Here is a 114,390-nt window from a genome sequence, read left to right as displayed (position 1 = left end):
GGACGCACAAATAGACGAACAGGATCGTTACAGTGGTAGGGAACTCCTCTTGTGAAGAGATGAAGAGGCTCGTTCGAGTGGTACGGAACTCATCTTATCCGCGGTCCTATTATCCTTGGTTGCTGTAGGCTCCGTGAAAACTCACATTATCCGTGGCCCTATGTCTCACTATTCGCGAAGCGGGTTCCAAAATGCGATTATTTCATGGAGAAGCAGAGTTGTGCGGTAAATTACTCTGAATATACTCTTTGTTTTTTTCGGTAAAGTCACGTACAGTAGGTAGAAAAATAATAGATCACGACGTTTCGATCGCAACACAAGCGATCGTCATCAGGTGGGACAACCACAGCAAGAAAAAACTGCTGAAGAAGGCTTACTCTGAATATCTGAGGGTTATCCGCAAATATTTCGTCCCCCATTTTGGACGTTGTCTTAGTTGTCTTGCCTACATTCAATTGCCGTACAGAACTCCCGCTATTTTTGTTATATATATAGTTTTTACAATTAAGAGTATTCAGTTTCGGCAATATTGGTCTCCAAACGATTGAGACGGATCAGCGGAGCTCTGCTCCTGTAGTGGGCAATGGGAGGAGCTTCCTGTCTGATGCAGCAGCAGGGAAACGAGATTCACGCGCAGCCCGTGAGCATGACACAACAGGCGATGGGTCAGTGTCAGATTCATCGGTTACTTCATTCCCCCCAGAGTCTGGGATTGATCAACAGACTGCACCAGTGGCTCGGCGAACAGTTGCCGCTCATGAACCTTTGCACGGTTGAACACGTGGTTAGGTCCACGTGGCTAGTGGAGAGGTTGGCGCGAGGTGCCGCCGGTGGTCGTGTCGAGCCGAGAGTCGCGCTGCAGGGGGAGATGGAGTTTCCGCAGCGCTTCAATCTCAATTCCCCGATGGAAGTGGCAACCCTCAAAAAGACCAATGTGGCGACAACACGCACGCCGGCAGATTGCTTCTCTGCTGCTCTAGGCCTCGGAGGAGCCTCTGCACCGTTCAATTCTTGTTCTTCGTTATTGACGAACTGACCCGCGCGGTCTCCCGAGGCTTCAATGCCCCGGCTCATTTGCATACAAGAACGAACACATCCACCACTCGTAGAGCCTGGACGTGCAATGAATCACAGCGTGTGCCTCGGGAGGGAAGAACGCCGGGCTTGCCCGAGGCTCTGTGGCCAATTAGCAGTGGGTAGCGTGTCACTCGGCGTGTCCCCAGATGGATGGGACTGTCCACCTTTAACCCCCTACCTAACCTCTAATATGAGGCTGATCATGCATTCTGTCACACTGACATTTGCCTAGCATGCATTAGCCTACTTTGTGTCATTACTGCGTGCAGGGTGTTTAAGCACAGGCGTGTATCGGCCAAGGGATACGTGTGCGGCGGCTTGATTCAAGAATAATGGCAAGTGTGCAAATATGAGGTGCACTTGATCATGCGGCTGACAGGTTTCGCATGGGGTCACGGGCTCGGCAGTGTTCCCGGAGACACTCGCGAGGGCTGACATGCCGCTCTGCGAGGTTGATGACTGCTAAACCACGCCGTTCTGAGCCCCCACTTACACACACACACAGAGACATCTATTTGTTGTTCTTGTTGTTGTTAAATATCGACTCTGTCCGAAGGACACAATTGCATTCCGTTGCGAATGTTCACGGAATGCCGCGCAGGCACGAGTGTTCCATATTGATGAAGTGAAAACAATAACGTGGCAGTCCGCGCCGAGGTGTGGGCCGTATTATAAATAACGCGACGCCTGCGGTCTTGCAAAACGGCCCCAAACACGCACCGGGAGCTTGACTCGGGGCATCCCCGCAGACACCACGACCGTGCGTCGATGGAGAAGTCTCTCGTGCAGTTTCCACCTGCGGGATTATACATCTCTACTGCAACACATTGGATAATTGTATCCATGATGATATGGGAGAGTGGCTGTTGCAAATATTACAGGTTAGGGTGACCTGCAATGAAGATGCTATCCATGATCACTGATCTGCAATATGTCTGATAACAGAATTAATGTGGTATCGAGATACTCGATTGACCGTGGCGCACCCATCCACACCGCTGGTTCAACTACTGTGCCGGGAGGCGACACCGGTGACCTCTGGATTTGCGAGTCCATTGTACAAACTGTTCACTAGACATTTGTAAAAAAAGAGCTTCATAGCTCATCGGATTCCTCCAGGATAAATAAAGATCCTGATTCTGATTGACATCACGGCAGCGTCCATCTGCTCTTTGTATTCAAAGATGGTTGAGGATTATTCTTCACAGTTATCCTCAACAACCCAGTCAACCCTGGCCGTGCCCGAGACAGGAGTGGGATGATTTTTAATTGAACCGAACGCAGTGTCCCTGCCCTGCCAGCGGCCTCGCGTGCAGGGTCGATGCTGGGACGCGAGCGCACCGCAGCAAGCGGCACACAAACGGCACAAGGAACGCATCGAGGCCGGGCTGAGCCGCGCTGGCGCCCAGGGCGACGGTGGCGGGCGCGTGCGTGGGGGGGGGAGGGCGCGCTGATCATTCACGCCGCTGCCTTGACACGGGCAACGGTGCCACAGTCTCACGTATTGCGCCGAGTGAGGACAGAAAGATCGGCAGAGTTGTGGGTGGAGATAGAAGTGTCCACCGAGGCACCGCGACGCCGTCGTTCGCTCCATCTCTCTCTCTCTCTCTGCCCTCACGCTCTGCTCTGAGCAAGTGCCGCCACTAGAGGCCGCACTTGCGAGCCCCTCCAGGGGGAACTGTGGCCGACTCTCCGATGCAGGCACGGGCTCCTCCGTAGCGGTGGCGGTGTGGCCACACTTCACCCCACCACACGCGGACCCGTTCACTGACTGCGGTGCGTCTCGCAATGTAAGAATGGGGACACAGATATGGGACACGCTGTGCTAGAAATACACCCGCAAACTGAATTAATCTCATTGTAGCCAAACTCCAATTATTCTTGGCTGGATGATTCATTAATTTAATTATCAATGGGTTAAAATGAATCTGTGAATAATCCGAATAATGGATGAAACGTGCTCCTTATATCATTAATATTTTTAACAATGCAACACGTTTCACGGAGCAGGATGTCAAGGTTTACAATACCAGTCTAATTATTTTTGTTAACAAATAAATAAATAAAGAGCTCGCCTCGACACTTCAGCAAAAATACACATTTCTACGATGTACATTTTTACAATTATATGATGTCACGTAGCGTAGAAAAGTAAGTGACCCATAAACCCAGCCTCGTGCAATAACGATGTCAATCATTTATCCAGAAAAGGCGCCACTACAATCTCGCATCTGTTTTTCAGCAGCGGCCTCCATTGGGATGTTTGTCCATCTCAGTCTGAATGGGCGCTTCGCTTTTGTAGCAAGAATCGGGAGAGCCCGGGGAGAAACCCCATAAATACCACGACACTTAAACGTCACCTCCTGGCCCAGCGGGTTTTGGGCCCGAACAAAATCATCTGCGTGACCCACCAACCCTTGCCTTTAAATGTAAGGCTTAGATCTCCTTCTCACAACTGTACAGCTTTTAAGCCCTCGAATCAAGAGCAGAGATGTACGTTGTGGCAAACGTCTCCAATGCCCAAGTGGCCAGCGGGAGGTCGAGGCAATGCGCCCCCACGTGGTCCATGGGGGAGCAGTTCCCGACTCCTCGCCTCTTGCTGTTGCGCGACGTCCTCTGCTATCTGCCGCCACAGCCGTTTAACAGGGTCACCCACTGCACCGATCGGAATCTCGAATCGCATCAGCTCAGCTCTGCTTAGCTGCTGAGATGTGACGAGATCGGGCGCATTGCGCGTGATCTTGTCAGGGGTGAAACCCGCATGTGAAGGAAGGGGCCCCTCGTCCACGTGGAGGGTGGTAATCTCAACGCAGCTGCGGGGACCGCCTCACCGGTGGAGCATCGTACCCCGCGCCCCTCCTCCACTCGTGGCCGGGCTAAGCGGGCCGCATAACCCACCGCCATCATCACTCCACCTCCATCATCACCGTCACGAGAATGCACCCCACTGCAACATTGCACGTGTCTGAGACGCTGCGTGGAGCGTGTTCCTCGGGTGTCCACATCCATCCACAGCCCACCGCCCCCGCCTGTGTCCCGCTGGGTGCCGGCCCCGCTTTAAGCCACTGCGCTGGCGGCAGTGGCGGCACAGAGAGAGTTGCCTTGGGAGTGGGGGGGGGTGGTGCCTGAGCCCCATCACACGCGATATCAGATCCCATAGCCCTGATCCCATAACACGTGATATGAGTTCCCATAGCCCTGATCCCATCACACATGATATGGGATCCCATAGCCCTGATCCCATCACGTGATATGAGACCCCATAGCCCTGATCCCATCGCACGTGATATGGGATCCCATAGCCCTGATCCCATCACGTGATATGGGATCCCATAGCCCTGATCCCATCACACGTGATATGGGATCCCATAGCCCTGATTCCATCACACGTGATATGGGATCCCATAGCCCTGATCCCATCACGTGATATGGGATCCCATAGCCCTGCTCCCATCACACGTGATACGAGATCCCATAGCCCTGATCCCATCGCACGTGATATGGGATCCCATAGCCCTGATCCCATCGCACGTGATATGGGATCCCATAGCCCTGCTCCCATCACGTGATATGAGATCCCATAGCCGTGATGGTTTAGCGAGCAGAGGTCTCGCCAAGTCGTACAGCTCGGCTCCAAGTGCCGACCCGTAGGGCGCCCGGGCGTGGATTGACCCCCCCCCCCCCCCCCCCACTTGTTCCAGTCTTAGCCCCTAAATTATTCATCGTCGTCTTCCTCCGGTGCTCAGTGGCGCTGAGAGTTTGCTTGGTTCGCGGGGACTGCGCCGTGCCGCGCCCTCTCGGGCTCAGAGGCTCGAGGCTTGCTGGTGCTGCTGCTGCTGCTGGTGCTGCTGCTGCTGCTGGTGTTGCTGCTGCTGCTGCTGGTGCTGCTGCTGGTGGGGGGGGGGGCACCAGGAGGTTTGTGGCACCGATCCTTTGGAGTTCCCCACAGCCAACGTAGCACGACACGTTCATGCAGTGGAAGTCAATTCACAGTGTAAGCACGGTATTTGTCAGTGAAATTTAGTCTGGAGCGCAACAAAGAATCGCACATTTTTGCACGCACATAAACACACTTTGCTGCTGCTGTGCACATCTGAGGCTGCTCGATCGGGTCAGACGCAGTGGTGGTTGTGTGTGCAGTGGTTGTGTAGTGGTTGTGTGCTTGAGATGCTTGGCAAACATCACGTGACGGAAACATTCAATCAGTAGAACGGGACACGGCATCATTGAAGCTCTAATCAATTTGCAAACGTCCCTTACAATGAGAGGAAATATACCCAGAGCTCTCCTCTTCGCAGATTACATTCTGCCTGCTTGAGCACCACGCTGGCTGGCTTCACACCTCATTAACATAAATATTATAATAACTTACACCCGTTACACATCCACCAGAGGATCAAGGCCTCCCCACGCAATGTCGGTCATGGGCGGGGGGGGGGGTAGGTGACCATACTTCACCTCACTGGTCAGTGCCGGTTGGTGCCAGACCCACCTGGCTGGAGACAGCAGCAGCTGCTGTCTCGAGGTGGCAGCCGCGCGGTGCTGCCCGTCTGTAGGAGACGGGCCGCCGGTGAGTCCGCCAGGGCAGCGGGCAGACAGCACGCACGCGGTGCGATGGACTCTCAGGGAGAAGAGGTAAATGCGAAGAGTGCAAATTACAGACGCGTTTAACGGCGCGATGCCATCAACGCGTCTATAGTCCACACTGAACGCGACTACTTTAGGCTCCTAACGTCTCAACAATGGGATATAAGTTATATTCAAAGTCAGATGCATTCGCTAATTATCGTGTTACTTTGCTGCCGCTATCACATATATACATTCCATTCACATATATATATTGCACTGCTTCATTTCTTATATATACTCACATCAATGCAGAAGAACATTGACAAACAACATCTTCTGTCAGGAGTAAAAGTTTAGAGCATTTAAAGAAAAACAATTTTACATTTCGCGTGGCTACAGCGGCGCTGCAGGGTTGTTGTTGTTGTGGCTGCTGCTGCTGCTGCTGCCAGCGGCTGCGAGGCGAGGGGGTTTTCATCGTCACTGCGCCGGGACAGCCCGGACAGCCGGCGGCCTCCGGGGGCCCTCGCTGTCAGAGAAAGTCCCTTGCCGGTGGCCTCCATTTGTCGGCTAATGGGGAGAAATGCTGTCAACAGGCAGCACGCCGGCCGCTGGAGGCCCGAGTGTACATCGCGTCTCGTGGCGCGCTTGCCGCCACGTTGGGCGGCCGGGTAGATACCGTGGAGCGTGCAGGCGGTGCAACTGCGCCGGGCCCCGTGCGCTGGAAGGGGCCCAGATGCCGTAGCTACGAACTAGGGGCAGCAGGGGAGACATCAGTTCATCAAGCCCCGTTCCCCCCCCATGCAATCCAAGAGGCTTGGTCAGGAGCACTCGCCGGAGATGAAGAGGGCATACGCACGACCGTGGGTGGCTGCTTTAATGCGCGTCCTGATTTCAGTCGGAATGGCCGTGGCGAATGCAAAGTGCCCGATAATAACGCGGCAGACTGGTTAGCTGGAGGGCACCAATATCAACACCGTACGGAGTGTTATGCTTCTGCTCACAAATTGGCTCGGCCACTCGATCTCGCGCTCACGTCCACGCCGCCCGGCCAGGCGAAGCGAACGCCTGGCGGCACGGCCCCCACTGCAGTGCCACGGGTGGCGCGCTCTTGGCGAGTGCTCGGGGCAATGGAGGGAAAGGCTTTTGGGAAATGATGAGTGGCGCTGTGCGTGGGGTTACAGCGAAGTTGCATTGTTTTGGTGGAAATAACAAAGCGTCTGCGTCTGCCACCAGACGCGAGGGAGCGATAGCTGCGTGCGTCGTGTGCGTCGCACGCGACTATTACGCTCAGTGTGCCATACAGGGCCAGCGGAAAGGCGTAATGGGATTTTTTTTAATAATGGGGGAATCTTTATATATTTTTAATGTGTCCAATTTTTCAGAAAAGTCATTCTTGGAATAGTTTTATTCTATGTGCGCTACCTAACGGTCCTAACGGGCCCAACGTTAAAACGATAACTGTGGGGTGGGATGACGGAGCGATCTGTCACTCTTACAGCTGCTCTGTCTGCACTCTGAATGGGAAACGTGGGAGCGAGGCCGTAATAATGAGCAGCTATGGAGAAATTGGAGAAAATTTTCAACTTCTGTTCATTGAAAAGAATTACTCACATCCCCGGCAGGAGCTGTGGTGCACTGTACGCATTTGTACATTTAGGGCATTACCCTTTTAACTCCGCGTCCGCTGAATGTAACAGCCGCCGTTTCGCGAGTGCATCTGTTGCCCTCGCGAAGTGATGAATGTCCCCCAGTCACATCGCGGCACGTGCACGCGAACCGTTTATCTCGCGTCGCAGCAAATGAAGGGAGCAAGGTGTCTGGTGATTGTTTGGTTTTCTGAGTTTAGTTTAAAAAAATATACATAACCAACGTTATGAGCGGCCAAATTCATATTATGCAGGTCAGTGTCCTGCTGTCTTTATTAGTTTAAGATAATTTTACAAAGATGTTTTAAGCAGATATTTTCTTTATCAGGAGAGGAATACGAGGTCATATAACGCCGAAGTATTTTATTCAAATAAGGCACCGTACACGTGGATAGATCTCTCCATTCATGTCATTGCTTGCTGTGACACGTGATTAGTCAATGGGGTGCCAATTTTGTGCAGGAAAAGATTGGGAGATTAATTTTCTATTTTGCTCTCTGCTTGAGGACAATGATAATTTTCGCTTGAACCCAGTGATGGTTTTATATCACTCCAGAGCGCACGAGGTTCACGTAGCAATCTTTTCATCTCAGCTTGTGGTCGTCGCTTATATGACACAATCTCGCATGCACAGTGTTTCCACTTTGCGTCCTTGACTCGCCGACCCGTGGCTGGTGTTTGCTTCGTGGTGGCGCGATGCTTGCCAAGTGGCCGATTTTTAGGGCACTCGATCACAGCTTGCTGACGACGCGATGCGCGTGAAATGTTTTTGCTTCGTTGCTAAAAAGTATTTCACTTCCAATACGCACTGTGACGACTGGCTGGCGATCCTTGTTTTATTTATTTATTGTTTATACATCGCACCTGATTACCGCGCCCATGCGAGTGAAATGCTCCGTTGCCCACTAATTGTTTTCCAAGCGCCTAGGTATCAAAGCGGACCAGCTTCGCGGATCAAATCGCATTCTGTTATAACGCTGCAAGTGCTCGCATCGCAAATGGCAAGAGGTACGGTGCAGGCGCGGCCCTGCAATGTCTCGCCCACGCCGCTGCTGGCGAAGAGAGACTCTGCGAGAGGGTGTCCGAGAGAGAGCGGCTCCAGAGGGGTTTGTCTGACTCGTCCATGCCCATGGAAGTTCCCACATTGTACCCCGCCACAGGCGGCCTGCCGATCGACGAACTGTGATGATGCCCCCCCCCCCTCGTCTAAACTGTTGTGTCGACAGAGGCATGGGCAGGCGTTGAAGCAGCTTGCCCACCGTGTCAGCCGCCGCGCCGGGAGGTCGAACCGGCGACCTCCGGGTCGCGACTCCAGCGTGCGAACCGCGAGGTCACGGCGGTGACGGCAGCAGCAGCAGCAGGGTCCACACGTGACTCATGGTGGCCAGTTCCAGTGAATACATCGCAAGTGGCCACGAGCCTCGCGGTCCCACCAGTGCCCCTCCTGGCCAGGGCGGTGATGGAGGGCACACAACACGCACACAACACGCACACAACACACAACACGCACACAACACACACACAACACGCACACAACACACACAAGACACACACCACACAACACGCACACAACACACACACAACACGTAGACAACACACACACAACACACACAACACGCACACAACACACAACACGTAGACAACACACACACAACACGTACACAACACGCACACAACACACACAACACACACACAATACACACACACAACACGCACACAACACACACAACACGCACACAACACACACAACACACACAACACACACACAACGCGCACACAAACACCACGCGCCTTCTCCACACACCTGTCGCTCCACATACAACATAACCAATGCTGGCCAACTGCCAGACGAGTCGAGGCAAGGACCCTCGATGTGATATTTTGGTCGGAAAATAAATAGGAGATAGAGAATGCTCCTCAAATGCGCACTCATCTTAGTCATGGTAGTCATCAAGCCACCCAGCCTCTTCTGTAGTAATGAGAAGGCGATGTGTTTCTAAAATAGCAAATGTACCTCCGTTTCTGTGTGAGATCCCTGCATGCTGGGTGTTCCTCTTTGGCTGCGTGACCTCGGGGTGATGCGCCTCTACGTCGATGTCAAAGGCTGCAGGCGGATTCAAGGGCTACAGACAGTACCGGACTAAGCTAGTGCGGGGCCTGTAGCATATTCTGTTATAAAGGGGCCCTAAATAAAAAAAAAACATAAATATGAATACACAATTTTTTTACTTGCACAATGAAGTAATTGTATTTTATCATTTTCTATACAGCCAGATAATACGACAAATCGCTAACCTTAAAGACCCAGTCGTTCATAAAAGTTGAAGGCAGTATAGTACTACAGTAATAGAGCAAGTGCAGAATTACTGAACCGGAATTGATTAATACAATAAATTCAGCTGTGACGGTCCCACCTGATGACCGAGACTTGTGTTGCCTCCGAAACGTCGTGATTTATTATTTTATTTCTATTATTATTTCAATTTGTACGTGTTTTTTTTTCCTACGTGCCTTTACCGAAAAAACCTAAGAGTATGAATCCTTGCAGTCACGAAAGCTTCAAATCTAGAACGGAATTGATAGCTTGAAAGCATTTAGCGCGGGCCCTTGAAAGTGCGGGGCCCATAGCTACTACATATGTGGCACTGGCTCCAGCTGGGGAGAGCGCTCACGACGCGTACGCTGCCGAACCCGCGTGGGGCTTTAGCACAATTTACAGCCTTCGCAGGAGTAGGACTCGGAGGAGTTGCTGACCTTTGTGAAGACAACGCGAAAGTAATCGTCGGGCGCTCGAAGTCGCGTGCATCGTGCGCAGTGCAGGAGGCTGCGAATCTCACGGCAAGAAGGGTTAAGCGCCTTGCAAGTCCGTCCCGGCACGGTGGAGGCAAGTTGGTTGTCGTCGTGACGAGGGAGAGGACCTCGTGCCCCCCCCCCCCCCCTGGTGGCGCTCCCCCGGGACACGCCGCGGGGACTCCACCCAGCGGAGGGCCGCGCCGCGGGCACCGCTGGCGAGCCCGCTGGCGACCCCGCTGGTGACCCCGCTGGCGAGCCCGCTGGCGACCCCGCTGATGACCCCGCTGGTGACCCCGCTGGCGAGCTGGCCGGCACCTTGCCGCCGGGTGCGGCCGGGGCCGCGCCGACACCCGCGGCGGTGTCCCCGCCACTTGCCGGGCGTGAGATTTGCACCCGCGCCCTCGAGGGTGCCCCACGGGGCCCCACGTCTCGCGGCGGTGGCTCCGGCCGCTGCCTCAAATCGCCTCCCTTCGTCGACTCTCGAAGGCTGTTGCTCACGTCGGGTTGACTGATGTTTGTGTCGGCTGAGAAGTGGCTTCAATGCCACGTCAATCTCCTCCTGGCATTGGGCCCGCTACGCGAAGCTGCTGGTGCCGCACGATCTGCCCGTCTCGCTTGTCGAGGACCCCGTGGACTTTCGTTTTGCCTCTCGCTCTCCAAGCTCAGGGGGAAGCGTTCGTGCGTCAGCAGCGTCAGGGCCGTCCGTCGTCCTGTGACATAGGGAGGACCGGCCACAATAACTCGTGGAGATGATCCAATGTGAACAGAACTTTAGAGGTGTGTTGCTCTTAGGGGACTCGCTATTACAATGACTAATGGCCAAACTGAGCAGGGGTCACTTGGAGACACACACCAGAGTCAGCAAGGACTATCAGCATGCATGGCTGGTGGTGCGTAAAGTCAAGCCGCCTGGTGTGCGTAGCAGTGACTGAGCTGGCGTTTCTTTGCTTCGGTGGCAAGTTCATATTCCTCTCGCTGGCGTTGTACTGAGATCTGGTAACGCTTTTGTGCTGAACTTATGACAGAAAACTGCACATTGTTGATAGGCCTACGCTGACTGAGAAGTATGTCTGGGTTTGGTCTGCGGTGGAAAACGTGGAATCCTTATGCAGGCAAACTTGCGCAGCCTCAACCTTGTGTGTGCACTTGCCCAGCGTTCGTCTGAATGGAGTGTTCTTGGCAATAACTTGAGCCCATCCAGCAGTATTTGTTTTACAAGCCTGACTTTGCTGATGCGACCCAGAAGGCCGGAACCGGTGCAGAGTAGGCTGATTGATGTAAGTGCTGCTTGGCAATGGCGGTGTGTGCTCGTAAACACAACGGAGGTCGACTTGTGTATGTTTTACCCATAATGCCCAGGCCAAAGACAAATTAGCGGCGTTTTTTGTGTATTGCAACTGGGTTTTTTGGTTTTATGTGCAAACAAAATGAATAAAACTTATTAAATGTAACCATTCAAATTATATATATGAACAGGAATGATTTTAAATTGCCTTTCCTAGAGATAAAAACTAGGCGCATTCATTCGTGCAATGTCACATTCACACAGTGCACACTGTTACAAACGGGCCCAATGATGGCACGTTAATATATTGCACGAATACAATTGTAATTACAGTTCACGTGATTCTCAGCCTTCTACTGGGAAATGCAAAAACAGGTTCACAAATTCACACCGACGCTGCATAGGTGTGCACCAGGCCGTCACAAAGTGGTGTTTCTTTCTTAAATTGATGTGAACGTGTGAATTAGATGTTATCAACAATATTTTAAGCATTATTTCTCCTCATATTTGTGTTGTAACAAAAAGAGAAGAGTCGTGGTAACAAAAAGATCGACCTTATTTTTGCTCAATATCTGGGATAAGGGGAAACTCCAAACACTGCGCACACAATCCGTTTGGTTGCCGCAGCTCTCGCAAGAGACGCTGCCAATTCGCAAGACAGACTGCAAACATTTAAACAACACCACCTTCAACCCCAATCTGCAATATTTAATAATTGGCGATCCTGATAACACGATAATATATGATGATATATGCATGCAGAGTGCCCTGTAGAAAGCCCCCATTTGCACCTCACAAAACCACAGCACGACCATGAGCACCAAGTGATCACAAAAACGGGGTTGTGTTTATTTATCAGCTCTGTAGACAATACATGAACACTGGCTCATCCAAATGTGTAGAGAGAATGTACCCTACACAGATCTGTCCCTCCACATGCAAAACATAATCGTCTTAAATAATCTCTTACACCCACACATCCGGCCTCACGGCCTTCTGGGAGTGCACAATATCAGCAGCATTGGCTCAGTTCAAGCAAACTCGAGACCGGTTTTGACATTCAGTGTCTCGTCATCAGTCAGGTTTGCTTGTACCAATGCTGGTGAACTGCGAGATATTAATTATAGGCAGGGACTTTCTCTCGTTCCGTGTTAGCTCTGGGTTCGAATTCGGCTGAAACATTACATGCGTCGAAAAAATACATATGGGTCCTAATTCGACTGAAATATCGGGTTACGATGATGATAATAATTCCCTCTACTTATCCAGGATAGCCTCGCCGCGGCTTAAGACTCTGTTTAAAGCGGTTGCTGCACTGGAATGTTTGGTCAATCCCATTCACGGAGTGTGCGTTCAGCAGGCTGAGAACGCGAGGCCGCGGTGTGACGATGCCGTCACGAGGGGCTCGCTCCTCCGTGTGGCCGAGGCGTCTGTTCGGTGTCTGTGCTGCTGGGCGCGATTCTGGAGGAGGAGGAGGGTGGCGATGCGGGGAAACTCGCAGCGCGTCCCGACTGGCCTCTCGATCCAGGCGCTCATCACCGCGCCGCCGATGCTTCTCTAGCAGCAGCAGCCTCCTCCACAGCCGTCTCGCCATTTGCGCCTCGGGCCAGCCATGCATCTCGGCAATTATTCTGAATTGCCCGCTCGTAAAATGGGACAAGGTTTACACTCGCGTAATAAATGCACGCGCATCTCCACCGGCACGCACTCGCCCCGACACTCTAAAGAGCAACAGATTCAAGCGGTGTGAACGGGCACGAGCTCGGTAACTTTGGGTGTTTTTACTATGTTCGTAAAATATCAATTTATTTTGTGCTACTTCGGTATAGACATCTGGAATATCCACACACGGTGTAGAGTCGGCGGGGCAGTGGTGAGCCCGCTGCTGTGCCACGGATAACGTCGGCGGAGAGATGCACGGAGCAGTCCTGGACAGCAGCACTGGCTAGCACCGTGAAGTCTGCTCAAGCAGCGACCACGTGACCAGCGGGCGGCCTTCATCCAGCAGTGGCTTGACAAACGGCAGCACTTTGTTGTGACATGACATTCTACGATGTATAAACACACGTATCTGTATTTGTGCATTAGCTGCGCGGATCACCAAAACATAATTCCGTAATTAGTCCTTCACATAGAGACGATTGAACGTGAACCTCACGGATGAGACGTGAATTCGAGTTCTGGGGTACTCGATTCTCCCAGCACACATGACACGCGCATTCGGGAACGGAGGGGCTCCCACAGAACAAGCAGCTTGAGGCGAGGGATGTGAGCACATGGGCAGCTGCTGGTGGAATTCCACACGAGGAGGAGGAGGAGGTGGAGGAGCTCACAAGCGGGAGGAGGTGGGGGAGGTGATCCCGGCGCCGCTCTCGTCGCCGCAGTCAGCTCCCGGCGCGAGCATCGCACGCACATTTGCTCTCGAGTGAGTGGCGCATGAACCCATCAGGTGCCGGCTGACACCATCCCAATTCCCCGGGCTCCCATCTCATTCTGCGCGCAGTGTAAGCTTGGCTGCCGTGCAATGTGTGCAGAACATTTCAATTCGCGTTGAACTCTGACTGCTGCCCCTGCTGCAGGACGAGCGCGCGCGTGGGCACCGCGTGCTGCTGCTGCTGCTGATCGCGGGGGAGCAACGAGATGCGCACGTGGCGCCTCTCCGAGAATGTTTCCACAGCACGCACCGTGCTAGCACCCACCGTGCTGGCACCCATCCCAGCCAAGACGCCTCATTGCTGTGAACGACGTTATCAAAACAAATGAGATGCAACTCGCGAACACACAGGGACGCGTGCCCTGCCGTTTGTCGTACTCTGCCCGTGTTTCATCGATTTTCTTACGTCCATGAGATATTTGGCCTACTCTTCCACGCTGTCCGGACGGAAGAGACGAGAACACCCATACTTTACCCCACCACGTACGACCTGCCGAGCGACGTCACCGCTGCGTGGACGGTGCTGGCTTAGGGGAGGTGGAAGGGGTTCGAGAGTCGCGCCCCCGTTGTTTGAGGTGCCGTGCCGGGAGAACGAACGGCCCCGGCGACCTCTTCGACGGCAAGCCCGGGGCGCGAGCCGTGACACCGCAGGAGGCTCGGCAGAGAACGCGGGGACCTCGTGCTGGGGATGCAAACCCTGAGGGGCCATCGAATCTGAGGCCGGAGTCTCCGCTTGTTGCGGATCTGCAATGTCCACGAAGCCGCGGGGCCCCCGAGTTGCGCGCTCCTCCTCCTCCTCCGTCTGGGCACCAGGCAGCCCCCTCGCCTCCCGCCATCTCCCTGCTGTGCCACAACCCCAAAGCCGCAACATCCAGATCGCGACATCGTATTTTCATTTTCTTGCCCCCGCTGCAAGGCTGGATGTGTCGTTTAGCCCAATTTCTAAATGTCACGCTTTGACGTTGCTAATGTAATGGCTCGTGCTTGTGGTCTCCTATGAAGACTGCTGCAGTGCGGCCCGCCTCATCGCCCTCCAAACGCTTCGATACGGAGCATGCAGAGACAGTTTAAATCTTCACGCGGTTCATATCAACCCCCCGCCCCCTCGGGCTGCCATGAATTAAGGACCCCCCCCGCCACCCCGGCGAGAGGCGAGGCTGTAGACAGCGGACAGCAAACAGACAGCAGACAGGAGACAGACAGCAGACAGCAGAACCTTCCAAGTGGCATGACTCTGAACGAGGCGCGCAGCGGGAGGAGCGCTTTGAAAGCCCGGCAGAGGGAAGAGGTTGAGATTCGAGTCGGTGACCCGTGCCCCGTGGTCGGACCCCCGCTTCTCCTGGCATCGTGGCAGCGGCCCAAGCTGGGGCGAGGGCTCAGGGGGGGGGGGGCAGCCTCCCCACACATCACAAACCCCCCCCTCCCGTACGGCCTGAACAGACTTTTTAGGGCTGTTAGCGAGCACCTTTGGAGGCCGGCACGGCACACGAGGGCTTTGGTGGCCAGCACCACGCCCGGCCGTTTACACATCGCACCGGGTACTCGTTTGATGCTGAGTCGACCTAGGGGAGGCCCAGGATCAATTCAGACAATCGTCATCGGTGTTGGCCGTGAGCGGGAATGGAACACTGGTCGGGTGCTTCGTAGCCGCGGTGTGCTCACCACTGCGCCACCGCTCCCCTATTCACACACCGCGGGCTGCAGCAGCTACCGAGGCTGCGACGCAACTCGAGTCCGCTCCCTCGCCGTCCCGTGAATTGTCGCGCTTTGCGGTCTCGTCATTTTGTTCAACAACAGTCTAATTCCCTCTTCACGATGCCGGTGGTGCATTGCAACTGCCCTGCAGTAGCTGCATGCGAGTTCTAGAGCAGCAGCAGCGGCGGCGCTGATGGAGGCGGCAGTAACACAGGGGGTGTTTCCTCTGATGGCTGCACGGCTGGGAGGGGGGGTATTCGTGCTGCGGCGTCTCGCTGCTGCCTCGTGACCGAGTGGATGCGCACGAGGTCCTCAGGGCCTCGGGCCACGCGGAATCAGCACGCCCACCTGCGCATCACGTTCCTTCATGTTGCCATGCATTTTAGAACAAGAGTGCAACCAGACTTGCATTTCATTAAAACGATGTTGCTTTAATGGTGATATCCCATCTCCCGTGTACACGAGAAAGCCTCGGGTAAATCGGACAGGACGGGTTCTGGTGTTTTTGGAATCGTGCGGTCAAATCGAGACTCGGGCCCAAAGTTGCAGCGACACCGTTCAAGGGCGTTGCTGCGGCAACCCCTCGGAACTGATGCAATCCAAGGAATAGAAATAATTTGCTGCGTGAATTTAAATCACATCACAGTTCATTTGCGCTGCAAAAAACAGGCTTCCTCAACATCGTCTCACAGAGGAGGAGTCCCTCTCCCCCCTCCACTACGGAATTAGATGTCGCGCTTACAGACACCGCACAACCTACCAAGATACAATGCATACAACTCGATACAATGCATACAACTGCTACATCACTTGACGGATACTAACATCCTACACGTAACCTTAAGACGGGCCGAGTCGTCGTCGATGACGCGACAACAACATTGTACTGCACTCCCCGTGTTCTCGACTACTCGCGCCCAATGAACAACGACAGAAGGCTGGAAACCCCCAAACTCGTCAGCGCGGCGTGACGCGGCCTGTGATGCTGGTGACGCCACCAAGTTCCGACCGCCACCTCCCGTCCAGCGGCACACATTGTAACAGAGGCGTGTTTAAACCACAACCGTCTTCGCGTTGTCCAATTAGTCGAGAAATCGAACCGACGATTTGGTGGAGTCGCTGACGACGTAAGAGCACCGGGGAGTGAACCGCGCAGCACGCGGGGACCGGCAGCTTCACATCTCGAGGGAACGGCTGAGCCCGTGGGCTGGGGGGTGGCCGTGCCCACGGCTGGTGGCGAGGCGACACTTCCCGCAGGGCGTGGGAGCACACGGGCCAGCAGCACGGCCCCGTCGCGTCGCAGCGCCCGCGAGGACGTCTCAAAGCGTCTGAAGTCGCCACCGTCCCAGAACGACGGCTGTGTGAATAGTAATAATAATAGTAGTAGTTGTGGTGGTGGTAGTAGTAGTAGTGGTGGAGTAAAGGGCGTTGGACTCCAGCGGGCGTGGACCAAGTTGCTTTCATCGGGTTGGGTTCAAACGGATTGCCTTGTGCGTATCGCGAGCAAAAACGTTCACGCAAAGCGATGTAAATTAGTACTTTGAAGATTTGCATTTGTGCAATGTTGGACGTTTAATCACACGCAGGCTGATTGGTGAGCGCGGCGGATGAACCGCGGTGCCGTGGCGGTTCCTCTCCGTGGCGCGACGCCTCCCGCTGGACTCAGTTCCAACCCCGATCGGGGTGCCACGGCGAGATGCAAAATGGGCAGAGGATGCCGACATCATCATCATCTTGTTGTTGTTGTTAGTGTGTGAGAGAGAGAGAGAGAGGGGGCATCAGTACCGGTGGTTCACGTGTGGAACGGAGGTCAACATTTGGATAGGTCAGCAATAAGGGAAAGACCACGCCAGGAACAAACTCTCTGTGGCTGATGGTCAGTGGCAAGAGGGGTTCTGAGGTTATCAGTTCAGAACAGCGAGTAAGGGGAGACGACATCAGGGGATACAACACATTGTGCGGTGACGTCGCTGAGCGCTTGTCTCTTGTTGCAAAGATTGGTGGTTCAAGCCCAGCAGGCGCCCTAGTTAATAGTGCGTTAACCAGACAAGATGCGCCATCTCACCCTCAGTGGACGCTAAAGATTCTGTGGCGTTATCCTAAAACGAGTGGAGGCCAATGAGTGCCGGCGTCACGGTTCGCATTTGTCATACTCGCAACGTTAAGTATTTTGTTAAAACAAAACCGCCACATCGCCGCCTACTGGCAGACCATACTCATCTGAGAAACACAGCGTCTTGGTGATGATATCCTTGTGCGATACTGACCAGCCACCACACATTACAAGATGTGTGGACTTAGTGTGTCAACCATTACACCGCGCGGCAGTTTCTCTAAATGGTGACTGACCTTTTGCTATTTTGTTCAACAAAGTAAAACAAATCAAATCACTCCGTAAACATAGCAGCATTGCGATCCACACAATGTCCTTTGCTCTCGGCGTGTTAACAGCACTTGTGACGGTGCTGCTGTATGTTCTCATGAATCCGCAGTGTGAATGTGCAACCCATTACACAAACACGCTGGCAGTCGCAGAGGACATTTCCTCAACTCGGGTTAAAGTGACGAGAACGGGGACGATCAACCCATAGCCAAGATAGCTCGCAGAGGCAAATGTCAATGCATAGCTTCCAGATTAAGCTAGTGCGGGGCCTGTAGCATATGTTATAAAGGGACCCTAAATAAATACAAACACAAATATTAAAACACAATTTTTTTACTTGCATAGTAAAGTTATTGTATTTTTTCATTTGCTATACACCCAGTCGTTCATAAAGGTTGAACGCGGTATAGTACTATAGTAATAGAGCAAGTGCAGAATCACTAAACCGGAATTGAAAGCTTGAAAGCATTTAGCGCGGGGCCCTTAAAAGTTCGAGACCCGTAGCATGTGTAGCTACTTTTGCTACTAGGATAATGCGGCACTGCGTATGTGTAATCTAAATATATCAATTAGGATATTCCTGAGACATTTCATTGATATATCCAAACGTTTTAAAGCACCGTTATTGGATTTTGGGTAATTTATATTTCGTCGGTGAAAGTGAAAATATAAAATTGGCGCCGGGGCGTCTCTCCACTCCACCAGATGTGGACACGGCACATTCCCATGGCAGGGACCAGTCCCCTCCATGAAGCGAATCACTCTTCACTTCCGACAAAGTACAAAATAAAGAGATAGACATATCGACAGTTAGATAGACCACTCAACCAGCGAAGATAATTAAATCAATCAATAAACGTATGATAGCAATTAGCCAATTAAATCAATCATTCACACGGAGCACGATCAATTAAATCAATTAAATTATAAAATAAATCTCAGTAAAATTACGCCAATCAAACGATCACTTATAACAAATAAATCAATAAAATTATTAAGGCAGGCTCAGCCAATTAAATCAATCAATCACTAACACAAAACTCAGCCAATTAAATCAATTACTCACCTAAGCTCAGCCAATGAAAGAGGCGAGTGAAGGCACGGCCCAGGGGAGTGTTGCACCACGACGCTGACCCCCCCACCCCCCCCGTGGCCCCGGCGAGCTCTCGCCATGATGTTCCGTCTTCGCCGTCTCGTTTGGACGATTCTCTTCATTCTAAGCATGCCATCCTCAACCCTGATCGATACACTGCTGGATAACCCCCCCCACCCACCCAAAGTCGTCTCTGCCACCTCTCACGATCTGGGGATGCAATCGTGCACCCAGCACTGCACGCGCGCCAATTCCACGGTTCCGTCTCCTCCGTGACGTCCGTACTGTCGGTCGGCGTCCCATTCCCTGGCGGCCACGGTTCGATGCACGTATCATGGGCATAATAATTTAATTTAGTCGAAGAATCGATGCACGCTGCATGCCTCCATAACAACCAAATGAATTCGTGGAGGCTGGATGTGAGCCAACCTAATATAAGCACAACTCTGATAAACGCAACACATCCTTCAATTGCCTTGGGAGGCAAATGGCAACTTGTGACGCAAGCGCACGTGGCCTGTACGCACGCCCGGCTCCCCAAGAGTCGTGCTCATGTCGAGTTCCCACTGGACTGAAGTGCCGCAGGCTCCCCTCTCAGCTGAATAAAACTACAACTTGACATCTGTGAAGAAGGAGCTTTACAGCTCATCGGATTCCTCCAGTATAAATACAGATGCAGGCTGCACTGCTGCCACCAACGTTGGTTGGCCGTGTGAGAAGCGAGCGATGATCCCTGCCGCCGCCTCGGCACCACGCGGGGCGCGAGCAGACTCAGACTCGGGGCTCGTGCTGCGGGATGATGCACTGCGGCGACACCCACGCAGGCGCACAGCCGCTGCGGGTGGCGCAGTGGGGACGCACTCACCACAAACTCGATTTGGAAGTGGACTTGGGATGAGAGATCAAAGGAAAAAAACGTGGATTCAATCGACCTCCTGATATTTTTTGACGCGAAAACATCGGTATTCTTTCGATGTTTAAGTGTTTTTTTTAACCAACCATTTACATTATAGTGCAATGCAAATATCAAAATGCAATGCTACATTCCCGAAGGAAATAAAGACAGTCATCATAAAATAGCAAACGTTCTAACACAGCTGTTGTTGCAGGGACAGACATTACCATGTGGCGTCTTTTTGTTTAATCGAACGTGTCCCTCGATCAACAGCGACGACGACGACCTTCACCCTCACGCCGAGGGCCGAGCCGTGGAACCCGGAGCCAGGAGCCCCGTGGCTGCTGGGCCGACTACTCCCCTTGTCCGTGACGAAGTGGAGAGTGGACTTTGCGGATCTTATCCCGAATGTGACATTGTTTTTATAGCTTTATTTTGGTGATTTCCGAAAACGTATGGTTTAGCCATGTTTGTTTGTTGAAGTACACAGTTAGCCTGATCACTTTTATCTAAATTGTCTTATGGTTGTTATTGTTTGACTTGCATCCAACTGGGATTTCTGCACACAGCGTTGATATACGGTGCTTTTTTCTGGAAGACTTTTGCTGTTTTTTCCTGGATTTTTATGTTGCGCGTAGTCACTTTAAGATGTTCTTTGTTCATGTGTTTGTTTGTTGCGGTTGCACCCGAGTCAAGAGCCACATGGCTCACAGGGCGACACCTCATACAGGAAACTGAAAATGTAGCAGACACCCAACGAGACCCGTTGGCTCGTGGGAGCAGAGCGACTGCACGGCGCGCCTCTGTCTGCCACGGCCACCGCCGCCACCACCGCCCTGGCCACGTGCACTTCTCTCGATGCAGAATTTCGTCACTCGCTGGGCATGCCGCTTTACTCGCCGCTCTCTTCTGGGGGGTAAAAAAGTGTGATTTTAATTATGTTTCACTTTTGTGCTGAGCCATTTACACAGCGAATGTTGAGTAAATGCCACACCGACTCGGCATTCTCTGCAGCCGCTCCTCGGCCTGCCAGTACAGAGCCCCCCCCCTCTCTCCTTCTCTCGCGCGCTCCCTGCAGATGATGCGCCGAGCGGGGAGAACTCAGGCTCCACGCAAAACGAACCCCCCCCCCCCCCCCAAGTCAGTGGTTGTGGCTGCTGTCTTTACGCTGCTAACAGGAGACCAACAAAACTCTTCCTTCCATGCCGCTCGCCCTCTGCTCGAGTCGCGGTGTGGAGCCGCAGCGTTCACGACTCGCTGCGATAGGGCACCCTTGCTGCTATCTTTGACCCTTGATTGACCCCTGTGATAACACACGGCCATGCCGAATGCAAACCGCACGCGAGATCCCGTGGTAATGATCATCACCGCAAACAGACGACGCACATTCGTGCGGGTCGCGTTGAGCACAGGATCACTCACGGGCACGTGGCGACTCGGGGCCCTCGACCCCGCCAGGACTCGGGGCTCGGGACGCCGACGGAGCTCCCGAGTCTGGCCACAGCTGGCGCTCACAGAAGGCCCAACACACCTACAGACTGTTGGGGCAAGCGCTGTCAGCGAGCATCGATGATAAAGATCGACACGGTACACGAGGGGCGAGTTGCCAGCACTGCGCTCGACCGCCTTTGTCTCCCCAGTGGCGATGTTTACACATCCCACAAAGCACTCATTTGAGGCTGAGTCGACCGAGGGGAGGCCCGGGACCAGTGCAGATAATCGTGACTGGTGTTGGCCGCGAGCTGCAATCGAACCCGGGTCGCCGGGTTCGTAGCGCAGCCCAACTCGAACCACGACACTCGAACTCCCCGCAGGCGAAACTCCGACACACGCCTCGAGTCAACGTTCGGTTTAAATTGGGAATGTAGCAAACAAGGTAAGAACACTTCTAGATAAACAATGAATGGACGTGGACATCCACAGACCGTTTGAAACGTCAAATACAGCAGCAGGCACGTCTCTCGGGTCCACGACTCAAAGGGCGATGCCTTCTTTGTGCACCCTGTAGGTCCCTCACCATCCTCACCATCAGTCACCATCCTCACCATCCTCACCATCCTCACCATCAGTCACCACCCTCACCATCCTCACCATTCTCACCATCCTCACCATCCTCACCATTCTCACCATCCTCAACATCAGTCACCATCCTCACCATCCTCACCATCAGTCACCATCCTCACCATCAGTCACCATCCTCACCATCCTCACCATCAGTCACCATCCTCACCATCAGTCACCATCCTCACCATCAGTCACCATCCTCACCATCAGTCACCATCCTCACCATCCTCACCACCCTCACCATCAATCACCATCCTCACCATCCTCACCATCAGTCACCATCAGTCACCATCCTCACCACCCTCACCATCAGTCACCATCCTCACCATCCTCACTATTATCAATGCCCACATTGTTCCTCTATTCGATCCGACCCTGTAGCCTGGATTCTATCTGCGCAAATTCTCTCCAGGGCTCCCTTGTCCGCTGCACGTGATAAAGGCGGTCCTTTAAAGAAATAAACATCGACATTTAACCAAGAAGTGAGAGAACGTAGCGGGGAGAGAGGTGGGTGGTGAATGTGTGGCTGTAGCCAGCTGCGGATATGATTATAGCCGGTGTTGTCAACACATCCTCTCAGCGGCCCACTTAAAATAAACTACCAGCTAAACAACTCCGAATTCACGTTGAGGCCTCCATAGATTGTATGTTTCATGCTTAGATACAGTCATCTCCTCAGAGGAGGTATGCGAATTTGCCTGAAAAATCTCTTGGCCGTGCAGCAAGAAAGCCCCGATGTGATTGCCAGTGGCGCCGGTCACCCTCGCGGTGCCACGAGAGCGCGCGAGAGAGAGGGAGCCGCCCCGTTGCGTTTCATCAATGAGTCGCAGACTGCTCTCATTCATTCCTCGTTGTTTTCGATGCGTTGTCAGTGACGAGAGATAACCACCGCACGTAACGAGCATCGCTACCAATACTGAGACTTGCCTCATTACTGCAATTTGCAAACTGCTTTGTTTTCAGAGTAATTACATAATTCCAGCGAAGTTTCCCTCCCCAGTTTTAAGCACCAGCTGTTAAACAGACTGCATGATAAACTCACTTCCAAATAAGCTACATTAATAAACGATGTGAATAAGCTACATTCGTTTCGGGTTTCTTTCCTTGAGTCCGCGACATAATGCGGTCAAGCTATAGTAAACAAACGGTGAAGACTCCATCATGTAGAGTACAGTTTAACACGTGGGATTTCGCGACCAATATCATCCATATACAGGTGTTTTGGGTTAGATCGCGTAAATATAAATGTGTCGTTAAACCCGCCACCACCCGACACAGCCAATTAGTGAGGTTTGTCACGTAAACAGAACGTGTCAATTCGTCACTAGTACAGCACACCGGTGTGTTGGAGAGCAAATCCACAACATTTACAATTCACCCAAACCCACCGTTATACATTTGGCACGTTCTGTTTACGTGACAAACATTACTAATTGGCTGTGTCGGGTGGTGGCGGGTTTAACGACACATTTATATATTTACGTGATCTAATCCAAGAAGCCCATATTATGTATGTAGAGTACAGCTAAAGAGAGCAGTGGTTAACCCTGTCTTGTTTCAAGATAACAGGAGTTTGACGTTTCACCGAACGGTTGTGCCTCTGACCCATCGAGCGTGGCCGACAGCACGACCGCACTGGACCTCGCGAGCCAAGTCGCATGGAGCCCGGCGACTCTGTGGATGGGTGATCGTTGTCGGTGTGGGATTGTGATGCGCGGTCTTCTCAAAATAGCTCGAGACTACGCAAGGTGGCGGCCCCCGCACGCTCAACGGCGGAGACGGTGCATCTTGTAATTTGTGCTTGCGTTCAGCGTTGGCGAGGCAGTCACGTATTATCCTATTTTGTTCGCTGCCGCCAAGTATATCTGGAGACGCGGCGGCAGCGGAGCAAGCTGCGTGCTCTCGCTGCGCAAGACGCACGGATCAACCACGCAGGCTCAACTGGGGTTTAGGTGTTTTATTAGACGCAGTACTTCCACAGTAATTGCTACTACATAACGTAATAAAAATCAATGTGTTTCAGTCCCCGCTGAATACATTCACCAACAACCATTTTTGTTGTCGTTGTAGAACATTCCACATTCTGCTTGGTGTTGTTTACATTTGCATGTTCTCACCCAGCAGCCATACAACATCAATATTCACCCAAACCCATTGTTATACATTTGCAGCACAAATCATGTTATTCATCAAACCCAATGCGTTTTCACATGGGCTGCACGTCTTAAAATGTACGTAAGGACACATTGCTAAAAGCTAAATTCATTTTAATGCAGTGAATTGATGTGAGCGTGTGTCGTGATTATAACCGAGCTGACAGATAACGAATTACAAATGGGGAAAAATGTGTAGACACGTTCCACGCTAGCAGGAGCAGCACATCGGTTATAACAGACTAGCGTAGTGGTTGCAGTAAGGCACGGCTGATTGATATGTGGAGCATGTAGAACAGGGTGATAATTAACAATGATCCGCGCACCTGGGACAGCCGCACACAACAGAGCGGGTGGCCGGAGGCCACACGAGGCAGACTAAGCAGACTAAGCACGCAATTCCGATGCTCACCACAGGCATAAACTGCCAAGCAATACCACTTCCCATCAACACAGCACTGCCAGGAGCTGGTATTCCTTTGTCAAACAAGTGAAAAGTAAAAGAACGCTTACAATGACAAACTCAGGAGTCAACAGATACGATGGCCTTCATGTGTAAGATGATAAGGTGCCATGTCATTTTACGTCCGCATCATTTGAATTGCCCCTTTGCCGCGTCGATGTTACCTCCTGAGGCTCTTTCGGAAACCACAAAGCGCTGGTTCCATGCACAGCCGATGGCTCTCGCAGCACGCTCGGTGCCTACAGTTTGGATTTCATCTGAGACATTAGTTTCTCGAGCTTGAGCGCCATGCCCATGTCTCCCTTGATCTTGAGCTTTCCAGACATGAAGGCCATGGTGGGCTTTATCTTACCTGCAACAGAGCATCACACCACATAATTCAACAGTACATGTAGGTTATTTTAGTATTATTATTTCTCTGCTCATATGGAAATTACACTCTTGTACTCGGTAGAGCTGCAGCCCTGCAACTTCTCGCTCACACCACTGCTGGCAGAAGGGTCTCTACTACGGAGGGCTCTAAAGAGCTCCCCTTGGAGGATCTCAGATACCTGCACCATTGTTTTGATTGCCGCACCAGGAGAGGGAATCGAACCGGGGTCCTCTGGATTACTCATCCCGAACAAGTATTAAATAATCTACAAAGCGTACAAAACAATCAACGTTGTAAAGTAGTTGTTATAACTGTGTGGAGAAATATATTTAAGATTAAAAGTGTGATAATTGACATGAAGGAACTTGTATAAAATATATGCCGAGTAAATAATATAAATAATTATTATTACCATATCCTCCAAATATATGCCTTCACTCTTATGTGAATGAAGCATTTCATTTAATTGACCTTGCTAAATGTAATCTATCTTGATTTGAAGCTTTCGTGACTGCAGGAATCCATACTTTTTGGTTCTTTCGGTAAAGTCACGTAGGTAGGAATAAAATAAAATAAATCACAACGTTTCGATCGCAACACAAGCGATCGAAACGTCGTGATTTGTTTTATTTTATTTCTTACTACGTGACTTTACCAAAACAACCAAAGAATATATAATCTAATTACTATCATTGACTATTGGCCTTCAAATTAGGAATTTAGCAGTTACATAAAACCACCTTTATCGTCGCAACATTGTCAGTGCAACACTTCCTAAAACGGATTTTACCACTCTTGTTACGATCAACGCGAAGCAGGCAGGCACTGGCCAGCGACCAAAACACATCGAGCGGAAAATGGAAAGCTAACGTTACGCTCGTTGAAGAAGCCAATTGTTTTAAATTCAACTAAGCAGCTACCGCACCATCCGGACGACACGACCCGGCGCAGGCGCACGTTCAACGCTGCGCACCGACGAATCGGGAGCCTGGCGGTCAACGCAAGCTCGCACGCCAAACACAATTACACTCATTAGGCCGTTAAGATATTACTCTTCACTTGGTTCTGCTCGAATGGTTTACATTTTTGAATGTGTGAACACAAGCCACGCCCGACGTGATGCTGCCCGCAGTGCAATGGGCATCGCAACGGACTCCAAACACAGGGGTCGCCGGTTCGATCCCATCTCCTAGCGCCGCAGTTGAATCGACCGAGCAATGTATGTGGGCAGGTATCGTGGCGGAGTAGAGCGTGGGTACACCCACCTCTTCCCAGACGCCTCCGAGTTCGCGACCGAACAACGATTCGTCCGCTTTGTGAAATTTGCGCACGTTGCAAATGATTGTGCTGTTATTAACGGCAGTGTGGAGGAGTAGGCCAAACACTCCCAAGAGGGGTTTACTCAAGCGTCCTCTAGCGGAGGCCCTTCCGCCGGACGTGACGGGCTGCGCCTTTGCCCGCGGTGCTGTGGGTCCGCCGTGCGGTACCTGCGAACATGCTGACGAAGTCGCCGCTGTCCAGGCTCATGACGACGTCGGCCTTGTCGGGGGACGGCCCGTGGCCCGCGGCTCCGGCGCCGTTCTTCAGGTCCAGGTACCAGGTGCTCGCGTGCTCGCCTGCGCCGTACAGTGGGCGCCGTACAGTGAGCACCGACGCGCCCCGTCAACGGAAGAGCTACGGCGCTCGCGCTCGTACGGCGCCACTTCAGCAGATCGTGACACGCGCATCGCAAACCACCTCACGCGCTCAAATGCCGCCCCCCGCCTGCCCCGGCCGGGACAGCTGTCCCCGTGCTGGCACAAGGCGACTCTGTGCCGGCCTCCGAGTGGACATTGGTCTGCCAGTAGGGGGCGATCGTTGCTATATGCGAAATACAAATTGAGTAATCCGTGGGTCATTTCGTAATTTGGCAAATTTTGACCCTGACGCTGGCACACAACAGCCTACTAATTTCGAAGGATCTTTAACATCCACTGCGAAGTAGACGGTGCGTATTTATGGTTCTGCAGTAATAACCAGGGTGGCCAGCCTGATTCAAACCATGATCCTCGACAACATGCAACAGGCAGTGGAAGGGCTAAAGATGGGCCATCCTTTGGGTTACAAGTCACTCGAGAAAACATCAGTCGAGTTATAAAATGTAGAATCTGCATCACGTCACGAGACGTTTCCATTCTGAACACTCGCAGAGCAGTGCATCACCCCGTGCTCGAGAGCGGAAGGTGATAGACATCCCAGAACTACTTCTGAGACCCCTTAAAGAGAGGGTACACTTCCCACAAAACCCTACATAGGAAGAATTGTTCGCCGTATGGCATTCAAACCCAAATGTTTAATTCTCAGAACCGTAACCTTTACAAATTAAATGAAAATCCAAATGTAATAAATTTTGTTAAGGTGTCATTGATGCGCCAGGCTGAGACCCTGAACTCGCTACACGAGAGAACCTGGTGTCATCACCGGCTGAAACTCAGATCCGGAGCCAGGAGCTCGGTGGTGATGGCTCGGTGCCCTGACCCCCGAGTCGCCCGCACACCTCGAGGAACAAAGTCACTTAATTACAGTTTTAGCGCAACGATGGGAAAATTAGAAGCGCGACGCTGACACAAATCATCATTATGTTGTCAGTGAATCACCCAGACTCGACTAAAAGCAGCACTGCAGCACGCAGAGAAAGGCAGCCAAGGCGCCTCTTTTGGTTTCCCAGGCCAATGTGTGGACTGACATTCCAAAGCAATACCACGTATCACATTTTCATGTGAAGCAAGACATTCGATTCAAAAGTAAAGATAACAATGAATTATCCAAAAAAATGTAACTTCGCACAACTTCAGTCAGGGAATTTGACATAACGGGATTTGAAAGCACAATATATATTTTGTATTCACAGTTTTCATCAAATATAAATATGTCCATAAAAGGAACAACATTCTGTTTTCATAATAAATGCCATTACAGTAGACACAGCCATTGATAACACTTCAAACAGCGGGAGTAGACACCAGATAGAATGAGCCCACAGTCACGGGAGATAAAAATGCAAGCGGAGAAACAAATATGAGAAGAGAGAGAGAGAGATACGGGGAGGTGCGCATGCAAAGCCATTGTTTATCTTCTGCACGGCAAAACACCCTCCTCCCCGTGTGTAATCTCCCAGAGTCATTAGGGAGAAAGTGGGGATACTGCGAGAAGCAACGTGTGAAGAAATAAGAAAAACGGAGAGCCACGATGACAGCGAGTGCGCGTGCTCTGCACCCAGGAAGCACTGGGCATGCGTGCAGCCAGGCTGCTGGCTGCTTGGCTTTGTCTGGAGATGGCTGCCTGCAGGATGACTCAATCTGGGCTGTGCAGCAGAGCTTAGATCGCCGCGTCACGCACGAGCAGTCACACTGCAAAGGTGGCAGGGAGGCACGGTGGTCACACACTCGTGCCTCGCAGCAAGGAGCCCCTGGGCTCGACTCCCGACTCGGATGCCGTTCTGCGTGGAGTTTGTGCGTTCTCTCCCCCCGTTCTGCATGGGTTTCCTCCAGGGTTCCTTGGATTCCTCCCATAGAGGAATGTACGATGTCACTTGTATCGAGCAAGCATCTCAATGCGGACTAATCATCTGAAAACGACTTAACTGGTATTACACGCAGCAGCAGCAACACCACTCCCACTGAAAACACTTGGCAGGACCCTCCTGAAAAAGTGTCTTGAGACTCAGTGAGGCTTTATTCGGTAAAGTGTATATATATATGCAACATTTGATGAGAGATGAGCGTTGCTTGCAGGGGCCTGGTGGGAGGGGGGGGCTGGTGATGGGGGTGCTCCACTGCTCTGCTTCCGTATGTGGCTGGCACCATTTTATTCACCCCACCGTTTGTTGCAGCTAATAGCTCCGGAAACAGTTGCGCAACTTACAATGTGTCTAATTGCACGATAACGTACAGCCACATGGTTTTTTGGAGCCAGTTTGGCCAACATTCGAGCAGCTGGTTGTTTTTGTAATGTTATTAGTTTAATGCCTCATTTTTCAGCAGGCCGCTGAGGTTGTGCCGTTCTGCGATACGGTTCAAGCAGCAGCAGCAGCAGCAGCAGCAGCAAGTGACTCAAGTTTTACGACCTGCAAGCTCCCGCTGCAACATCCAGCGCAGGCCTCAACGCAATCGCTGCACGGATCATTTACACCAGCCCACAGGGGATTATTGTGTCCGTCTGTCGTGCATCCAAACATGGGAGGGGTGGGGCTGGATGGAGAGGGGAGGGTGGGGAGGGGCTGGGTGGGGAGGGGCTGGGTGGGGAGGGTGGGGGTTGGGAGGGGTGGGGCTTGGTGGGGAGGGGCTGGTCACCCCGTGGTGCCCTTATAAAACTCAACGTTTAACCTACTCACGCCGGCTTGTGCCCGCCCTCACAGTCGGCCATATTTGCGGAATACACCACGCCGCCGTTGACCCTGGCCATTGACCGAGCAACCGAACGTTCCTACCAGCTCCCTCCGCAGGAATGTGTTTATTGAAAACCACCACATTCCCAAACCATCAAGTCCCCAAACCACCACATTCGCAAACCACCATGTTCCTAAACCACCACGTCCCCAACGCCACCACGTCCCTAACGCCACACATAATTTGCTCTTTCAACCCAGTCAATGTTATTTTTTTATAGCCAGCTTCCTGTTTGTGTCAATATTTACCACGGTAATAATATATTTTTCTCAACCATATTTTTTACACGGTTAATAATCCCACATAAATATCAGATATAAATGCGTCTTGTGTTTATAGACTGTCAACATCTAACTCTAAAATCTTAAAACATAAACTACAATGAAGCACCAACCATTGTGAAGCAAGCACAGCTTAGGTGCAGAAGAGTGGGCGCACACAGCAAGACTGATTCATCACTTAGCGTTCAACATCACGCCCGTCGTACGTGTATTATGGAACCGTGCGTGTAAGAATCAGGCGTTTTTGATTGGCGAATGTTGCGTTTTACTGTTAGCAAACCACCCAAAATCTCATCACATCTCATAAGCGAAGTGGGTCGGGGCCTGGACAGTGCTCCTTGGAAGGCCAGGCCGCTGTGCCCCACTCGGCAGCTGTGGGCCGCGGCGCTGCGAGGGGAGCAGCAGAGGGCACTGCAGAAACATCCATTGTTGTACTGCACCCCTATGCTCCCTTGTTTACCGCTCGCTACCTTTTTACCCCAGGACCCCGTCCAGCAGTAGACGGACAGCAGGGCCGCAGGTGGTTCACACAAACACTCCGGCCACGAGAGGCCACACGTTCACCGCCAAGGCAAAAAAAAGAATCAATTCTGGAATCGAAGTTTCACTCCGAATTCTGACAGTTCATTCCGGCTCTGGGGGGCAAATGATACATGTGTCATGCCAGGGTGCCACCTGTCGGCCAGGAGGGCTAATCACGGGTATGGGCGCGCTATACAATAACCAACTAGAAGGGGGCGTGTCTGGGTTAAAGGTAAAAGGCGGGGTCAGTCGAGAAACGGTATATTTTTTATGAAGCTGCTGCTCAGGGATAATAGTTTCCCCTTTATTCCATCTTCCCACGCGGCAGTTGACCCAATGGGAAAGTTTCTCAAACCCGCCCGTCTCTGTCCACCCAGCGGTGCAAATGGGTTCACCCGTTAGTTGATATTCCCACCTCTTCGAAGATGTCTGGCCATTGTGAAAGAGTAGGCCAAATACCTTCTGGAGGCCCTTCCACCAGCAGTGGCGTGAGTAGGTAATTGCAGGACTGCGCCTTTACCTCTCAAGAGTCTCTTCGCAACAAGAGACGAGCTAGCGTGGCTAGCGTGGAGCTAGCGAGGACCTAGGGTGGAGCTAGCGTGGAGCTAGCGAGGACCTAGGGTGGCAGGGAGGAGCATTGCAGGGGCCACGCCTTCAAAGGAAACATAAATAGCTCACGTAAATCCATTAAACCCACGTGCTCTGTTAGGACAATAAGAAATCTCATCATGTGATAATAAGCAGCTAGTACAAGGCTGCCAGCTACCCGCTTCTGAAGCCCGTATTACGTCTGTGTTCAAGAACATCAGGCTTGCGAAAAACAGCTTCCAGGAAACCACGCTTCTGTTTAAAAATGTCAGCCAACGTTGACATGTTAATAATAACAATACAAGACCGCATAAGTTGCAACAGACAGCACTGAAAATGATGTGAAGTAGTCAAAATAATTTGCAATAAGAAACTCTTCAACCCACATGGTGCTCTCTCTCTCTCTGTGCCTTGTTGTTTTACACCATCACTGTGCTCCAACATGTACACATGCATCTGAATTCACAACGGCCATCTGCCTCTGTGCTTTTAAGAATCACAACAAAGAACCATTTAAAGTACTTTTCACATCATCCGAGAGGATTTTAAAAGCCGCCGATTGTTAAAATAGCTGAATTTTTAATTCCCTGGTTTAGGTGTTTTTATTCAATTTGAAACCACAGACTCTCGTCGTGACAGAGAGGGGTTAAATTTAAAACCACAAGGCAGTGATTTGTCAAAGCACAAACTCGCCAAACTTAAAGACTTCTTGTGAAATTATCAAACGCAGTTTTGACATTTCACAGAGGAGTCTGTTCGATTGATAACAAAACAAAACCACCTCGGGGTTTGGAGAATGTATCGACTACCAAGAGCGAGCTGAAGTGAGAGACCTCAAATACGATTTGAAGCTTTTGGATCGCGGCGTCGAAACACCGGCGGAGCGGCCGCAGCCACCCACGGCGTCACCACCACCTTGCGACAGCTCACGCCACGGGAATATGTAAACTCCACCGCTGGTTCGCGGACGCTAGCGGACGCTAGCGGGGATGAATGCTGCTCTTTTGCGTAGGGGGACGCATTTGAAGAATTGTAAACAAAGAAGAACGTACGACTCCGACAACACACGAAGGTTTAAGAAATAATTTAAACTGTTTAGAAAAATGAGGACGCTTCTCGGAAAGGGACGATGGCCGACGGTCAACAATAATCACGACGGAATGGGAGCCAAGGGGTGGAACGCGTTCAAGAGGACATCAACGGAGGAGAAAAGAGCGATGAAATCAGCTCGTGTGCAGGTGCTGCTTGGTTTATTATTACAAAGCAGGATCGTGAGAGATGGCAATGAATCGAATGCGGTTGAAACTGATAAAGCTGTTAACACACACTTTTGGGTGTATGAAGATTCCATCGTACGAGTCCCATCGCTCTCAACTCCCACACATCTGACGTGGCGTTGGCGACAATCGTGTCGAGGTTCGAGAGAGCCACAGGTGTTCCCCCAACATCTCTGCCGTGGTTGTTTCACACTATTCAGTGAGATGCAGGAGAAGATCACTCAAGCGTTTCAGTTTTTTGGCACAAACTTTATCTGTCGCGTAGGCCCAGCATTCAACCACGCAGTTCAAGCTGCAGTCTAATTAAAATGATTCAATAGTGGATGACACCTGTGTGGACACCGTGTGTTATTTTCGTGTCTACATCGCACGCGTCGCTCGTACGCAGAGCGTGGGTGCACTGAAGCATTGGCGAGCGTCGAGCGTTCAGGCTCACGCACTGCACGGCGCACGTAAGGATGTATTTTTTAAAATCTATTTCTGCTAATTATATACTCGTGTGACATTCAGACTAGCGCGGCTAATAAAACCTACACAAAACATGGATGAGGTTGACAAATGAAACATTACAAACGAGGCAAAAATAATTACATTTTTTAATCGAATCACGGCCCTGAAGAGCAAAAGAATAACCGAATGGCATCCCTCACGCACAGTGGTGTCTGCCTTCACTCAAGGGGCTCTCCAAGTGGGGAGTGATGGCTCTGACCACAGTGGGGCGTTCACGAGAGCACCCACTCGAGATGTCAGCGTGGCCGAGGCCCGCGACGCCACCTTTCGCCATCGCCGCGCTGCGGTGGTTCGTGGCCGGAGCGATACCACCCCAGGTGTGGCCGCTCATCCTCACTGGGACCAACGGATCGTCGCCGTGCCACTGCCCTGCCGTGGGCATCAGCGCCCTTCAGACTTTTTCGGCTAAGTTCTAAAATGTTACGACTGGATTAATCCCGCACACACACACACACACGAGTAGGGAGATTATCCGTATCGCAGTAGACCGTGCGCGTCCTGGGCACGGAGCGGCCGTCTCGTGCCGCTGCTACGCGGTGGGCACGGAGTGCTCCTTCGCTTGAAGCAACCTGAGAGCCACCCACCAGACCTCCCCCCGTAGATCCAAACTCGAGCACTCCGAGAGCCAATTCAGAATCTTGATTTATCCTCGAGAAATCCTGCAGGAATCCGATTCTAAGTCTTCTCTTTGCAATACTTCCGAAGCTACAAGTACTCGGCCATCATTATAACTAAAAAAGAACAAACGTTGGCAACGGATGTGTGGAAGGTGTTGATATAGTCGTGTAGCATGAGCATAATAATATGACGTAACACACGATACGTAAAATAAATGTCTTCCAAAGTTCGAACACCGAGGAAGGAAATTACACAGCGATATTCACTGCAAATTGCAAAATTAGCAATGAGCCATCCATTCTAGAAGCTGGTTGCATGACCAAGAAAATGAATCTCATTGACAAATGTAAATTTCAATACTTCTGACAAATACACGCCCTAGAAGTTGCTGCAGAACGAATGCAGCAAACCCCATGCATCCGGACTCATGGCATACTGCAAACAATTAACGTTGAATAATTACTAACATTTTAAAACACATTTACACGTAATTAATACCAAACACACTTAATTAACACTTCATAACGAATATCTAAATATTTATAATTTAACAACATATAATTCACGTCACTTAACACAGCCATTAAGCAGACGTGGAAGGCTTTGTTCTTAAACTCTAAGAAAAAAAGGCCGATTCCCACGGGCTTGAAGAGAGTAGTTGCGTTTGTGTAAACAAATAAACAACAAATAAACAACAAATAAACAACAAATGTAAATCAAACGTAAAACGAAAGGGAGAGCGAGGGAGAGTGCTAACAAGAAGTCGACCGAGGTGTCTGAGCGCATGGGCTCACTGGATTCCATACAAGAGAGGAGTGAGATGCTTGGGCATTGCTCGTGCGGATATGCAGACCGTCTGGCGGCGTGCAGCTGACGTGCTGCACATCCTCGAATCTCGCCCAGATCGGGAAGAACACGACTGCCAAACCGAGTGGAACACCGTAGACGTTCAGAATAAACACCTCATTCGAGACCCAAACATCGTACCTCCTGGCTTTGAAATTCCTCGACGACAACGGGGTAACCATCAATGGCATCAGAACATCAACAGGCTGATGCGCATGGGGCCATGCAACGCAAACTATGGACCGTGCAGTAGACTACTGTGGTCTGCACTTTTTGAATAAAGAAATAGCAAAACGACACGGACTCTCTCCTGAAGCCCTCTTCTCGTCGTCGCTAGCAGACCTCGACATTGGCGTTCAGCTCCTGAAGAGCATATTGCCAAACACAAGAGCACAAGACAATGTGCTGGAGAGTGATCCTCCTGCGGGTGAGTGTGTGTGTGTGTGTCATGCACGTTCTCATTCATTTGGTTTGGCTGGATTTTTGAGATTTATCCACAATACTCGCTTACTCGAGTCCAGCATCTCGAGGCTTTACGACAAATAGCTTACTTAGGCTTCTTGTACAAGAATAAGTACATTTCCCAGGTTAACAATGAACAGCTTGTTATGTCATGTGCAACTTAACATTCAAACCATGTGTTTTGCGTGCGTGCAACTTGTCCGTGTTCTGTTTAACAACGAGTGCAGCGTTTCATTATTTCCCCGTTTAATTTTCCTCAAATCTCCCGGGCAAAATAAACTGCGTCTCAACGGCTCCCACCGGGTCTTAAGCAAAAAATGTACGTGTGTGCATCAAAGTTCGTTTTTCTCAACAAACCACCCGAATGCCAATCTGCTAAAGACGTTTTACCATGAGGTTCGTTGTGAAGCGTAGAATCACCGAGAATATTCTGGGCGGCCCAAGAGAGCGTTCCAAGAAACTTCAGCTCATGGGATAACTGCTGCATGCACCACAGAGGTAGTCACTCAGAACAAGGGACGTACCTTGTGAAAGTAAAACAGATCTATGTATGCCACTTCATCCGCATTGTTTTACAAAGACGTGCTGGAGGGAGCCAGTGTAAAACAACGATGTCTATTCAAGACACACAAGCGGACACAATTTTCCCCCTTCACATATCTGCACCTCCATAAAAACAATTTAAACATTATTTACACATTCTCAGCAGCAGCCTTAGTTCAACACAACCAACGCTGGACTGGTTTCATCATTCAGTGTCTCATCAGCAGTCAGGCGTCATTGAACTAATGCTGGAGAACTGCCAGGTATGCACAGGCAAGGACGCCCTCTGCTAGATACGGGCCCTAGTTTGACGTAAAACTTGATAATACCGAACCCGAGGCCGCCGGGCGCGTCGTCCGAGAGAATACAAATAACGAAGCAGAACATTCACGTCCACGTATCTGTCCCTCTACATGAGAAAATGAAAGAATCCTTATTTGTATACACATCCCATCAGGTTATATTTCACAGCAGCTTCTGATCCCATGTGGGCGTTTGGGAACCTGTAATGAGCCTGCAGACAGACAATGCATGGCATCGTCTCCACAAACTCCCTCATTCTCAGCGGCTTGTTGAGATGTTCCTTATTATCCCATTGGGTACAGATGTGATGAATGCACCAGGAGTACGGAACGTGCACTGTGACTACACAGCACTATGCGTATAACCGCCTGATCTATAAATATGATCTCGTGTTACTAGAAGCCCTATGCCTAATTAAAATTACAACTTAAACTGGGAAATAAACACAAGAACGTAGAGTCATACAGACGACTGCTTATATTGGCGCTGTCAGTGCTGATAACATTTAACAAGGCAGTGTAACTACAGTGGTCCATTTACACATACCCCTCTGATTTAGAATGACCCTTTTAATTTTTTCTCAAAAGGCGAACGAATACTGTGAGAGCGTTGGCTTCCGTGCGTTACGGGGGAACAGAGGAGGAAGGCTGTGGTGTACGGTGGAGATCACAGATCTGTGGCATCTCCCTCACTCACCCCGCGTCTACGCCGGGAGCAATGTGGGTGTGTGCTACGCCGCAAAGGAAGAACCATTTACAAGTTGCATCGCAAATTCTGTGACAGAGGCTCCGTACATTTTTTTGAAAGACAAAGAACAGGAGGAACCGAGGCGAGCGTGTTGCATGCAACAGGATACGATGATTATCAGCCCTGGATCACAATCTATAATTCTAGAATTCCCCCCCCGCCCCCGCTATTTCGGTGGTGTATCTATAAAATCTCGGGCTGTACTTTCACAAGAGAATGTTTCCCCCTGCAAGGCAGCTGAAAACGAACGTCCATCTATGAACCCTGACCTGTGCGTTGCACGCGTTTGAATTAAAAAGAGCGCGCACACGCACCCACGCGCGCGCGCACGCGCTGCGTGCAACTTGCACCGAGCGGTGAGCGACGCCGAGGGGGCCGGCGTGGACGGGGGGCGGCCTCCACCAGAGACGCCGAAACCGTTTCAGAAGATGGCTTCCGTCGTGCGGCCTGCCATTAGAAGTCTTTGGCCAGATGTTTATTCCAATTTAATAAAAAAAAATACATTTGAATGTATTTACGCTGCATTACGACCACAATGATTGCGAGCTCATAAATTCAGTCAAGATTTCAAGTACATGACTGTGTTATAATATTACGCTGCAGCAGTAAATATATAAAGGGGAAAAACCTATAATCAGTAAATATATACTTACGTATTTACAAACTTAAGAAGCTTGGGGTTTTGACTTAACTTGCCCACCAGTGTCGGGCGTGTGAAGTGCAAATTCTCGGCGTGTGAGACGCAACCCTGAAGCGATTCTACACGCGCAGTGCGACGTCGAGGGGAGGCGACGCTCACTGCTCTCCCAGCGATGCCGTGCACCGCAAGCTTCTTTTAAAACACTTCACGACGGTGCAGAGGTGCCCCACTGACCACCCGAGCCATCGCCACATGCACCACACGCGTGCTACGCGGCACACGCGTGTGGTGCGGCACACAGCACACGCGCACCGTACGGGGGGGAGCGGGGCGCTTCCGAGCAGATGGGTCTCACGGCGGCCGTGCGACGCACGATGCTCTGAGAGAGAAGGCAACTGTAGAGGTGCAGCCCTGCAGCTGCTCGCTCAGACCACTCCTAGCAGAAGGGCCTGCTGCAAGAGGGTAACTCCAGAGAGCGCTCGTCTCTACTGGGCATTTTGGTCTACTCTTCCACACTGGTCGGATATGTATGTGTCGTGCGTATTCGCTTTGTAATCTCAACGCAATTTTGTTCGGTGCGGTCAAAGAACGCCTAGGTTTTGTTTCCCAAGCATTCAATTTCATGAAGGATTTAAAATAAAACGTGAGCCTGTCGCTGATTAACGCATCACCCCACGCTGATCCTTGCACTGAATATTTGCAAATACAACATCCATCACGATAACAACAAATAATTAATGGGAGAATATACTGATGTTCTTCCATAAATTATTAATATATATTTAAACTATTTTGAGTTCTGCATTTCAAACATGTTCCTATCACCAAGGCACATTTACCTTTTCATGGACATTTAAAAATGCAAAATATATGATTTGCACGCAAAAACATAATATCGCGACGCATATTCATCACAATGCAAGCGCACAAATGGCACCGGCGGCACATACAGGGCCTAACAACGCGATTGTAATGAACGCCAGCGCTCTGTGAAACTGGAGCCGTGTAAACGACTGCCGTGTGTGGCCTGGGCGCGATGCAAGAAAATTAACAACCGCCGAGCGCGAGCAAGACAATGGATGCATTGTGAAGACGTAATTTTGCGTCCGACATTAATCAGAATAGCTGGCTGCTGGAGTGTGCTCTGGCAATTAAAAGACTGCATCAGAGAGAGCTGTGTTAATATTTCCATTTAACACAATTTCGTATTCATTTGCACCCCAGATTAAATGTAACCTTCTATTCATGTTGCTAAGCAACCCCCCATCTGGAAGCCAAACCGTGTATATATTCTGCAACAGAATTGGTTGGAGTTGTGTGGTTTTTACTTTCTGCCTTGCGACATTGCAATTGAAATACACGGTTATTAAACACTGCACTGGGTCTCGGATAATGATGAATACGCACAAGTCTAATTCACCGGGAAGCGGGCAAAACACCGCACATTACTTGGCAAAAAACCCAGAAATTAATGCAAACATATTAGAGAAAGAATAATTATATTTTCATGACTTCAGTTTGAGTCTATTCCAAAATCTAATCAGCCACATTGCTCATTACAGTAATGAAGTTGATAATGTAATTGTGTGCATTAATCAAATGTTGTAGCTATTATTATTTTTTGGTTTAATGCACAGAGAGAACGACAGTCATGTTCATATCAGTTGCAATAAATACAACTCTTATTATCTGCAAAATGAATTACTCCCGTTTCTGCATCTGAAAGTCAACCAGGAATGAATGTTAAATTGCAAGAGATATTATCGATGATATAGCCATTTAATCGATTCTTAATTGGTTAAAACATCACTCACTGCATGTCAACCGTGGTTGCGAATTGAACTCGGGTAGCTGGGTTAATAGCACATGCCACTAACCACTATGCCACCGCTCCTCCCGTCTAATATATCCCAGGGGTTAATACACCGAGCGACGCATCACTTCCCTCATCCCTAACACGCTCCTTCACAAGCAATGCTACACGAGAAATCAGCACGTATGCATTTATCCCTGTTATCCGCTGACCCTAAGGATTCACAGAGAAGTTAATCACAAACAAAAACGGCATTATGACTGTGATATTATAGCCACGACTAAGTATGTATTACTATTATCACTCTGCTTGTTTACCAAGGGATTCCTCAACGAGTCTTAAGATTTGTGTTCAGGCACAAGCTCGATTGAGGAATTTGAAGATAATTTTCAGCAATGGAATGTTTGGCAAACACCAGTTACATTGGTTTATTGGCTATGGGAGAAAACTGGATGACCCGGAGAAAACGCATGAAGCGGTACAAGGGGAGAACGCACAAACTCCACGCAGAAAGGCGCCCGAGTCTGGAATCGAAGCCAGGCACTTCTTGCTGAAAGGCATAAGTGTCATCACTGCGCCACCACCCTATAATCAGGCCGAGTGGTGCTGCTGTGCCGAGTACACCGTCTCACAATCGCAAGGTTTATGAATTCAAATCATCGTTGGAGGGCGGCTCAGCCTGTCATCATCTGTGCGGGGTCAGCGCAAGGAGTGCCGCACTCCCGCCGGGAAGTACGCGGCTGGCGTCTCACGGAGACAGCGGCGGCCGCCCCCCCACCCCAGCGGCGGAACCTCCAGCGCTGCCACCGTGCGGCTCGTGCGAGCGTGTGGCGAGGCTGGCACTCCGTTGTTACGTTGGTGCGACGACGTCCCTGCCGCAAGCAGCCAAGAAAGTCCAAGGGACTTGAGGCTCAAGTGAGCGGTGTTCGTCTCCTCTGTTGAGTACAACTCCTGTGTCCCTGTGCCTCCCCCGGGCAAGCAATCTAGGTGACACTGAGCTTGGCCCAAGTCACTCGTAATGATTTTCAGCAGCCATGCTCTATCCAATGCTGAATGAAGACCAATACGATGTCTCTGACTTGTGGGATGATCGATGTGTTCCTCTTTTTGTCTCTCAATGTAATCCACGCATGTAGTCCACGCATGTAATCCATGCATGCATGTCTCTCAATGTAATCCATGCATGCACTTCTCCATGCTACTTGGCACACTTTTCTCTTTTTTCTTTATTAACTTTAGTTAATTGCCGTGTTTCTGGACGTGTGGCACTGCAGGTAGTGCGCACTGATGACGTTCTTCTTCTTTAGGCACTCCGGAAAGTTGCCTTCATTATCAAGTTTAGCTTTCCAAAGGCACTCCTTTTGACGAACATAAACTTTAGTATTATAGCCAGAACTACTGCATGATCAAAGTTTTGGACGACCAAAGCAACTTTAAAAAAACGTATCTGGCCTTTCAGTGTCGGTGCACGAGGAGATGTTAGGAGTTACATGGTTAAGACCGGGAAAGCGATTGTGAACCTGAGCATAGAAGAGGGAGAGAGCAGCGTGGAGGTGATGCTGGGTGGCATGCTGGGACGCGGCGGGGCAGGGTAGGTCACCCAGAGAGCCTCGTGAGAGGCAGTCGGCGATGGACAGGGAGCACACGAGCGGTGGTGGGGACACAGTGGAGCCAGGAGTGCCAGCTGTGCTCCAGGGGCCACTTGGTTCTGCTGGGCTAGCCCACGTGGCAGTTGCATGTCAAAATTATTGTCATTTTCCATCCACCGCCCAACAGGCCAAGAATTCTGACGTAAAACTACCGCGTGGCCTAACCAAAATAAAACAAATACGGATAATTGCATTGGCTACAAAAACCTCTGACATATACCCTACGCTTGTGCTACGTGGCAGAGGGAAGCGACGTAGGGGGATGGCGGTGCCCTGGACGTCGTTCGCCATGACAATGCACCTACCCTGGTCGCGGAAGGCCGTCCTCCGCTCCGTGAAGCGATGCACCCTCGTCGTGAGGTGCGGCTGCCTAGTGCCATCTCAACGCCGACAATATTTTCGCTATAATTGGCAGAGAAGGCAGCTCAGTGCATGGTCTCGCAGGCGGGAGGCTGTAATGCGATTGGCGTTGCATTGGTGAGATCGTTCGACATTGCTTGGCTGAGCCGGCCTCAGGGCCACCCGCAGGCCCAATCTACTCCACGGCAATATCTGGCATACGGACAGCATGATGCCGACATAACAATACCGAATGGCAGCTACAATATTGACAACTGAAAAATGTGATGCAATGGGAATTTACATGAATGTAAAGTCAATATGTTGCATTCCAATTAAAATAAGCCGTTACGGGGTAGAATTTGTGTACTAATTGTGGCAAAAGGCTATGAAACAACCGCACGAAGATAACTTGGCTGAAGCCCAGGCTCGCGTTTAGAATGTGATTGATTTTTTAATTAGACTAATTGTTTCAGTGCAGCAAGTGCATCTGGCTATTGAACCAACACCACTGGCTCTGGCTCGAGTAGAATATCACGGAGCAGCACGTTACATCAAAGTCTCGCGTAAATCACATCACCGCACTCGTGCAGCCAGGACGGCTTTCCTTAATATGCCACGGGCAAGGCCGTACATCACACTAACGCACGGATAGAGCCTCGCACACCCCATCACTTCCACTTTTTAAAATCATCCTTCTCTTCTGTTATGGCAAGACAGCTTGGCTTCGTAGTGATTTGATATTTGCCATATCCACAGTTTAAGGGTTATGGGACATAAATTGCAGCCTAACAATAAACGTGGCGGCTTTGCAATATTATGACGAACACATCATCTTTACAATGACAATTATTTTTGATTTTTTTTACCATGCATTTCATAAAAATGTAATTTCACGGCAATGTACAATAAACGAGCGGCAGCCACTTACGTGCGCTATTTACGCGATCAATCACACCCGACGTGTCACCTGCTAAGGAGGAGGTGCGCGCCTGCCAGCGCACAGCCACGAGATGGTAAGGGTCGACTCGGCCCGGTGTCCGTCTACCACCACTTGGGGGTGACTCATCAGTACCTAGCCTATGCTGAGACTTGCTCCTGCCATAGACTAATGGAATGTCCACTCTCTGGATCAGGACTGCCAGTCGACACAATGGACACTCTCACTCTCCAACAGGCAATGGAGCACGCGCACACTTGAGACTTTTGCAGGATGTGCACATCGCCCCGCGCCTACGATGTTTACGCCAGCTGTTTCAAATTAAATATCACTGATTAGGAATTCCATGTTTTTCGGACAAACTGTGTAAGTCACACAAATACGTGAACAACCACATTCAAAGCAACATACTTGCCAAAATGCTGGCTCAGGGAATGACCAATGGTATTCAACAATCCATCGCTGGACGAAGGCATCCTCAAGCCATTGCCGTTTCTACGATGCGGTCCTACGATGCAACAATGCACCCAGCGCCTGCGTACGAGTTGATCTCGTAGCTCCATCTCCATGGCATGCGTCCTCTCGGGCGCGTCCCCTCCGGCTGCCACTCCGCTGTTACTCTCCTGCCCAAGCCCAAAAACTTTTCTCCACCGCCGGCCACCGTCCGCTGTGGCTGTGACGTGTCCTGCCCAAGCCCGTTTTGTCCATGTCTCTGATTCATATGTTGCAGTAGGCAATACGGACCAAGCTGTTTGTCAGCAAGGCAAAGTGCAAGAGATCGACAATATGGAACCCCAAGTCTAGACAGTCAAGTGCACGTATGGCAAGCCTTGGTTTGTGTTCAACATCAACATCAAACCTTAATTTGAATGTGTTCTTTGACTGTGGGCCAAGGCAGAGTACTTACATTTTGTTAATATCAGAGTTATATGATCACATACCTCTCCTCTGAAGGTAAAAAAAATTGCTGCCACATTGACCCAGAATTGTCTGCAGCATCAAGTCAGGAATGAGGACACTGCCGCGGTGAAGCGGTTCGCCCACTGATACAGTGAAGCGGTTCGCCCACCAGACTCGCAATCCACAGCTTGCCGGTTGCGTCTCCCCGCACAGCAGTTCAAACAAATGGGCAACTTTATTAAACACGAGCTGCCCTAAATGGGTTCGCCACAGTTAAGATGATGGGACTCTGATTACCCTCGTCTCTTCCAGGACGTCTGGAGAGCGTGGAAGAGCAGACCAAATACCCACAACAGCAGCTCTCTGTGGAGCTTCCTCTAATGGAGGCCCTTTCATCAGCAGTGGTGAGCAAGACATTGCAGGGCTGCGCCTTTGCCTTTTCCCCGGGTAACTTTGTGCACCCCGGAGCACACGTGCGAACGGTCAGCACGAAACGCCACGGCACGCGGGAAATTTTGTGATTTGTTGCGTTTCTAAAATTCGAAAACTCCGTCGTCGATTTATCAAAGGAGTAATACGAAGTGGGCAATATCACAGAGATAAAACAAAGTTGTCTCGAATTAGGTTTGGATTTGATTTTACGAAGATAGGAAAAACACATTTTCTAATATTATACCTAAGCTGTGAGTAAAAGGTTTAATATAAACTTAAAACAATATAAACTTCAAACAAAGACAGATAAAGGCCTCTTCTTCATTCTTGTTTTGGTAAATATGGGACCGGACAAATCTAAGCAGTGTTTTGAAGCGTTCATTTGAGGAATAGTTTCAGACGTCCAATCACGGACTTCAGACCAAGCTTTGAATTTGTGAAATATGAAAGAGCACTCCTTACTCATCAAAAAGGCTTGCATCAAATAACAGATATGAACCAGTATAAAACGGAAATATTCAGTTGCATTTTGTGAAGATATTGCCCGGTGTAGGAACAGGCACGGTAACGTTACATTACCCAGAACTCTACCCGTTAGTTTACCTTGAACTGAACCAGAAGATGCATTCTGAGCATTCTGGCAAATCCAGTGTGAAGATGCGCACTGCCATCCATCCCGATAACAACGGAGACATCTAGCCTCCAAACTCGGGCTAGAGGTAGCGGTGGAAACGTGCTGGCACGCGATGGGTTGCCAAAGCGACACTGCTCACAGCTCCCAACACGTGGGCCGGCACTTTAAACAAAGTTTAAGCATCGAGCAACACTGTTATGTTCGTATGTATGTTTGTATGTCTGTATGTATGTATGTCTGTATGTATGTATGTTTGTATGTTTGTATGTTTGTATGTATGTATGTTTGTATGTTTGTATGTTTGTATGTCTGTATGTATGTATGTTTGTATGTATGTATGTTTGTATGTTTGTATGTATGTATGTCTGTATGTATGTATGTTTGTATGTTTGTACGTATGTATGTTTGTATGTCTGTACGTATGTATGTTTGTATGTATGTATGGACACGTTTCAGGGGAAATGTCAGTGAACGTGGGCTGCTGCAGGGCGGATCGGTTTCGTAGCGGCGCTTCTCCGTGCACACCGAGACGGCTGGCTCGATGAGCATCTACATCTCATCTACGTCTCATCAAACAGAGTACCCCTGGGAGCACGGCCAGCTGTGCTTGTATCCAGCTGTGCTTGTATCAGAAGTCGCACATTGCCTTCCTCCCACCAGTGTAATGTAAGGGCGTGGTGCTTATAAGAGAACTGTCCCGATAGAGGGTGTGCTTATATCCAGCGTCTCCGATCCAAGACGGCGCAAGGCACCCGGCGCGCAGAGAAGAGAAGTTTCTCCGGATAGTGCCACTACAATTCTAACCAAGGAGCAAAGCCAATTCCGAATGTTTACGGTCAAACACGAGGTGCCTTTAAAAGTGCAGAAAAAGGCTGAAATCGGATCTGCTTTTAGTCTATTCGATAAAAATGGGCCATTAACATTTTAATGACCTAGAGACTACATCGAGAGATTAAAAATAATAATTGATTCGCAATACATCATTGGAAGATTCTTCTTCTTGGAAGATGACCAGTGTTGCCAAAGAAACATAATTTACCAGTTTATCAACCAGCCAAATATACAGGCCCCAACACCTATGACGCAGGCTACGTATGAGCGTCCTCCTATCAGGCTTCAACCCCGCTCAGATGGCCAATAATGTTCATGTTAGAGCCATATCGTAAGGATGAAGCAAGCACAAGACAGCCAGCCAATTAATTTGATGATGCAACAAAGCCAGTAAAATTGGGATCAGCTGTGCTGAAAAACCCGATGGCCCAAGGAGGAATTGCTTGGCAGATGGCCAGGTGGCTAAGCCCAACGCCTGAGCACGGAGCTGGAACCGCTGAAACCCGGGGTTCGAGTCCGCTTGCCAGGGCACCATTCGGAATTATGCAATGATTCTGGTTTGTGTGTATGGGTAATGAAAGCGGATTGTGTGACAACATATGCATTATATGAGGTGGATTCATAATTAGCTTTACTTGGCGATTTAAAGATGTTAGCACAACTAAAGTGTAGCCCTCGCGGATTGTAGCAGCAAGTTAATTACTTGGTCTTGCTCCATGGGCAATTCGGACCTGGGCAGCTGCCTGTGAGTGAAACAGGTTTTCAAGTTTAGAGAAATCATGGTCTCAGCCATGTTAGGAATGACCAAACCATTTGCTTAAATTAAATTTAGTGTTTCACTTAATTAGGCTTTTGTTTTCTTGCAGCGCAGCAAATCGTCCATTATCCTGAACTCCTCCCACCTTTACCAACAGGCACCAAAAGGCACGGTGAAGTACGGTCAAAATATCCTTCTCGGTCCCCCAAGGCGTGGGGAGAGGCCCTCGTCCGTCAGCGTAAACGACAAAAACGGGCGGCGTCTGTACAGTCCTGACAAGATGAAAGCGAGCCCGGAAGGAACGAGAGTATCGGTGACAATACCGGAGAGGTCGAACTGGAAGATGCCACCGGTGGACTTGACGACGTCGGCGGAAAGGAAGTGGCGGATGCGCTCGAAGGTTTTGCCGATGGGCGCTGGGCCCTCATGCTTGCCGGCCTCGCCTCCGGCCGACGTTCCGGCTCTGAATGCCGGCTTCCCACCTGAGGGCCGACAAGCACGACGGCGGTGAGGCGCGTGCGCCCCGCTCTGCTCCCGCGGCAAAGGGGGTCGACGATGGGGCGTGATTCACGCTTCCATCGTTAACACAGCGGGGCGCGACTGAAGACGTTGACGTCCAGGCTGCCTTGTGTTCTCACCGTCCTCAACGCTGGACGTCCCGCGCCGAGTTGCAGGCTCTACCAGATCAAACTGTGTCCCCCACCAACGAAACGGGGGACTAAAAAACTTAGTTGTGAGGTGGGCGATCCAAAAATGTCAAGATTATTTAAAAGAACCCTTAATTAATAAAAAAAACCCGATGTATTTTCTCCAAACGTGGTGGCCACATGCGCCATCATTAGGGATGGATGTTAAAGCGCTCCCTTGTAGAAATGTATAACTCCGAGTTCCCTCGGTAGCGAGACAGAGTTATTGTGTCCTCGCGTCAGACAAGTTAATCAGCTGCAAAAATGAGCAATCATCTCCCACCTCACAAAAACGGGCTCCTTGTGCAAGTGTTCCGTACAGCTTAATGGCGATGTATCACTCCTGTACCAACCCATTACATTTATAAGGTGGATATTGCCTTTACATAACAAGTTATCTTAACGACCAAGAACTAGGCCCACGTGGAGACACTAAGAATATCTTTCAGCCAACGACAAACAGCCAAGAGCAACAGCGAACAAGGTACTTGAAAGAAGAGGGGAGAGATAGGAAAATGAATGGCGATGCCAAACAAATACAGCATACACCGGTAGAATATGCAGAACCCTGTACAACTATTAGGAAATGATCGAAAACATTATTTAGAGAACACAAAAAAATTGAATTAGCCACGAGCGTGAAAGTAGCAAAAAGGAGATTGATGAAATGGCTGTAAAGCCTTGAGAAGAAAGATGGAACCACAACGCATGATTAGAGACAGACTCTTGAAACCAGTAGATGCATCTTAAGCAGACCTCTATAGCAATAAAAACTCCGTAGATCCCAGGAATGAAGCCATTTTTCTCATGAGCAGGAGGAAGGAGCAGATGTCGCAATTGAAGAAATAATGCCGTGTCTTTCATCTTGAAGAAACGAGCCGGTGAGATGATGCGAGGAATGATTCCCCTTCCCTCCTGCAACCTCACCGCGTGTACGGACCCAATTGCCTCCATCTCTCGCCTGATGGAAATCATTCATTATTTATTATTCTTACTCCTATTACTACTACTACGACCAAAAAAATGAATATACGCTCTCATGTATGGAAATGTGTAAAATATTTTGAGACGTAACCAGTTGGCAGGTTGACAAGAACACGCTTCACTGGTTTAAATTAATGTAATGGCAAATCGGGGGGAGGTGCACCCGTTAACATTCTCTACATTGCATTTTATTTACATTTAGATGTGCACTGCGACTTCGTACAAGGCTGCTCCAAAGAGCGAGCGACACGATCTTCAGATGCTTTATTCCACAACGAGCATTTAACACAAGTGGGCAAACTATAGAGGGCATCTGAGAAGACATTTTGTTTATAAGACGGGAAACCCGGTGAAGACACGCGGCTCAACGCTTCTCTTATCCGCGACCTGTGACCCACGACTGCCAGCATCCACAGATCAAACTCAAGCCGCATCAACTCCCATTACCCAGCGGTCAATTCTTCCTGATTTAAGACAGAATTGCTAATAAAAGAGCTTACGTGTAACTAACTTCGGCCGGTGATAAAGTCATCTTATTATGACCCGTGGGATCTGCGGATAGAGGTTATGTGAATGAAAAAAGTGCACGCTTCCATGCTCGTATCATGAGCGTAACAATAGATTGATTGATGCACCATCACGCCCCTAATATGAGAAGAGAGATTGTGGTTGATGAATAAGCAAACCGGTGGCAAAGAGGTGTTGTCCTTACATCATCAGAATGATGTGCAGGTGGTATACACTACAGGCACATCGTGTGCGTGAGACTCACTCGCGCGCGCACACACATGATGAATGTACAATTAGCAGCCTCCTGCTGCTGCTCCCTTCAACGGAGGAGAATTTCAACGCTCCGAGGCGGCGCAATAATAAATTAGCCCGCTTCGTTGTGCGTCGCGTGGCGGTCATTTTCCACGTCAGCAGACGCTGCGCCTCATCTCTCTCCCAGCGCGGTTAGGCAAGAGAGGCAGCCATGCGAGAAGAGGCTGTGACACGGCGTAAAAGCCGCGGTTAAAATGTCAACCGGTGTCTTTAATGAGGCGGCGGCGGCGAGGGTGGAGAGACGCACCGTACTCCTCCATCTTCTTCACCAAGTCCTCGGGCTCCTCGTCGAGGAAAAAGTCGGGCAGCAGCGGGTGGCCTGCGGGTCGCAGATCGCAACGATAGCCGGGTTACCCTCCACGGTCGCTCTCCTGACAGCGAGCGCGTACAAGAAACCCACGAGCGTTCACCACAACGTGCCGTGACAGGCGGCCATGGGGTTGTGCTGCATTGTGGGCAATTGTAAAGGTAGAGGTGCAGCCCTGAAATGATTTGCTTATGTCACTGCTGGATAAAGGGCCTCCACCAGAGGGTTTTCTATAGAGCCCCTCCGCAGGGTGTTCTGTGCTGCTCTTCCATGCCGGCTGTATGTCGTAGAAGAGGTGGGATGACCCACACTTCACCCCAACACGTGCAATCTGCCGATCGACTGTACTGTACTATCATTTATACCCTTGGGTGGACAGAGGTGGAGGGATTTAAGAAACGTGTCTATTGTTTGTCATGGCGCGCCAGGAGAACAAACTAACCGCTTCTAGAATGTAGGTCCGGTGTGCTCGCCATTAAACCACAGCGACATACCGGCTTGTCAAGAGGGATGCAACTTAGTCATTAGATGCAAGAGGAAATGATGAATCAACATCACTTGAGTTTAATGATATCTACCAATTCAAAAGTCCAGCATGCTAACCACTAGACCACAGCAGCATTCATGTGCAATATATTACATATTGACACCTTACGATTTTCAAAATGTTGAGAACCTTAAAAGGCTATGCTATCAAGAACATTTTAATAGTACTTTTAAAGAACGTATCATTCAGTAAGAGAGTATTAAAAAGCAGACACGATAAGCTCAAAGTGGCAAACGATGTAGTCAGGATTTACGGAGAGGAGCACGGCGCTTGCTAGCGGTTGATATATAAAGAGGAGCTATAGATGGGAAAGCCAGCTGACACTACGGGATGCACGCATTCTGCCAGGAGCACACAGCGAGATGGAAACATAATTGCAAACATGACAGCAACCAGCATGGAGCCTAGCAATCAGATTCATGGCTCAGTGTTTCTCTTCTAAAGAAGTGCACCAGGCATTGACAGTGCAGCGCGAGGCATGCTGGCTGCCTACGGAGGAGTGGATGTTGCAGACATGTCTGAGTGGGTCATGAAATTTAATGGCAGCGTTGCATTAGTGGTTAGGAGCATCATGTTGTCACTCAAAAAAAACCATTACCGGGATGGAGAGAGACCCAAATAAACTGTACAAGCATGCGAGCATTACTGAACTGCGTATAAATCCCAACAGCCGTGAGCTCTTGTGAGAAATATGGAGCAAGCGGGACCGTTCAAATCGTGGTTATTTGTTTAACCGAGTGAGAATTAGTCTAATTTGCCAGTGACCTGTTTGCATGAGCCTACTTTTGTCTCGGCCTGACCCGCCACGGACACCCACAGCGAGTGGCGCCGGGAGTAAGGGCAGTCAAGCGATGTCACGGGCTCCTTGTAATAGGTCGCACGGTGTCACTTGGCTGGGGTCAGAGTGCTTCCTCATCGTGATTGTGGTTCAGCACGGCTGCCAACGACCGCGCGTTCGTCACCACGTGGGTTTGCGCAGTTGTGCTGCACGTGTTCTCCGACGGGCGTGATTCTACACAATGTCCGGCATTTCGCTTCACGTCCTGGGAGCTGCTCACCCTCGTTACCCTCCTCCAAAACCTTTCTGAAGAAGCTCCCAGCACGCGGAGCAAAACGTCGGACATCGTGATGAACAAAGCCTCGTACAAGTAGGAAACGCATCGGAGAGCTCTGGTACTTTAGACGTTGTAACTGCATAGAATTATCATAATGATAATCCACAAGGACACGTGAAGAAAGCTGCATTGCGTATATTAACAGCTTCCAACATTCGCATACTGGCTGCGTAGCTCTCGGCAGCAGCATTAACACATTTATGAGTCCGTGTCCAAAGTTCTGTTCATATTCCATTCCACCCTTTACACGCGAGGGTCCCACTGGATTAAAACAATATGCATTACCATGTACATTAGCTTGCCTCGTGCTCCCTGCCACAATCTAACTTTAAACCCACTCCTATCGTTGCAATGAGGTGCCTCGACATGACAATGTATTCAGCTGCTCTGCAATATCATCCGAGTTGCCGAGCACTGTACTGGGCAAGCAAGAGTGAAGCGCTTCAATAACGATCAGTACGCAGCACCACATCCATCACCGCCACTTACCAAACATTCCACACGTTTCTTTTAGCAGTAAGGTCACAGTGTCCATTAGGGTTTCCGTCATATCATTTTTCACGATACGATATCAATTTTCACGATATAACATTTTTATTGTGAAATCCGTTTTCTGTAACTTTGTGACTGTATATTTGTTTCATTGTGTTTGTTTTGGTGCTTTGTCGTACCTCTGGTACGAATACAGAACCACAGTTCTTCAACTGCAGTAGGTAAACACAAGCATGCCAACGCCTTTAAATCATTGTAGCTTGACAATCCATAACGCTTATTACGCAGCGCACACTGCCAGTTGTGCATTAAATAATTAAACAAAGCACAACAGAATGAAATTACGACTTCATATAGCCACCACTAAGCTGTCAATTACTCCGGAAAACTGTTTTTTAAATCACTAATTTAATTATAAAAATATTTTATTTAGAACTTCAATTACTGAGTTTGTTATATTTAAGATTAGTTTGTCAGAATCATTTGTATAAAAAAGAGGAACGGTATTCACAATATAACGATATTTTGCAAAACTAACACGCGATTACCTTATATCGTACGATATATCACAGTACTGTCACTTCGTAGCCATCCTAGTGTTGATTATATGATACGTATATGACCTGTATAATCGTGTATTTCACAACGAATCCTATAAACGTCAGTGTAGCACAGAGCCAACGGGCTAGGCCCGGTTGGTTTACCCATCGCGCCCACACATCCAAACGCGTCCCTTCAGCGGGCAAGGTTACACGCAGCGCTGTTGCGGAGTCTGCGAGGCGTTCCATCGGCGGAGCATCTCACATCCGCCGACACAACGTGTCTCGTACAGTGCATTTTACGCGAGCACTTGAAGGTGAGGATCCACTGAAAGCATCGCGGAACACCGAGAGCATGAGTGTGTGCCCGCAACATGGAAACGCATGCCATTATGCGGCATGTAAAAGCATCAAACCCATCTTTGATCTCGGTTGGGGGGTGTGCAGCCCCCCCACCCTCACGCGACCACGCGGCCCCCCATCTGCAGCTCGGCTACTTTCATCCGTTTGACTCCTCGAAGGAAGTGCTGGGAGGAAGAGATGCTTCAAGCCTCACCACTGTCGGAGCTGCTCGGCAAAACTGCCTTCATGTGCGGCAGATATTTTTTTTGCAACAGGCATATGGATACAGCTTGCCTTCTGATGCACGCATCTGATCTACGGCAATACACTGTCACATAGCTGATGTCCGATCACACAAAACCGCGTTGCGCATTTGTACCGACCCGATAACGCTCTTCATGTTTCATTCTTTTTAAACAAATGCATCTTCCTCCCAGAATTATTTTGAACGTTTGACATTTTGTCCTGAGCCGACATGTCCCTGGCAGGGTGTCAACCCCCCCGTGATACAGAACGGCCGTGCAGTGCCTTGCTCGGTGTCCCTGGGGGCGCTGTCACCGAGTGTGATGGAGCAGCATGCTCCTGCCTGGCTTCACGAGCCTCGGGCCTCAATGGTAATCTTAAGGGACACGTCGTCAGGCGCCACGAGTCTTGAGAACAAAGCTTTAATGGGAGCGATTAAAATTTTGTTCGCCAGTAATTACATCTGGCATCAACAGGCGATAACTCTGGCTGCCGCCTGATGAGGCTGGTTGTAATTACTGGCGAAACGTCATACTCGAATTTTAAATGTTGTGGGTTTACTCTCCAACACACCGGTACTAGTAACGAATTGGCATGTTTTGTTCACGTGACAAACCTTACTAATTGGCTGTATTGGGTGGTCGCGGGTTTATCGACGCATTCATATTTTCACGATCTAACCCAAAAACCTATATTATGGATCGTATTCTTTTGTTGCTGTGTATAGTATACAGTGTCATGTATCCGACTGTCTGATAGCTTTAATAATTATGTTGTGCTGTGATGAATAATTTTTACTGATGGAATTCAGGAATGTTCCTTCACTTACTGTTCCGAAATAAAATCAATGACCATTCGGGAAAGTCCCTGAACCTTGCATGGAACGCAGTGAACCTTCAAGCAGAATAATTCTGTATTCTGCTTGGAACAACAGCGGAACATTTCTGCCAATCATTTGGTTGAAATCGCTCCTTATTAATTTAAATGTTGAGTCACCCCCTAAATTGTGGTTTCCCAGCTGTGGCTCTCACACGTGGCATCACGTAGCGGCTGCCTTGCCCCGTCTAAACACAGCCGGGAGGGGATCCCAGGTGCGTGGCAGTGCGGACGAGTTCAACGCGCCACACAGTCCAACCGTAGTGACGATGCCATCGCTACGCTCTACAGAAGCACTCTTCTCATTAGCAAGGCTCTAAACTCAAGTCGGGACCTCCTCGGCATCCAGCTACAGCCAGCAAGCAATTGGACTGTTGGGTTGCCGTCGTGCAAGAGCAGCTTACACGGGATTCAGCTTCATCCCGCAGCGCAGCTCCCCGCCGTGTTGCCGTGCTGCCGTGCTGTACCGCGTTACTTTCTCCCATTATCAAAACGATCTGAAAATTTTAAAAAGGGTCGAAAATTGTCCTTAAACATCCCAAATCAGATTTTTCTTTCATCCAAAACTCATCTGGCGCATGTAAATGGACTCAAAGTGAAACATCACAACCAGCTGTTACACAGCTGCTGCTGCTGCAGCCGAAGAGCACCTCCCTCGCTCAGCACCATTGACAAACGAGAAATCATTAAGGGGTGACTTGTGACATTTATCTTGGGGCCCGCATATTCATTGGCAGAAATATTAAACATTCAACATCTTTATAAAATCATACAAAGCAGGCTGCCAATTAGATGCGTTAAATCTTCAATATTTGCTCTGGTAATTGACAGCGATGACAGACACCGCGGGCAACACCCACCAAGGCCGGGTGATTGAGTGACTCATCTTCCCAACGATGAACGGCTGTTGTGAATGGTTTTAATTAAGAAAAAAAATACACCTGTTATACCGGTTCCGCGAGTAAATATAAGCACGTGCAGCTGTTAATGTTAATAAATCAACGATGTTAACACTTGTGTCGATAAAAACACTTGTATTGCATCATCAATCCATATTATGCGAGTGAAAATATTCAAGAAGTGTTCACCAGCATCAGTTTCCTTGATGACATGCCGGAAGTTTTACTTGAAAGACCGTGCTAATAATGTAACTGGCAAGTTATTGAAGCCATTGCATCAACAGCGTGGTCCGTGCAGTCCCTAAACGTGTGTTGCTCACACACGGCAGCTGTGAGAGCCACGTGTCCGTACATCACCGCACCGGTGAGCGCAAGCTGGTGAGGGTGGTGAGGGTGGTGGACCGCCGCCTGCAAACCGGCACTGTGGATGTCAGGGTTGGTGGATCGCACGAATTTGTGAAACTCCTTCCTTTCCTACTCTTTGGTTTTTTCGGTAAAGTCACGAGGTCACCGTCTCCTGGCTTGCCAGGGTATGATGGCAGTATAGAATGTAGCACAGCCCCACGTGTGCTCCCCCTGTTCTGGGTCTCCTCTAGGCTCTTCTCATAGCTAAAACAACATACAAGGTAAACTGGTATTGGACCAACATCCAAATTCTGAAGAAGACCTGTAAATTATGGAATTGGGATTACACATAGCAGATGCAACATCGCCCCTCTACTGCGAAACAAAAAAAACACTTTTGCAGGATCATCCTCAAAAGTCTTGAGAAATAGTGAGGCTGTCATGGGTAAACAAGCATCATCATCACCATCACAACCATAATAGAATAACGATACGTCGTCCGGTGGTAGAGAGGCTCACGGTACCTGGTGACATGTGGTATATGTCGAGGTTGGTGATGCCCTCTTTCATGAGGATATCCTCGTCAATGACGAAGTTCCCGGTGAAACTCGTCGGCTTGCACAGGATGGCGTAGGCGGCGTCCGCCATGATGTCTGGCTTGCGGCACTGGTTGGCCATGCCAGACCCGGCCAGCATTTCCATCGCCGCCGTGTGGATTGCTAAACGGCGAGAGGCGACGTCATCAGCCCAGCGTGGATGCGATTATTCTTATTATACGTAAGCAGGCAAATACGCCTACATCCAGAAAATCTGTCACACCACATAAAATAACTTATTTCCAGATCCTATCGGCCATATGGCCTTCTGGGAGCAACATTGGTTTAATAAAAGTTCACTCTGGACTGGCTTCGATCTTCAGTGTCTCATTGGCAGAATGAAGCCAATGCTGCCCGACATTCATGGGCGAGGGCTCCTAATAGATCTATCAGACCACTGCGTATCGCAGTAGTTCGCAGAAAACTATTGACAGGGAAATAATTACACGTGGACTTTCCACCTTTTGTTTCTATTATTGCTTTTTTACATAATCCATTAATAGGTATTTAAACTGATTGGCAATTCTAAAAGGTTAGCAAGTCTTGTGGTGCACACTAGTGGCCAGACACATCATAGACAGAGTTAGTTATTCTTATAAATGTCATCAAGTCCATGATACTCCCAACCTGCTAGGACGCAAGCTGGCCAAGAGACACAGTGCAGCTGTGGGTTGCAGACCACCAAACATTGCAGCTCACGAAAGACGCTACCTATTTTGCCAACCGACCGTCGCGAACCCATTCGTACAGCAGGGTGGACACAGAGACGGGGCGTGGAATTAAATAAAACATGCACCGCCGTACGGGAGATCAAACCGGCCGCCTCTGGATGCAAGTCCAGTGCCCTGACCATGACACCACCATGGTAGCACCCCTGCTGTCAAGGGGCGTGTTGGTTTACATGGAGAGAAAATGATGACTCAGCTTCACTCGAGTTTAATATCTAAAAAACGATGCGAACACTTTACATTTCAGTTGTGTTGTGGTAAGGGATGAGAGTGGTTGTGGATGGGGAGGGGAAGAACAATTACCCATGAAAAAGTCACCCCAAGGCAAAGGGTTCCTTCTGTGAATGTGCACAGTCAGCGCGGTGTGGACTCGTGCTAATTCATCCCCTGGGTACGTGCTCCCTGATGCCTTTGGAGTGCAGCAGGGCAGTGGGATGGTTGGGATGCGATGCATTGTAATGCGCTTTGAGTTGCTGCATCTTTTAAGCCAGCTCCACTAAAGCATGCAAATCCCTGTCCTTAACGGACATAATGAGTGGGAATGACATCACAAAAATATCACAAAGGTGCAGTGCTCACCTGTTTTAGGCCACAGGGCATTGACGGCAATTTCACTGCGGAATTCCTCAGCCATGCCCAGCACACACATGGACATGCCGTACTTTGCCATCGTGTAAGCTGCAACACAGTTTTGCATGGACATTACACAGAAAGCAATACGAGTTTGTAACATTGCATCAACATTGTCATCATTCATTCTTTATACCACGACTCCCTTGCAGTACATCTCAAAGTGCCAACAGCACAAAAGGCATTACCGTCACACCATCAACCACACCTCAACAATCGTTACCAAACTCAAGCCCAAATGTCAAAAGACAAAAACAGGGCGATAATACATTTTTAGAAGGCCCTGAGCCGGTGATGGAAGCTCCTCGTTCCCGTGACAGGGAGCAGTCGCTCCCGAGGGCAGCTGGTGGTGGGATTTGATTTGCTCGAGTGCCCGATGGATGACGAGGTGAGATCAACGCTGCCGGGATTTGAAGTTGCAACCTTTCGCTTGCAGCGGCACGGCTTCGCCGGACTGTTTCACGGAAACCAGCGACGGGAATTTATTCTCAATTACAATTTTTGTCAATATGATCCGAATAAACATTGCGCGTCGAAAAATGTAAGCTGTGATGAGGCAAGCAACAGAGCAATACAATTAGACTTTGTTGTGCGTTTTTAAGTATACTCAAAAAGCCGTTAGGTGTGTTTCCTGTCGTGTTAATTGAGGTGTTAGGCTCGGAAGAAATGCAAACGCTTGCTAAATGGCCTTTAGGTAATCCAGGAGGAGACACTGTGAATCAAGTTATTACATGTGGAAGTAGCTTCCACATGTCGCCCCGCATGCCACTGCGATGGTCGTGCAGGGTGGCAGGTTCTACTTTGGTGGGGGGGGGTTACGTTTATTTATGTTCATGTTTCAATAAAGTGAAACTAATTCATTTTTCATATACGGTAGCATTACCGCATGTTGTGAAACTGCACCGGCGCTTATTTTGGCGCGTGTGTGCGTGGGCACAATCGAGTGCGTGTCGTCTTGCAGACCTCGTCCCAACCGTTTTTCATCCAAGAAAGGCTGCAAGGCCTTAAAGCAAGTATCAGTCACAAGGCCTGGTGTGATACAATAACGATACTAGAAGACATGGAGCAGTCTGCCCAAGAGCGATCTTTGCCTATACAGTATACAGCCAAAGCAGGCCTGGCAAATATTAATATCAGCACCTGTAAATCTTACAACCTCCTTCCTTGATAAGTATCTACACCTTGGGAGTATACCAGGCTTCGGTGCATGATGCGTTATTCAGCGTGTCGATCGGTGGTTATTCAGGCTGGTGATGTGCTCTTTCTCTTCAATAAAAACAACAACCAGTATCCAAACATGCAGCAAACTACTTCCTGTAGTAGAGAATCTAGTTAATGGCATTGAGGACCAATTCATGTGATGCAGTAACGTCGGGTGAGTTTTCTTAACAAGAAGTCATGTTAAAACTATTGCACAATCTAAGTCCTTTGAATAAGGATCCAAAATTATCGTTAAAGATCTAAAATCATACTGAAGAGGAGGCTCTATGCGGAGGCTCACTAACGAACCAGCGATGTATCGTGCGTGATTTAATCCTCTTACATTGCAAGTTGTTACCCACAAACTCATTAGCAATGAACACGTGTGTATGTCTACCAGATGGCCGTGCTTCAGAGCGAGCGGTTAGGCTGGCTGAGCCGCACAATGTCAGGCACTTGTCAGCGTGCGCAACTCACCGCAGTGGTTCTTGAACCACACGGGATTCATGTTGATGGGGGGGCTGATGTTCAGGATGTGCGGGTTTTTGCTCTTCTTCAGGTAGGGGATGCACACCTTGGACCTGCACAGGAAGCAGACGTTACAGCAAGGACAACTCCACGTCAAGAGACCCACAAAACGTGAAACTCGGCAATCTGAAAACAGGCGACAAAGCGTTATATGTACGTACGTTGAACTTCCTTCGCACCATACGTAACCAACCGTGCTAATCGGAGGTACGGGGGAAGAACAACAAACTAAACACAAAAAACTATTCTGAAGAAATTAGTTTTCAATCTAGATTTAAAAGCGTTGAGACGCAGGAAGCTCTCTTGCAGTAGGGAACTGGCCAAAAGCCCCGCAGAATTGCAACTTATGGCACACAGTACGTGACAAGATAAAACAAGGCTGTAAATAAAATCTAAAGACTTGTGAACTAAAGTATGGTACTGTACTGGATATAAACCTGGAGCTAAAACTGTAAGTCGTGAAGATTAAAGTCAAGGGATTCATTAATCTCTTAAAAAAATGTATAAGCTAAAAGCACATGACAGCCTATTGACAGGCAAATAAATTTATATTCAGTAGATCTCAGGAACATGCAAGGATCAGGTTTCAGGACACCAATTCTAATACTCCCATAAGATGTTCCAAATATGCCCATGAAAAAAACCTACAAAAAAATCATCATCATCATCATCAGCCATCCACCACTAGACTAAGGCCTCCCAAATCGCTGCCACCTTCAAGGGTCCTGCAATGTGTAATTACCCACCAAGCACCTGATGTCATTCCGACATTTCTTCGAACGCCGTTTAGGACGCGTTCAATTCCTCGGCTGCCACTCCGTTGTCATTATCCTTAACCACAGCCCTCATCCCCTCCGGCATCACACTCTACCCAAGCCCACTCGCTTTTCTTAACGGCACGGATGATACCAATAGCTTGCGTATGTCCTCTATAGTGTTCCTCTCTTGCCCTCTCTAAATGTCATCCTAAGCGTGCATCTCTCCGTGCTTATTTGCGCACTCTTCCAAATTGTATACCATACGCTTCGTTTATGGCGCGTGTTTCTGAACCGTGTCATAGCAGGCAGTACGCACTGATTAAAACATTTCTTCTTGAGGCACAATGCTGGGTTACTTATCATGGTCGAGTTCAACTTGAGAAAGCACTCCCTCCAAACTGTTTATACATTTCGATTTAAAGCTTTCGTGACTGCAGGGATTCATCTTCTTGGTTCTTTCGGTAAAGTAACGTAGAAGGGAAGTAATAAAGTAATACAAATAAAACATAATAAAATAATTCTCACGACGTTTCGGCCACAACGCAAGCAGTCGTCCTGCTTGTGTTGTGGCCAAAACGTCGTGAGAATTATCTTATTATGTTTTATTTTATTATTTTATTATTTCCATTCTACGTGACTTTTCCGAAAGAACCAAGAAGATGTTTATACATTTCCTAAAGAAAAAAGGTGTTACATTCAACAAGTAAAAAAACACGGTAATTGCAAACAATTCAGACGTAGCCAGTCCCATGTGTAGAAACGAGGCACAGCGGTCCCCTGTGGCAGGCAAAGCTCCCGTGATGGTCTCCCTCCCACTGGGAGTCCACACTTTACAGCAGCCATTGCAGAGGGACACGGGTGGGAAATCACCCCGGCCACAATCGTCCCCTGCCTCCCTTGGGTACCTGCGCTCCCAAATGTCACTCTTACGAACCACTTGGCTGGAAAATGGTCAGGCTACGGTATATAGAGTATATAAAATGTAAAAAATTTAACACTGCACCAGTTGCTTGTTAACACTACTACTGCAAACTAAATCCACTCATACCCCCCCTCTACATTGCATATTATTAGAGTTCGAACTTTTAGTCGATTAAGTTATTTAAGAAAATCAATGTTAGAGTCAACTATGTACTTATTTTGTGGTCGATTACTCAGACCCCTTAATAAATGGTGGTTGCCCCCACTTCCTTGTTCCTGAAGGCAGGAAACCCCCGACAAACCACGCCCATCGTGACACCGCTGATGACGCCGACGAAGTTACCCAGCCCCGCCCATCACCTCCCATCCAGCGGCACATGTGGGAACAGAGGTGTGGATCTGATGATCGGCAGAGCGATCGATTTTTTAATCAGAAAGCCTGGCTCCACGTATAGTTAAAATTAATTCTCAAGACATTTTAAAAGTAATAATTGTAAGATTACATTTTCGACATCCGGCTTTCAGAGTTAACCAAGGTCCGTCCTATTTTGATTTGAAGCTTTCGTGACTGCAGGATTCCATACTCTTAGGTTATTTCGGAAAAGTCACATAGCTAGGAAAATAAATAAATAATATTTCACGACGTTTCGATCGCAACAACAAGCGACCGTCCTCAGGTGAGAGAGAGAAACATGCCTCTGTGACGAGGCATTATATAGAGGGGGAGCGTAAAGGGGCGAGAGGGTGGGGAACATGTCACATTTGTTTTCTCTCTCTCACCCAAGCCCTCTTTGAATTTCATCACCACCCTCTCGCCCCTTTACGGCCTCCCCCCCTCCGCCTCTATATAATGCCTCGTCACAGAGGCATGTTTCTCTCTCTCACCTGAGGACGGTCGCTTGTTGTTGGGATTGAAACGTAGTGATCTGTTATTTATTATTTCCTATCTTCGTGACTTTACCTAAAGAACCGAAGAGTATGTCTGTCCTCTTGTTTGTATATTTCCAAATGGAAGTGAAAGCAGTGGTGACCTGGGAGTAGAATAGCCCCGCAGGAGTGTGAATCACTCATCTGCACATAGAGTGCCATCTGGTGGGAGAGCTAATGTAACCAACCTTGTGATATATTCTCTGCGTCGTTCACTGCGGAAGCTGTGTCACTGCCGTCCGCTGAGCATTGCACGATATGAACGACTTGCATCTCATCTCAAACTCTGCAAAGGCCCCCCCAGTGGCAGCTGTCCCTGCGCTGCACACGGCGACTCAACACCTGCCCTGCCAATGGTCATTTGGCCGCTCAGTGGGCAGGCGATGGTGGCTGTGTTAATAATCCCTATTGAGTTTACTCAGCACTAGAATAAAGACCACCATCTGTCAATCACTCAAAGTTTCATCAACGTTTGTGCATTCAGAAAAAGAAAATGCATTTAGCGACATCACAATACTGTTATAAAGAAAGCAGCCATAGCTTGCCATTTATCAACACCTTGACAATAAAGTCAGTGCTGTGATACATAATCTGGTCTATGTCCCAAAGGACGATGTCATAGTACTCATCACCATCAGTCATGATGGATCCACTGCTGGATGAGGACCACCCCACGACATTCGTCATCCTTAACGGGCTCGTAATGCCATAATCTATCTGGCCCGTGCACCGGAGCCAATCTCATCGCTCCATCTCCGTGGTGGACATTCTCTGGGGACGCGTTCTCTCTGTTGGTCGCCATTCCCATCGAGTTGCCATCACTGCCCCCCTCCCCCCCCCCCCACGTGATGAGCCCCGGGCCAAGCCCAGACTTCACAGTCAGCATGGTGTCTCTAACCTCCGCTCTGCATTAAAAACCACACCAGCACTTGCCATGGATACGTAAAAAAACACACGTGGAAAACATGAGAAACCAAACGAATCCCTTGATCGAACGTTCACGTCATTGACCGCTGAGCTGATGAGGAGATGACGGATCTCGTGACCTCTCCTCAACCCGCCCCTACACGATTACCAACAAAAAAATTACAATTATTGACAAATCACTGCACAAGCCTCGCTTCTTCTTGTAGCTCCCCGAACGTAATTGTGCCGAAACCATTTTTCAAATGCGAATAAGCTGCATAACATGACTCGCTTGAACACAAAAGGTTGACATGCACATTTAAGATTCAAGGAGACTTTTGATGAGGCCATTTCCAGGAGCACGTATCACAATAGCTTCCCTTCTTCAACATCGCGTATCAATGCTGTTCAGGTCTCGTCACAGTCAAATGTGCAATGACCGAGGCAGACCCACAAGAATCTCAGAGAACACAAAGCAATATCTGGAGACGGATTACATCTCACTTGATATTGATCGTAAGCCATGGGTACAGTGGGTTGTGTGTGAAACCTTCCAGTACCCGACCGCGGAGTAATAATGCAGCTTCAGGCGATATACGCGCAGCACAGCGTGCCGGCAGGGACAACATTCGGGTAAAGAAAAGATTAATGTTAAAATGTAAATGTTTGTTCAGGTTTATTTTAATCCAACCTTTACCTATTATGAAGGGGTGATGACAACAGTGGTAGTGTTGTCTTTGGCCTGCACCCGTGCTATGTGATGTCTTGATGAGAGACACAGTTGATTTATTGAATACGACTCATGGAATAAATGGTGATCCATTTATAAATACCCCATTTATTTGACTTACTTTCTTCCCAACAGCTGACTGGCTCCGAATCTTAAAGAGGAACAGAGAAGAACCGTGCTATCGTATCGCAAATTCTGTGACGCAGGTTCTATTACAAAATGTAAAGACAAAGCCAAACGTGGTAACGGGACCGTGCTGCGTGTCCAAGATGCCGAGCTGCAAATGCAGGGCTTTCTACCGACGATGTTTAAAGAGTATCTGTAAACGGACCACCCCATGCACTTGTATTGTAATGACTGAAAGAAGCGTATGCGGCTGCAGGGATTCAAGGTTTCGTGTGAGCGCCGGGTCCGAGGTCTATAGTGCGTTCACAAGGTCCAAGTTCAACGTTGGTATCTGATGGCAGATTAGAGGCTTGATCAAATAAGCATGCAGTTTTGTGATGTGGCTGTTCTGATGGTTTCAAAAGATACAATGAAAGCCCACACAGGCCATCTACAACAGTGGAAGTCCACGGATCTGTCATCCCCTCTCCTACAAGTCCTGCTATCCAGAGGAACCCTGCTGCAGATTCATGTCCCGTCCCCCCCCCCACCCCCGTTACTCAATGAATTGAGAGTTAGTGAAGAGATCGGTAGCATACAGACACACTTGCTGTGACAGGGAATGCGATGACGTGGCCGTGGTGAGCATATGCACTGTGGGACATCCCCCAACTAAAAACAACGAGGGCAGACAACGATCTTGCTTACAAACATGACATCTTATCTCCTGAATAAGACCTCGGGGTTAGGCTGCTTAGATTATAAGAGCAAGATGGAGATGAAGATGATGATGATGTGGGCAACGGTATAGAAGGTGAGTCCATAGCAGCAGGGATATGTTTTGGATAAAAAAAACGATATTGTATTTTAAATTTTTGGGGCAAAATTTCAGACTTCATTTCATATTCTTGAATTTTGGATTCAAATGTATTAAATTGTAATAACTTGAATTGTCTGTAACGTAAATTTATTCATTAAAAAAATGTTGGTTATTTTAAAATAGAAATTGACCTTCCATTTCTATACCTCCATCAGAAATAACAATCGCAGGCTGCCACCCTTCAGAAAGGTAGGGGTGGGATGATTCACCCTCCCCCCCCTCCACTCCCTTCGCTTAGGCGCCAGGCTTACGCGCGCCCCAATGAGTGCTTCTTCATGAATTCCGCGCGTGTGTGTCGATGTCGTAGGGACGTGATCGCTGCTGGCTGTTGTCCATGTTGCTCTACGGGGGCACGATGATTTTGCGTGCACGTCGAGGTTTAGACAAAAGCAATCTAAAAGCATAAAAAGAGTTTGCAGCTGTGGAGTTGGTACTCATCGTCAGTTCATAAAGAGACTCATCAATGCATAGGACATTTCAAGTACCGATTTTCTCGTCGCACTTTCATTTCCCTCTTAAAAAGAATTACAATCACTACGAGGACCAAATTAACTTTCTTAAACACGATTTTCAGACGCGCCACAATCGAGCTTGCACAGCCAGCGCAGAGTAATCCTCTGGGCTGGCCTAAGAGCAGTGGCATTCATTAAGTCACGGCCGTTTAGCGGCATTCGTAGTAAAGCAGACACCCTGCACTACAGAGAGAGAACTGGGTGTGCTTCTTGCAGCCCCGGCTGTCTGTGTTCGCCCGGCACCGCCGCTTGTGATGGTGAAGGCTGCTTCTCATCTGACGTGCCCCGGTGGCTTTAGACTCTCTAGACAGAGTACAAATCAAACACTGCCTTACACGTTCACGCACGCCTAATGGCTTTTCTTTGTAGTGCGAGCCAAAGAAAACAATTTAAAAAGTTTGCACAACCACATTCTGTTCAATGGGACCACTTGGTCGCAATTTTGAACTGTAAACACGGCTGAGTTTACACCACCAACTGTGGCGAAGCTATCGATCTCAGTTACGGTATCGACACCGGAATTAGCGCAACAACGCGGGCGCAGGAAAGTCCAGTCGCTGAATCACCTTGAGACCAGGCACGCTCTCACATTTTCAATACAAACATTTAACTCACTCCCTGCACATGCAGGTATATAAACACCCATAGACAAAGCAAATATTAATTTGTGCGAATGTCTCACGTGAGATAAGTGCCCCGAAGGTTGATGCCCGTCATGAGGTCCACCTTCTTCATGGAGGTCTCGAGCGTGCCTGTCAGACTGATGGCACTTGCATTGTTCACCAGGATATCAATTCCTGTCCAACACAAAACCCAAGCAAACAAGACAAACAAACAAACAAAATAAATGCTTGGCCCATAGTTTGACAATCATCGCGCATCTCATAGATATGACATTATTTTTTAACAAAATATCATCGAATTTTCATGAGCATTGAAACTCTGGGAATTTAATGTTGGCAGTTGCTTCATCACGGTTTCATACATTTCACAAAAGCCACAATGGGAATTATGGATTAATATAAACTATCACTATATAGCAAATGCCGAGCAAAAAAAACAAGAAAAATACTGGTCCATTTGCGTTTTAATTTCCCAGGATCACTGTAATTCCCTTGTATGAACATTGAGTGCTATATACACACAGTGCTCGGGTGGGCAGACATCACACTGCTGTAGATGAATGCCATCTCATTCATGGGTCCCACTAAATAGCACACGTACTGCCGTCGTAACCAGGGGATGGCTAAATATGGCATGTTGCCATTTTATCTTGCAGCCTGGGGAAGTGCTGTGGTGTGTGCCTCTCTCTGTGAAGTGCATCTCGTCTCCCTGTGCTAAACAGCAGGCACTCACGCACACACACACGTGCAATGTAGTGCAAAGTTCATTTATACTTGTTAATATGTAGAGGCTGCCTGTCTCAAAGTTGCAAGGCTGGTCACAATTGGAACTAGCTGAGTTAACCCCGTGTTCAGGATTGACTCAGCACATCATCCATTTGGGGTCAACAAACTCATGGCCACTTGGTTGGGTCATCAACAGTGGTTGCTCTCTGCAGCGACTGGTCCTGCAACGGGCACGTCTAGTGCGATTCTCCGCTATAGGTGGCTATTGAGCTGAAACCCCAGTTGTAGATCACATTGTAAAATGTTCACATGAGGATCTAGAAGGATTGCCATGCATAGGGCACTGAAGTGCCTCAGCAACTCAAAGCATCTTACACCATGTCTCATCTCATCCATCCCGCTGCTCTGCTGCAGCCTAGCCAAGGGGACCTCCAGTGGCAGCTGCCCCTGTGCGGCACGAGGTGAATGCAGCACCGGCCTGCCAATCGGCATTCAATGTCAGTAGGAGGCAATCTTGCAACGTGGCTTTTCCGAAATAAGTCATTTATGAGTAATCAACTAAATTTGGACACTTTGGAATATGACGCCAGCGTACATGACCTAATCTCTTAAGAACAACACCACAAGGCATTTAATGTCAACTGTGAAGCAGACGACGCGTACGATTACGATGAGCACAGCCGCAGTATTAACTCGGGCGACCGCTGGGCTCGAACTGTGAACCTCTGCGGCAAGCGGCCACCCCTTGCACGCGTCGTCGCCCCGGAGTCTACACACAGAGCCTGCCGCCGGTGCAGCGGCGCATACCTCCAAACGTGTGCACGGCATTCTCCACGGCCGTAGCCACCTGCTGCTCGTCCCGCACGTCCACGATGCACGGCAGGGCCTTCCCTCCCGCCTCCTCAACTGAGGGGCAAACGCACAATGGCAGATGTCAACAGCAAGTCGGCAACAGCTCTATTCCGGCGAATTAACGTGACGGGATTGTCTGCATTGGGTTCCAGTGATCTTACTAATACACTGACAAGGAATAAAAATGATGCACACGTGTGGATTCTGTAAAGCTCTCTGACGTTAGCTCAATTTCATTACCTGATGAAACGTCTAAAAGTCTCAAGCCACCGGTGAGAAGGAGCGTTATTGATCAAAATGTATCAATATAATGGCAAGTGTAAACAACGTCTCTGCGAATGTGCCAATCTGGTTGGGTGGCGGAGGAATTAATAATAATAATTTTGGCAAAAAAACTACTGCCACACGTGGGCTAATCCGAAAAAAATATGGTTCAACAAGCAGAATTAATGTATGTATGTTGAACTTCTTTCGCACCGTACGTAGCCAACCGTGCTAATATTTGCCACCTCTAGTAGTACCAAATTTTGCTTTGGCACATAGACGATGAAATGAGTTATGGAGCTATGATCACAATGCATCATAAAATTATACTCTGATTGTAGATTTGCATGCAGACACTGTATGGCTTGTAATGCTGTAACATTCATTGCATTTAACAGACTTTGTTCCAAGAAAAGTACACATTCGGTCAATTTCGTGGTCTGAACACGTATACAGAATAAAAAAAAACATGTGAATCTCTGCAGGACACTACTCATGCCAACCATTTATGCGCGGAGACAAATTGCACATGGGGGTCACAGTGACTTGAAACGGAAGACAGCCTGTTCCCACTTCACATCCAATAATGTACAACGGTATAAGCAGTGCGGTGCCACCCATTCGTGTGGACCACTGCAAAGTTGCATAAGCAATGAGTAAGATTATCTACCAGCTTTAAAAACTGCTAAGATGCGACTGGAGCATGACTACGGTTAGAAGCCATGAGAGGCGTTTCGCGTGTCTCCTGGTGCTCAGCAGGGGTGCAGCGTGTTCACACAATCTGCTCAGTCAATCAGTGCTGTGGAATATCTAGATTTGAAGTTTTTGTGACTGCAGGGATCCATACTCTTTGGTTCTTTCGGTAAAGTCACGTAGGCATAAAATAAAATAAATTAAAGATGAATGGATATTCGGACCGCATTATCCGCAAAGCTGTTTCTCCAACCATGGAGAAACAACCCCCTGAGACACCGATTAAAACCATCAAGTTACCATACATAGCAGGCGTTACCAAAAATATTTCCAAAATCTTAAACAAACACAAGATCCAGGTCCGATTCATTACTGTACACAAAATCCGTTATCTAATCCCATCTGTGAAAGATATCATTCCTGACATGCAATATCCTGGAGTCTACAAACTAAGTTGCACCTGTGGTGATTGCTACATTTGGGAAACGAAACGTCATGTCTCGGACCGTATTCGCGAACACAAGGCAGATCTGAAACACGGCAGAACTAATTCCTCCGCCGTGGCTGACTATTGCTATAACGCTGTGGGCTCTCATGATATTGTTTTTTCTGAGACCAAGGTACTCTGCAAACCTTCGGGCTACTATAAAAGGTTCGTTCATGAAGCCTTCCAGATATATAAACATAGACATAACTTCAACTGGGAAGATGGATACAGATTGAGCAATCATTGGAAGGATGTTATTAACCTGGTAAAACCACAACTACTTTTGGCCTGCCCTCATATCCACATCTCCAGTTTCCAAACCCTCCCACTCCCAGCCCCGCCCACTTCCCTTCCTCGGCATTTTCTGCCGTGCTTGGAGTCTTACTTGTAGCATCCACTCCCCCTACCCCACACCCCCACCTTCCCTGTTTCTCCTCCCTGGCTCCTCCCCCCCTTCTCTTGCCTATATGGCCTCTTGTTGCAGCAGCCCCTTTTGCCCACTTCAGCAATTGTTTCTTGCTGTGGTTGTCCCACCTGATGACGGACGCTTGTGTTGCGCCCGAAACGTCGTGATTTAATTTATTTTATTTTATACCTACGTGACTTTACCGAAAGAACCAAAGAGTACGGTGCTGTGGACTCCCTGCCCCTCTTCAAGTCCAGTTTTGCCTCTCTCTCGCTCTACAAAATAAATATTCCCACCGTTGCTGTACGGGGTCTTGCAATACGGTCAAATTCAGATGCTATATACGAATCCAAATAGCATTGCATTGTACTCAATATCGTGCTTGACACTGAACAAAGCGTGCGACTAACTGATGAACGAGCCTGGTTCCGGTCCACTTCTGGCCTGTCACGGAGGCGAGACGAGAGACGTCACGAGCGGGGGACTGCTGGCGGTGCATTTGTGGCGGTGGTTCAGGGGCGCCGTTCTCAGGCCGACACCGCCACTGGCCGGCACACTTTTCACCGGCTGTGAAAGCGGAGCGAAGGCTAAGCAGGCGTAGTGCCCGGTACTCACTCTCTTTGGCCGCCGTGTAGATTGTCCCGGGCAGAGTGGGGTGCGCCGTCGCCGTCTTGGCGGCGATGACGATGTTGGCGCCATCGCGGGCGGCTTTCAGCGCGATCGCTTTGCCAATGCCGCGGCTGGCTCCGGTGATGAACAACGTGCACCCCGCGAGCTTCCTGCAAACAGCAACACGGGTCCCCTTCATTACCTCCGTACGGGGAACTATCACTGTGGTGTCACGGAGAGCACACTGGACTGGAATTCCAGAGGTCGCCGGTTCGACTCCGACTCCTGGCGTGGCAGTTGTAACAATGGGGCAAGTTTCTTCAATCCCCTGGGGCCTCTGTTCACGCAGCTGTACAAATGGGTGGTACACCCACAGGTGTTTAATCGACCAGTCGTGTGGGGCCAGGTAAAGTGTGGGTATGCGTACCTCTTCCAAGATGGCTGGTCAGCACGGAACAGCAGAGCAAATACTCTTTAGAGATTTCTTATGCCAGTAGTGGAGTGAGCAAGCAGTTGCATAGCTGCACCTTTGCCTCTTGTCGACCTCTCATTTGGTTTAATCAAACATGACGGTGCTTCAATCCTCAAGTGATCATCTGTTAGCAGCCCTCAGCCAGTGGTGGAAATTACACATTCTCATGCCAAGGGCCGTTAAACCCAGAGGACAACCACTGAGAATTCCTTGCAGTGTGGTAGCTGTGTTACTAACCCCCAATGGTGGGAAAAGGGATACATCAACTAACCAAGCTCTTTTAAAGCTGGCAACCCTGCAGTGTGAGCTGAGCTCTCTCACCACACAGCTACTCGCACCGACCTGTCCACATCGATGATGATGTTGTCATGTTAACAGAGGCTCTCAACAGCTCTACTAAGCTCCCCCTTCAGGGCCTTGGTAACTTTCTAAAGGGTGACAACAGCTATATGACTGCACGAACATGTGATATTTAATCGATTCAAGATTTAAATAGAAAATCATGCTCATGATACATGAATCAAATTATGAATGCGCAAGTTATGGGCAAATGAGGTGCTCAGGCATGAGGCACGAGAGAGTATGAGGGACAATAGAAACAAAGTCGTAAACACGACGCGATAAATAATTGATTCTTGAATCGAATCCGGACCCTAAACTGTGGCAGTTCATGAAATCACTGGAAAGTAGAGGCAGCACATGCCTAGAATGAATAAGAGCCTCCCAGTCACCTTGTGGAGTGCGAAAGAGCAGGGGAGTCAATGTTTTGTACTTCTACAAAGATTTACAAAACCCAGGCTGTTCACTCCGGGGGGCCAAGCCACAGTTACCTAAAGACGTCGGACTAATCAAACGCATGAGAACCCCTGGCTTACAGGATGGAAACACGGCTAACCTTATCTCTTAGCAATAAGTCCTACTAGCAACATATTCCTGATGGGGTACAGATACAATGTACTTACTTGAATTTAGTAGGGGTGGGGGGTTCAATGTGGATATAAAAAAAGAATTGCCATAAGCAAGGCAATGGGTTCTGAATTATGAAAAGGTCAGGATTATCCATCTCGACAGGTACAGACAGCACTCTGTGTGCTCGGCTCTACAGGGGCCATGAGGCTTTCCAAGCATGAGTTGTACAAATAGTTCTACATACTTGACCCAAAACTGCCCAGTTTTATATTCAAATAATTTGAGTAGCTTGCCATTTTCAAAAATGGAATTGCGTTAACTTCAATCGTTTCTGCTGGTGGCATGAACTTTGATTAAATGTGGCAATGATCAGGTGCAGCACCACAAGTGCCTGCCCACGCCATTACTGGCAGAACGGCATCCACAAGAGGGAGGTCAAGGGTGCTCCCTCTCGAGGGCCTTTGGCCTACACTTCCGTGCTAGCCACGCGCAACCTGCCAATCAACGCACTGTGGCGTGTCCATATGTATACCACTGGGTGAATAGATGTGGGAGATTTAACAAAACCAGGCCATTATTTCCACCGCCGCGCTGGGAGATGTTTAGCTCAGAGATGGAAACCCGAGCACTCTGCTTGGCTGAGCCAGGGCATATCGTCTGCATATGTCGGCGCTCTCAGGCCTCCATCCAGTTTGGTCAGAGGGCAACCCTGCTCCTCCTCCACAGCACAGTCTGCAGCTGTCCGCATTTGCAGTGTGGCCTGGAAGTCCGCTGAATGACCTCGTCCAGTGAGAAAACGGTTCAACAGAGCCCTTGCATGGCAAGGTTGCAGGGAGAAAGATGGCTGATGGGTGGTTGGTTGCATTGATGAGAAAATTATAATAACAAAACAGGTGATCACTGCAATTATGTCCTCCTCTCAAACCCACTGCAATTTATATCTCAAATAAAAATAATCCAGGACTTGTATGAGTAATAGCAAGCTTCCAAACCAGTCCATTAATGGAGCCTCCGAGGCTATAACCTTGAAACTGTAATCATGGTACTTTAGTAGGTATTCTGCTGCGATGTAATGGTTAGCGACCTGGACTTGCAATCCAGGTCACCGGTGCGACCGCCCGGGATGACAACACATTTAGTCGATCGGCAGATCCTGTGTGGCGGGATAAAGTGTGGGCACTCTCACCTCTTCCAAGTGCGGAAGAGTAGCTCCAGAATAGCTCTACAGAGAGTATCTTACCTAGTGCTGGTCCTTCTGCCAGCAGTGCCATGGGCATTACAGTGCAGGGCTGCACCTTCATTTGCATTGTATTAAGCTGCTGCCTTGCACGGGGATCGGCGCTCACCCCTCCCACGCATCGCTGGTCCAACAACCCCATTCCCCCTGGCAGGAGCTCACCCCCCCGCACCCACTTCACCACCCCTCTACGCTATCACTGCTGTTGAGCAGCCCAAGGTCAGCTCTGTAATAGTTATTGTAGTGCTCGTCTCGCCCTGAATCTGGAAAGCTGGATGGCAGATTTTGTAGTGATCAGTGTCGGGGCTCCGTGGTTATCGCGAAAACATCGGAAACGGTGCCGACAGGCGCAGACAAGAAAACTCCCGGCGCTTGCAATAAGTAGCCCACGGCTGCCCGACAAAACTCAACAGAGCACAGGGGGCCGTGATTCTACGCACCACTTGCAGCCTCATCTACTACCACCGTGAAACAAACAATGAGGCCGTAGTGCGGGCAATGGCCCTTCATAGCACATACATTGGGCTGTTGAGAAGGATCATGACATAGTCGATGTTTCAGGCAACGGCCTTCTTCATTGCACATACATCGTGCAAAGAAAAAAGGACATTGCCCAAAATGTTGCCTCATATTTTTTTCCTTTTAAGGTCACAGTGTTGTCGAGGGATGTGTTGAGTCTTTTTACAATCACCTGTGTTGTTTTAGTAACATGATTATCCATCTGGCCAGTAAAAGTATTTTGAAAAATAAACAGTGCCTAGTAAAGTTGACACTGCTGTAATTTATTAACAAGGACACAAAGAAGTAGACTAATTCAGCCTTGAGTAATGGGCTTATTTTGAAATTAATCACCCAACACTATTTGCATAAGTACCTTAAATGCACTAAATCAAACAATAACCCACTGCATATCTAATGATCTGTTTTCCCTACCTTGGGCAGTGTGCATTTCCTATGAAACTGCAGTGCAAATATTATGCAAGGATTTACACCACGTGACTACACTTTTTGTGCATTGTTCAATCTGGAATGAGCCTCTAGCAAAAGATTTATTTTCATAAACACCGCGAGGTAAAGTTTTAAACACAACAAGGAATGGGGCAGTGAGAGCTTCGTTTGAGGAATTACAGGCTGCATCCCTGTTGGAACCTTGTACTCATTCTCAGTAAGAAATACGAGGTGGTGATGACAGTGAGGTTTTCTTTTATCAAGCACACTGTGAGATTTGTTTTACCAAGCAATATAAGTTTACAACTAACATAATTCTCGAAGGTTAATAGATGTTATCCAGCTGGATATTTCATGTTATAAAGCATAATAATTGTAAGCTGGCTAACGTACACCTGCATGTACATTTCCATATCTGAATCCTCACCACTAATCTTACCACTATATGTTGTATGACTTGCATGAAAAATTTACTGTCGTGTGCTAATACTGGCAATTTGGTTGAAACTTCCCAGTAATATATGTGCAGTAGAACGCCTCTTATCCTGAACCCCATTATCTGGGACTCATTATCCACAGGAGTTGTTAGGTCTGCAAAAACCCCTATTACCCATGGCCCTATTTACTACTACAATGAGCCAAGAATGTCTGTGTCCCACGCGTGACGTCACTCCACGTCGACCAGCCCCCCTCATTAATACTCATGACCAGGTGACATCCACCACATGGACCCCCCCCCACCATTAATATTAATTAGCGGGTGACGTCACTCCACATGGGGGGGGGCGAGGCGCCTCCTCCCCCCTCCTCAGCGTCAACTTACAACCCTCACGTCACGCGATCTCCGTCACGCTGTTGATACATAGAAGTAAAAAGGACGTCGTGATGAACAAGGTATTATAACCTTCAAATGAAATAAATCTGTGTCACCGCGGCCTTACAAATTGCCCACGAATTGATGCAATGAACATCATGTCGCACTCTGCTTTTCACTTGCAAGTTTCAGATTTACTGAAATACACCCGTCCTTGGACGGGCAGAAGGCGAGTACATCATATTATCCGCGGTTTTCCCATCCTGCACTGTACAACAGCATTCCTATTATATGCAGTTTTTGTGGAAAAGTGGAGTCGTGGAACAAATTCATCACATTTTTAGCCACAAGTTATCCACAATTTGTTTAACATGGTGCTAAAATAAATTTCGACATTTAAAAACTAATTTTCGGCTAGAATTGGGTCACGCCATTAGTGAAATGGTGTTTAAATTCCTATTCAAATGCTAATGAATTGGAATTTAATCATTCTTTTTGAGGAAGTTTCAGCCAGGTAGTCATGCCAATGCACACAGACGAAGAGTGTTCAACCGCTTAGCAACTGCAAGAGCGGTGGAACGCTTCCAGATCAGCCAATGGTACCAGGGCAGATTTAAAAGTGTGCTGGAAGTGTCTGTTGCCCATGACATCTGAGAGTCAGTGAAAATATTGCACACAGATCACAAACACGGACTTTTAAATTCAGCAAGGGTTTTTTTTTACTATGCTGGATTAAATCCACAATTTTTACTTATCAATCGCTAAGAACCTGTAACAGGTCTCAGGACACAGGGAGAGATGTGTTACATGACTGGTGAACTCCAATCGGCAGTAAAGGCAAAATGAACAGCACAAACAAGATAAAAACATTAATACATGTAATATGTGCCAACTAAATCTAACCGTGAAAGTAGACGTTAGGTAGTCGGTCAAAAATTAAATGAAAAATCCAGTGAAAATGTAAAAATTAATAAAAGACGTGTGTTTGCGCATGCAGCCACGCTTGTCTTCATCATCATGTAACATTTTACTCTGGAGCTGCCTCCTCCAGGTGACAATAGCCATGCCGAGAGTGTGCATTGGTAACGCATGATAGTTTGGGGAGATGGCTGCCACAACTTCTGAGATTAACTCGTCTGAGGGCACTTGCTCAGCGTGGCACAATGTAAACATTCCCTGTCCTCCATCCTTCACTAAGCATATCTAACCCACCTCCTTCATATAAATCGGACAAAAAATGTTCTCCCCTGTAATGTCTTTCTATCGTTATGAGAAATTAGGGCTTTTGGGTGGCAGGGTGGAAACAGTGGTAACACTTGTGCCTCACAACAAGAAGGACCTGGGTTTGATTGCTGACATGGGCGCATATCTACGTGGAGTCTGTACGTTCTCCCTCCCTGCTCTGCATGGGGTTCCCTGGTTCCCTCCAATAGCTAAAAGCATGTCTTGGTTAGAGGCCAAACATCCCAACGCAGGACCATCTTTAAAGATTATTTAAGCTATGGAAGGAATTCAATATCATGATATACTAGTCTTTCGAGTTCAGAAATATATTTTAAATCATGCCAAGACTCAATTTAAGAAATGTGTGGCAGTAAGCGTGAGTACACTCACATTATTGTTCATTAAAGGCTACACACATTATCCCTACACCTGCTCACACAAAAAGTGGGAAAACTTGTGAATGTTGCATGAACTAAAAAACACTTGAAACAGTTTAATATACACTTACTAGTTTAAAATACATCAATAAACAAAAACGTAGATTACGCTTGGATTAATAAATGCAGATACAATTAAAACCACCCCCCTTCTCTATAAAAATAAAAACTGGAATGAGATCCACAATTGCACCTATGAGAGCTAAAAATAGAAGCACACGAGCCCAATCCTGCACAGAGGTCAGTGGAAACGCCGGGCGACGGGACACGTCTGACTTTGCACACAATGTCAAGGGCGTGCAGCGCCACAAGATCACCAGACGCCTCGTCACATCGCAGCTTTTCACTCCTCATCACAATATATATCTTTACCCTGCACAGAGAGGTGTCTATCTGCAGCGCCGCAGAATCATTGTAATTGACAACCATTCCATTCGTACATGGCCACTGCTGCCCACAAGGGGTGTATTGGTTGTGCGACGATGTACCTCCCCTCGGCGATTCAACGAACTGTCGCGATTTAGGGATAGACAGAGTTGATCCTTGACCAGGATTCAAACTCAAACCCTTCCAATCGTGAGTTCAGCGTGATAATCACAGCACTGGTCTCTTTACAAAGCCCAAATTTCCTCTTCGAGCGATTTTTCCCTATCCATATTTACCTATCTGACGCGGCCAAACATTTAAACCACAATGGAATACCATGATGTTAATTTTGATTAACTAGATATATTTAACATAGAACATTTATATATTGAAAAAAGACCAAAACATAAATGTGGGCAAATCGTAGTTGATCAACTACATAAGACTATTGTGTTGTTTAACAGGTCAAGTATTATTATAGTTTAAATTGAGTGGAATAGTTCAGTTTCTAGCTGAATTTGACTATTTAATCTAGACAACTGCTAGCCTCTGGTTATTCTATGGGTCTTTCGGTAAAGCCACGTAGATAGAAAAATAAGAAAAAATATCACGACGTTTCGATCGCAACACAAGCAATCGTCTCTCACCTGAAGACGATTGCTTATGTTGCGATCGAAACGTCGTGATATTTTTTATTATTTTTCTATCTACGTGGCTTTAACCGAAAGACCCATAGAATATGTATTCCTGCAGTCACGAAAGCTTTAAGTCAGGATTTAGCCTATGGTTGTTAATGCACTATCAGTGTAGAAATTATCGTTTTCAGAATGATTATTGCGTTAAAATATCATGGTATCAATCATTGTTGATCAGATGAGCATGTAGGAAGGTTCAAACAGCTGGGCACATTCGGGTATGTTTGGTCATTGTGGCAGCCATCACAGTGCACCAGTGAAAGGGATCACCTGTCATCTCGTTGTTTATTCTAACCAATACCAAGCCTGTGCCAGGCCAGGTGCACTTTGAGGCCACGTGAAGTGTCGAAGGCTCGCTGACAGGTCTCGGGACAGACCCAGGTGCCATGGGATGGCTGCCTGAGATGACTGGTAGATGCACCAGCTGTAAACCCTACTGTGCCAACTTGTTGTATTTTCGCCGCCCGGTGCTCCGCTCGTTGTTGTGAGCGTCGCTCCTCTGCCCTCCGTTGTTGCTGGAGGGCGACTGCCTCCAACTGCCCAGTAGCAGCGTCCTTCACGAGTCTCCTCCATAGAGGCCAATCTTGATACCACTGTTACCAGTCGTCAACAAGTCCACTCAGCTCCCCATCCTCTCAACCCGCATCAGTCCGTCTCTTCTCCAGCTCATATCATGCCCATTTAGCGCCCTCTATGCAGCCAAACAGAAGCTGCTTAGGCATGCGGTGGCTGGGCATGTGGGCTACATGACCCAGCCAATGCAGCCTTGCCTGCCAGAGGAGCTCACTGATGGGAATGTGTCCAGACCTTTAATGGATTTGTGAGCTCCTCACACAATCCAGCCTGGTTAAACCCAGGATGGATTGTAAGCATGCCAGCCTGAATGTGTCTTACTGGTGCAGATGTTCTATTAGTGGGGTCCACGTTTCACAAGCATAGACAAGGGAGGGCATGACTCTGGCCGAGGAGACCCGAAGCTTCGTGTGGAGCGACATACCAGGTGGCTTCCACACAGTATTGCGCAGCCGATGAAAAGATAAGGCTGCCCAGACTGATTCGGAGTGAGACCTCTTACTATCAAACCGGTGCTGGTCATAAGCATACTTCCCAGGTATGGGAAACTCTCCACTCTCTCCACAACTGCTCCATCACCAAGACACACACACACAAAGCTGGGACCTTTAATCCTTATTGTTAAACATTGCTACATGCGGCAAACAGATCATGTTTATCGCGTGTGATAACTGAAAATGCAAAAAAAACTAAATTAACAACCGTATACTAGCCCAGCACTACTTGCAGGTATTAAGATACATTTAATTTTGTTTGCCCAGGTGAGAATTTAAGAGACCAGGATAGCCTAATCTGCAAGAGTGATCCTGATCGCATCTTCAGGGCAACATCGCTCACCACAGCAGGTTTTACCACATGGCCTTGGCGTGGGTGGAATTGGCAATATTTATTTTAATATTTAAAAATATTTATATTTTCTTCAGGAATGTTCCACATTGAGCCATAAAAATCAAGTGTGACACAACAACAACACGGATAACAGGGGGCCTGACTGATAAAAGTGTTCACATTGCCAGTCTAGTACACGCATTTCTTTACTCACAGACCTTTCACCCACATCATCACTTATAATAGGTATATTCTACGATTCTATGCATGCATTTTGAGCTTAGAGAATGGAAATCAATAAATGAATTGAGGCATCGTGACAGCCCTATTAACAGCATTTCAAAATTGTCCCACGGTCCGTTTTAGTTCTACACAGTATCTAACAAATATGTCCCAAAACAAGATAAATCAACACAAAGTAGAAATAATAAATACTGGACATCATTAAATAAATCAAACACACGGGGCTAGAGACACGCTCCCTGCTATTGAATGAATGGGCGCAGGAAAGCATCGCCAAGTGGCTTGACCCTGAAACTCACAAGAATAAATATTCCCACAATGCAGTGTGTCAGCAACATCTTCGGGGCCGTCCATAAATGACGTCATGCGATTTTGGACGATTTTTTGACCCCCCCCCCAAAAAAAAAGAACATGCTTCAAATCGCTTTAAACGATTGTCATTGTAGTGCGTATTTAATGTGGCGCTGCACTCTGATGTTGTAGGAGAAAACATTTATTAAAAGTATATTTAATTAAGTAGAACGTGTTGTCTATATTTATTTAAAGTTGCGCATTTTGATGTGACGTCACATTTCTCCACCCCCCCCCATCACACATCGTCTGACCCCCCCCCCTAGGTGCGTGACGTCATTTATGGACGGCCCCTTATAACTTGACTTGGAATAAGTTTATTTAGCAATGCATATTTGTTTTATTGATGGGGGGTACATACGCCTATTGAAAAACTGCTTTCAGAACACATAAAGATCCGCATTCGAATCAGGCCCCATTGTGTAAAGTGCAATCACCAACTCTTATCCATCTCTATCGCCTCTCTTTATACCATCAACAGTGCCGCTGCCCAACACGTCGCATGTTATATTTTACTATTTTAAGGCACTGTCACTGACGAATGTGTCGAGTGGTTGTTGGCTGTGTGTCACTGCCAATGCAACATCACCAACTTGCTTGTTAGAGGTTGAAGTTTGAGACACGTGGAGGACAACACCGGAGTGCACGGCCCATCGGCGCACAGCTGACGGGACACAGACCGGCAACTATCGACTGACAGGACAGAGCTGGCCGCTGTCAGCGTGCGAGGCAGCCACCGCACGACTGTCAGCAGATGATCAACACGGCCGATGGTGTTAGAAAGACACACACAGGCCGGACTAGCACAACAGCTGATGGCGGTCAGGAGACAGGAGGAGGAGGAGACGCAATGGTCCACACGCATACACAGCCATGGACGAGAGGGCATCGCACTCACCTTGTGTTGGGCAGCATTGCGCAGGAGTGGAGGGAGTAAGGACTACGGAGACTTGTGAGTGGAGGAGTTATGGGACTCTGAGCCTCAAGAGACACACGCACACACTGCCTCTCCCCAGGGGTCGCAGACTCACTCCCCTATGTGGGTCAAAGGGCGAGGGGGGGGCGCTGTGTGTCACCGCGCTGAGGTGGCTACGAACGAGCGGCTGAGCGAGCTCGGCGCTCCTCGTGCGGCAAACTCCGCGCGCTGCAGGCGGCGTCTCTCTGCTGCTGCTGCGGCAGCTGCTGCTGCTGTCCCCGCGTCTTGACGAGAGCCGCGCACTGTGCACACGTGCAGCTCAGGGGCACGCACTGGAGGACGCGCCGCCGTGCGTGGTGACGTCAACGCAGCAGCACCGACACGAGGAGGCGCGGTACGTGATGACGTCAGGTCAGCGCTTGCATTCGGCTTTACGGTGCGTGATGACGTCAGGACATTAACTTCCGCCAAGGCACGCGCCGCTGTTGTCGTCACGCCGGAGCGTCTGCATGACGTCACCGCGCGGGCAATGCCGCTCCCTCGGTACGTGATGACGTTGGCGCGCCAAGCGTGCAGACGCAACTGTGCGCGGTGACGTCATAGTCGTACGCGACGACGGCATAGCCACACGTCATTGCGTTACTTTTGTGTGGGAATAGATGGAATCAAGAATGTCTTAGGTTTGCAGTTGTTGTTAACTAGTAAATGGTAAGCTGCCTCACAGGGACTTATTGAAAAACTGAATAGAGAAAGCTGGAAAGTCGGGCTTTAAATAAGTATTCCGTGGTTTGTTACGCAACACAAAGCAGTTGATGTGTGCAGGGGCAGTATTAAGGGCGGATCGAGATAAAATTAATGAACGAAAGAGGTGGACGAATGCAGGATCGAGTGATACTGGTAGGAACCACCTGGTGACACCAGCCCACAGGGGATTATTGTGTCCGTCCGTCGTGCATCCAAAAATGGGAGGGGTGGGGCTGGGTGGAGAGGGGAGGGTGGGGAGGGGCTGGGTGGCGAGGGTGGGGCTGGGTGAGGGGTGGGTGGGGAGGGGCTGGTCACCCCGTGGTGCCCTTATAAAACTCAACGTTTAACCTACTCACGCCGGCTTGTGCCCGCCTCACAGTCGGGCACATTTGTGGAATACACCACGCCGCCGTTGACCCTGGCCATTGACCGAGCAACCCAACGTTCCTACCAGCTCCCTCCGCAGGAGGAATGTGTTTTTTCGAAAACTGAACTTAAGAGTGAAAAGCAACACAAGTTGTGCGTCTGTCGTGTTCCACCGGAGCACACGATCAGCCCCCGTGACACTGACATCGGAAACCGACAAAATCTGACAACCGCAAAGTAGACACCAATCAGCTACAGCGCGCTGTGTGACCCCCCCCCCCACACGAGTCGCGCCGTGTGACAGTGACCCCCCCCCACGCGTGTCGCGCCGTGTGACCCCCCCACACGCGCGTGTGACAGTGTAATTGTGTTTTGTTGCTTCGCGGTTGCCGCTTCGCGCCTCCAGTCCCCGCCCGTGTCACTGGCGGCGCGCCCCTGACGGGCCCCGTGTGGCGCTGGGGGGTGGGGTAATGGGGGGAGGGGAGGGGGGTGGGGTAACGGGGGGAGGGGAGGGGGGTGGGGTAACGGGGGGAGGGGAGGGGGGTGGGGTAACGGGGGGAGGGGGTAACGGGGGGAGGAGGGATGAGGGGAGGGGGGTAACGGGGGGAGGGGAGGGGGGTGGGGTAATGGGGGGAGGGGAGGGGGGTGGGGTAACGGGGGGAGGGGGTAACGGGGGGAGGAGGGATGAGGGGAGGGGGGTAACGGGGGGAGGGGAGGGGGGTGGGGTAACGGGGGGAGGGGGTAACGGGGGGAGGAGGGATGAGGGGAGGGGGTAACGGGGGAGGGGGGTAACGGGGGGAGGGCGGTAACGGGGGGAGGGGGTAACGGGGGAAGGGGGGATGAGGGGAGGGGGTAACAGGGGGAGGGGGGATGAGGGGAGGGGGGTAACGGGGGGAGGAGGGGAGGGGGGTAACGGGGGGAGGAGGGATGAGGGGAGGGGGTAACGGGGGGAGGGGGTAACGGGGGGAGGGGGGATGAGGGGAGGGGGATAACGGGGGGATGAGGGGAGGGAGGTAACGGGGGGAGGAGGGGAGGGGGGTCCCGCGTGTCTAGCCCCCCCCTCAACTCATCATCACAACGACAGATCCGGGAATCGATTTCACGGCGGCTGTCGCGCCACCGCGTGAGCTCGGAGCTCGCCCAGCCGCGCGACGCTTGCCGACAGCGCGGGTCTCTCTCTTCTCTCTCTTCTCTCTCCTGCGGCTCTTCGTCGCCGAGCTCGGCAAGCCGACGAACGAGGCCGACGAACGAGGCCGCGCTGAGCCGCGCTGAGGCGGCCTGGTGGCTGCCGCCAGCGCGCAGGAATCGGCGCGCCGCCTCTCCGCGTGCCCCGAATCGACGGCGTCTTTGGTCGGCCGCCATTTGCCGCTGTCGCTGCTGCTGCTGCTGCCGTGAGGCCCCGCACCGCCATGGACATGGACGGGTGAGGAGGGGGAGGAGGAGGCGCCACGGGCTGTGCGTGAGACTGTGACACGGGCTGTGCGTGAGACTGTGACACGGGCTGTGTGCGAGACACCACACGTGTGACACGGGCTGTGTGAGACCACACGTGTGGTACGGGCTGTGTGAGACTGTCACACGGGCTGTGTGCGAGACACCACACGTGTGACACGGGCTGTGTGAGACCACACGTGTGGTACGGGCTGTGTGAGACTGTCACACGGGCTGTGTGCGAGACACCACACGTGTGACACGGGCTGTGTGAGACCACACGTGTGGTACGGGCTGTGTGAGACTGTCACACGGGCTGTGTGTAAGACATTGCACGTGTGGTACGGGCTGTGTGTAAGACATTGCACGTGTGGTACGGGCTGTGTGTGAGACACCACACGTGTGGTACGGGCTGTGTGTGAGACTGTGGTACGGGCTGTGTGTAAGACATTGCACGTGTGGTACGGGCTGTGTGTGAGACACCACACGTGTGGTACGGGCTGTGTGTGAGACTGTGGTACGGGCTGTGTGTGAGACACTGCACGTGTGGTACGGGCTGTGGGCGAGGCACCACTTATGTGGGCATGCGTGGAGATGTGCTGATATTATTTCGGGTTAATGGAGCGAACAAAACGGTACAAGTGTTTGTCCCAAAGAGAGCGAGAGAGAGACTTACTTCCCTGCCGTCCATAGGAATGTGGAATGTCCACCACAGGCTCAGGAGCGCCAGAGCAGTGATGAGACCCGCCCTACTACACCCATTGTTGGCGTGAGCTGCCACTGATCTTGTCTCTCGCCTCTCAGGGAATGGTGACAAATATCTTTCGTGATTAGCAGATCTCTCCTACAAATCTCCGGACTAGTGTTTGCATTATGACTGCAGGTATTGCGGTCTATGCAAACATGACTCCTTGTAAAAAGGTGTCAGTTTTGTTGCCAGATAGAAGGGTAAAGAACCAATTATCATATTTTTACTGGCAAATGAGGTTCCCATAGTGTAGATGCTTGCCCCGAGCTCTCATACTCTGATGGTGCATTGTCTTTGAGTTGTGCGCCTTTTGGCGTCATCTGGTCCAACCCATATGAGACTAGGCTCTAAGGAAAGCTGTCTCGGGTGTGGATCAATCAACTTTAAGGACAGTGCACATTATCAGAGTTATGTTCTTTTGTTTGTATTATGACTGCAGGTATTGCGGTCTATGCAAACATGACTCCTTGTAAAAAGGTGTCAGTTTTGTTGCCAGATAGAAGGGTAAAGAACCAATGATCAAGTATTGATTCGTCAGTCAAGCTGACAGCTCAAGCGTTGCAAGTCATTAAATAGTGAGGCATGCGAATTGTTTCGCCAATGTTCAGGAGGCTAATGTTTTGGGCAGTTATCCTCTTTCAGAACCGGGGCTATTAACATTAACGTCAGCCTCTTACAGTTCTGTATAGATACCATCTGTTGTTATGCAGTGTTCGTGATACTAGTGGTGCGTGATTATGTTTGTACTGATGCCTATGCAGGCCATTAATTGTAGTTTTCTGATTTTTTTTGTGCCATGTGTGTGTTTTAGCAATAGTCGATCAGATATGGGATCACCTGCTGGTTCAAAGGTAACTAATTTCTACACCAGAGCTTTTGATTTGTTAAAGTCACGGAGTGTGTGTAACCCACATTGTAACGTATTAAAACTACAAGCGCAAAAGGTCATAATGGTCATTTGTGTAGATTTCACCCCAGCCTGCCATGGTATCGTTTTTCTAGATGATACAGGACAAGTACTCCTCTGCATTCGCTGCACGGTTGACGTCTGGTGCGCGAGCTCCACGCCGTGACTTCCGCCAGCTGTAGTCCTGACCTTGCTGCTGCCCGTGCCATCGCACCTTGGCGACCACTTCCTTCTGCTCGATGCCATAGTTGTAAAGTGGGCACCCAGCCTTCGAGCTCTGCTCTTTGATGTATCCCACCATCCAGCTTCAGGTCTTCCTCCTAGTAGCTGATCTCGTGGCGACACTGCAGCACGTGTCTCTCTCCGGATCTCTACGCACAATTTGCATTTGTTCCCAATTCTTTGTCGGTCATTTGTCCACCGTGTCATGGCAGGAAACATCCAGTGGCTGAACACCGTCTTCTTTAGACACGTTGATAAATGCTTTTCCTCACCAAATTTCAGCTTCCAAGTCCTGCTCTTATACTTTAACAATTATAATGCAGCGTCTGTCATTGTAGTTACAATTAATCCTCCAGTCTGGTGTCTGTCTTGCGAAGAGATCTATGAGCCTTCTAATGGCCTCCGAGAACACGTGTTAAGTTGATCCGTGAATTCAAAGCGCTGTTTCTCGTTTATCTGCTTTGTACTCTTGTTGACATTTATGGGCCAGAAACTTCCATGAAATCAATTCTTGAGCTGGAGAATTGTAAAAGACATTTCTTTGAAACGGAAGGCAATGATGGGGGGAGAATATCAAGTTAAACAGCCATGGGAGTGAATCTAGCCGAACACCGCACCACTTTCATGACCGATAAATAAAATAGATGTCTCATTGCCTCAGGGAACTCGACAAAATCATGCATTACTGACCTGGCACATGGGAAATTCCGAGATTGTTGTGTTTACACAATGAGAAGTCTGAATATTGAACCACTTATTGGCCCCGAAACTAAGTATTTGAGATTTAGTGCAGGTAATAGTGGTTTGAAATATATTTTAAATTGGGAGACATATACATACAAGATGGCTCAGAATAATGGTTGGAATTGCAAAGCTGTAAATTCATTCATCCTATCTCTGGTGTGAATATATCACGCAAGTGATGTAGGGAGGAGGGAAAGAGGTGGGAGAGAGATTGTGTGAGGACACAGTCAAGAGAATGCAATCTGTGTGCATATTCACCGTAATTGGGAAGTCGGCAAGGGGGTTGGAATTTTAACAGTAGTATCAGAATTCCAAAGAGGTGATGCAGAGCCCAGTCAGGTGTGAATGTTAGAACCCACAAAGGATTGTGGGCTTCCTAACCACATGTTTCACAGAGTAGCTGAGCAAGCAACATCCATGATCTTGTACAATAGGGTCATAGATTGCCCAAATTACTTCCAGTTGATTGCAGATTTGCGGATGATGATGTGTGGACTTGAGTAGGAGCTCCTCTCATTTGGGAATTGTGTCATCTATATTTGCTGCTGCCATTACCAAGGATGATGGTTCAATTCGTTTACAATGGGTAATGTAATTGCTGTTTATTGCTATGTTATACGATAATAGATTGCCTTCAATTGGATTTTTTGAATGACTTGTGTTTGTTTCAGAGGGGACCGGATAATCTCTACTCTGCTAGTGCTCCTAAGAATGGCTCCACTGGTAAGGGTCAATGTGCCTAAATTGACCGATTCAGTTTGTGTGGTCTCTTTTTTGCACCTGGGACAATCAGCCGTCTCTGTGTTACGATGCGATAGGGAGGCTGGCCTTGATACATCTCAGGGCCCATTGTTCATGTTTCAATCCACTGCTGGATGAGGACCTCCCCGCGCCGTACAGGTCGTGGGTATCGTTTGACATACTCACGCTAGTCATTGCGGGGTGGTGAAGGTAGGGAGCGTAGACAGAGCATACTACAGTACGATTCTAAATATTGCTGCACTAAAACATACAAACTATGTCATCAAAAGTGTTGTTTTTATTTTAGTAAATAATGACTGTGGTTGGATCAACATTTAATAACTAAGAGTAGACTTATTTTTTCGACTACTATATTGACCAGACTAAGAGAATGGCTAAATGAAATCTATAGGCGAATTCGACTGGTTGTTGTCGTGAAGACTGAATTACCACTGCTGCCCTCTGCAGCCGAGGGCAGCGAGAGCAAGAAGTTCAAAGGGGACTCGAGCGACGAGATGCCCTCCAAGGTGCTGCACATCCGCAAGCTGCCGGAGAACGCCACGGAGGCCGAGGTGGTGACGCTGGCGCTCCCTTTCGGCCGAGTCACCAACATCCTCATGCTGAAGGGCAAGAGCCAGGCGAGCGCCCCTCCATAACACCCCCACCCACGGCCGCCTTGCTCGCAGGCCCCCACCGCGAGGGCTGCAAACGATTCGCTCCCCCTCGCAGTTTGATGAATTGTCGTCGTACACAAGAACATGCACTACATACACAAATTGGAACCAGTTGTTGCTTACGTGTGCGATTCGGTGCTTTTATTGTGAGCATGATAATTTGTTTATAATTCATGTATTGTTACAATGGTAATGGCCATGGTGTGTGATTTAAATGTTAGTTTGCATGTTTATCCTTGCACTCAGCGAGTAGAGGCTTTCTGTATTTGTAAGTGGAGTTTGAGAAGCTCATTTTTAAGGCAGTGTGGTTATCCAGCCAATGTCAACTTACAGTGCCATTCCAGCCACACACACCATAGTTCACATTTCATATTTGGCGAAAAGCGATTTCCCAATCCTCTCATTGCAATGAGAAGCAGCTCTCTGTGCTCAAGTGTCAATTGGAAGTGTGTTTACAGATTTTTGCTTAATGAAAAAGATTACTCATCGTCTACCTTAGATTATTATGACAGTGAATTTTATTGCTTGAATCAAACTGTATACGCCGCTGATTTTTTTTACTGCCATTACAAGGCAGACCTATAATAACAACATTCTAGCGCTTCTGGTGGCGTGTCTTTTGCCACTAAGCTCACTCCGTTGCACCGAAGTCGAGGGCAGACGTTCGGCGCGTTTCACAAAGCGCAGACTCGTGACAGCGCGTGGGCCTCTCTCGCTGCGGCGCGTTCAGGCGTTCCTGGAGATGGCCTCGGAGGAGGCGGCCGTGGCGGCCGTGACGTTCTACAGCACGGACCCGCCCGTGCTGCGCAACCAGCCCGTCTACGTGCAGTACTCCACTTACAAGTCCCTCAAGACCGACAACTCCGCATACCAGGCGGTGAGCGATCGCTTCATTGTGCGGGGAGCGGTGCTGACGCGGTGTGACGCTTGCTAACACGCCGGGCCCGCAATACGGAATCAGAATGTTAATTTAGACTGGAGGAATCCGATGATCTATCAAGTTCTTTTTCACAGATGTAAAGTGGGGGTGGATCAGAAAGTTTCAACAACAAACAATACAAAAACAATAGGAGTGCAAAATAGAGAAAAGGTAAGCAAGTCACTCTAAATAAATCTGAATACAGTATAAAAACACATTTCATAAGTGCATTAATTCCTGCCGATTTATGAAGGTCACGGGGTCAAATTCGATATCCCCGCAAGCAGTCGAAACAATGGCCGAGTTTCTTAAATCGCCCGTGTCGCTGTCCACCCAGCGGTGTTAACGGGTGCGGCACGGTTAGTCTATCGGCAAGTTGCCTATGGTGGGGTCAAGTCTGAGGACTTCCACCTCTTCCATCACGTCGTGAAGAAGCTCTCGTCACATCGAGTGAAGCGTCGGCCATCATTCCAACACGTGGTACAGCCCGTATCAATAATGCTTAGACAGTGATTGGAACCTCATTGTACAGTTCTCTGTTAATCCACTACTGGATGAGGGCCTTTCCAAGCCACCTGAGTCATGGAGGTACATTGACTGTACTTCACACTGGTCAGTGTGGTTGGTGAAGACGGCCTGCATCGTCGTTGGAGCATAGTACAGCACAACTGGAGTTTCCATAATACTGTTTTTTTCGGGTTAGATAGCGTTAAAATAAAAATGTGTCGTTAAACCCGTCACCACCTGACACAGCTAATTAGTCAGGGTTGTCACGTAAACAGAACATGCCACTTCGTTACTAGTACAGCACTAACCAGTGTGTTGGAGAGCAAAGTCACAACATTTACAATCCGAGTACGACATTTCGCCAGTAATTGCAACTAGCTCCACTGCCTTCTGCTACAACATAGCCTCACAGTAGCCTATAACACCTAGTCTATGGTTCCTTCGGTAAAGTCACGTAGATAGAAAAAATAAGAACAATACAAAAATGAAAAGAAAGTGAATAAAAAAAATAATAAAAACATCACGATGTTTCGATCGCAACAAAAGCAATCGTTATGCATGGTATTGGTCACCCATCCAAGCACTATCCCAGGTTGGTGACATTGTGGGCCGAGTCGTTGAATAACATTTAAATGTGTTATTCATACGTCTCAAACTGACACCAACCCTTCACCTGTGATCCGATTGCGCGACTCACCTTAATGTGCACACGCGCGCCGGGAGCAGAAGGCCCAGGCGGCCATGATGGTGGCGAACGGCTCGGACAGCGAGGAGACCAACTCGGCCGCCCCCCAGAGCCCGATCCTGCACATCATCGTGGAGAACCTGCTCTACCCCATCACCCTGGAGGTCCTCCACCATGTGCGTATGCACGGCCGCTCTCTCCCCTCGCCTGTGACCCGCGGCCGCTCCGCGCTAACTCTGTCCTAGCGCACTCGGCTGGCTCGAGCAGTTGACAAACCTAACCACATCCTCAACTCTCAAAGTTCTTAGTGCAAAGCTATACTTCTAGAAATCATAGCGGATGTTTCTTCGGCGGAGATTTAGCCAGATTGTAAATTTGTCACTGATGACTTATTGAACAAGTGGCATCTGTCTGTTGTTGTCTTATTGCAGGTGTTTTCCAAGTACGGCACAGTCCTGAAAATCATAATTTTCAACAAAAACAGCCAGTATCAAGCCCTGATGCAGTTTGCGGATGCCAGTAACGCACATCAAGCTAAAACGGTGAGTAACTTTATAACACTATCCAGGTCGTGTTAGTGCAACTAAGATGTTTACAAGAGTTGTTTTAAAAGTAGTTATGTCAACTTCCAGTGATGTTTCTTAGGCAAATCCTGGATGGAGTGTTCACCGGGAGATCTCTGAACGGAAATGTTTCGGTCTTATAAAACGATGCAAATATAAGCGTAAGCAATGTAATTACGAGAAACAAAAACATGTCAAATAATCTAAACACAAAGCAGCGCCGTGTGAAATGGCAGCTGTGGCTAACTACGTGTCCACACCTCACAAATTTACACGTGCATCATCTAGAGATCCACATGCAATTACGGCAGTGGTTCCCCCTCAACCGCTGTCCACCTGTAAGGGTTTTTGGGAAACGAATCGCGTGCAAAACACTTCCCTTTGCCTTGCGGACCAGCAGGGCTTCACGCGCCACAGGTTGGGAACGGCTCACCTGGAGGGTGTTGAAGTCCATGCGGTGCTGTGTGTAGGTCCGTCCACCGCACAGCTGTGCGGCCCGTGGTGGTTGCGGCGGTGGCGGCCTGCGTTCACACGCGTTACGTCAGCGTCGCCCCAGCCGCATTGTTCGCGGCACCCCACGGCGCTTCTTTCTCGTGTCACCAGTTTGCCGCTGTTAAAGTACGAGTTGGGTCTTCGTGCGGTGCACGTGCTTCCGATGTTTGCTAGACACGTCCTCTGTGACTTGGAGAGCGCAGTTTAAAGTTAAGGATGTAGATCTTCATGCGCACACAAGGTTTCTACTTGCGTACGCGAGACTTGCGTGTACACACGTTCACAAAACCTCTGTGTGTGTGCGTGCGTGCGTGCGTGGGCGCTGTCCCATATTAATTTATATTTTTTTGTGCTTACCCCATGCTCTCTCTCTCTGCCCTTAGTCCTCTTGTGTTTTATAGATCGTGTTGTAAGGGGCTTTGAGATGCATCGGCATTTAAGTAAAAATAAATGCAAATTCTGATCCTAAAGACAAAGCAGTTAGTGCTGCATTAAGGAGGTTAATCTTGCCAGTGAAGTCACTGTGTGCTTGACATTCACTTGAGAGCAGGTGATGGCGTTGGTAATGGTTATAGTGCATTTAGCGCTTCATGTAATGAAACGGGTATGGTGCAAACATTTAGAGAACACGACATTGAAGTGCAGATGTGTGGATCGTTTCGTGGAGAAAGGGAGTGGATCACATTGCCCTGTCGCCTGCCTACTGCTTCACTCTGAGACATCACATGGGAGTCGCTCCCATTGCTGGGAATTGGGCAATCCTGGAATGGGGGAGGCACAGCTGTGCATCATCTCCATCAGAACCACCATATTCTGTAGAGCACCACCTTAAACAAACGCCGACAACGCCAGCCATCGTAAAGCTGCCAAGAAGGGGCCATCCATTGAGTACGTACGCATGGAGGGGGGCACATGGAGGGGGGAAGGGGGGTTAACCCAAATGCGTAGCTTGCGTATGGGGGGGAGGTCGACTGACGATGTGCGTTCGCATAGGAAACGGGGGGGGGGGGGGTGAAGCCTCGATAATAATGCAGCGGGCGGTGGCCTATCTGTTTGCTTAAACACGTTAATATTATTAATCCTTGATCGTTTATGCGTGGATTAAATATTGGCCGTTCTGTAGGATTGGGGGGGGGGGCGTCAAGCGTACGTACGCTGGTGGGGGGATGTAAAAAGTATACAGGGAGGGGGGGAGGGGTCAAGTTTTGACAGATTTTTGCGTTCGTACGAAATGGATGGCCCCTAAGTGTCGCATCACTAATGCTCAACACCAGTTAAATAATCCCAGTCTTGACCATGTGCAGGCACGTGTTCTTTAAATAAAATAAGAACCCATTGAGACATTTCCTTTTGTGAAAGTGCCTGAGTTACACGCAGGAGTTCATGGGCAGGCTGGACTGCTCCGGCAGAGTAGTGGCGGCTTGGGAAACGGATACGTCCAGTCTGGCGGCATTATTGGAAGAGGACAACAGACTTACATTTTGATTTAAAGCTTTCGTGACTGCAGGGATTCATATTCTTGGTTCTTTCGGTAAAGTCACGTAGAAGGGAAATAATAAAGTAATTGTTCTATATTAATATTATTTTATTATTTTCCTTCTACGTGACTTTACCAAAAGAACCAAAAATATGACAACAGACTTCTGAGCCTGGAGGTCATAGAGGCCTGTTGTGTCAGGAAGGTTATAAGAGGTTCTATTTGTGGTATTTCCTGACCCTGAAGTCCTCTGAGGGCTCCAGCATTGTAATGGACATGGAATGGCTAAACGTGCATGTGAACACCGCAAAGTTCAAAATAGAGACCTTGGGGTCCATAAGGGCCAGCTGGCCGGCATAGATCTTAATGTTGCCTGCCTCAACACTCCAATAGTATCGTTTCACAAGAAGTTCCTTGTGTTTGACCAAGGGAAGACGGCTTTAGGTTGGTAGCACGACCAGAAACTAACACTTCCACTACGTTATGACTGCAGAGTTCTGTTAATGTTTTGGTTTGAGGTCTGGCTGATAATGTGACTGAGAAAAAGTTCTATTTTTGAATTGGTTGCATTGGTGACACCTGCAGGTAATTATTTTGTATTTTATATAAGTGGTGAAAAATTAATTTTCAGAAAGAGATCTACTTGCCAGTGTGCCTACAGAGGAACGTTTTGAGTCAATATAAAATAACTACACAACTTAACCGTAGGATGATAGTGTGGGCAGCATAATATCTGCGGTTGCTATGTTACTTAAAATTGGAAAATATTTGTCAAAACGAGCAGCGTTGAGCCTCGTTACGAAGCACTGGCCCGCATTTAAAAAGGCACCGCAGAGCCACTGCTGGGCAACATAATGCTGTTTGCCATCAAGAAAGTCTACACCTGCCATGCAAGACCACAACGATTAATCCCCGTACAGAGGGAATTGGGGGCAAAATGGCGATCCGAGCGCTCTGTCTGGAGCGGCCTGATGGTCTGCAGCCAGGATAGAGACCCACTCTGTGATGAGATGGCGCCCACATAGAGCAGGTTTGACATTTACAATTGATTGCAATGCAACTCTGTTAGCGCATTGGGACTAGGAAGGGCACCCAATAATTTAATTTCTTGAGTGGAATTTAAACTTAAAATTGCAGCAGATTCATTGAGATTGTGGCAGTGAGTGACTTGCAAGTACACTCTTCAAGCGTTGGTTTTCTTGGCTTCACCTCGTGACGGGTTTGTGGGAATGTCTAGATTGTGGGAAGAGTTTTGGTTTTTAAAGTCTGACCATATTTCCATCATTGATATTATTTTAATTGGTTTTTAGAGTTTTAATTTTGACTTATATTTTCATTAAATCCGGGGCTGTTAGAACTTGGAAGTAATTTTCATGAAACAGTAAAGTAGTTGCAGAAACCAAGGCCACTAAGCACATGGCCAGGCCAGTCCGAGCACTGGTGAGTGGGTTTTGGCCCAGGCTCCCCCACAAGCCTCACAGTGCCAAGCCAACAGAGCCGTGTGACTACCTTGAGCGGCAGCCTCTAGCTGCTTGACTACACGTGCTTGACTGCAGCTGCTCGACTTGGTAGAGTTGACAATTACTCAACCACCGTGGGGACTTGGTGAGGCTACAGGGCCTGCAAGTTGAGGGCTGCTCCTCTTCCTGGAGCACCTGCCGGTGGACTAATTGTTCATTGTCCCAGCTGTGGACCCTTCTCAGTTGCGGATAATCCATCGGGTGCTATTATGCAATTTTTACCCAGATGCCACCACGTGCAGTATGGGTAATGAAAGGTGCTTTTTTACTAAAACAACTTAATCCCCCTGTCGGACCCTCGCGGCGAGCAGATGCTCGACGGGCAGAACATTTACAATGGCTGCTGCACGCTGCGCGTGGGCTTCTCGCGCCTCACCAACCTCAACGTCAAGTACAACAACGAGAAGAGCCGCGACCTCACTCGGCCCGACCTGCCGGCCGGCGAGGGCCAGGGCCCGTTCCCCCCGATGCGCGCACAAGGCAAGGAGACCTCCCTGCTCGGTACGTGTCCGCACCCGCAGCGTCCGTTGCGTTGTGGCACCTCTTTATCGTTAAGGTTATGACCACCCTTGTTTAGCTAGGAAAGCCTCACTGAGTCACAAGGCTATTTTTTTCAGGAGGATCCTGCTATGTGTTTGATGTAGGAGGGGACGATCGCAATGTGTTTCGCAAAATAGTAATATGGGAGTAATTTTTTAATTGGACCGTGATGCCGGCACACATGGCCAACTCTTTTTCGGGATATGTCCCGTCCACTGTGAAGCAGACACCGCGTATTTTTTTGGTCAACACACTCTCAGTATTAACCAGGGCTGCCACCGGCTTGAATCGAAGACCTCTGCATCGAGCGGCAAGCGTGCTCCCACTGGGCCGTATCACCGCCCCATGTGGCTGTGGTTCTCACGATAAACTAGGTACGTCACGATTCGTGAGTTATTCAATTTGTACGAAGGTCATTTGTAAGTGATGTGACAACATTACAGTTAGGATAATTGAGCAAACAGAAATGGCACAAACAAGGTGTAAAAAAACTGATAATATAAGTACGACGGTACAGATGAGACAGAAAAGTGCAGATTTTTAAACTGAATTGCAACCGGTGATTTCGACAATTTTATTTCTGTTTTGTTGAACAAAACGTTTGATGCCGACTAAACAGAGGGATTGATAAATATAATGAGAATTAGATCCTCTGGTGATGTACGCAATATACGGGCCCGACCTCAAGGTTAGTGGATTAAAGGCACCGCCGCCACACCTGCGTCGTAATCACAATCTTGCGAGCTCTTCTGGGCCGCGTTTGTTTCCCATCTGCTGCGCGTTAACCCCAACGACCGGCTGCCACGCGGCGAGTAGCCGCGTTGCCGCCATAATTAGCTCCGCCGAGGTTCAGGGTGATCACATCGTTAAAAAGAAACTTCACAATGGATGCTTAACCTAAAAACATTCGCTAGACTTCACAGCGCAGAGAAGGTTGTTCCAGCAGTTCGCCGTTTACCTTTCCAGGCGTGCGCGAGTGCAACGCTGCCATTCTGTGTAATCTCCTTGGTTCGCTTCACGGGAACAGCAATCATCGGCGTTGCTCAGCATCTGGCGAATTATCCTTCACGTAACATTTAGCTCCCCGATGCGTGTTTGAGTCGTGCCGCGTGTTGTTTGGACGTGCGCTAAGGCCTGAAGGACACGTCGGAGAGCCGTGCAACACGTCCATGATGACCCGCGTGGCATTGTAATGGAACGTTTCGTTTCGATAAGCAATCTCTAGAAGAAAAAAACTATTTTGCTCATGAGCTGAGCCAAATTGTGTGGAGAGGAGGGACTCTCTCTGACTCAGGTCTGTTTTTAAAATAACATTTTGGTCTTTCAACCTTTCGGGCCCTTTGGAGCAAATGTTACAGACAGAGTTTGAACACGGAGGTAAAAATGATGCTGAGAAATATTGGTCCCGACGGCCTTTAGGCTGGTACCTCTAGATAGCAATATCAATTCCAATTATTTCGCTAGGAAATGCTCACCAGGTTGGTTTGTGCAAACACAATTTTAACCAATTCTGTAAACAAATATTCGTCTGAATGTGGGAGGAAACTGGAGAACCTGGAGAGAAAGTCCACCACTCACGCGAGAGCACCTCACAGCCCCACGCCGACAACGCCTGGCAAGCCCTGGTGCTCCCCAATCCGACAAAGCACTGACCGACCGCAAATTCCGCTTTGCTTCCGTAATCCGATGAGCATTGCGGCTGCCTGCAGAGGTGTGTGGAGGCCCAGGAGTGGTTTACAAATGGCTGGATGTGGACATGACAGTAGTTATATTTTCAAAGTATGAACTCTTAGCCTTTAATGTTTCCGTGGCTGTTTATCCAATGAAACTACTCTGACCTCTTCCTTCGCAGTGCAACTGCTGAAGACGAAACATATCACAATTTTAAGTAATACCTCAAATTGTGCACTTTATCAGTTAAAACATTTTGCAGTGGTACACGTTGACACAAATTAATAATAAGAGCAACATGAAGGCTAGGTGAGTCAGAAGGAAATGATCAAAAATGTTTACATTCGGATTGTCCGAGCAATTGTGCATTTCTATAATAGAAAAATGGTTAAGAGGGAAGAGTTATTCACTCACTGCTTCAGGTCTGTGAAGTGTCGTGATGAAGGAGCAGGCTCCACATTAAGTATTGACCCTCGCCGTATAGCACCGAGATGCCGTGGTGTGCCTTGGCTGGCGAGGGTTTAGATGCGGTGCGGCTAAACTACTAGTGTGGTTTCACTTTGTATTGGCTGCTGAGAAGCGTGGCCTTGGGCAGGACACGTCGCGAGAACGGATGATGGCCAATGGTCATGACTAACGACAGATTGGCAGCCAGAAGAAGGAGCGTGCCCGGCAGGACGACCACTGCGGAGATGAAGGCACGAGATTGGTTCATGTGCTGGATTTCGATGGATTGTTGCGTCCATTGCGAGACCGAGGGATGGCGATGGCTTAAGAAGGCATTTATCCAGAAGTAGATGGATCTTGGCTGCTGCTGAAGATTCTCATAGTTTTGTAATTTAAACATTTGATTTGAAGAAATTTTCCATCAGTTTTGACCATCCAGTCTACAAGGCTCCACTGCTTCCAATTTTATTAAGAATGAAAAGTATGTCCCGGCATTAAAGAACCACTCACTTTATCTTTCTCAGAGCGGCACTCGACGGAATAACCGCCGTTCTGGCAGAAAATAGCCTTGGAAAGCTTCCCTGCGGTGCAAGGGAAGAGGTTTCACCACGCGAACAGCAGCGTTCAATTCGGCCGCTTTCTGTGCGATGGAGCTCACAGTAGTGGGTGGGTTGATGCAAAGACGGAACATGGAAGGGCGCAATTTCCCCACAAATCCCAACCCACATTTCAGCCAGGTGGAAAGGAGGATTCTGCCTGCATGGACGCGTGGAGCTTGGCAGGAAAAGAGTTCCAGGTGGTAATGTCCCCCACTCTGTTTCTCTGCAGGTAACCCAGCCCTCATTCACGGAGGCTTCCCCAACATGTCCCAGTCTGCAGGTCGGTTCCTCCTGCTTTTGTGTGCTGCATGCATTTTCGTCAGATGAGGTTGCAACTCCATATCCATGCCGATTGCATCGCAAAAATTTGCGATCACTTTCTGAGTTCAATTTGTTGAGGACAGAGATGTCCCTGACCATTAGAGCTAAGTCATTCTCATACGTTCATTCACAATAAAGGTTTTATGGGTTAGATCACGTAAATATAAATGTGTCGTTAACCCATCACCACCCGACATAACAAATTAGTAAGGTTTGTCACGTAAACACAACGCGCCAATTACTACTTTAGCAGACTGGTGTGTTGGAGAGTAAACCCACAACATTTACAATTTCAGTACGACGTTTGGCTGGTCATTAAAACCAGCTTCTTCAGGCGATTTGCCATCATTGTGAATAAATCTGCATGTTTTGGTCCCATTCAGATATTCATCATTTGGGCTTCTCCACTTCCTAGAATTCCTTCCCTTAAAAAACCCAAATTATTCATTAATGAGCTCTGGTAGACACTCGCGTCACTCATTTCTCACTCCAATCATCCTCTCATCTTTGCACCTTAACCTGGTTTTACATTGGGCACCCGTTATGATGCTGTAACAGATCGTAGCCTGTTAACTCTGATCTTTTAGTGAGCTTTGTTACCTAGCTTGTTGGCAGTTGGTGCAGTAAGTGTAAGTGGGGATTCACACCTTACCTACTCCATTGGTAATAATTGCACGGTACGTTGGAAACCCGTTGACTGTTGACACGTCTTCACTTCTGCAGTGAACCCCTGTAACCTAGTTCTGGCCCTAATAATACCCTGTTACGTCCCAAGAGACACAAGCCTTATTCTTGGGTCTTTCGGTAAAGTCACGTAGATAGGTTCAAAGAATTTTTTTTAAATAACAAAAAGCATGTTATTTTCTTTGAACCTATTTACTTGACTTTATTGAAAGACCCCAGAATATGAATTCCTGCAGTCACGAAAGCTATAAGTCAACACAAGCTCTGCTGCAATGTTTCCTTTTTCAACACTCACCGGCCGTGGGTAAAAATAACCGCTACTTTTCAATTTCACTAGCTGCTCTTCGTAAATGATTTGAATGCTTAAACAATGATTTGTTCCGAATCCCATAGTTTCAAAGCGAGTGTGTCAAAGGCAACCAGAGCACGATGATTTATGCCGGCCTGTTATTTGTTTATATTTTTTAATGCGATTTTAATGATGCAACAGCTGTTGTGTTTTTACTGTACACTTATGCCACAAATAGTCTGCACTGTGTTGTACTCGTTACAGTGCAGAACAATGCATTTGTCAACTAATTGTTTATCTGCACCTGAAACAAATTACTGTTTTCGTAAGTTGGATTGAGAAAGATAGGGTTGCATTGCTTTCTCTCCTTTGTTTATCTCAAAGTGAAGTGAAGTTTCTCCGTGCTCAGAGTAGTATGGGTTGCACACATCAGCATTCGAAGCAATTGGGCAGCGCTGGAAATTCCACATTCCCATTATGGGGGCCAGTCTTTCCATACGACAACCACCGATAACCTTGCAAAAGTTGGTCCTCATTTCGCTGGCCCAGGATAACTAATACGTGATTTGGTGATGCTGCGTTGGCAGCGGTGCACACGCACATTTAACAAACGCAAAAACTCAACACACTCGTCAACAACATTGCCTTTGTGTTTAAGGCCGTGTTGTTGTTGACGGTGATGAGTGTGTTGCGTTTTTCAGGATAACTAATTGGCCGAGTCAAAACCGGCGTGGAATTGGACTCGCAGACTTCCAACTGTGAGTCCATCGCGCCACCTTTCTGGATGAACCTCGTTATGTATGCGTCTCCTACGTTGTGTTTTACGTCCAGTGCACACGAGCCTGCTTTACGTTGCCAGCTGTGGCATCGCGCTTCCCCGTGCGCCCGCTGTCCCTCGTGGCGTCCACCCTTGGGTCTCCGCGGAGTTTGAGGTGGCGTCGAGCAAGGGCTTAAATTCTCTCGGCACGAATTACTAACATCTCTTTCTCATGCAGATCTAAATCCGCGGCATTCTCAAAACTACTTCCCCCATTCTCCGGGTGAGTGCGGCAGACGGCTCCATCACGCTGTCGCTAAAATCACGCTGTCACAGCGCCTCTGTGTTGAGACAATTCCTCACCGTCATCGTCACGATTTGGTGCATGCACTTCATCTGTTTTATGCATTGTTACGTTCTAACTATTCAAATGAAATAGCACAGGGAGCGAGAGTTTTTGCTAAACAGTTAATGTTAGCGTGGTGAGTGTACAGAAATAATGTTAGCAGTGTGCGTTTAGTACCGGTGGCATGATGCATCGCGTCGGCGATTAATGTTGATTCTCGAACGTACGATATAGGCATGGAATCGCAGTGTATGAATTAGTTTTTTTTTATATTCGGATATGTTTTAACTGTTTTGTTCACGTGACATTCTCCAGCCCATCAGATGCAGCTCCACTCACTAAAGGTGTTAAAAAAGGTTACAACCCTTTTGTGTTTTTTTTATTTTCATTTTCGACAAAGCCAACCTAGAGTAACAGCACTAGGATACAAGGTGTTTCTGCATCGGTATAGACGAATGGATCTGAATATTGTACTGCCATTGAAAGCTCGTGGGCTTTGAGCCTTACTCTGCGCTGTGTGCGCGCCTACATTCTCAGAGCTGCCACGTGGCAGTGCTGTCCCTGTTGCTGTGCAACAGCACCACCAGCCGCTCTCATCAGGAACTGATAGCAGGCAGAGGAGCGTTGATTCACGGTGTCCCGTGTTGTTGGCTGAAACGTGCGTTGGTAAAACGTGCGTCGGTAAAACGTGTGTCGGCAGGTCGGCGCTCTCCTGTATACTCAAGTGGCGTAGCTGCTTGTTGTTGCTGAGAGGTTCGTGGTTTAAATCCAGCGGGCCACCTTGGTAATTCCTGTAAAATGTACGTGCTGTCTGCTTCACAATGGATGCTAAAGATCCCCTGATGTTATTCGAAAAGTAGTCCTTTTTGTGCTGGCTTCATGGTCCACATTTGCCATATTCGAACAATTACACTGCAAATCATTCAATTGGAACTGCTGTTTGCTTACAGGTCAGGTATTGAGTCAACTCTGCCGCACAGAGACGGCTGGCACTCGGGGTGCCCTTTCAAATGGTTGAGCTGAGACGTGGATGCACGTCGCTTATCACGTGTGAGGCGCTCTGAGGTCCCCCTGTGTGTAGGAGGGGCGGCTCTTATCGAACGCAAATCACGATTGTGATCGTGGCTGTGTTTGGCTGCTGCGGACACAGCGGCTCCCCCGTCCCGTAAGCGTGGCAAGCGTGGCAAGCGTGGCAAGCGTGGCCGTTCACTCGTTCCCTGGGACGTGGCCATGAGCCGTTGAGTCACGCTCGGCACATAGAGGGATCGCCCCCTGTAGAGCTCGCTCAGTGTGGTTCAGGTCAAGGTTCGGGTTGGATGTTTTCACACAAATTACTTCAGTGTTGTCATTCACTGGAGTGGAGATCTTAGAATAGATGTTTTTTTGCATGGTTTAGAGACTGAAGTTGATGTGAATAAGATCTAAGAGCATTAAGCATTCTGGACAATGTGTAAAATAGATAAGCGGACGATGTTTTCAGCAAACAGCTGTCTCTCCACGTAAGATACAAATACTTCTTATAATTCAAAGTATTTATTACAACCTGTGGGTTCTTGACATCAATGTGTAGATACACGTACACCGCTGTGGATTCACTGCTGGATGAAGGCCCCCGCACACTGTGCGAGTCACGGGGATTGTTTGACCATACTTCACCACGCTGGTAGGCGCGGGCTGGTGTTGGGCAGGTGGAGGGCAGCAAGATTGGGTGAATGGCGTCGTAGGAATGTGCATCTCACTAATGCACTTTGGAAACTCGCCCTTCTGTTTACCGCTTGTTCTGTCGAAGGCCAACGTGAACTCTAGGTCACGCTTTCTCCAACAACATTTCCCACTTTCATTCAATCCCTGTTAGCTTGCCAAGGACGGTTCTGCTTCAGTAAAGCCCTTAATCTTCTACCCGGAGACATCCCATTCACCAGCATCAGTCTTCTAAACCGTGTGTAACAAAGGGACCCAGGCTGCTCGACAGAGTTGTCCCCTGCAGGGGCTGCAGAGTGAACGCCGTGCCCTGCACCCCGGCAGAGTGCAGGGCACGGTGGGCAGATGTTAACTACCTCGCCTGGTATGCAGGCGCTGTATATTTGGAGTTTGCACGTCTCTCTTCCCGTGGTTACGTGGATTTTTCTCTGGGTTCTCTCCACATTTAGAAACATGCGTTGAGAGTATTTGGCTGCTATGAATTTCCACCACTTTGTTGAGCTATTAAATGTGGCCGGGTCTCTTCTGAAAAAGAGCTAAATATCTCAGTGGGCCCTTACCTGTGCTGTTTAGTTTTAGATCAGTGTATTCACTATTAGGGGTATGATGCTGCACCGATTAATTGATTCAAGTCCATGTGTGTAAGAATCAACGTTGCCCTGTCAGTATGAGTTGTATGGGATGATGCTTATGTGGTGTAAATGGTTAGCACACTGGACTTGCAATGCAGAGGTCGCCAATTCTATCCAATCTCCCGGTACGGCAGTTGAAACAACTCGCAGGCTTCTAAACCCCCCCACCCCCTAACTGCCTCTGGTAGGTCGTGCGTGGTGGGGTAAAGTGTGGCTATTCTCAGCTCTTTCAAGGCGTCTTGTCAGCGTGGAAGAGTAGATCAAATATCCTCTGGAATCATCTTCTTAGGTTTTTTCGGTAAAGTCACGTAGAAAGTAAAATAAAATAAAAACAAAAATCACGACGTTTCGGAGGCAACACAAGTCTCCGTCATCAGGTGGGACCGTCACAGCCAGATTAGCTGTATCAAGTGAGGCAATGATTCAAGATGTAATCCCTTAAAAGCGAGTTGAGGGGGGAGGGAGAGGGAGGGGGGAGCTCATCAGACTATGGTAGCCAATGAAAGGAACGTATCGGGAGGGAGGGGGGGCGAGGCCAAAAGGGTGGGCGATAGACGTGGAAGCGCTTGTGCGCAAGCGGCCAATTACTGCACACGCCAACACAATGGAGCGATTGTGCGCAAGGGGCCAGCCACTGCACCCGCCAACACAATGGGCAGAGAGGAGGAGGGGGAGGTCTAATACACATCCTCCTCTCTGCCCATTGTGTTGGCGGGTGCAGTGGCTGGCCGCTTGCGCACAATCGCTCCATTGTGTTGGCGTGTGCAGTAATTGGCCGCTTGGGCACAAGCGCTTCCACGTCCATCGCCCACCCTTTTGGCCTCGCCCCCCCTCCCTCCCGATACGTTCCTTTCATTGGCTACCATAGTCTGATGAGCTCCCCCCTCCCTCTCCCTCCCCCCTCAACTCGCTTTTAAGGGATTACATCTTGAATCATTGCCTCACTTGATACAGCTAATCTGGCTGTGACGGTCCCACCTGATGACGGAGACTTGTGTTGCCTCCGAAACGTCGTGATTTTTGTTTTTATTTTATTTTACTTTCTACGTGACTTTACCGAAAAAACCTAAGAAGATGATTCCTTGCAGTCACGAAAGCTTCAAATCTAGAATCCTCTGGAATGGCTCTCTTGTGCAGGCCCTTTTGCCAACAGTGGCGCGAGCGGGCAATTGCAGGGCTGCTCCCTTGCCACCCTTTTATTTGTTGAGTGTAACGAGTTCATGAGAGTCCTGCAGCCACTAGAGGCCGCTGCTTTCACAAACTGTTAAAAAAGGATCGATTATTCAGTGGAATTGCCATCGTGATCGTCGTCATTGAATTGGCTTGCGATGGGAGGCGAAATAACGAGAGCGGCGATGAGTAACTCACCAGCCAGGCGGCTCAGCGGTATGGGGAGCTGCTCGCAATCAGAAGGTTACGGGTTCAAATCCTGATTGGGGGGTTGACTTGGCCCATCATCCCTTTATGGTCGATAAATGTAGTGTTTGTCTTGAACTTAGACGAATCTCTGCCACACCGCTGGCTCAGGGCTGTAAACAGAAGATGAGTACCAATGCCTCAATGCTCATTTCAGCAGGAAATCGCTTTGACCTTTGACTTTTAGTTACTGCCCTTGTGGCTGTGGGTAGCACCCACCCAGAGTCCAGAGACATTTGTAAATTATGCTCGTAATTGGCAAGAAGCCTGCGGCTAGGTTTTTAACTACATTTTGGACATGGTGTATTTTTTATGCAGCGTTGCTGGAGGCATGTAAAAAATTAAAAGCAATTCGGCTGTGAAATGGGTGGTTAAAAAATAGCCTCCCAGGTGGCGAGGCCTGTCATCCATTAAGGCATGAAAATGGGAATTCACAGTCTAACAATTACTCAAATATAATGTGTTTTTATAGCAGGCATCGCCGCCTCCTGTGAACACTTGGCAGGACACTCCTGAACGAGTCATGAGACTCAGTGAGGCTTCCTTGGTAAACAAGAGTAATCATGATAGAAAAAAGAAGACTTTATCCTTTTGAAAAAAAGGCTTTACCATTTTTTTTATTATCTTATTACTCGCAAAAGGGACCTGTAGATATAAGCTTAATAAGAATGATATCTACACTGGACCCTGAGTAACGTTTTGCACCACCACACATTTTGAAAAATAGAAACACGCCTTGGTTCGGCCAGGCGTGCACCCTGACCTCTCTGCTCGTTTGCCTGCACTGGGTGAGCACGTTTAATCAACTGAACATCGTTCACATTACACCGCAACCGTTCTCGTGCAACGTCCTCACAAATGCAATACATCCGCGCGTTTGTGCGTGCGCTGACACATTGAGAAAATGTTCACGCTCGCGGATGACGCACGCGCACTTACGGAGGGCGGTGGGTTTTCATGGAAACGGCGCACAAATTATTTATTTTCCTTTTTACTCTTCTTAGCGGGGAGAGGCGTTCGGCTTTAATCATCGTGTCGGTGCAAAACCCATGGTCAGCCTGCTCCGCGCCAGCAATGCGCCGAGCTAAGGCGGCTTAACAGAGGCCCCCCTTGAATTTATACGGCGACGCTGCGGATCCCGTCGTTACTCATCACCCGCAAGCCCCGGGCCGTGCAAACGCAGGATGTGCTCAGATCACGCAGGGGAGGCCGCCTCCCTGCCACGGGAGACACGTCAAGGGATTAACGTTTCCTCTGCCCTTACTCCATCATTGCATTCTGGTCACACACTCAATTTCGATCGTCAAACACCGCGCGGGGGTGGGGTGGGGGTGGGGGGGATCCTTATCACGCTGCCCCAAGCCCCCAGTCCCAGCGCAGCTTCTCCCAGCCGTCCGCCTGCCCGGGTTGTTTTCACCGTCCCAACTCTGCTTGTAATTTAGTCGTAAACACCGCAGCGTGTCCTGGTTAAGCGATTAGCGGTAATAACTAAGCTCATATTTCCGTGGCCACGCGAATTTATGTTTGGCGTCGCGTCTCCGCCGCCTCTCCCCAACGCGCACGTCGCTTGCTCCGTGTTCGTGGGCGCAGGGGGCGAGCGTGCGGCGATCAAAACAAGCCCCAGGTTAACCCCCAAAACGGGCCGCGGGCTCTTGACCACGGGCGGAGGACATGCGAGGCCACGGCTGGCGGAGACGCCCTCACGAGGCTCGAGTAGAGTCGGCGGCATTGCGCTGCGGTGAAAGTCAACCCGGGATAATAAGGTCTTGCAACGTCTTCCGTGATCGTTGGTCGACGACACTGCCGACAAGGCAATGGCCCTTATTCACAGCGGAATCCAATCTGGACGGGGAAGCTGCAGTTTTACCTTTGAATTAACTCCCCTCCGACGCGTTCTGGGGCGCGCAGCGCGTGCCGTTTTTCGGCATGAAGTCCAAGGTTTCTCTCAACGTGCTCACTCGAGGTCGTGAAGAAGAAGACTCGGCGGCCAGCACGTGGAGCAGACCCGCCACACACGGGAGTTGAACTGCCACATTTTGCTGTGGGCCAACCGGAACGCGAGAGAGCCCGTCGGGTCACGGATTGACTTGCGTGTTGCAAGCGTGCCTCGGCAGGCGTTGCCAGCGCGGGTCACGGAAGGGCGCGCGCTCCGTGTTTGAACGCAAAAGAACCCGGTGCCATTTAGAGTCTCTGTGAGTCCAGCAGGGACTGCTGCTCCCAACGGGGGCCACGATGCCGCGTGCAGCAGCTTGCGGCGGGCTGCTCTCTGGCGTCGGGGCGCGCTTCACGGCGTCACGGCACCTCCGATTAGCACGGTTGGCTACGTAGAGTGCGAAAGACGTTCAACGTACATAGAGTTGAACATACGGAGTCACGGCATTGCGGCGTTACGGGGCGCTGGGAAAATTTAAAGGCGTTGGAAAGTTTCCAGCAGATGTTCAAATCTGAGAAATAAGAGAGAACCCAATGGTGTGGATATGAGACACCTGACTGGCGATCGTCAAGGATGTTGATCATGAGTGATGTTTTTAATTAGCGTTACCCTCATTTATACCGTGTTGTTTGGCAAAATTACATTTTCATTAATATATTAGTCGGTTTATATTGAATTTTAATTGGTCGTGCATTTATTTTTTAATGCAAATTAGTTTTCCAGATACTGAATAATTGCTCGACCCTTTCTGAGATACCTTGGCATGTAATTAAGGCTCCCTCTTATGATAATGATTTAGTTTTTTAATTGATATTTCTACTGCACCTTTCAGCATGAACACAAATAGCACCTTGCCTTATAGTCACACATCCTGGATACATTCAATCACTGACCATGCACACACTTACGTGCAATTCTTAGATGTAAAGTTCATTACAAAAGCCCCGTTTTTCAGGGCTTCTCTGTAACACCAGACACGTGCCAGTGAATCATCAAAGTTGTGATGCACACACAAGGTACGTCACCAGTGCTAGCGGGATTGGTTTGTCGGACTGCCAGCAGATAAGAGGGCTCCTCCTCGCACAGTCCGACTTGTGGTGCTTTCAGCAAAGAATCATGCTGCAGGTGCATCGAAGTTTTGTCATTTATGTGGGGTGCGGTAGTGTCGCGATTAGCGCACTGCGCTGCGAAGCTGATGACCCAAGTTCAATTCCAGCTCACGTCCCAACACCAGCGATGATTATCCGAACCGGTCCTGGCTCTCCCCTAGGTTGACTCCGCCTTAATTGAGAACCTGGTGTGCTACGTAAACTTCGCCATTGGTGTAGTGCTGGCCGCCCATCCCCTCGTATGCTGCTCCAGCCTTCATAGGCGCTCGCTAACAGCGCTTGCCCCAACAGTCTATTTGGCCACGGGGGGGATCCTTGTACGATGACACGACGCGTGATGGCGTGTGTGTGCCCGTGTTGTGTCTGCGTGCTCCCAGGCTTGCCGAGCGGCGTTGGCGGGAGGCTGCCCGGTGGCCTCCCTGGTGGCATGGGCTCCTCCTTCGGCTTCCCGGGCATGATGGGGCCGCGCCTGGGCCTGCCCCCGCCCACGCCATCCAGAGGCGGCGGCGGCGGCGGCGGCGGTGGCGGCGGGATGCCGGGCCTCCCCGTCAACTCCCCAGTGCTGCTGACGAGCAACCTCAATGCCGAGGTCCCGCCGATTCTCTCGCGCCGCCCCCCCGGTGGCGTATCCACGACGGGGCCCGCGCCGTGGCTCCCCCCTCCCCGTCCGGGGCTCCGGTTGCGTGAGGGCCCCTGGGTAGACTCTGCCCACCCGTGGGTTTGTTCCCTCTCGGCAGCCAGCTCTGCCCCCCTAGGGGTCGATAGTGGAACGGAGAAAGCGACTCGCGGCAGAGTTCCTATGCCCCAGGGGTTTGGCTGTGACCACCGAACTGAGGAAGCCCGTATGTTCATCGGACACGTGGGGCCGATTTCACATATTGGTGGTGGCTTTCTACAACCTCCACAATCTGTGAACTTAATTCTTGTTCTTGTTAGAAACCCTATTTGCAGTACCAGTACCTCACTGATAAGAGAGAGATGCAGAGAACTAGTTAATGTGCCTTCAGCTGCTAATAACCGGCACAACATTGCACATAATTGCTGCCAAGTTCTAGATCATGTATTGAACAATTTTTTATCTTGCTCTGCGTTAATTTGGCGTACCCGTTTAAAACACGATTGTCCCACGATTAATTATGCCTTAATGGCAACACTCTCGGAAGTAAAGTTTTTTTGTGTCAAGTCTTAGTACGGTCAAATAGTTTTAGGCCCTAAGGTATCATGGAAATAACCCCTGCTACCTTGCAAGATCTGCGAGTACACACACACGTGGCCAATATCAGACAGCAGAGTATGGGGAGGGATTTGTTGCCGGCTCCTCACCACCACCTCACCACCACCTCACCACCATCTCACCACGATCTCACCACCATCTCACCACCACCTCACCACCACCTCACCACCACTGTGTAGCCGCTGCTACCTTCCCCCTGGTCTGGCTCCTCCTGCTAGTGCCTCTGAGTCGTTCTGTTCCAGAGCGAGCGAGTCCAGCGGCACCTTACGAGTTGAACTTATTATTATAACTCTACGGTAGTAAAGTAAAACTTCCATTTCACGTGAATTGTGAACTGGAAGTTTTGAGTTCCGTTCATAGCCACCTTTCCATCCTAATACCACAAACTATGGAGGCTATTGCATCCTGCCATGCAGACGTGCATCTTGGTTTGCGCCCTGCGCCATGAACCCGCCAATTCGAGTTCGATTCCCGGCCACGGCTAACATCGGTGGCGAGTGACATCAGAGCTGGTTCTGGCCTCGTCACCCGAGCCTTCACCAACCCGCACTGACCAGCGTGGTGAAGTATGGTCCAAAAAACGTCCATGACCAACAATGCGTGGAGGGATGCCTTCTTCCTTTGGTTTTGGACTGTTATGGTTATGCACATTTATGATATGTGTGTGTGTATATACGGCAGATTCCAAGGTATTGTAGGGTGTGTTCCCTTGATGTCCTTTGGCATATTTTATTTTGTCCCAGGGCGGCACATATTCTTTTGCAGTTGGCCGAGCTTCTCATCTGCTGGGGAGGATACTCTTGTGGTTGTAAAGTCATTGGTTCTTTACAAGTAGTTGTTGTATCGTATGTAAGAACAGGCACGTATGAGCTGTCAATCCTGACAGCGTTGCTGTTAAACTTTACAGGCAAAGCCCTTGTTAAATTTCCCCATCAAAGCAACTTGTTTGACACTGAACATTCTAAGGGGGTGTCTTTGCTGCTTGTTAATGAGTCACCGTGTGTATGTGTGTGTTGCATGTGGAAGCGGTTTTGATTTTACAGGAATGTTGTGCTCTTGCGTTGTTGTTATTAAGATTCTTACGTTGTTTTAATTAACACTCCAATCTAGCTCCAGCAGCATTTTGTTTGAATGCGGCTCTTTTTGTTCACCATAACAAGCTGAAGGTGCAGTGAGTGTTTCGAGTTAACCTCACGAGTTTGTCAGCGTGTTCACGTGGAGCAGTGCCGCACAACTCGGGAGTAGTTTTTTTGTACAACGATTAATTCTAGAAATTGAAAATTCGAGGATTGCATTGGCAGTGGTGTTGCGTGAGCGCCAACAGGAACATTTGCCACGTGCGCTCATCACGCCGCCTTGTGACAGAAACATGCACTCCAGTTGGGCAAAGTTTCGGGCGATGGGCCTTCGTCTCGAAGCCATGGGTTGTGGGAAAAACTCGTTGAACAACGCCGTTTTCAGTTTACATGAGAACAGTTTTCCATGAGTGGACATGGAATCCTTCAAAAGCACAAAATACCCATATAAACTGGCTCAAATTACAAGTAGAGTTAAAACGGCTGATTTAATATCAATGTAATCCTTATATTCTTTTAAGTAAGTCATTCAAATCTATTTGCAGATCAACTGCATTTGCTTTGTAAGCAGAATTATAGAGTCAACCGTAATCTAAAATGTATAAAGAATTTAGTCGCTCCGCCGTTACAGATGTTACGGCATTTTTACCTTTGTCAAATCTTACCGGACAATAAAATATCTTCAGATGTTAATGATTGCCCACTTATAACTTCACACAGGAGTAGACCTTTTATAGCCATTGCAAAATATTACTTGCCATAATACATTCCTTCGGCACCGTTTGATGATTTTATCCCCACCGTTTTAGTAGCCACGCGTGGGAAGTTGTTCATGTGCCAGCACAATATAATCATTTGTCAACTCTCTTAAAACACCCACCGAGTGTGTGTAGTGCGTGTAGGCCCCGCCGTGGTGCGACGGGCGATCTCCCAACTCCGAGTCGGCTGATCTGTGCTCGCCGAGCGGCACAGCGGCAGCGCTGTCGCCGCTTGTCCCAGAGGTTCTTCTTTCCGATCCCAAGGCGGCCCTGATGATACTATGTAGGTGTACGGACTGCCGTGACGCTACGCGCTGCCAGCTTCACGCACGGTGGACGTCAAGGACCCCTTGACATTCGCAAGATTTGGCCATTGCGTGCCGGCATCGGGGTCCAGATTTGACAAATTATCCGCAAATGCCTTAACATTGCTGAATTGGGATTATGCATGACAATTAAGTTAAACTTATCCTGGTCTCTTGAATTCTCACCTCGTTAAACAAAATGAATTTGGCTGTGAAGAGAAGGGTCCTTTCCCGTGATCTCAGGCGAGTGTGTGTTTCTGTGAAAAGGCAGCGTTGCTTTGGAATGCTTTCCAAAGCCCAAAATCCTCTTTCATCGATATTGGGCGAGTACATTTTAATGCAGCCCATTTGAATCCGTCAAGGAGCTTGCGATTGACTGTTTTTAAAACTCGCTCGCTCTCTACACCTTCACGTAACCCCTTTGACTTGCTGACAGGGCCATGCTCACATGCTGACCTGTGGAGCTGTAGATTGGCATGGCTTCACTTTGTCTCCTATCGCACGTCTGAAACCTCCAATGTCCATTCTGCCCTTGTCTTTCTCTGCATTACTCTTTGCCTTTTCTGATCTCTGTTTCCCTCAGTTTGGCTTCCACAAATTCTTAGAAACACCCGAAGCCGTAGGGCGAATGTGCAACATTTTCCGCAAACACAAAAAGCCAGCGCTCGGGATTTTGCCGTAAGAACTTCGATTGCAACGTTACGGACTTACCAAAGGGAAGATTTATGTACGTCAAAAAATACAAAATACATTACATTTGAGTTACTTCCATTTGACATTAGCTTAATTTACAACATTGGTTTTTCAAAGAAACGCAAAATACACCTAATGTGATAAAAAGCTAAACTTAAATCAAATATATCCATCACATTGCTAGTCTAGCCCTTGCTATACCACAGTCTGCCTCTTACAAAAATTGTGTACTTTAGCAAATCGGCCGCCCAAGTTAATTTCGGTGAACACTTCAACCAAAGCCAAAACCCACGACGCGCGAGGTTTGTACGTGCATGGTCTTTCCTTCACGCGTCCTGCCGATTGATGATTTTACTTCTGGTTTCTGCTGTATCTGTTGGCCTGCGCCAAAATCTAACCACATTCTACCGATCTGATGCATCTTCTCTTCTTGCGCTCTCTCTCTCTGTGTCTCTCTGTCTGCTCTCTCTGGCTCTTTCTCTCTCTCTTCTTGCCCTGCCCAGCCACAGCGGCCTCGCCTCTTCTGTCTACGACCTTCAAAAATGCATCTCTGTGCTAATCTAGGAGCGGTTGTCCTCATTCCCTGCCCCCTACTCACGGGCTCCTCGCCGCGGTCGCGAGCCACGCCGCTGTCGTCGGTGCCCTCTCCTCTCCTCCTCCTCCTCACCCCGGCTGATCTTTGTTTTCCTGTTTTTTGGATGGCTCCCTCAATCCCTCCCTCCTCCTCCTCCTCCCTTCCCCTCCTCCCCTCCTGCCTCCATCCAAAGCCTGCATGTCACGCACCTTGCCGCTTCCCTTCTTGCTCCAAGTTCCCGTTGTTGCTCCCCGTCATGGCTTCCCTCTCTCCTCATCTTTCTCTTCCCCTCACTGCCTCCGCTCCTCCAGCGGTCTTTCTTTCCATGCCTCTGCTCCCACCCCTCGTGCTTCCTCTCATCCCCTTGAGCTCCGTGCCTCTCCCTCTCTCTTCTCTCTCTCTTCTCTCAACTCCCTGCCTCCCGCTTGCTGTCCCCACCCCCCCTTCTCCACCCTGGCTCCGCGCTGCTCCATTGCTTCCTCTCCTTTCTGCGCCGTGCCCCTTCTCCTCCTGCCCTCCTCTACTCGAGGCTGCTTTCCTGCACCCATATCTTCTTCCTTTTTACGTCGCTTCATGTTTTTATCATCATGTCCTTGTTCCTTCCCTCCCCCTCCTCCCCTCCCTCTCTCTCCCTCCCTCCCTCCATCCCTTCCCCTACCCGCACCTGCCATTCTGTGGACACGACTGTGGCTTGCGTGTGGCTGCGCTCTGCCCGCTCTATCTTGCCGACTCGACCTCCTCCTCCTCTCTCTAGGCGGTTACGCCTCAAAGGCTCTTTAATCTGTTCGGTATGTCCTTGCCTCTACGTGCCCTGCATTCAACCTCACCTGGGGGTGCTACACTCGTTCTTTAACGCCTTCACCACGCCTCGTGGAGCTTCCTCGGGATTTGGTTAAGTTTTTTTCTCGATCCAGATATTAAAAGGTACAAAAGTGGCCCTTGTAAAAATAAATGCTTGGTGCTCCAGTTTACAAATCCTGCGAGCACGCAGGTGAATTAATGAAAAAAAAGGAGAGAATTCGACACCTGCGAATTGGCAAGAGGAATGTAGCAGTCGTGGTGCCGGGTCGCTGGCACCTACCAGAATACCCGGAGGGTACCGAGCCCCGTTCCTCTGTGGAGTTGCGCGCCTCCTAGCTGTGCGTGCAGCGCACCAGCTCGTGCCCGAGAGGGAGTGCTGGCGCACGTTCGCCATCCGCCTCCAAACCCAGATCACCCCAATGGACGGATGTGTGATTAATCTCAGAGCCCATCGCTGCGGTTTGACGTTGAGACGTGACCCGGGCGGTCTGCGCTCCCGTGAGGGAGGCTCGCGGATGTAAGAGGCCGCCACAACGGCTGCGTGACAAACTGCCGAGGGCGCCAAAATTTCCAAACCAATTTTCTCCACAGTAGCCCGTTCGAGGCTGGGATTGATTGGGGCCTCGCCACGAGCAACGCGGAATTTGTAACAGCTGAGCCGCCCCTGTGCAAAGGCACGGGACGCTTATTAAATAAGCGTTTATAGATGCCACTCATTGGGAACGTTTGTGAAGGCCAAAACGGTTTGCCGAGTGTGGCTGGTACATTGAGGTCCGAGGCTGCGGTGTTGGTGAAGGAGTTAAAGTTTCCCGGTGGTCGTGTCTCATCTGTTCATCGCAGATGCATTCATTGTGCTGCTAAGTACCACGGCGTGTTTGATTAATAGCATGCGAGTTCTGACGGATTTGTGTTTTTGCCTCGTTTGTGTTCGTATTCATTAACTCACAGTCGACCGTTTACGTTAATTTTAAATCGCGTGTAAAACGGCTACATTTTTATGTTAGCAAGCGAATAAGATAATTTTACTAAGGCCGAGAAGTTGCAATAACTTTAACAAGTACTGTGTTTGTAAGTTTGCTAACCATTGTTTTTATTCCATGTGAAAGGTAAGGCTTTGAAGTATTTATTTTATTTTATTGGTGACCCCGAAGTGTTTTGTTATGGAAATATCCGTGCATACTTATCTCTTTACAGTGTTTTATGAACATTACGATGCCATTTGGATTCATATAGCATCTATAAACAAGAACATCTCCATTGTGCGATCACCATACCAACCAGGCTAGTCGGCAACCCTCCCAGCTGAATGTATCCCATAGCAACTCGTAATCTGCCGCTACGAGGCACTTACAACTCTGGCACAAGATCCCAGGAACCCTGCGCAGGGCTCGAAGTCGGTGAGACGCGGCACCCGTGGCGCCACCGAGAGCCGCGGCGCTGACGCCGAGGACGAGTTGGGCTGCGCTAGGCCAGGCCCTGCGTGCTCTGTGGAGCGTGAGGGCAGCCACCACAGCCCTGGGGGCAGCAACCACAGCCTGAGGGCAGCCACCACAGCCCTGGGGGCAGCCACATGCATTGTGTGTAGGGAAGCCAGGGTGCTTGTCCCATGGCGTTTGTCATGTTAAAGTATTTCCCCCTCCCACACGACATCACCTGCAGCACACCTATCCACAGTTTTCGGCCAAAGTCATCAGCAACGAGCAGTGGAGTAAAATCAATTGTTGTACTCTACTTCTATGCGTCACCATCTATTTTTATCTGTTTGTACCAACCCACGCTCAAGCAGCTCCGTGAAATATGGTCGAATAATCCCTACAACCAGCGCAGCATTTCTCTAGGACGAAGGCCAAATCACGTGCGGGTGATGCTCCGTAGAGCCGTCTAGTGGAGGCCTTGCGCAGCTCCAGCACTCCGCACGGGGCAGCTTCGTCGCGTGGGAAGTTCTCGCGGTAACCCGGCAGTAGCATCGCTGTAGGCGCGGAGCTAGGAGAGGCAGGGATGTGTACGTGTGTGTATATGTGTGCGTGCACGCGCGCGTGTGTGTGTATGCGTACGTGCGTGTGTGTGTGTGTGCGCGTGTGTGCGTGCGCGCCTGTGTGTGCGTGCGCGCGTGTGTGTGCGTGCGCGCGTGTGTGTGCGCGGGTGCGTGGGTGGGGCACGCGTTGGAGGGGAGGGCGAGCGGCCAGGAGGCGGTGGCTGCTGTCCGCGCGGTGCCGGTGCTGACGTGGGTCTGCGTGCCGCGTGCCGCGTGCAGGCATGTTTGGCGACGTGCTGCGCGTGAAGATCCTCTACAACAGGAAGGACACGGCGCTCATCCAGATGGCCGACTCCAACCAAGCGCAGATCGGTGAGGTGGTGGCCCCCTGGCCCACATGCTCACCGTAGCCCACCGTAGTGCACAGTAGCCCACCGTAGCCCACCGTAGCTCACCGTAGCTCACAGTAGCCCACCGTAGTGCGCAGTAGCTCACAGTAGCTCACGGTAGCCCACCGTAGCCCACCGTAGTGCGCAGTAGCTCACGGTAGCTCACGGTAGCTCACGGTAGCTCACGGTAGCTCACGGTAGCTCACGGTAGCTCACATTAGCTCGCCACACTCCGTAGGATTCGCTCAGGGATCTCGGTCCTCGCACACGACACTTATACTCCCGTAATGCCGGCAAACTCGTTGTTGAGCTGTGCTGGGCATTGTATCTGTAGGGCATGATTTCCAAGGCATGGTTCAGAGGTTACATTCTTCTTTAAAGAGCTTATTTGTGATGAAAATTTTATTTTGAACAAAAAATTGTATTTGAAAAACAAGGCGTAGGTTTTGGCAGGACACGTCGCAAGAAGAGATGACGGCCAAAAGTCGAGGATAGTGAGGAAGTGGCAGCCGTGGAGCGGGACGCGTCTCGGAGGGCGGCCGTGCCGGGTGCCAGGCGGACCATGCCGTCGTCACAGGGTGGCTCGGGGAGGCCTTTATCCAGCTGGGGATTGATGTCGGCTATGTTGATGAATCAAGGTGTGATGGACAGAGCCGGAGTTTCGTAGCGACGCATGGCGAAATATTTGTTGCAGTCATTGGTTGTCTGGGTTGAGTCGATCAACTCACCAGTTAAATCGGGTGCAGCCCAAACCCGGATTCATACCCAGAATTTCTGCAGTGCCGGGTCGGTGCGCCAACCGCCGAGCCACCGGTCCGACTCGTCTCTCCCACCGCGGTGGCACGCGCGCCACCATGGGAGAGAAATAAGCGTCGCGTCCTTCCCGCCGAACCCTCCCGCAGCCATGAGCCACCTGAACGGGCAGCGGATGTACGGCAAGCCGATACGCGTGACGAGCTCGCGCTACCAGACGGTGCAGCTGCCGCGCGACGGCTCCGACTCCCTGACGCGCGACTTCTCCGACTCGCCGCTGCACCGCTTCCGCCGCATGGGCGCCAAGAACTTCCACCACATCTTCCCCCCCTCCGTCACGCTGCACCTCTCCAACATCCCGTGAGATCGCTCGACCCCCCCCCCCTCCCCCCCCCGTGATTACCGCTCGCGATGGCGCGACGATGACCGTCGGGTGCCGCGTTGCCTCTGCCGCCGTCGTGTTCGCGAGGGGTGGGGGGGGGGCGCGGAATTCGTTACAATCCAGAGCAGCGACGCGATTCTCTCCCGGTGTTTCTCAGACTCGTGAGATTGTGCGAGAATTCCAGTGGTCCGAGATGATGGTCAGAGTGCTTCTTGAGAAAATCCTCCTAATCTGCTACTCGGGTTCCCACGCACGTCTGCCCCGGCTGCTTCCTGCTGCTTTGGCAAAGGCAATCCCCTCATAGGGATTAGAATTGCACACACAAAATACTAGAAACATCTATGGCTATTTTGGCCGAGGGTTGAGCAAACACTCGCACGTGTTATTGCGCTCGTCTAAACAGGAGAAAACCTCACCGAGTCTCAAGACGCTATTAGCGGAGGATCCGGCCAAGTGTTCGCAGTCGGGAGGCGATGTTTCTGTGCATTGTCCCGATTGAGTCGTTTTCTGGAAGTCTTTCAGCATTGGGATGTTTCCGGCTATGGGCGGATACCGGAAAACCCAGAGAAGACTCGCGCAGAACCGGGGGAGGACGTACAACAAACGTATCAGCTGTTTACTATTACGTGGTATTGTGTTTGGATTTGTGGAAAATAAAATAATACAGATGGGCATTTTTTTTACCAGAGTAACTACAGTAACACGCTGTTGGCCCATCGGCCTACGGACATGGGTTACATAAATGTTAAACCCTGGACTGGTTTTGACTTTCTGAGTCTCATCAGCAGGGTGTGGCCTGTTAAAGCATGGTGTCTGTATCACCGGGAAAGCCAACAGAAGGCCGCCAGTAGACTGATGGACTAGGACGCGTGCCTTGCGTTTCTATGAAGTGCATCGCTGTGTCTCGTATTTCTTGCTTCATTGCGTCCATTGTTCTGCCACCGTCGTTCCGTGCCATCTCTTTCTCTGCCTTTGATTTCGAAATTATTTGCTGTTCGCATACTGACTGCCACTGAACCTCTCATTCTTGCAGATCCTCAGTGCTGGAGGATGATCTGAAGACCCTTTTTGAAAGCAATGGCTGTGTAGTGAAGGCGCTCAAGTTCTTTGCGTAAGTGTTTTACATTATTGTTCTGAATATCTTTCACCAGGATCTACACGCAAAAGTGCCGCTGATGCGTAACGATGAGCACACCGGAGTTGCAATCCAGAGCTCGCCGATTTGATCTCCCGCCGCGGCAGCTGAAACAATCGGCCAGGCCTCTTAAATCCCCTCTGCCTGTTGTCTTTACGTTTATGTCTCACATCGATAAGCAGCTCCTATTTAACGTCTTGTGTGGTAATGCGTGTGTTCTTGGCCCGACGGGATGAAAGATCAGCACGAGACTAAAAGAACATCGTATACCCACAGACACAAATGTCGGCAGTAGCGGAACATGCCTGCCGACAAGGCCATGATGTTTAATAGTTTATGTTAATACCTGCAGGTATGACTCCTGCTAATTCCTGCTCACCTATGTCGGTGTGCTGATAATGTCACCTCACCAATTTAAGGCCCAGAATCGGTGAACATTTTCTCGACAGCAGTCAAGTTCTGGCAACGTACTGATGATGCCGGTTGTAACTACCGGCGGAAGGTCGTCCGTAATTGTTAAATGTGTGCGGATCGCCCCCCAGCGTTCCCGGTGGTGCTCAAGCGACAAACACCGGTGCGTTTGTTCACCTGACGACCGCTGTTTGTCCCCGCCACGTGGCGGAGGGTGCACGACAGACGTTGGCTTCGTACTCGCGTGATCTGACCCAAACATCAATTGCGAATCAATTGGACGTTTAACCGATAAAACCCCAGTAGCATTGTTGTTTTTGCAATAATGGAGGCAGAGTTCATCTGGCGTTTGAGAATGTGGCCGGGGATAGAAGCGGTGACGTGTTTAGGCTGCGCAGCGGCACGCCGGTCCAATGCGCCGTGTGACTTTCTCGGTTTTGTGGTCGTGGTGGTGATGACAGCACCGACCACAAGATGGCCCTCGTCCAGATGGAATCGCTGGAGGAGGCCATCCAGACGCTGGCCGAGTTGCACAACCACGAGCTGGAGAAGAACCGCCTGCTGCGCGTCTCCTTCTCCAAGTCGGTCATCTGAGCGGCGCCGTGCCGGGGGGGGGGGGCGGCCCGCGGCGCCGCCGCCGCCCGCGGCCTCTCGAGCCGGAGGGCCCCTCCACTCTCCGGGAAGTCGGCGGTCAGATTCCCCCTTTGCTCCAACATCCATTCCTGTCGCCCGCCCCACCTGTCTCTCTGTATTAAAGTGAATTGGAATGTTGAGGGTGTGCCCGGTTTATCACCAGTTAGATCTCACTGAGTCATTCAAATCGACCAGAAAGAGAACTGCCTCTTAGCAAGTAAAGTATTCACCCGTGAGATCGTGTGCTGCTGCTGCTGCACTCGATGATGACGGGACCTTCCCGTTAATATGAATCTCCACTCACACGGGCAGCTGGGATCTCCAACACGAGCAGCCTTCGCGCTTCACTTGTGAAGCGGCCAGCTTCCCGCCGCGGGGGCCCGGCCGGCGTGTGGCCCGGCCAGGGTGTGGGCGGTGCCGCCGTTGCTGTGGTTGTGAAGCCGCGGGGTTTCGCGTGGTTCTCCCGTCACACGCGGAGACACGGAGCACGACAGTGAAACTCGTCCATGCCGGTGGCTTCGGTAATCAGTGCCTTCGTTTGAATGCAAATTTCTCATGATTTGGCACCTTTTCCAATTACAAACTCATCCCTGCAGCCTCCGCACCCGAACCCTAAACTGTTTCGACATCATTGCCTTAACATGCCCTTCGACTCTTAAACGGGGCTGCATTGATGCGTTCCACAATTTATCATTGCGGTTTTTTGTTGTTGCAAATAAACAGTTTGAGTACGGAGTTAAGTGTGAGATCGGCTCCTTACGTTGAACACTTCAAGGTTAATCGTCATTCTTGCTCCAAACACTGGAGGGAGTG

The 114,390-nt window shown here is 49.4% G+C and overlaps 2 protein-coding genes across 5 annotated transcripts; one reads left to right on the top strand and one right to left on the bottom strand.

The window, feature by feature from the left end:
* Positions 1-23,876: 23,876 nt before the first annotated feature.
* On the bottom strand, positions 23,877-77,635 carry HSDL2 (hydroxysteroid dehydrogenase like 2). Its single transcript, XM_078867786.1, has 11 exons — positions 77,256-77,635; positions 67,267-67,430; positions 64,757-64,855; positions 63,283-63,397; positions 56,811-56,914; positions 55,083-55,181; positions 53,704-53,898; positions 47,722-47,793; positions 45,306-45,464; positions 26,411-26,539; positions 23,877-24,902 (listed from the first exon to the last, which is right to left on the bottom strand). The coding sequence occupies exons 1-11, from the start codon at positions 77,270-77,272 to the stop codon at positions 24,790-24,792; spliced, it is 1,266 nt and encodes a 421-aa protein (XP_078723912.1). The 5' UTR covers positions 77,273-77,635; the 3' UTR covers positions 23,877-24,789.
* A 1,782-nt stretch (positions 77,636-79,417) lies between these two features.
* On the top strand, positions 79,418-114,312 carry LOC144941194 (polypyrimidine tract-binding protein 3-like). 4 transcript variants are annotated; one of them, XM_078867784.1, is made up of 16 exons: positions 79,426-79,806; positions 81,374-81,413; positions 83,107-83,158; positions 83,645-83,814; positions 84,581-84,727; positions 86,003-86,137; positions 86,393-86,503; positions 90,325-90,514; positions 93,500-93,550; positions 95,560-95,604; positions 102,836-103,047; positions 107,853-107,886; positions 110,154-110,246; positions 111,166-111,376; positions 112,432-112,509; positions 113,406-114,312. In XM_078867784.1, exons 1-16 carry the CDS (start codon positions 79,793-79,795, stop codon positions 113,536-113,538), a joined length of 1,716 nt encoding a protein of 571 aa, XP_078723910.1. In that variant the 5' UTR covers positions 79,426-79,792; the 3' UTR covers positions 113,539-114,312. The 4 variants fall into 4 exon arrangements, 3 of the variants coding, with proteins under 3 accessions (XP_078723911.1, XP_078723909.1, XP_078723910.1); XR_013639230.1 differs by lacking the exons at positions 107,853-107,886; positions 110,154-110,246; positions 111,166-111,376; positions 112,432-112,509; positions 113,406-114,312 and adding an exon at positions 105,871-107,846 and having other exon boundaries at positions 79,419-79,806; positions 102,836-105,837; XM_078867783.1 differs by lacking the exons at positions 107,853-107,886; positions 110,154-110,246; positions 111,166-111,376; positions 112,432-112,509; positions 113,406-114,312 and having other exon boundaries at positions 79,419-79,806; positions 102,836-107,846.
* Positions 114,313-114,390: the final 78 nt, after the last annotated feature.

This window comes from Lampetra fluviatilis, chromosome 24 (assembly GCF_964198595.1).
Source record: "Lampetra fluviatilis chromosome 24, kcLamFluv1.1, whole genome shotgun sequence".
In the NCBI taxonomy this organism is placed as follows: domain Eukaryota; kingdom Metazoa; phylum Chordata; class Hyperoartia; order Petromyzontiformes; family Petromyzontidae; genus Lampetra; species Lampetra fluviatilis.
Note: the sequence above shows the minus strand (reverse complement) of the source record. Positions and strands in the feature narration are given on the sequence as shown.

Coding starts and splice junctions, on each gene's coding strand:
- LOC144941194 (XM_078867783.1), top strand. Junction 81,414..83,106: donor GATCACCTGCTGGTTCAAAG/GTAACTAATTTC, acceptor TGTTTGTTTCAG/AGGGGACCGGATAATCTCTA. Junction 84,728..86,002: donor ACAACTCCGCATACCAGGCG/GTGAGCGATCGC, acceptor CGCCGGGAGCAG/AAGGCCCAGGCGGCCATGAT.
- HSDL2 (XM_078867786.1), bottom strand. Junction 56,915..63,282: donor CTTCGGGGCACTTATCTCAC/GTGAGACATTCG, acceptor CTTCCTGTGCAG/GTCCAAGGTGTGCATCCCCT. Junction 45,465..47,721: donor GAAGAAGATGGAGGAGTACG/GTGCGTCTCTCC, acceptor GTCGGCCCTCAG/GTGGGAAGCCGGCATTCAGA.